Source organism: Clupea harengus, chromosome 4 (genome assembly GCF_900700415.2).
Source record: "Clupea harengus chromosome 4, Ch_v2.0.2, whole genome shotgun sequence".
Classification (NCBI taxonomy): Eukaryota; Metazoa; Chordata; class Actinopteri; order Clupeiformes; family Clupeidae; genus Clupea; species Clupea harengus.
The window spans coordinates 21,496,505-21,640,683 of NC_045155.1; the positions used below are offsets into that span (position 1 = coordinate 21,496,505).

Consider the following 144,179-nt stretch of genomic DNA (forward strand, 5'->3'; position numbering starts at 1 on the left):
CAGGTTGCAGTGAGTGAGCTGCGTTGGCCATTGCTGCCGAGCTCTGCATCCGTAAGTGACTGTAATGCATCGCCTCTTCCCACAGGCATGGCAGCACTTACTAACACTCAGCCCCCCCCCCCCCCCCCCCCCCCCCCCCCCCCCGGAGGAAATGGCCCCCACCAACCAATAAAAAATGAATTATTCAAATCGTGACACCACCACTTCAGACAAAACATAAGAGAGAGGCGGAGGGGACCCACTCACATAAATATACATAAATGCTTATCAGTGTCTCGTGAATGAGATTCAAATGATGATCTGGAGAGATTTGTGGGTGAATGTAAAAGTCCATGGTGGCATTTGATTACAAAGCTTGCAATACCTTGCATTTGTCTTACACACCACAGTTTAGCCATTAGAGCTGGTGACGACGTCTGTTTGGCTTATGCTGTTTTAAGGACATTGCTCCTGATCATGCTCCTATCCTAGCACAAGAGGCAAGCACCTGATCTTCATATGAATACACTTCGAGTAGAAATAAAAGACATTGACAGTACTGAAGAGAAACCCTGAGTGGCTCTTAAGAGTATGAAGCCTGCAGTGTTTTTCTTATATAGCATACTACCTGTGGGGGTTAAGCTGAAGATAAGCACAGAGACTCTAGTTATTAATCCTAGCATGTATCTCTAAATGATTGAGAAGGTGAATGGACATTTACATCGCCCTTTCTTAACTCTGCTATCCCGCACCCGAGCAAGTTCTCACAGCAGACACAGAGACAGATGAGAAGAGAGAGAGAGAGAGAAGACAGAGAAAGGCTAAGATCAGAGACTGTCATATACTATGACTTTCCTTGTCCTTGCGGTGGTATCTTGTTATTCTTGGCCTCATATCTGACGAGAATTATTGCAGAGGGTTTTGGAGGAAGCCGATGAGGGATGTGACACTGCCTGCAGTAGCAGAGACACAATGCTGCCGCCCTACCCTTGAATTTGTGCTTGTCTGCCACTTTTCCCCTGTGCCTTCAGTTTGTCACACCCATGGTTGTGCACTAATTAAAAGCAGTGCTCTTGATTGTAGCATATCACAGAGATTTGCTTGTACATGTCTTGGCTCTGGTGTTTTGTGTATTCATATTTTATTTCTTCCTTATATCTTACAGCCTTTGATAACTGTCTTGTCAAGTTGTCAGGTACTTCAGTGAGACGAGCAGAACTGAAAGCACTACTAATAATGAACAGGAGTGGTGATCTGATGGTGTGACGGTGACAGAAACTGATCTGAGAGCAGGCTATGGAGACTGAGCTCAGAGTGGAGATGGGAGAGTCGGTAGAGAAAAGGGACTAGAGGAAAGGGAATATGAAAATCTGCTTTTGCACAAAGGGACAAAATAGATCTCGGACTTTCCTCTGATGAGAGGTCTGGACCTGTGCCTCATCTTGTGATAGACTTCTCCTGTTGTGTGTGTGTGTGTGTGTGTGTGTGTGTGTGTGTGTGTGTGTGTGTGTGTGTGTGTGTGTGTGTGTGTGTGTGTGTGTGTGTGTGTGTGTGTGTGTGTGTGTGTGTGTGTGTGTGTGTGTGTGTGTGTGTGTGTGTGTGTGTGTGTGTGTTTGAGAGAGAAGGAGTATGTGTATTTGTGACAGAATGTGGTACAGAGATAAATGAGAAAATATGCACACACATGTGTGTGTGTGTGTGTGTGTGTGTGTGTGTGTGTGTGTGTGTGTGTGTGTGTGTGTGTGTGTGACAGAGAGACAGAAAGAGTGAATGAGAGTGAGAGTAGTATTCAGCCAGGTAAGCCCAATCCTCAATCACCTGCCCAAAGCCTGCAGACTGCCAGCGCTCACTGGGGCAAGCCAATTTGCCAGGAGCGGCAGCAGTTATCTAAATGTAAAGTGATGGCGTAATGGCACTCAGGGCTCTGAGTGAATGTCCATCCAGTCTCATCTGCAGGAGACGAGAGGAGAGGAGAGGAGAGGAGACCCAGACGAGGGAGTGGGGATGGCTCGCTGAGAAATTACATAGGTGATTAGTGTCTGTCAGGGATGGGGGAGAGAAATAAATGTCAATCTTAAGTTAGAAATGGTTGGAGTGTGGAGGGGAAATCAGAGAAGAGAGGTGCAGAGGCGTGCGAAGAGAGAGCAAGCAGTGGCCAGAGATGCATTAATCCTGCGCCCTCATACCTGTGTAAGTCCTGCCCTTGCTTATGGAACTGCATGGAATATGAGGCCACAAGTATGCACCACGGAAGCAGACAGGGAATTGGCATATTCATAAAATGTATGAAAAAGTCATTTGAATGCATTATTTGTGTTAAGACATAATTCATGGGAGTGGAAGCTACATATGGTGATGATTTTAGCTATGTTGCATAAAAACGCTTTGTGAACAAAAGGTTCTAAGCTCTTTGCTCTTTTCTCCCAACTGATGTGATTTAACATGCCGGCCTTAAATTAAGAGGTGCTAACTGGGACAGTGGATCCCTTGTTCGTTTAACTCAGCTAGTTGAGTGAAATTGTCACCTCCTAGCATCCTTAATAGGCCAGCACGTCTGGCTGTAGCTCAGCTTAAGAAATTGCATTTAGCGCATTGATTTCTCCCCGGTGTGGAGTTGTATTGTTTAATCCGAGGCAAGGGCGGCCTCTGCATCCACAATGCGTCCTGCCACACGGCGCAGGCTCACCTTTCTGTTACCATCCGCATGCAGCCAGCGTAGCATGTAGCCTCTGGAGTGAGTGGGGCGCTAATTATTTCTTTAATTGGATGAACTCTACGCGTCTCATTTGAGATGTTTACTTCTCCACTGTTCCGCAGCCTCCGGAGGGGCGGCCCATGTTCCAGTCTTAAAAGCATACCTTTTTTAAATCCTCAATTAGATTATTTTTTTCTCTGTGACAAAAACTAATATCTCAGCCCAATTAGTCTCTAGGGTATAAATGTGTGCTTCTGAGGCAGAAAATAATGACCAACAAAGATTGGATTTGAAAGCCAGGCTCTATGAATGAAACTAAAACCGTTTGTCCTTTTCCGAACCAATCCTAGACTCTTTCCTTAAAATGAAGTTTCTGATGAACAAAACAAAGAGTCCACAAGATTAGCAGTGATGTAAAAAATAAGGCATTATAAAACAGTGTTTCTCTATAAACCTATACAATTGAATCATTTTTCTGTTTTCTGTAGTTTTACAATTTATTATCCATTAAAACTAATGTTAACTATTGAGAAACACCCTGAAACCTCAGGAGAAATGCACATGAACACATGCACTCCTTCAGAATGACACCATCATCTGAGTCACGAGTCAAAAGCACATGGGAATATGGGTAAGAATGTGATATTTTCAAATCCCCAAATGCTCATTGCTAGCATCCCTTTCCATCACAGTCAGTCAGTAGTAATGAACAATGCAATGCTCAACGGTTTCATAAAAGCATACTCTACATATTCTCTGAGGGTATTTAACACTGTCTCAATGATAGGAGCAATGTAGCTTTTTGCCGATAAGCCTTTCTGTGACTCAGCAGAGATCTGCCAGCGTCTCCAGTGTTTTTTTTTTTTAAACGTTTCCCAACGCCTCAGCGAAGCATGGCCCCCTCTTCTCCTGCATTTCCCCTCCCCACAGTGCCTTTCCTCCCCGGCCTGCGACGCGTCTCGCCTCCCTCTTACGGAGTCACGTAGCCTCCTCATTAACACCCATCGGCCGCTTCCCGACACATCAGATCCCAAATGAGGCGGCGCACTGCTGCTTTCCCCTGTGATTCATCTCTCCCGCTCTCTGCACACTCTGCTACCATTCTCTCTCTCTCTCTCCCCCCCTCCTCCTGTTTTGCTTTCTTCCGCTCCCTCTCTTCCTTTCTCCAACCCCAATCTTCCTCTGCCCCCCATATCCTCCTTTCCGTGCTCTCTGATATTCACCATTTTAATCTGACATGCAGCTATTCACCCCCCCCCCCATCTTTTTTGATGTCCCAGCTTTTTTGCATGTGAATCCCCATCTGCTGCCCCTCTGTCTCTGTACGTGTTAAAGACTGTTGGAGTCCTACTGAGGGTCCAGCTCCATCAAGCACACTCAATGCAGATTAGAGTGCCATGTGCCCACCTCTCCACAAGCTGGGCCTCTGGGCCTCTGTTTGCCATGCAGTAGTTGTCCCCACAGAGTGCCTGGTCCCCGCAGGACTGTCTGCCTACCTGTGTCCACATATGCAGAGCCCCTTGTGTCCTCCTGAGCTCCACAGGTCTGCTCCCTTTTTATCAAAGAGAGTGAGGGGGAGTGCAGCCTTTCTGAAAAAACGTCACCTACTCAGGCAGAAGCACCTTGCAGAGAGAACAATCGATCCATCACGATTTCCTATTTTGTCTTGTGAAATAAATAGGTCTCTTCAGATGAGAGTAACTACGGGGGGAAATAGAAAGAGATGAAAGCGTAGAGGGAGGAACCCTCTGATGCAGGTTATCGTTCAGCTGCGACGGAGAGAGAGCGAGAGATAGACAGCCTAATAGAAAATGGCTGTGTTGTCTCTCGTCTCATTTGAAATGGGGCTCACTCGGACAGGCTTTAAAGTTGCATGCCATCTTGGCAAGAACGAACCCTCTTAACGGCTCAGCGGTCTTCCGCTCTCTGCTGACCGAACAGTGGGCCTGAAGCGCAAATAAATAAATGAATGAAACTATGGTGAGACTGGAAGAAAAAAAAACAAGAATAATTTCACTCAAGAAAGTAGCTGCAGAAAAAGTAACTAGTGACAAATTACAGATGCTTGGAGGCAGGGTAGCTGACAGGCCAATCATCTTTATTTCGGGGCAGAGCTTCGCTGAGTGTTATTAATTTAAATGCAATTGCTGCCTCTATCTAATCCACATCGAAGCAATTAAGCCCGAGCCATCTTTCCTTGGCACACAATTGATACATTCTGTAATCGCCTGTGATTTTTAAAGAGGAGAAATCTGTAAGAAATTGTAAGTGCCATTCAAGGGAAAAAATGGAATCGAAAGCTATTCATTTGAGCCATAATTCAGCCGCCATAAGTCGTAGGCTAAGTGAGCATTAATCTTTGTGCAAGAGGGGATTTCACAATAGCCGGCCCTAGCTGCTGGCTCAGTTGAGCTGCTTTCTACCCCCAGAGATTGAGAAGAGGCAGAGAAACAATGAGGCAAGCATTCATTAAGCATCTAATCGCCTCCCCACATAAGGAGGCAGGCCTGTCTGTCTGTCCATGGAGCGGGTCAAGGGCTTCCCTGAGAGCCCTGTGTGTTTGTGTGCCTGTGTGCCTGTCAGGCCATGCCAGGTTGTGGGAGAGAGGGCCAGTGACGATTACAGCACGCCTCATCAGAGACTAGGAAAGTCCCCAACAAGTCACACATACATAATACATTGTGACTGCAGCATAATCACTATGAGAAATAGGACAATTTTGTTGCTCACAAAAGGATGTGAAGTTATTTTGGCAATCTAGCGTTAAATATACAAACAGCCTTGGAATATTAGTTGAGTCTAAGGAGACATTTTGATGCACCAGCTTTGTCTGAAATGTCTGAAATGCTACTGGAGGCCTCATTTATCCACTGGGGTGTAAAACATAGAGGCGTGATTGACAGCTTGGTTGCTCCTTATGCATCCTCATTCAACTGCCAAGCAAAGCCCCCTTCTGTTTTCAAACCTAATAAAAAGTTGTTCATTAAATGGAGCCCAAAATGGACCTCATTTACTCGTCCTGCCAGGTGGCAGAGGCGATTGCCTACAAAGACCCCGGATTTTAAAAGCAGAATATTTCCTCTAACATGCCACAGTGGATAAAGCCAGTGCTATCTCCAGTCCAGGAGGAGAGCAAGGCAGCACAGCAGAGCACAGCACAGCCCAGCTTACAGCCTCGGAGGCAGAGTTCTTCAGGGTGAGTGACTGCTCTTTATTAAAAAGAAACACATGTAGTGTCAGGCCATCCAAGTGTGAAATTCAATTCTCGTCCTGATATGCTGTTATTATTAAAGCCTGTGCTATCACACAGAAATCAGTCCAACATTGCTCAGTGCCAAGAACTCAATCCGCATGAAGAGGTGTCCGATTTTAACCCCATATTCTCAACGAAAAATAAGTGAACAGATAAATCAACAAATACAACTATGTTCTCCTTCCAAAATTATGTCCTACTAACAAGCTAACAAAGTCATTTTAGTTTGGTTCAGTTGGGTGTTATAAGCAAAGACTGGTTATATTGCCAGACAGATTTGATGGGCCAAAATTGCTGGGTTGAAATTTGATTAGATCTGCTCATCTTCACATCTAATCCCATGTTTTTAGCCTTTCATACAAATACTGTTTTCTTCAAGCTTTTCCCTGAAAATGCTGCAATATGAGGCAACCCTGTTCAGAGAAAATGGGAAATAAATGAAAAAACCAACTAGCCTTAAACTCTTTTGACAAGAATGCCCTTTTTGCACATGAGGCAGAGGGGTGGGCGGGGGCGCACCAAACAAACAATGACAGGAATCAGAAACGGCCTCTCTGGTGAATTCATTATTGATGCTCTCTAGGCTGTGTTTTGGGTCAGGGCCACAACTCATCAGTCCTAGGCAGGAGGAAAAGGAGTGATGGAGGGTGGAAAGATGGAGGATGAGGCAGCAGGGACATCCTGCTTGCCTTTCTTAATCATGGGCCAGGAGTCTGTGCCACCTAGGGTGACTGCCGTGTGTGGATGAGCCTGATTAGTTTGGAGAGGCGGTAAAGCTAGCCGGATGACCTCAGGTGTAAGGACACTGTCTGAGCGCGTGGGCTCTGGTGTCTCGGGATTGTTTTTAATACACTAGAAGTGCTGATGGAGCAGGCCAGGCTGAGAAGCGGTGATCAATAGGAGAGATAGGCCACGGACCACTGACAAATGGGGAGTCTGAGCAGGACGCAGGTATAGGGGAAAAGATAATTTGCCCGAGCAGGGAAGGAAACATTTCCTTTTGATTGTTGACTGGACCTGTGACCTGGCGAGATTAACCTTGAGTGGGAGTGACCAAACTGGCATGCCCTCAGAGCGGGCTGGATTCAATTACAGCACTGCCCTCAGAAGACACACCCCCTTCTGACATGGGTCTTTTGGAAGACATTAGCTAAATAACTGGCAACACATTTCATTCAGACTGTTGATGTCTTTGTCATTATGAAAGTAAAATAACACATATTAAATGTGAAGTTGGTAACGCATTGGTGCACATTAACTGGACGGTCATATTTGAGGACAAAAAGTCATTATAAGGAGATAATAGCATGAGACAGAGCATGTTGAATGACTGATTTAATCAATTACCATTTCTGATTAACCCATGTCCACATACACAACTCATTCCTCTCATCTTTCAGACATGACACAGTATCTCTATCATGCTCTACTTCACCCCTTCATTTTGTTTTGTCTTGCTTGACTATGAAACTGCAGCCCACAGATGCGTGTTGTGCATGAACCTGTTCCTCTCCCCCAAATGCCAGTCCCCATGTTCCCGGGGCACATGGGCTGGAGAGTGTGGTGCTTTGAAGAGGCTCATAATGCCACCGCTTGTTTGGCCACGCAGCTGGCGTGTTTGAGTTGGCAGGCACTGGTGTGGACGGCCATGGGGGCTGTTTGAGCCATCGCGTCGCAGGCACAATCCCACAACCCCCGCGCCTACATCTCTACTTGGAATGGTCCAGCCCGTGTGCAGTTGGCGTGGCGGTGGGGTCGACGCCAGGTCAGTCGTGCCTCTGAAGCCCTCATCTGGATGCCCCCTGTCCCCTCCACTCACAGACACACGATCACTCACATTTGGACCGATGGAAGAGGTGATGGAATGCACTATGAGTCACCGAACAAGCCATCAGAACCTAACTCAAAACATGCATTTTAAGGCTGTCCAGCTCATAACTAGGGATGCAACACCTCTAGCTAAGAAGCATAAGAAAACCACAATCACTTAACTCAGCTGCAGCGTGTTGTCAGGATTCTGGTGGATGCACAAAGACACTTGAACACACTTATGCTGTGTTTCCTAGTTACGCTGAATGTTCCCAGGAAATGCTCACTTGCAAAGATCATTCCTCATTTCTTTTTTAGTGGGGGTGGTCAAAAGGGGCCCAAGAGGAATAATCATGAGAATTGTTGCCGACCATTGTTAGATTTAATTTCCAAATAGCAGATATAAAATGCTACTGTGAATAATAACTTCTACCCTTTTCTCCCTCTGCTTATCGACACTCCTGCCTTTCCTTTGTTGACGGGTAGAGCGGCACTCCTCACTCTACAGCTACTGTTGCGTGAAGCTCTTCCACAATGTCCACTGTGTCACCACATTTCAACAATGCAGACGTCACATTTAATGAGCTGTATATCTCCGCTGGCAAACGGCTGTACTCATCTGTTTGTTCTTTCATTAAACCCGCCGCCTTTGACCTGTTTTGAGAGGCAGTAAATGTGGGCAGCGGTTTAGGGGATTACGGTTGTGAAGTGGCTGCCGCCTTGTGCTCCAAGCACATGAGTTGGACAGGGCGCGACATGCTCAACCCATAAGCTTATTAAGCCGAGCGAATTCACTGAGTCGTTGCTGTGGATAAGCCAACTGTAAAAAGCTATGCGTGTGTGACATCCGCTCCAGTGCTCTCCCAATGTTCCGGGCTTAAAACAGAGAAGCAGAGAAGGTGGCGAGAGAAAGTCCTGAGCATCTGCAAACAAGTCTTTTCTCAATGCCTCTCTTTCTCTGAGTAGCATCCAGAAAGACTTGGCTGTGTTTTTTCTGCCATTCATTTTGAGTTGAGAAAGATGGAAAAGACCTTCCTTTGGTCATGTCTATAATCAGGGGAACCAAAGAGGATTCTGTTCAGTACTAGTTCTCTCTTAACACGATCCTTTTGATTAGGCAGGCCAGAGACTACGACAGAAACTCTGTGTTCAGATTTTTCCTTGATTCCCAGATTGTAATTGTTCCTTGAGTGGACAGCAAGAGATTGAGACAGAGAGAGAGAGAGAGAGAGAGAGAGAGATCTACCCTAGTGACTTGACACTGATGGGATCGAATGTATTCATGCTGAAAAAGAATTCTGACACTTTCCTGCCACCACTGCAGGTCAGTCCTGTCCTGTGCATCCCCACTCTGTCAGCATCTCTTTGGGAGAGCTGTACTGATCGGCAGCCTCACCACCACCCATACGTCTCTCTGCCATGTGCACATAAATCCACAGCACCACCCTGCACGCTCCTGTGAAGCAGCGACCAAAACTGGTTTCCCTGCAACTCTGGGATGGCATCCGGAATGTTCCACCACAGCGGCCATCTTCCTGCCAGCAGGCTCGGTCTGCTGCTAGAGCTCCTCCCTGGCTGCAGACTCTCTCTCTGGGGCTAATTGATGGCTCTGCTCCCAGCCTGTTCTAACAGTCCTGGAGGCTAACTGCTAGCAGTCCCCTCTGGCAAAGCTACAGTGCACACACAAAATATGCACAGGTGGAATTTGGCAAGATATTCTGCATGGAAAAACCCCCAAAAGAAATGTAAGAATAAAACACTGGAATATGATAAAGTACAATGCAGTTATTGATGCGTGAGCTGTAAGACAATTTCTCCCGCTGATCTCAGACACACAGTGAGAGTTTGACTGGTGAGAACCTCCCTTTCAGCTCATCACCCAGATGTCCAGGTAAGGCCTCCTCGCCTCCGGCTGTTTTTCCGACGCCACCTGGAGTGCTGGGCTCCAGATGGTTTGATCCTTCATCCTCCTGCTGCTTCGGAGCCCCACACAGGACCCTCCCAGCGGAGCCACACGCACCAGCAGGGGCCCGCTCTAATGGAATTGCACAAATTCCCTAACATGATTGGGAGGTAATGACAAACAACTCGTTGCTTTGTGATGCTCTCTTTCACCCCATATTCCACCCCAAGAACCAGTTGATTGGATTAGCTCTGACAGAGTGACAGGCACTGAGTCACCAGCCAGGGAGAGCAAGCTGGAGTGAGAAAAGATGGAGGGAATCAGCGGCATGGCAGACTCCACTGTGACAGGTTGACATGACACTCTGGACAGAACTGCAGCCAGGGATTACCTCTCTCGGCCCCCCTTTTAAATCAGATCCTTCCCGGGTTTCACAGATGGTGAGCTGAATGTGCACTGGGAGAATTTCCTTTTTGTGACTCTTGACAGCAGCTCCAATTTGAGAGTGGCAACATGGCATTAATGTGCTGAAGCCACACGGATGGATCCACATGTGTCCACAGTGGGCAGCTACCTGGCCAGCATGCCCTCATTAACTTGCCCTTTCACTTCAGCGGAGGAAAATGTGGATAAACTCAGGGAGCGTCAGCATGTACCACCCTTAAGATATAGCCTAATATTGTGCATTTAATAAAATCTTGACAAAGAGTCAAATACGTCTACCTTAAAGGGGCAATACGTAGATGGGGCACTAAGTGTTTAAAATCAGTACTGCATTCCAAATTCAAAATATTGCTGAGCATTGTCTCCCCCCTCCCCAGACTCAAAGCCCACGCATGTCGCCAGGCTGAGGACACTGAACCTACACAAACAACAGCGAGACGAGCTCAACATTAAACTTTGACAATGGCAGGCGACAACAAGTGCTACACTTTCAGTAGATCAGCTAATGTACACGTTTGCAGTGTTTCTGTGCATTTTTTGCACATTATAAACCAGCTCATATGGGTTTTTTATACTCTATCAGTGTTAGCTAGATGCATGGCTTTTTATGCACGTTAGCCAGAGCTAAGCCTGTCATTCTGAAAACAAGCCCACTGCTCCACTGAAAATAGGCTTCACACTGGAGTTGGAGTTACTTCCTTCCATGCCCCGATAACACATTGCACAATTTAAGAGATAACATATATTTCATTTCACATCTATTTTGGAGTAGTAGCCTACTGTTCTTCCTTGTTGCAGCCTGATGCAGATCTCAGTTATGAAGTGCCCTCACCAGAGTCAAGTGAAGCCAGTGAGGCTGATACGAGAGGCAGAGGGTGGAGCGGATGAGCTAAAGAGAAGAGCAGAGAGAGGAGGAGGAGAAGAGAGTGCAGGTCCTAGTGGTACAAGAGGCAGAGGATCTAGAGGAAGAGCAACAGAGAGAAGAGAGAGTGCAGGTCCTGCATTCCTGTCAAGTTAACATGACTGAAATCCGTGAGATCAGTGATTGAAATATGTGAGAATCCATGAGCCATCCCCACTGCTCACACACACATAAAAGACAACACACACAAGCATATTGTTATGTTTACGAGGCATTTTGTAAACAGGTCTGGTTCGCCTTGAGATGAGAAGTTGTTCAGTGATGCTGAATACTGAAACTTGGTTGACAGACATAGTGATCCTCACAGTGTGAACATGGTCTCTCACTGCACAGCAGTCTAATGGACTTGTAATTATTATTCTATGCTGTTGAGAATGAAAATCCATGAGGGTCAGTGTCACGTACGTGAGACATGAGCAATGTTGAAAAAGGATGGGCAAAAATAGCTAGTAGCTAGGGACTGCATGCGTAATGTTACTCTATTTGGACTTCAGTATTCGTTCAAAGTATAGAGTGCTCAGGTTCAACTTGCAGCTTCTGTTGTGTATTTGTCACGCTGGTTGTTGCCATGGTCCTAAACAGCTGTGGCCCGTCACTCCTCCAGTGTGACTGGTAGCAGTACATTAGCGTGTGTTAGCATGATGTTAGTCAGCTCTACTTGGGATCACTTCACTCCTCCAGTGTGACTGGTAGCACTACTTTAGCGTGTGTTAGCATGATTAGCCAGCTCTACTTGGGATCACTTCACCGCCTGTGTCTCAAATACTCGCTGCCTTGATAACCCAGCTGCATCCCTACCACTGAGTATGAATGCGAGTACTGGAATATTGAAATTACTTAAAATGCCCATCCGTACTAGTAGCCATGATAAATTATGCATTTCAAATGCATCTCCAATATTTACCCACATTTTACTACGTCTGGTCATGTAGCTTTTTGTAAGGATGCCGAGGCTTTTTTGGTCCAGTTCCTTTGCTTAATTCCATGGCGGTTGCACGATGTGTTTGTGTTCTTATCTGGCAAACTGGGGTGTCGAAAAGGTCCTGGAGAAATGGGCAGTGGGCAAAATCACACAGACCAAAACACAACAGATGTTCTGCTCCGGACCGGACATTTTAAAAGGAGAATATACTTGCTGCAGCACTGTTGTCGGAGAAGTCAGTATTTCAGATTAGCAGGTTCATTTTATGATTTATTTTTATTTTTATATATATATATATTTTATATACTGGTCGAGATGTGTGAACTATGAATCTATGTGCATGCATAATATGTGTGAGTCAAATACCAAATATTATAATGGATTTAGCTGATGTTGTTCCTCTTACTATGTATTCTAATGAGTACGTCTTCCATGAATAATAGATGAAGACTTGGTGGAAGAGTCTCCCACCGGAGCAGACAGCAGCAAGACTTTCTCCAGCCCTGAGGGAACTCATCAACAAGTGTCCACAGGCAGCTTCACTCCCAGCTCAGGTCTGCTCAGGTGCCGCTGAAGCTCAGCTAAATCAGGGGGGCGGCGGCGGCGGCGAGTCCCACACAACAGGAGCCTTATCTGGCCTTGCCCTGGCCACGCTCTGGGATGACAGATCTCTGGCTGGCTCTCTCATTGGCTCCTGCTGGTGCTTAACCTCCCAGAGGGCCTCCCATTTCTCACTCCTGCCTGCCTGTATGCCCTTAACACACTTTGGAGGCAATCAAGGAGGCTGACTTTATCTCAACTGCCGTGGCTGTGTGCCCAGTTATACGAGTTACCCAAGCAGCCTACCTGCACCTCCATACAGTAGCGACACCCTCCACAGGACACGGCCCTTCCACTCTCTTAATCAGCCAGGCACAGCCCACAGCCCACGCCAGCGTCAGATGGCCACCAGGGAAATCTCCATTGCTACTCCTGACTTCATCTGAAATTAATCCTTTCCAAAGCCAGAGAGACAATTCTGACAGAGAGAGAGAAAGAAAGAGAGTGTGAGATAGAAAGAGAGAGAGAGAGAGAAAGAAAGAGAGTGTGAGATAGAAAGAGAGAGAGAGAGAGAGAGTGGGAAGATTGAGGCAGTGCATGAACGTGGCTGACGGATCCCCCCGGGCGAGATTTTCATCTGTCTGGAAGTAAAAAGCTTTCCTCACTGAGCACATTCTGCGTGGCACAGGTGTGTGAGTGGTGCTGCTCGCAAATCAGAAATATAAGCAAATTACACACTGGCTGTTGAGGGACAAAGGATGAAAGACTGAACTGAAGTTTGATCATTTGCCATGTAATGTCCACCAAGGGTTGTTCCTGTGTTCCATTGATGCAGATTTACATACACATAGATGCTGCTTCAATAATTAAATTAACATAACTCATAACACGCTGAGACTGAGACAATAAACTTCAAATATGTGACTTTTAACAATGCAGTACAAATGTGTTTTCCATAAATGTGTCCATGACAAAGGGTTGTTCTAAGCTTGAGCACTGAATTAATTTGAAATCATCACACACGTCTTAACCAGGGCCCCCAGACAACAGATAATGAGGGGAGCCCTGAGGTGTTAAAGGGGGGATCAGACCAGACCAGATCACACGGTTTACCCTCTTTCACATACAGTGCATTTGATCAGTGGCTGTGCTGATGCGGGGCACTGCCATCATTACCGCTGTATGAGAATGCATCTCAAGCCTCCCCGCTGTTCCCAGACCAGAAAAGAAGCGTCCTGGGGAAATAAATGAAAGGTAATCTGGGGGCCGAGCGCAGCGTGAGGCTTCTTCTGGAGCTCCTGACTCCCTAATCCTCTGACCTGGAGGCACCAGGGGCCATTTTCTAAATAATACAGTGACTCGGGCCCCCAAACGACAGGAGCAGCAACGAGCGGTGACAGGTTCCAACCCCCTGATGTCCTGTGCGCTCCTGCTGCCTCCATTAGCAGATGCTGGCCTCCTTAGCGCTCGGCTGGCTCTCTGATTGTCATGGAAATGATCCAGATGCGACATGGTCATGGTCATGGTCATTAATGCTGTGGCGGCACCCCGACGGAGCGGAGGGGAGCGGGATCTGATGATGTGCGCCTCTTTGAACGGGAGGCTTTAGAGAGGTGCAGCAGGGTCATGGGCGTGCAATTAGCTGGGGAGTCACAGGCATCTGTCGGCGAGGGGAAGGATAGTTTGGGAGGAGGGTTTGGCACCGCGGCTCCCGCACCAGTGTGGAACAGACACCTCAACATGTCGGAGAAAAGGCCTACAGGGAGAGGAAGGAATTAGGTCAGACACTCAGATGCCCTCAGAGACTGCAGCTTTTGCTGTCGAGAATAGGTACAGAGAGCAAGCCCAAGACGGGTCGAGACTGAGGCAACAGAGTATGCTCACATACATGGTGTTATAACATTGCATGGACTGACTTTAACAAGACTCAAACTCCAAAGTTTCTTCACGGTCTAAATTGTGATCATAAAAGAGCAAGGAGAGGAGATGACTGCACTGAGTTCTGAGGATGGCAGGAGCGCAGTGATGACAAGGATCAGTCCCCGAGCACATTTTTAAAACAAGACACATTCTATACAAATAATTTAATAGAAGAGTAAGTCAAATGTAAAATAGTATCTCTATTTATATTCAGTATAGTGAAAGATGATCTATAAAAAAATATTTGCTGCGATGTTATGAAAGTAGTGTGGGTACAGGAAAGTCGAATGGACTATTATGTGAAGAGAGATTATTTGAGTGATATATAGGCTACAGTGTAAATCTAGTGCTGAACTCACTGTGTCTCAAAGTGGACTTAAATGGATTAATACCATTGAAAATTAATACTGTTGTCAATTGGTATTCTCTCGCCAAAGCAATTTATGTCATATTAGTTTCATTTCACATCATTGTGAAGAGTGCAGAAAAAGACTCTGAGACACAGAAGACCAGAGAAGCAGCAATTTATGCTGTTGTCATGTCCTGTTGATATGAGATTTGACAGTGTAGGCTAATCTCATCAAGAGGCCATTGCCATTAAAGCAAGTCAGAGCTGTAGTTAATGGTAAGCCTTCTCTTTATTCATTGGCAGTAAATATTGCTGTATCTTGAGAAGAGAATTTTCATATCTGGTGTCCTCAGAGTTCAGCGGGGTATGAAAATAAAAATGTTATTGAAGAAGACAAATCCATCCAGTGTCCCCCTCATGTCTGCTGAGTCCCTAGAACAGAACCCAACCCAGCCCAACAACACACAGATGCTCTGCTGTCTAATTGCACAGCTAGATATCAGATGCTGAAGACATGCTGTCTGTCCTCAGGTCCAGCTGAGCACACTGGGAAAGAGAGGACTGCTGTTGATGTATAGCCTGTCTGGAGCCACTCGTCTCTGACTATCTCTTTGGCTCAGTGGCAGTCTATATGCTCACTCCCTGGAGAGGCACCAGAAAGAAGGCAGGAGAAGAGGAGAGAGAGAGAGAGAAGAGAGAGGGAGAAAAGAGAGAGAGGGAGAGACAGAGGGTCTTGGCTACACTTGAGTGACTATATTGTCTAAAACTATTGCGATTTTCCTCACTGGCTGCGGTCTGCTCTGTGGATGCCCACCACGCCACGCGGCGCCTTACCCGGCCACAGCAGGGGGCACGCACTGAAGCGAGCTCCGGTGGCTCAAGACCAGCCCAGCCTGGATAAGCATGGATAAACTGCCATAGTAGGCCGCAGACCACCTGGAGCAGTGCGGCACCCTGTCAAGGCAGAGCAGTGTGGGAGCTTACCTGAGCGGCAGGCTTCCAATCTCCGCTGGCGAGCAGAGGAAGACTTCCTAATATACCGTCCTGCTCCATTTTAGCTCGGTCAAAAGCTCAAACCCAAAAGAGGACACTTTTTTAGAAGAGTAGAAATGGCCACGGTGCCTCCCATCCTCACTGCTGCAGTACAGTCTGTCTAATGAGCACAGAGGCAAAGACACTGACACTGTTTCCCACTTAAGACAGAGATGTAAGCCTACCTGAGTGTGCTTAATAATGCAGCCCAAGGCCCATCTGCCGCCACTTCTTCTCCCCACTCATGCACGAGTTTCCAAAGGAGGCGAATGAGGGGAGCAGCATGACCGGAAGGAGACGGGGCACAGAGCTTGTTAGCGTGCAAGTATTATGTGAGAGTATTTGGCATGTAAGCACATGGCACAGATTCAAGTCTACGCTCCCTCCAAGGAATGTTTCCTAACATGTATCACGCCATAGAAACCCACAGAAGCTTCCAGAGAGCACTAAATCACATCCAGGCCAACAGACTCAGTTCCAGAGCATGAGTTGTTTTACAGTTTGGGATCTTTGAGCAGACTGTAGGGTGGGGTGGCACAGTGAGTGTGACCTCAGTGGCTCACATCACCATCCCCTACACTGCAAGTGGAAAAGCATGATGCTAGCATTCCATTTGCATGGCATTATTTCACTTGAAATAAAGACACTGGTGCCAATTACAAATTTACATGAGACCCCTTAAGGCTTTAAGGAAAGGGGAACTTGCATTCATATTGTGACTTTGAATTGTAATGGCAAAACAGAAAAAATAGCATATAGCATATAGTGAAGAGTGCAGTCCTGGAAAGGCCACTGATCTGAAAAGCTCAGGCAGTCAGTGGGATACCTGTAACAGGCTCTTTTCTGAGGAGGGGACAGCACAGTGAGAGCCCAACCTAGCTGAGCCTAACACACATACACACACACACACAAACGGACACATACACACACACAAACTCACACACACACATACACAGAGAGACACACAGAGACACACACACACTCACTCACACACTCACACACACACACACACACACTCACACACAGCATGAATCACACTCCTGTCCAGCCTGAAAAGAGGCGCTTGCATGGTTCTGACGCACCATGTGGCTGCAGCAGGTTGCGGTTGTGAGCTCAGTAAATCACCAGGCCTCATCACTCCCCTTTCATTTGAAGAGCATGACAGACGACAGACGACAGAGTCCAAGCCCAGCATTGCCATCGGAGGTTCGCCAGCCATCAGCTGCATACAGAGCAGCCACAGAGGTGCCTAGAGGAGAGTGTAGCGAAGGGAGAGCGTAGTCACCCCTCCCGGACTCGAGCCCGGGTCTACAGGGTGCCAAACCTGCACTCTGACCGCAATGCCAAAGAGCCAGGCTCGTTTGGTATGGCAGTCAGAGCACATACTCGTGTGAAGTGACGGCACATCGTCACACTGCCCTCACCTTCGGGAGGCGCACCCTTGCGCTTCATGCACACAGGCATTCCTCACGCATCCACCAACCATACTTCAACCATCCAGAGCGCCCCACACACAAGTGCTTCACCCATCTATGGGGTCCCTCACACAGGAGTCAACCTACCTGGGGGTCCCTCATACAGTTTTACGGGCACGCCTCCGATGACCTCACGGCAAGTCATCCCAGGTTGGTTGGTGAACAAGCATCGTAGGTACACTGTCTTACATCATTATAGTACAGTATATGTATAATGACAACGGAATGACAGTGATTTGACGGGGCAATATTTATACAATACAACGGAGATTTTAAACATCGGTAACTTGTGTGTGTAGTGAAATGTTTGGCGTGGTGTCAGTGATAGGTGTGCACCCTTATGCTTTCACACACGCCAGCAAAGATGAATCATTTTGCTCATAGATTAGTCTAATGCATGTTAGTCCTAAAACCTCAGGCCTGTTCCTATGGCACATTGCACCATTCATTTAAATGGGAAAAAAGGATTAAAATGATAATAACAAAGGAACATTGTATCGCAAACCTGGCCCATGATTAACATACTCCTCAGAACTGATCATCAGTAGCAGAGGGTTCACAAGGTAGCTAGTCATCAAGGATAATGTGTTGTGATGTGCGTGTTATGTCATGATTTGGCTTGTCTGCAGAATATTTTTACACTTGTAAACATGTTAAGCATATCAAAACTATGCCATCTGAAAATATGCCTACATTGTCTGTATCTGCCTTTTATACTGATTCTACTTGTTAGAAATGTGTCTGAATGAAATCTCAGACAGGAATCGTGCGAGTTTGCTTCCTGCAAAACATGAAATCAAAACCCAAATGCTTTGAGACGTGAGCATTGTCATGGGTAACATGTGATTTCTCTGGGATGTGAAGAGTGCAGTCCTGGAAAGGCCACTGATCTGAAAAGCTCAGGCAGTCAGTGGAAGCACTGAGCTGTGCGAGATGGGGCCAGTATCCAAGGATAGCACGCTTGCTGCAGTGTTAAACTTGATGGTGCCAGTATCCAAGGATAGCACGCTTGCTGCAGTGTTAAACTTGATGGTGTCAGTATCCAAGGATAGCACGCTTGCTGCAGTGTTAAACTTGATGGTGCCAGTTTCCAAAGATAGCACGCTTGCTGCAGTGTTAAACTTGATGGTGTCAGTATCCAAGGATAGCACGCTTGCTGCAGTGTTAAACTAGATGGTGCCAGTATCCAAGGATAGCACGCTTGCTGCAGTGTTAAACTTGATGGTGTCAGTATCCGAGGATAGCACGCTTGCTGCAGTGTTAAACTTGATGGTGCCAGTATCCGAGGATAGCACGCTTAGCAAGTAAATGGGCAATATACTTTAAGTTCAAGGTCTACTGTCACTATACAGTGTGATCACAACCTTGATTCAGTCATTCTGCGTATATATAAGAGGAAATGCTTATTATTATTAAACTAATTAGGTATAGCATTTTTTTCCTGTGACCAAAAGCACAGGAGAAACTGATACAAATATTTACACCATCTAGAGTCTAGATCCCTAATTAATATTGTTTTCAACTAAAAATCTGTTCTTCGTGGAAAATTCGTGAAAAAAAAAAACCTGAAACATTTTCGTGGCCCACTGGATGGTGCTCGGCGGCCCACCAATGGGCCTCGGCCCATGGGTTGGGAAACCCTGATCTAGACCAATTGTTGTCTTTTCATCAGATGAGTAAAGAGTACTTCCTGTCATAGAGTAAAGGCTAGGTTACGCTCCAAATGCCAGCTGACAAACACTGAATCAAAATGGTGCTGAACAGGTCTAGCATGATGGACTTCATGTGAACTTCCTTTCACACAATTCCACAGCACTGGGGGTCTGGGCGCGAGAACAAGGTGGCATGCAAAGGTTCTCAGCTATCTCAGCTCACCTCCAGATCAGCTTTGGTTTACAGGATCTCCGTGAGCTTGGTCATGTTGATGGGGTCATCTCTATATCAAAGACATCTATGCACAAACACAGGGCTTTCTGCAAAAGTGTTCATAACAATGTCTGTTACGCAGAAGCAGAAAGAAAGGTGAACTAGTCTTATCCTGTGTCTCATTTTTAAACCCGGGCTGAAACACTGTTAACCTTGAGCCAGTGTTACCAGGTGGCAACTATTGGTAGGCTCAGCTACTTGATCATTGGATACAAGCTAGTCTCGCATGGCAGACTTGACTTCGACACTACATCATGAGAATTTCCAGTCTGGACATAATTTATTGAAATTCTTAACTAGAAGCAGATAAAAAAGGTTATACACAGATGAGGTTTTCCTCTAAGACTCACTCATAAACATCTGTGTACTTTTAGCCAAAGATTGACAAACCTCTTTCAAGCCCCTTCAGATTTCCAAATGTCAAATACTGTTAATGCTGTAATTGTTGCCACCCTTATTAAGCATGTTTCACCTTGGCGGTCTCATGACATATATGTTGGTCAAGCAGCTCTGAAACAACCCCGATCAGGGTACTTTAAAGGGCTCCGTCTGCCTCCATCTCATTGGTCTGATGCCCTTGATGGGTGTGGAGTCATGTGGGAGTTACACTCAGCAGCAACTGTACTTACTTTTTATTTTTTGCTTTCTTTCTTCAGCTCTACAATGTTCTTCATCTTAACAATGTTCTGAGCAGATATGATGAAACGATGAAAAGCCAACGTGTTGTCAGTTTTGAGGTAAAACAAAATTGATAGGCTACACATTTGCAACAAATAATGCAGATACTTATTAATTGTTAACAACCTTAAATGAAAAAAAAAACTGCTTGTCTACTACCCTAAAATGCAAGGTTTATACATTTAATGCACAATATTTGTATCTGATTTGACAAAATATACTAATATAGCCTTCCCAATGCAGTGCATGGTCTGCTAGTCCATTCAGTTGCTTTATGAATATGGCTAAAATGGGGCATTACTCAACAGAACAGCAGTCTTTTTCCCATTTTGGATGGCAGCTGGCAAGACTGCACATCAATAAAGATGAGTCAGTGGGCTGGACATGTACCAGCTCATTGATCAGGACAGACAGTCAGCTAGGAACCAACACACTAAACTGAAGTTCAAGTTCTTATTTCTACTTGGAAATATGTAGCCTTGAGATGCAACCAAACATATATTATGAGAATCAATTGCTTACCGGGGGAAATTCACAAACTCAATTCAACGTTGGATGTTCATGTTATTGATGTAAATGACAATATTATCTAAGAGTGAAGTTTAAATATATTTCTATTGTTGAAGTGGTATGGTGATAAGAGGTTTGGTTGAGATCTGTCTGTCTGTATGGTTTACACACTGCCCACTTAATAGTCTTTTCTACTCAGTCACTCTGTTACTAATACCAAATAACCCATTCAATTCAAAGAATCAAAATGGGAGCGGGCTCCCAACTACAACCATAACAGAACGGTAGTACATTTGTCAGTGACTGTGGACCCACAGATCTGAAACCTCAAGATCTATCCCAGGCAGCAATAGACCTGAAAGTATTTACGGGAATCCTTCAAATATTATTATCACTGTAAGACAACCGGCTCTCTCCTACACACAGACTTGCTACGTGATGAAAAAACATACATACTCTGGGCACTCTTGCACACTTTCCCCATAAATCAAAATGAGAATCAGCAACTGCAGCTCTCAATGGGAGGGGACCCTGCGGCACACCAGATCTCTGGATGTTAGACTGCCATCTATTGCCCATGTCAGGTACTTCGGGCAGAGCGTTTTGAACGCTGCTGGTGAGACGTGATTTCAAAAGGTCGCTTACATATTGCAACACTGATGAGGACGTGGGTACACCTGACATGTTTTTATTATATGTACATTTTGAATGTGGAGTTGAACTGTGTTGAACAGGGATTATTTTATGGTTGAATATTCTTGTTGTTTGTATTATGCAGTGGACCTGTTCAAACGAGACCTGGGCAGCAGTCTGTCAACACTTAAATATTAAACAATGTTTCATTTGTAATATTAGCATGTATATAAAATATAGCATTGAATGTGGTGTAGAAAGCCTACTTCAACAAATGTGACATGTTAATGTGATTACCACTATTGTATTATTATCTGTTGCACATATATCTGAGCTCTTACATCATCGGTGCTTTTCCATGGCCAGAGACATAAAAATATCAATACAGCTGAAGAGAACCTTTTTTGAATGCATCTTTTATTTGATCCCCGAGCGAGCGAGGGTCAGTGTGAACAGTGTGAGAGATTGTTTGAAGGCTTGGCAGTGAGAGTTGGACCACTGTGAGAAGACAGGTACAGAGGGAGCAGTACACCTCTGAAGCTTCACACCTCTCATTCTTCAGCCCTCTTCACTGCTCCTCTGCAGTACACACAACCTCTGCTCAGGCTGACCCGCATGAAGAGAATACAGGATGGATGGATGGATGGATGGATGGATGGATAGATAGATAGATAGATAGATAGATGGATGGATGGATGGATGGATGGATAGATGGATGGATAGAGAGAGAGAGAGAGAGAGAGAGAGAGAGATAGATAGATAGATAGATAGATAGATAGATAGATAGATATAGATAAGGTAGATCAGAAATGGCGGCATAGTTAATATGCTAGGTAATGTGTTTACATATAGAAATTAATGTACACAAGTGCAAAGTCAAGTGCTTTGAAATGCCATTCACAGTGCAATCACTGTCCAAAATGATAATTAAAACTTGTCCCTTTTTAACGGTATTTTAGAAAAGTTCCAGTCAGGTTTTAAATCTAAACACAATACAGTGACTGCTCTAACTAAACTAGTCCCTGATCTTAGACTCAGCACTGCTGTAAACATAGTCTCAGTCCTCAATAGTTCTTAGTTCTTATTGTCTTAGATTTGAATGCTGCAGTTGACACAACTGACCACAGCATTCTAATCAATCGGCTAGAAAAATGGGCTGGTATCTGAATGTGCCCTTATCTGGTTTCAAACATACATTACAGAGGGACAGTTTTATGTTAGCCTTGGAGATCATGACATATCTTGTGGTGTTGCACAAGGAAGCTGTCATGGTCTCTTTCTTTTTCCCCAGCTACCATTGAGAAATATCATCAGAGAACACAATATTAACTTTCATAGCTATGCTCGTGATACACAACTACACATTTCTGTCGAGCCGACATACATGCCTTACGCGCTCCCTGACTACCTGGCTGTCCAAAATGAATCAATGAATGAGAAATAACATTTTAAAACAAAACTAAGATAAGACAGAAATACTGTGTTGGCCCTAAAGCCAAAAAAAGATGAAATCAGGGTCATCAGAATAAAGTGGAAGTAACAAGTTTGGGTGCAATTCTAGACCCAAATCCCACATAAGCAAGGTGAAGAAATATTGCCAAAGTACGCCCATTTTTAACTCAACAGACGCCCATTTTTAACTCAATGCTGAGAAAGTCATTTGTGCTTTTATTTCAAGTAGACTGGACTACCGTAAAGCTCCGTTTACTGGCCTTCCAAAGCAGTAAATAGAGAAACTACAGCTAATTCACAAGACTTTGAACAAAAACAAGGAAGAGAGAGAGCACATTAGTCCTGTTCTAGCAACACTGAACTGGCTACCTGTATCTTTTAGAATTGATTTGAAGGTCTTTCTACTTGTATACAAAGCTCTTAACGGTCTTTAGCAGCCTCTTACATCACGGTGTCCCTGACATTGTATGTCCCTTCACGAGCCCTTAGGTCCTCTACAGCATGTCTGTTAAACATGCCAAAAGTCCCCCAACATAAACTTGGGGAAGCAGCCGCTGTGCAGTACGAACCCAAACTGTGAAACACTGTACGAAAGAGTAGTAGAGGTAGGCTAGGTGGACATTTTTAAACTGCAATTTTAAAACATTCCTTTCTAATCTATCTTATATTTAGCAACATGCCTTTTTATTGTTTGTTAATTTATTGATTTTATCCATTCTTTTAATCATGTTTATTTTTTTTATTCTTTTAGCTACTTTTATTTATTGTTATGATTTTATTCTTTTACTTATATGATCTTCATTCTCTCCCTGGATTGAGTGGTTTATCTTTGTTTATTATTGTGTTTATCCATTATTATTATTTACTTACTTTTTGTTGTTGTCTGCTGACATGTAAAGCACTTGCATTCCCAAGTGTATTATTATCATTATTATTATTATTATAAAATATTCCTCCATAAATGAGAATGGACTCCGTGTCCATTGGAATGCATTTTGTTATTCTCTACTGAAATCTCATCCATGTTGACACACATAACCAGAACACCAGTGGGAGTAATTTCCATCTCTTGTGGCTCTCAGGAATTTTTGGGTCATGTGTTTACAACGTTTTCAATGAACAGGTACCACAAAACCTTTTGAATAAAGATCGAAATTGCATACAAGGTCTAAAATCTAGAACTGTGATGCTATCAGTGATTAGTGTATCACATCCAAGCCAAGGCTGGTAACCCTTAAGTCCATCCTTTTAACAATGGAGGGGCAGAAGATGCCTCTGTCAGTCCCCTCTAGGTCCCTGTCTTTATGACATCTTGCAGGGGAGCTCACATGTGTGACATCAGTGACAACCTGGAGGCATTCTACATATGTTAACAGCACAAGAATAGGAAGCCACTCTTATTAAAACCAAACCAGCCAGAAGAATGAATCATAAATGTTAAAAAGTAAAAGTCCAGGCCTGTGATTTTGGCTGGGCTGTGGTTGTTCCGTTCCAGGAGGTGGGTGGTGGGGCGAGTGTTGGATTAGGCATCATCAAAGGTCTGCCTCCAAAACGCTCTGTGATAGCCATTGTGAACAGGCCCCCCCACCGCTCCTACAGGAAGTGGTGTGATAAAAATAATGAGGCGCTAAGCCGCCAGTGGGGATCATTACAGGCACGGAAAGAAAGGGGAGAAAGAAAAAGACGATAATGCGGCCCACAGAATAAAAGGAGGAAACGATAAGACTATGGTTTAATCCCAACAACTAGTGAGGGATTAAGTTGTGAGCTCCTCGCTGACTTCTCGGACACAAGGGTGGAGTTGGTCATCCTCTCTCTGCGGGGGGTTCTGTGAATCTCTGTAATGACAATAGAGCTGGGCTGGATTCTCCTGGCTTTGGCCTCTAATAATATTGTGAATAAGTTGCAGTTGGTCTTTCACAGAGCTCTGATTGAGGCTGGCCTGCCTTATGACCGTCGCTCCACTGTCTAATCTCATCTCAAGTGGGATAAAAGCACTGCGTGTCTGCCAACTGATTTCCCTCAGGGCCAGAGTGGTTAAGCATGGGCACAGATGGGGAAGACCTCTTTTACACTTTTAGACACAAAGACATAGGTGTGACACACCAGTACCTGAGACCAGTGTATTTACCCAAGACATTAGCACATCTCTGAGACTGAGACCAGTGTATTTACCCAAGACATTAGCACATCTCTGAGACCAGTGCATTTACCCAAGACATTAGCACATCTCTGAGACTAGTGCATTTACCCAAGACATTAGCACATCTCTGAGACTGAGACCAGTGTATTTACCCAAGACATTAGCACATCTCTGAGACCAGTGCATTTACCCAAGACATTAGCACATCTCTGAGACTAGTGCATTTACCCAAGACATTAGCACATCTCTGAGAGGCCGTGCAGACGGACTCTAGTTTGTCTGAACCCGGTGAACCCCGAGTCCGGATAGCCCTATCGTGCAGACGAACGCACTGTATCCGCACACTGTATCCGCACTCCCTCGAATCGGGGGTCCAAAGTGAGTAACCTCCGAATCCGATTGCTGTTGGTGTTCGTCTGCACGCTATCCGCATACCTAATCGGATTGCCCCACGTGATCACATTATTAGACCAGCCAGAACAACGGACACAACCGGCATTATTTATTAACTGAATAGTTTGCCATGGCGCAGTGAGTTTGGCAGCCAGTTATAACAGCTCTCCAGTTTAAAAAAAAAATTCTTCCTATTACCTTGCTCCTTTTCCACGTGAATTTCCCTAAGGGGATTAATACAAATGTATCTATCTATCTGTTGTTAGGAAAGGGATGACATTAACAAGCCACACTTTAATCTATCACTGTTTAATCTATTTGCATCAGACCATTTTTCAAAAAACAGTTTTAAAAAGTGTCAGCAATAGCCTATATGAGCAAATCTGACTGAAAAGATTTTTTATTATAGACGGAAGTTTCAAAACAGATGAATGTTACGTTAGCTTTAGTCCTGTCAGACAACGATAGCGATAGCTACTAGCTAGCGTTAACGTTACTTCAGAGGTAGCCTACAGTACGTGAAGGACAAAGCCCTCAACTATAGCCTACATTTGTTGTTAGTAATAAAACCATGGAATTGGAAGCAATTGTAAACCATGAAACATCCAGGATCCACAGCACTTGCATTGTGGTCTCTCGTGCTCAAGCTCAGCATCTCCATAAAGCACAGGCATTTAAACAACTCAGACATGTCATGTTGCACATTGCTTTGTTGCACTGTTCTAAACTCTTTATTATCAATAACAAATATAATTATTTTTCGCTTAACTACAGTCTGCTCCTACCACTGATTTTATAAACCACCATAATGTGTTACTGTGCAGATTAAATGTAGGCTATGCGGCTAAGCTAAACGTTGCTAGTTGGAGCTCAACTACTGTCATATGTTATTTTGATAGCATGTGTCGGTAGGAAAACTGTATGATCAGGGAAAGTGTATTAAAACCGGATGTCGTCACTTTAAGCCGGTCTCTGGTTGGATAAAGCTTTTCAGCAGAAATGGACAAGGACCTTTACTTTTGAGTTGAGAAGTTGTGTTGATCGCCTGGCATGCAAACGATCGGTTTTCTTTAAATTATTATTATTTTTGTGAAGTTATACGGCTTATGTGAATAAAGCTATCTACACAACTTTTTATATGTCTACATTGACTCGTTTAGTTGTTCATGTGGTACACGTAGGTCTTAACTGAAGCTAACGCTTAGACCAACAATCCATTGGAACACATAGTAGCTAGCTAGCCTCGCTGCTAATAAGTCTAACGTTAGCATGCTGATATGAATAGACCTATTATAGTCAGGTGGCTTAATGCTCAATTGACTTGTTAACCGAACTTTTACGAAGTCATACAACTAAACACACAAGTGACTTGTTAACCTATGTCTACATTGACTCGGTTAGTTGTCCATGTGGTACACGAATGTTGCAGAGTATTGTCCTATTGTAGGACTTAACTGAAGCTAACGCTTAGACCAACAATCCATTGGAATACATAGTAGCTAGCTAGCCTCGCTGCTAATAAGTCTAAGGTTAGCATGCTGATATGAATAGACCCATTATAGTCAGGTGGCTTAATGCTCAATTGACTTGTTAACCGAACTTTTACGAAGTCATACAACTAAACACACAAGTGACTTGTTAACCGAACTTTTACGAAGCTATATGACCAAACACAAAGCTAGCACTGTTAATTCCGCTATAGCTAGCCAGGTCAATTAGCTCGCCTAAGATACTGCAATTTAAGCTAACCAATTACCTCATTTCCCCCAAAACCCATCGATTACATGTGTTTGTGATGTGTAACATATATCCTTAATCAGTCATTCAAGTTATTAACGTTTATTTACCGCTAGCAATTACACGACACAAGGGTAATTCAATCACTATTAATGTTGAACTTGAACTTCAACAACGTCACACAACATTAAAAGTCAGGCATCGGCATGGTTCCTACAGAATAAATCAAAGGTCCTTGTCCATTTCTGCTGAAAAGCTTTATCCAACCAGAGACCGGCTTAAAGTGACGACATCCGGTTTTAATACACTTTGCCTGATCATACAGTTTTCCTACCGACAGCATGCCCCTGTCTTCTTCTCCGTTTTCTTCAGTTGTCTGTAGCACCAAAGCGCCACCAACAGGCGTGGGGGATGTACTACAGCTGAGTCAATCGGATTCACTGGGTTCATGTGCACGCGATGTAAAAAGTGGGTAGGTGTGAAATAGGTGTGAAATAGGTGTGAAAAATGAACCCGGGTTCAGGCAAACTAGAGTCCGTCTGCATGGGGTCTGAGACCAGTGCATTTACCCAAGACATTAGCACATCTAAGTGAGGCAGCACCTTGGCAGGAGATGCTATTTCAGTTGTTTGGATGACACTAGTTGCGAAAAAACTTAAATACTTTACATAACATGACCTGTAATGCATTAGTATTAGTGTTTGATACTTGTATGCAATGTCCACTGAAACGGCACATAATGTTTCCAATAAAAATTGACAAATTAGCCTATTGCTCATATGAAAGAATATATAATTTAGTTTTCTTAATACTCAAGGTGTTTCCAGCATGAGAGTCATTCTCTCTTAGGCTTCTTCAAAGGGTCTAGTTAATTTTGTCAGGGGCTAACAAAAATTCCCTCTACAGGCATGAGTGAATATTTTGTACTAACCACATATGTAGGAGAACAGAAGATATGAAGGTAAGACCACCTGAACACACTCCCACATTTGTGAATGGATTTCAGAAAAGGTACAGAAAATGATAGAATTCAAGATATGGTCATCCACTGTGTTAAACAAAGGTATGTGACCTCCAGCTGACGAGTCAGACAAACATGCAGTTCAGATAATGACACATGTGAACTCTACCCATGTAGAACTTCCATCAGTCTATTGGAGCATGTCTGTTTACATCCTTGAGCAGATGTTAAACTCTGGAGCTCTTTAAACAGCCATAGCATGGTAAATAACCCATTCTTAATGTGGGCTATTGGACCAGCTCAAAGCATTGCTGTCAAAAGGCCTATCAACACCACACCTGATCAATCTACCTCATTTAACACCAACATCTTGTTTCCCCCGGCTATTCACACTCCAACGCCTCCAGTGTATACACTCTGACTCCTGACATTAGAGAATCAGCAGGATGTCAAATCACCGCGGTGCCGTTGCCACTGGACATCTCACAGTGTAAAATGAGAAATGCACCAAATGCACATGAAAACCAGGTTGGTTTCCAATATTGTTATCAAATCACAATAATTACAAATACCAAACCATGATTACACCACTGATCTACTTTTTGGAATGCACAAGGTCATCTTCAAGTGTGGTTTGAAGTAAGACATTTGTCATATTTTCCATTGTAAAGACATCAGCTTTAGTCAACTTCGGTCACTCATGAGGTAGTGTGATTGCAAAGACATCAGATTTAGCCAAAGGTGTCAAAGAAGTCAGGCGGCTCCTATTTGGTTGCTCTTCTCCCATATTTCTCACAGGAAGAGGCTAAGTTCCAGAGGAGATAAAACCACGCCACTTGAAATGAAGCCAGGAGAGAGTGGGAGGCTAAGCTATTTGACTCTCTTTAAGAGCGTAGGCACACCCCTCCTCTCCTCTTCTCCTGTGCGAGACGGATGAGAGGTGGAAGTGAGCCCTGCCCTTTTACTTTATGGCTCGTTCTCAACTTAATGTACGTCTCAGTATTAACATTTAGATAGTGTTAAACTTCAGTGAGTGACTGTATGAGCTGCGCGCCCAAAGATTATTCTGATGCTGATGCGCACTTTAACCTCCATGGCCAGCAGTAGAGCAACAAGCCATCAAGGCTTTTTGACCACAACATTTCATGAAAATAATTTGGTCTGGCCAAAGGTTTTGATCTGCAGTCAAGAAACGCAATTTTCTCTTCAGTGGTTTTTAATGTCAAATTAAACTGTGCATACCAATGTTTTCTAAACACTGTCTTGACACTTTGAACTGTGGAAGTTGTCTTCAAATGAAGTTTAGCTGCTAACAGTTTAGTTTAAAGGGCTGCACTATACAAGATCTAATTAAATTAGAGGTGCACAGGTTGTGCTAGGAGTTAGGGCTGCGAGTGAATTATCCAGCCGTGAGCCGGTGGGGGCTGGAAGTTGGATGTGGCGGTGCAAGAATTGGCCTTGTCAGGGAGTGGAGTGCTTTAATTAGACGCTCATTGTTGGGGCCCGGCTTTCCACAAACAATCGGGATGAAGGCTGTGCAGATCAGCTTAGACAACTGAAAGAGACATTAAACCTCTGGGTAAGGAACACACAGGGAATGCCACTCACCTCTAGGGCATGTTTGCCTGAAGTGAGATTGCAGTATTACATGGAGAAATGGGATGTGAACATCAAGCAGAACGTGAAGTGAAGTCAAATTATCCTCAGCGTTTCAACCAGAATTAACACAGATGGCACATACTTACCCATCTTCACTCTGTCTACCTTCAAATTCACAGGAACCATGCTGAAATCATAATAATGGTAATATCATAATTAAGGCTAAAATAAACAAAACACATCCAAAATGAAAATGCTGTGGAGGAAGAGAGTGTTATAAAAGAGTTGTTGCAACAGCTGTAAAAATGTCTGCTGGAAAGCTGGAAGGTTAAAACTTGAAGTGGTGCTGCATTTTCATTTTTTTAGCTTTCAACCACCAACCTGACGTTCAGAGTAATAGAAGAGTTGAGGTTGTGGCTCTAAAGATGGTTGTTGATTCCTCCCACACACCCTACTTTTCATGGAGATAGCTAGCTCCCTGTTTACACTGCAATGGGAACAGCGTAATTGCCAGGGAGCACATGCAGAATACATATGCATCCAGGAAGCCGGTTAGAATTTAGAGTTTGCAAATTGCACCTCCCTTGATATGTCTGTGGCAGGAGACATTTTGTCATTTGAAAGGAGGCTTTCACAGCCTGAATGAAGCGTGCTGCCAGTGTGACGGCTTTGGCGGTAATTGGGTACGACACAGGATCTGTGTGGACAAGCCAGAATGCAAGGATGTCATTTTCTAACCCGCTACCTTAAAGCCTCCTCTTGTCAACTGTTCAGGTGCTGGTTGCCGTAGAAACCTCCCTGCAAACCCATTCGGGGGCATTTCTTTTCTATTAAGATGCAGCGCGGTGCGGCGCGGCATCAGAGTTGTTCTCAAGAGCACCAGGTTTCCATTTAAAGAGACTTGACGTAAGGAACCACTGATTGAAACCTGCCAATCACCAGCCAGAGCAATCAGCAACCAGCTGCCAACATTGAGAGACAAATAGTTTAATGCGTAGAAACAGTATTGTATGACTTGTATGGACTATTTTCTGACGCTAAGTTAAAGAGGAGCCTTCAAAATATACCAAGAAAGGGAAATAAAATGCTCAGCTTTGCATAAATCTATCATAAATCCATAAATACTTAATGCTGCCTTGATTTACATTAGTAAAAAAGTCATGTTTGGACTTAAAAACATTTGTGGTTATGGAAATGACAGCAGAAAGCAACTAGCTAGAATACTTTGGCCACAATTTGAGTATACTTTTGAAGTTCTGTTACTTCAGCGGCAACATGGCACCCTGATTTGAGGAGATTAGGTGTTTCCTAGTGCCAGAGTGTTCCACCCACTGCAGTATTCAGAAGCCAGTAACTGTAAAAGTGTGTGTGTGTGTGTGTGTGTGTGGTGTTTGGGGTGGGGGTCTTTCTGAGCAGAGATCCCCACAAAACCATATTACATTCATCTTATACCTGACAAATATTGACTAGGGGACATCCAATCCTACTCTTCCTTTTTAATACTGCACATGGCATTTACTCAGATATCTTCTGCATGTCTGAGTTGGCCTGTGCGTGTGTGTGTGTGTGTTGGTGACAAGCCTATACGCCACCTGATCCACACCCGTACACTGATGGAAAGGGTATGAAAGATGAAAGCAATAAAAGCCACCATGGAGACGGGTGCTGGTGCCAGGCCCTTTAATTAGGCTCATCCTCATCCCCATCCCCAGCACAGGAGGCTAATAAGGGAGACCAGTGGCCCTGTGCGGTGCTGTGCGGTGCTGTACTGTGCTGTGCGGTGTTGTGCTGTGCGCTGTGATAGGATGACGGAGCAGGTGTAATAAACGGAGAACACCGAATGGGCATGGAGGCCTCCTGATGTTCCTGATAGAGGACCAGTATTCTCTGTGCCAGTGTCATCAGGGGTGCATGTTTACACACAGTCATCACTCCACAGTACGTGCAGCGTGGTTTGGATGGACATGCTTGATAACATCGATCTCTCTCACACCAGGAGTGAGGTTGATTTCATCTTTACCTTGTTTGAGATTTGTGAATAAGACATATGGCAAAACCGCAGTGCCTTTCTATAACTGAACTATGTATGAGGCCTGGCTCTTCTGAATTGACAAATACTGTATCAAATCAACAAATGCAGCACTTGTCTAGAGTATTTGCTTTTAGCTGCATGGCTCCATAAACAGGGCTTAGGAGGTGCTTTGTCTTAACCTCAACTTGACTGACAGACAGGCAGCATTTTCACTACATGCATATATCTACCAGGACCCGAGGACTGATGCGAACATCTACAATATTGATGTGAGGGTGAATGTGAGGTCCCTCTCTGTATGTGAGGTCTCTCTCTGTATGCGTGTGTGTGTGTGTGTGTGTGTGTGTGTGTGTGGTATAGAGCCAGCGAGATGATGGGCAGTTCTGACCAGCCAGACACTTGGGACTCCCTGCACTGGAGCTCCCTCCAGCTAATGTGCTCCTTGTATTACCAGCCCTGTCAGCTCTCATTTCCCTGTGATGGAACATTTATTGTGTTAACCTCTGCCCTTCTCTCCCAGCAACTGCCTGTCATGTCCCCCTCTGCTGCTCTGGGGGCTGTGCCTGTCTCCGAGAGGAAGCAGCAGTAAATATCCCTGGGCTACACAGTGTGAGCACGCACTTAGGATATTTGTTGTTGTTGTTTTGTCCTCTTTGTTACAGACACAAAGGAGAAAGTATGCTTTTCTTTATATGTCACAGCTCTTATTTCACATTACAGGACTTGGTGTGGCATCATCTTTTAATGCCAGTTCTGTCTTGTTTGTCACACGCTCCCCGCCCCCATGCCCACCCTCAAGTAACAAAGCACACTCCCAAAGCAGCCCCACACCCCCTCCCCAAATCCCAGCAGCATCCCGTCTCAGCCTCCCCAACAAGGTCATGCTGCAGTGGGTGGCAGCGTGTGCTCTGATTGAGAGGCTTATTAGGCCTGACAGTGGAGCAGGCCCTGCTGACAAGCCGGCCCGCCGCCCCGACACGGCCCAGTGCGCCCCTACGGCCAGGAGCTACTGTACACCGGCCTACATAATTGAGGGTTGTGTCTTCGGTGCTGTCGGCCTGTAATTGCCTGGTCTAGTCTGCCGAGCCCCCATCGCGTCAAAAAGGTAACCAACTGAGCGGGGGGCGGGGTGGTGTGCGCTGTTAGATAGAGCAAGATCAATCATACAGCTGTCTCTGGTGTCTTCTGGGGGTTTCATGTGTCTGGTTAGAGAAGGGCTCTGAGGTCTTTGTGTGTTTATTTTTGTATTTTATATGTTGCAACAAAAATAACTATACCTCATTCAGTATTTAAGCATGAATTCTAATGCAAAATTGTTTCAGCTTCAGGTATATATATTTGTAAAATTGTGTTCATACTGTATTTATGTGATCATAAATATTTTAGTTTGAAGATGGAACATTAACCAATTCAAGATCAATTCCATTTATCAAATACATCTCATTTATGTTTCAAGCTTAGATTCCAACGGCCCTTTACTGGGCACATATACTTCAATTACAGACATTTGATTTGTTCTTGTTTCCTTGGTAACACTTGTGTTGCTAATACCATGCTCTAAATATACCTGGAGGTTCAGGAGCAATAACATCTCAAATATTTAATAGCATGGATAACATTTTAGTACAATCTCATTTTAGTAAGCCATCACTTTTAAAAGGTGTACATTTTATTGCATGCACTTTCTACTTTCTTTCTTCTTTGCCACCTCATTCAACTCCTTGGTTCCCCTGCAGTCCCAGGATCCTTCACTCGCACTCAGCTTTTTCACTCGCTAGACAAGAAGAAATTGATGCACTGCAGCTTCTCCAGAAAATGTCAAAGCTATTTTCCAAATATGATGAGTGTGGCAAGTTTAAATCAACATCCCTCTCTACTCATGATAAAGGACTCTCTGCTGGGTTTGTAGGGAGGCCAGATCAGGTCATAAAAGCAGCTCTTCAGTTTTCAAGACCTGCGGTCCTTCACGGCACCGGAGTGTATGATACACTAATTTTGAATCCAATATGAGACGGTTCTGCTCTAGTGCACATCCTTCGCTCATGGTTGCTAAGATATTCCAACGGTCAAGGCTTTACATTAGAGTAGCAGAACACAGTTGACCCGCCTGAGTTAATGACCCAAAAAACCTGTGTGCAAATAGTTATCCTTACACCACTCATGATCTTTGACATGCTAATGTTATGAGACTCTGGAAGTCTGGAAGAAACATGCCATTTGCATGGGCAGGTGTTGCATGAACGGATATGGTTTAATACAATGCAATGCATACATATGTTCCTGATGAATACATTCCAGGACTTCCTGAGTAATATACACTGTTATAAAAACAAATTCAAGCCTATCACTTAAAAAAGTCAATTTTCTACACACTCTCTCGTACTCAGTACCTTCTTAAAGCCTTATGAATGTAGTCTGCTTTAGTGCAACTTCAAAAAATTAAGATTGTATGGTTTCATGAAAATTAAATTACAACATGGCAAAGCACCCCTACGCCTCCAGTGCATGGATGAGGAAGTGAGTGAGCGATGGCAGGTTCCGCTGGCTGGTCAGCTGACCGGAGTGATCCTCTTCAGCCGTGGTTTACCAGCAGGTTCTGTGTACGAGAGAGAACCAAACACAAAGTTGGTCAATTTGTGAATCAGCTATAACAGTTATGCAAGCAGGCATGTGGTCAGGTAAAGACATGTGTCACAGGAAAAATGGAATTATGTTTTGAGTCGCTGAGGAAAACAAAGTGGTAGGTCTAGTGGGTGTACTTTTTCCTTGTCTGGGTGCATGAGTACTAATCTGCCTAAAAGCTCCCATTTTAATAAAACCAATTAACATTCTTGGGCTGCAATTTCTGAAGACACCTGAATCCCAAATGTGAACCTCAGGATTGACTGTGCGCTCCAGATGCAGTAAGGTCTGGGTTTTCCTGTTCCCCAAAGTAAAAATCAGTCAAAGGTTTTGGGATAGAAGTGTGAAATGCCTTGTATATTGGGTGAATTGGCTGAGAACTGTAAAGTCAGTTTCAAATACCGTAAATCCTCAAATAAAGACCGGGATTCAATTAGAGGCCGGGCTTCAGATAGTAGCCGGGGGCGTGGTCGATACGGACAAATAAAGGCCGGGCCCCGAATACAAGCCGGGGGTAAAAAAAGGTACCGGTAGCATATTGTAACAAATCACGGAAGTGTGAAATATTTGTTATGGCTTTTTAATAAACCCTAAACACAACTCAATGTCAAAATGGCACAGGCTTTATGCCCTGGTAGAAGTTATCACGACCGTCACACACCTGTATAAACTCAGTCCCAACACAGAACAACGACATGCAATGAGAACAGTAAGGAACATTGTTAAGGAACATGGTTGAGCGCTAGTGCATCACATAGAGGAAAGTATGCGCCCGCCGCACGGCATTATGGGGCGACTATGTCGGCACGTTACAATATTTTACTGTAGCCTACCAGAATCAGTCCATCAGCACAAAGCAGACATCACAATTGAATTGAATGCATTTCATAAATACATGTTCTCCTCATGTTGGCTAATTTCATGGCTGTTTGCAATAAAAAAAAGAAATGTTTCAGCCTACAAGGCGAATTTGTTATTATACAGTTACTTGCCTAAACGATAGAAGACATTCCTCCAAAATACCTCTTTTTAATGATTTTGTTGCCGTTTCTGATTTCCACTAAGAAAAAGATGCGTAGCAACCCATTACTTGCTGACTTCAAGTTACAATGACTTTCCGCTACGTTAAATGACCGGACTTCTTGCGGAATGATATGAAAGATGTGAATTACAATTGCCAATGACAGCGGTCATTAACTTTTCGCAGTGGTGAATATCAAGAAATGACAGACCTGCTTGTTGGGGTGCCCCATTCAAATCGACTGAACTTTTTTGAACATTCTGAAGAGCCGTAAGAAATAAAGGCCTGCCCCTAATACAAGCCTGCCCCAAATACAGGCCGGTGCGCTGTGCAGACTAAGTAAATAAAAGCCCCGGCCACTATTTGAGGATTTACGGTATACTCATATGGGGAAGCTAAAAAAAACAGGAAAACATAATCTCAGAACTAGTTGTAAGAACCAAGTGTTGTATGTAGAGTCAACAGAAAAACCTTGCTTGATTTTGTGGTAATATGTACAATGCAGTTTGGGGTGCTTCAAGAGTGTTTACATTCCTTGTGTGACCGTATCATTAAAAAATTAATTTGTACATTACTGTACAGAACTGGCAGCACGTGACCATCAGATACTGACTGACTGATCTGTTGAGTAGTGGGAGCAGATACCATGATGCAACAACATACCTCTTCACTTTTTCTCTCGTGCCATCATATGCCTGACCCAAAATACCACAAAAGGTGAAACTGCAGACGGTGGATGGACATTTCAGAGCCCACAGATCACGTGGGGTTGAAGGTTGGTACACATCTGTCCTACAAGACAAGCCTTGACTCTAACATGATGGGTAATGCCGTAGATTAGCACAATTTCTATGCTTCCAATAATGCTCTTCAGCTAAAACTACAAGAATCCTGTGCCATCATGTGTTGGTGTTCAAAGAAAATATCATTAAATATCCTAATTTATAATTTTGTGAAGTTACTTTAGTGAGGAGAGGTATTTTGCCCCATCGGCATTATGAGACCTCAACTTAAACTGTAAAATATGTTATGAAAACTGTGAAGAATGTTATGAGCTTCATCTAAACAAACAAACAACAACAACAAAAACCAGGAAAAGAATGTATGCTGCTCCAAAGCACCTACTCCACTCTGTCTCTCTGCTGTAACACAGCATGCACAAGAGCTTTGGTTGCTCAGTAACCATTTTGCCAGCTTGTATCTTAAACAGAGATTTTGTAGGCAAGGGAATTTGACAATGAAATGTTTGAAACTCTTCATAATTTCTAATTTCCACACCAGCAATTTGAGTGCAAATTTGAGTGTAACAAACACACAAACAACAGTCATCCCAATCATCCAAACACCATCCCAGATGATTGTTAAATCAGTAGCCTAGTGCAGGGGTTCTCAAACTTTTGCAAGCTGGGCCTTGTTACTGATAGGCCTGACATGTCAAGGTTAGGCTATTGTTATTGTTAGGCCCATACAGACAATTATTATAACTATTTAATATTAATATTATTATCAGTAATAGTAGGCCTATTAGTAGGATATTCATTATTATCACCATCATTATGTTATTATTATTATAATTAATGATCATCGACCAATTACTATTATTGTATTATTATTATTATCATAATAATAATAAGTGTTATTATTGCTATCATTAGGATACTGTTATTTTTATGGGCCTCTTGTGATCTTTACAAAAAAAATCCTACAGGTCTGTCAATGTGAGACATGAGCCTGCTTTGCACTGCGAAGATCCTCAAATCTTGGGGCAATGTTTGACAAACATATCCTCAGGTCATCCTCAAACTGTGCGCGGTTGCGGTATTTAGTTTTGAGCACAGTCAGTCTTGAAAAGCAAAAATATGTCGAGGCGAAAAGGAGGAGCATTTTTAAGGCTATGTCGCAAAGCTGATCATTGCTACCCAGAATGACGAAAGAGGGGAGATGCTTAAGTCTACTGTCACTCTTCAGCTGCTCTTTCATGTCTATTGACAGCTCGTCTGCTGAGCAGATAAATGGATCCCGAACTCAGGCGAATGAACGGTTGTCCTCTTTGAAATAGGACCCAAACTGATTTCTGATATTCGGCGTGATACAGTGTAATTTGACATAGGTATTGCGCTGAGTTTAGCCCCTATCATTATTCTACACGTCTTGCGCGGCCGGCAAAATCAGTGTTTCGGCAATTGTATGGGGTTTGCCAAGCTTAGCAATTCTATGAGCAACTACATAAGATGCCTCCAGACACTGCTTGAAGACAGTGCTAAGCTTGGAGATGGTGGTTCGTTGTTGCTGGAGGCCATCACGTTTATGTTTAAAGTCCACAGGCTTCTCTTTCTGACTTTTACGAATCAGAAACTTGTCCATAGTTGTGTTTGTTTGCTGATGCAGTGTGTGTGAAGTTAATAAAGCTCTAATTTAAACGTCGTGTTCTTGTATGTGTGGTTGTGAACGACTTGCACACGAATAATGGATAAGGCTGTGCTAGGCAATGATTCCTAACAAAACGAACTGTAAACAATGTAGACAGGGAGAGCACAAAATAGTATTCAAGTGCTGGTGTTTTATTTGTTGCAACACGGTGGATGATCAAAAAATGTACAGGTAGGTGTTAAGGAGAAAAGGGCTAGCTGCAGTTGGAAGAAGGTAGCTAGCTAGGCTAGCTCTCGGGGCTACGAGCTTTTTCAAAAGACTGTGGAGCAAATTACTCCTTAGAATAGGCTACGAATAGACCTACTGCAAGTGCAGTAAGGTATTACTAAGGAAGGAGTGAGTCTTTAAAAAGACTGTTTATAAAGCAATGAATATCTGAATGATAGAGGAAACAAGAGAAATTGAACAAACTCTGCAGAGTGTCGTCTCAGGGTGAGCGCTTACCATGCCTGCGTTTTTTTTATATAATAATAAAACTTTATTTATATAGCACATTTCATGTAAAAGAATGCAGCTCAAAGTATTTTAATATTTTATATACTCGGAAGCTTAGGTGCAACTCGCGTTCAAATGATAAGACTCCGTTTTGATTGGTGGATCAGGAGCAAAACAGTATTTGATTTGTTTGGGTCAGTCCAGCCCCTTGCATTTCGCCACTGAGGGAGCTTTCACTAACCAGTGACAGGTCGGCAGTCGTTTTTTTTTCTCCGTCTGTGACATCGCGCCCCCCCTGGAGAGTGTTCACGCCCCCCACTTTGCGAACCACTGGCCTAGTGTATATCCATGATCAATACCATGTCCATGTCTATTGCAATGTTGGGTTCACAAAGGCTTTGTTCTTTTAACTGACACTCATCTAATTTAAAAACGATTGCTGCAGGTCCGCATTACCGCTCATCACCATAAAGTTGCCCGGACTTCAACTTCATTCTGACAACCTCACCGCCCAAGCTGTGTAGTGTACGGTCAGGCACCCCTCACTGAGGTGAGACTCACATAGGAAATGAATGACTTCCGGTCGCTTTGACGAGAGAGAGAGAATGAAAGAGAGAGAGAAGAAGATAAGCACCTGAGCTCAACCTTGGGTACCAGGGTGATGTGCTCAGCCCCTGAAAGGTCAAAGGATGGGGGAATAGGGCGTGCACTTCACGCCTCTCTGACCTTTCTGCCTCTGGGCTAATGCCCATGGGAGCCCCTGCAGGCTCCTGCTGCACCTCCCACCCACTCACAGAGGAGCAGCGGAGAGGGAGGGCCCGCTGTCCCCACTGTCATCAGGGCCACGCAAAGGTCACACTCCTTCCTTTCAGTCATTGTGTGGGCGGGAGTAAACACCCCAAACTCCTCCGCATGTCACCGTTGGGGAAGGAGGCCGAGGAACGGAAGGAGAAACTCTCTGCATGTCACCATTGGGGAAGGAGGCCGAGGAACAGAAGGAGAAACTCTCAGCTGTGCTCGCTTAGCAGATAAGAACATCACCTTGACTAGAACACAACAGAACATTCCTTTTCCTTGTGTTCTAGAGGTGTTCCAATGAGTTTTCTGTTTGCTGTGTTCTTTCTTCTTCAGTTAGGCAATAGTGAGCCTGTCAGACAACAGATATTACTGTGAAACCTTGAAGCAGCAGCACAAGGTTAGATTGGACACATTCTCTCTCTCTCTCTCTCTCTCTGTCTCTCGCTCACACACGCACACGCTCAGATTCATGACAGACTGAGAATCAGAGTACAGTAAAAATCAATAGAGCTCTTGTCGCAACTGGGACCATAACCGATCCACTTGGCCAACAGCGTGAAGGACATGGGTGTGATGGAGAGATGGACACACCTTTAGCTAGTGTGTGTGTGTGATCTGATGTGAGCCTGTGTTCACATGGGATTCTGCATGTGAACATCAGCTTTAACAATGGCCTCTGTTTTTGTGTGACAAGTTCAAATTGCAATGTTGAATGATCATTCCAGTGCAGTGCACAGCTATGTTCATTTGTTGTCTTTGCCCTACCCTAATGGAACTGTACATTGAGTACATTTTTACCTCACCTCACTTTTTTGAAAAATCAAAGACAGACAGACGCACGCACGCACGCACGCACGCACGCACACTCAAGTTCTAAAAGACCTACTGAAGAAAAATAATTGGACTGGAGGTTGAAAAAGACTGCAACCTGAGCCCTAATGAATAAAGCCCTTTTTGAGAAACACGTGAACTCCAAATCTGTTTCATTTTTAATAAAATAAGTCCCTTTCAGATGCCAGATTCAAGCACAAAGAAACACTGTGCTCTATGCAGATGAAGGCGACGACACACAAGCACCACACATTCCCACACACACACACTGAGCTCAGCACTTACACCCTGTCTTATAACACACATACATAACATTCTACAACTACTTTCTTCAGAAATCTCTTCTATAATCGGAGTTGAACCCGAGACCTCCACACAGCCCAAACAAAAGCTCACTCTGAGCACCAGTCTTCCCAGCGGTTTCCCCAGCTCCTGCCCCAGCTCCTGGTCTATCTGCCTGGTGTATTGTAGCCCTCCCTTTCCCCCAGCTCCTGGTCCTGGTCTATCTGCCTGGTGTATTGTAGCCCTCCCTTTCCCCCAGCTCCTGGTCCTAGTCTATCTGCTCGGTGTATTGTAGCCCTCCCTTTCCATCAGGGCAGGCTTCTGCTCCCTGAATTGGAAATCCATCTTATCTGATGACTGGCAGGCAATCAGGATTCCAAAAGCTAGTGCCTTCCTCTCGTGCTGCTGGAGAAGAGAGGATGGAGGGAGGCAGGAGGAGGGCAGGGGGGCCGGGGGGGTTGGGGGTCCTCATGTGATGTGATGAGGAGGGAGAGCTCTTGGTGGATTTCTTTTTTTAATGCCAAATTTTTGTCCTCCTGTGAAGCTATTTCCACCGCCACACTAGCCTGTTGACGGATAGACCGGCGCCTAGCCTGGAATCTTTCAAAGCAATATTCCGCTGAATTCTCCAATAATGGACCAGGCAGAACACTTCGATTTTTCTTGACATTATTAGCTTTGATGATAACAGCTATGAATTTGTTTGCTCAGAGACTGCACATTAAAGTAGCCTCGGCTACAATGGGGCCTTCAGAGTGGCACTTGGAGAAGATGAATAGACAGATAGATAAATAAATAAATAAATAAATAAAAGCCCGGGCAATAAAGCAGATATTTGCTTGGGGTCATTTTTCATTGTTGCCTCCTAAGAGTGTGAACCTGAGCCCTGGGAGTGGGGCCAAATGTCAGGCAGTACGAGCGTGGCACTGTTATTTACGGGAAAACAAAGCAGCTCCTAAAAAAACAGCAAAATTGTTTGTTTGTTTGTTTGTTTGTTATTTCTTTCTTTCTTTCTTTCTTTCTTTCTTCCTTTCATCCCAGCTGGTGGACAGAGTGCTGTTTTCACCCAGGGGAATGGACAGAAAGGTCTCCTGCTCCGTCTCGTCCATTGTTCAGGTTGCATCTCATAACACAAAGCCGTGCGCGTGGACCCTGTCATTATCTTGGCGATCGCAGAGAGAGTGTGGTGGCAGGGCTGTTGATACGCATCACGAGGCTCCAGTTGGCCATTGTTGAGACGTGCGAGTCGTCCTGTTGAGTTCCTTTGTCTCATAATGGCCTAGCCGAACAGCACCCAACAGAGTCTGTACACAAGAGAGCAGAGCCCACAGACCTGCCTAGATGGAGCTTTTGATAGCACCGCAGGAACCAGGACAATGGGGGAAGGAACAGGAGAGATTGCTGAAGATAAAGAAAGGCAAACGGTGAAAAAAGGCGAGGGAGTTGGATTAAGACGCGTGTAACCCGTGTTCCCACTTGAGTGTGCTGCTATGAAGGTGTTGAACGTTAGTGAGCACTTTTACTGATTTGTACTGATTAGTGTTGATTGTTACTGTATTTAAGATAAAGCACACATAATACTAAGTCAGTGACAGAATGGTATCCACACAGATCAGTAGCCTTTTTAGTCCGCTATTCATTTGATCATTGTTATCCTTCTTGCCTTTTGTGTTCTTAGCTCCACTACCTGACCTAGATCACAGACATTGATGCTTTTGTATTCTTAGCTCCACTACCTGACCTGGATCACAGACACTGATGCTTTTGTGTTCTTAGCTCCACTACCTGACCTGGATCACAGACATTGATGCTTTTGTGTTCTTAGCTCCACTACCTGACCTGGATCACAGACATTGATGCTAAACAAACGTTGACACAGGACACGGTGCTAGTAAATCTCATGTATTTGCAGAAAAAGGAGCCTATCATGCAAAAACCTCTTATGACTACAGTGGAAACAGCTGATATCGATCATAGCGTTACAGCGATCAACTGCTTGTATGGATCAAAAGGCTTGGGACAGAATCATTCCTATACAAATGCTGTCGAAATAATTGACAGGAGAAAGAAAGTAATGGACTCTCAATGAAAAACACAGTCTCCTTAAAGCTTAAGACAAACTGCCCAAAACAAGCCGACGAGATGCAGCAGTGGAACTTGGTGTTCCTCAGGCTTGTGTAGTCTACTCAAACAACAAGAAACAGCTGTGCTGCTAGCCATGGACACAGCTGTGCTGCTAGTGATGGACACAGCTGTGCTGCTAGCAATGGGCACAGCTGTGCTGCTAGCCATGAACACAGCTGTGCTGCTAGCCATGGACACAGGACATGAATGCGCACGAGGAAAGAACCTGCGGTTGAAACCGCCCTCATCAGGTGGATTAATAATGTTAGAGCAATTTCAAAAGAGAGAGAGAGAACACTGTGTATCAGAACCTGCACGCGGAGGCTGCTGAGGCTGAAACGTTTTCACATGATGAATGGCTGCTGGACCGCTGGGGACAGACCAGACAAGAATACACAGAGGAAAACATTTGGAATGCCAATCTATTTTCGAGCACTACCTGATAGTACCTTGATCTTTATATGCGTCAATGAAATTCAGTAAATCGCAAAACTATCAGTTTTATTACTTGATGTTCATATATTAAATAAATAAATAATACATTTTTGTCATTAATATACAAATGTCTATTAGAAAGTAGTCTGCCTGAGAAATAAATGTTAAAAATGGGTTATAATCGGTCATTAAAACCACTCGATTACAGTGATCAATTTAACCCGGACAGACATGATCAATATAAGCGGTTTCCACTGTATATCATTTGAACTACTATATCAGGCAATCCTAATCAGGATTTTACTTGAGTAAAAATATGGCATCAAATTAGGTTGAGAACAGAAAGTTCCTTTTTTTTTCTTTAGGAGTTTGACATGTAATGTTGTAATTTTTGCCTCCACCTTGTCCAATATTCACATCAGTAGCCATTACATCTTCTACATACATGTATATACATGAACAAACTGATCTTTGGTGCTGCGAGAAAATTATTAGATTATTTATTAGTTTTTGGTCATTGGCACTACATGATCATTTTTAGATGTTGCCATTTTTATTTGTTTTCATTTGTTGTCATTATTTATTTAAAGAGGATGAACTAATGGGCTTCCATTTTTAAAACCAATAAAGTTTGTCAACACAACAGTGATGAAGGAGAAGAGACAGAGAAAGAAGCAGCTCTGGGGACTTTCATTTAAAACGACGCTTGAGCTTCTCTTTAGCTCTTTATCTATCTTGTGTCACCTCAGAAATAGCTTGAAAATGAACACATGTCTTAGCTGTAAGGCACGGGCTAACACTGAAAAGTCTAATCCCCTGGGAGTATCCCTCTAGAGGCCTTGCCATGGTTGGGGCTGATGGATCTATCAGAGTGGGGGTCCAAGCCTGCTCAGACTGGAACCAGGGGCTTAGCGGGGGCTGGCCTGCAGAGGCTAAGCCAAATTCTCTGGTGGGTGAAGAGGGCCTAAGAGGTGGGAAGTTGTAGAAGCCCAGCAGAAATAGAGGGATACTGACAAAGAAGCAGTTCAGGAAGAGGGTGTACAGACTGATGACAGCCACAGGAAGGACAACGTTAAAAAGAGACAGAGGTAGAAAAAGTAGTTAGGAAAGTCAGCAAGAGGTACTGGCTCTTCTCGCTTTTATTGGTATTCCATTGGGCAAACCTGGCACCTAGTATCAGGGTTGGGTAGCTGTAACCAGATTAGAAAAAATAAGAAAATAAGTAACTATATAATAGATTACATTTTTTAAATATGGCCATTTTGAAATTATGAAACTTTTTTTCATGATAACCATTGCTATTAAAGGTAAGTGATTTGACCGAGTATGTTGTACTGGGTGACCAGGCGTCCGCTTTGTGTTGTACTGTGTTGTGTTGATCCATTGTCCCACATATTGAGATAATGTGCCATAGTTTCATTGGTAATTTGGTTTTTAATTGTCATAAATAAAAATATATGGATGAGTTATTTTACCCCACCTGGCACATGAGCGGTTGATGCCATTGTGGTATAGTTTCTACTCTACAGTGTTACGTCAAAAGCAGCAACCTGGCTTATAGAAATATAATATAGGCAAGCTTTTCTAAAAGCCTGGCTTTCATCCGATGGATGAGAAAAGAGCAGGACAATCGTCAAATACGCCGCCGCCGACGGACATGAATTAAATAATCTGAACACAATTTACACAAACTTTGCAGATAAAAGCTACCAGGCATCATCGTGGCCACAAAAGAAAGAAAATATTATCTTAATTTGTGTGCCTTAAACAGCATTGTGCATCATCTTTCATTATTTGTATTTGAAAGTAATCCAAATGTATTCAGATTAGATTACATTTTTTTGTAATCAAATAGCTTGCGTTTCTAATTACAAAAATTGCCATGTAATTTGTATTGAGTGATTTGTACCTGATACCTGGTACTAGTTTCGGTACCACCTCCGTCGAGGGTCCAAGCGAGCTGAGGCAATACCAAAAGGTGACGTGAAAACACTACAGACCACTGATTGGTCAGAGAGAATCGTCACTAAAATGATCACACATAAGCTAATGTTAGCTACCAGGTTAGTTTACCCTTGAGCACCACGCCTTGTGTCATTGTCTGAACTCGGATGTAGAATTTCCCAACCTCTCCTGTTTTTTTAAGGCAGTCTTTTGCCTTGCTGCCTTCAGCCTCTTCTGAACCAAAAGCTGTGACAAACATACCGACGTCATGGCAGTTTCATGCGGCGTTAACTAAACTGCTGCGGAAGTACCTGGGACCAAAAGCGAGTAGAGTGGAGTTGAGCCAGTACCAAGCAGTGGAAAAGTGTCTAAAGTGAGCTCACCTTTTGTTCTTTATTGGTAACTTCATTTCACACTTCATTTGCTTGACCAGTACAGAGGGAGAAAACTAAATCAAGACTAATAAAACCATCTAGGCTCTTCTTGTGAACTTCTCAACAGATCCAGCTAATTACTGTTTTACCAAGTGTGAAGACTCAAGTGTTGAGGTCAATTTAATGCTGTTTTACACTTCTTTGAAATCACCATCGTTTGGTTCCATTCCATTTATACAAAAGGAAGAAATCTTGCTATGCTTTGGACGTACCACAATTATGTCAAGAACAAAAAGAGTATGCCTGTTTGCAATTTCGACCCTTAATTTAAATTTAAACTCTCCACAAACCCATAAAATCAATCAATGAGCTTGTCAAAAAGTAAACTGGAAGTCCACTAAAAGTTCACAAACTAACCAATTAAAGTAAAATAAACTTTTCATCCACTTGCTAGCCATAACTGCAGAGGTCTGTTCAGTGTTTACACTTCACAGTAGGAGAAGACTCTCTCCCACTACCATCATGGCAAAAAGCAGGACAATTGAACAATCACTGCTTTCAAACCACCGCACCTCAAAGTCTGGCTGCAAAAGTTGTTTTGAGTTCTGCTGGCAACATGTCTTGTTAAGCTTATTCCTGTTTCAGCCTCTAAGAGCACCATTATTTGGACAAACAAAGCCCAGAGAAAGGGGTGAAAGTCACCACAGAAAGGAAAGATAATCGCCTCTCGCTCTGATTGGCCTGTGCCCGTATGGGCGAAGAAGCAGATCAATGATCTTGTGTGAAGAAAGCTGCTTTTGACAACAGGCAACACAAATATGGAATGAAATCAATAGTGATAATAATAATAATAGCATGCTGGGGCATAGAGGGACTGCTGGGGTGCAGAGTGTGTGGATTGTAGCTTTTAAAAGTAGAATGAGGGAGAGAGTGAAATAGAAAAGGACGAAGAGGGAGAGGAAAAACAGGGGATGGAGAGTCATGCCATGGCAGAGCGGGAGTGAGAATGACAGAGAGTGGAAGGGAGAAGCTCTGAGCTGATGAAAAGAAGGGGTTCATGATAGTGCAGTGGTCCAGGACCTTAAACCACTAACTTCAGGGTTCCCATACCTTTTCAGAGATAGAATTACAAAACCCCCACCCAAAACCTGTTTTAAACTTCCATGTATATATGCAATTATTTCTGGCTAAACAAAGAGAATAATAACATATTACTCTGACTTGATATAAATATGATTTCATATAAATGATTTACATTACCTACAAATTAGCTATTTTCCAATTTTCATTCCATCCCCAGGCTTGAAAACTGATCATTTCAATTTGAATGGCTCTCATGTTTTCTATAACAGTGAGGAACAAACTTACACCACGATCTTCATCTACCTGCTTAGTGTCAGATTCACTGAATTTAACTGAATGTACATTTAATTTACAATTTGGCAATTGCTCACAAGGATGTGTGTTAAATGATGGTACTTTGTTAAAATCTCAAAAGAAAACGTACATATACTGTAATTCACAGATGTAGCTAGGCAAATATTGATAACCGTAATCAGCCGTTTGAACAGGTAGTAAGGAGAGTAAGATGCTTTGCCACCACTCACTCTGTCCATACATGGCAAAGTTTATGTTACGCAGTCATGGTCCAGCCTCGAGGCAGTTGTCACGTGAGACTTTACTCAAGCGCCCAAGCTACAGGATTTGTATTAAAAAGAAGTAGAATTATTCACCTCATGGCTCAGTGGTCTGTGAAGTGGCAGTGGAGGCTGATTAGAAAGTTCACTTTCTTCCTTATTTCTCCCAAGTGCCCCTTCACTTATTACGTTCAACAGAGACCCAAAAAGAACATCCCATTTGTTTGCTGGTCAAATATTTCCAGCAGCTAGACATTGGACATCTCTATTGCATCTCATTGGACATCTCTATTGCATCTCTATTGCATCTCTATTGGACATCTCTATTGCATCTCTATTGCATCTCTATTGGACATCTCTATTGGACATCTCTATTGCATCTCTATTGGACATCTCTATTGGACATCTCATTGGACATCTCTATTGCATCTCTATTGCATCTCTATTGGACATCTCTATTGCATCTCTATTGCATCTCTATTGGACATCTCTATTGGACATCTCTATTGCATCTCTATTGGACATCTCTATTGCATCTCATTGGACATCTCTATTGCATCTCTATTGGACATCTCTATTGGACATCTCTATTGGACATCTCTATTGCATCTCTATTGCATCTCTATTGCATCTCTATTGCATCTCTATTGGACATCTCTATTGCATCTCTATTGCATCTCTATTGCATCTCATTGGACATCTCATTGGACATCTCATTGGACATCTCTATTGCATCTCTATTGCATCTCTATTGGACATCTCTATTGCATCTCTATTGCATCTCTATTGCATCTCTATTGGACATCTCTATTGCATCTCTATTGCATCTCATTGGACATCTCATTGGACATCTCATTGGACATCTCTATTGCATCTCTATTGGACATCTCTATTGCATCTCTATTGCATCTCATTGGACATCTCTATTGGACATCTCTATTACATCTCTATTGGACATCTCTATTGCATCTCTATTGCATCTCTATTGGACATCTCTATTGGACATCTCTATTGCATCTCTATTGCATCTCTATTGGACATCTCTATTGGACATCTCTATTGGACATCTCTATTGCATCTCTATTGGACATCTCTATTGCATCTCTATTGCATCTCTATTGGACATCTCTATTGCATCTCTATTGCATCTCTATTGGACATCTCTATTGGACATCTCTATTGGACATCTCTATTGGACATCTCTATTGCATCTCTATTGCATCTCTATTGGACATCTCTATTGCATTTCTATTGGACATCTCTATTGGACATCTCTATTGCATCTCTATTGGACATCTCTATTGCATCTCTATTGCATCTCTATTGGACATCTCTATTGCATCTCTATTGCATCTCTATTGCATCTCATTGGACATCTCTATTGCATCTCTATTGGACATCTCTATTGCATCTCTATTGGACATCTCTATTGGACATCTCTATTGGACATCTCTATTGGACATCTCTATTGCATCTCTATTGCATCTCTATTGGACATCTCTATTGCATTTCTATTGGACATCTCTATTGGACATCTCTATTGCATCTCTATTGGACATCTCTATTGCATCTCTATTGCATCTCTATTGGACATCTCTATTGGACATCTCTATTGCATCTCTATTGCATCTCATTGGACATCTCTATTGCATCTCTATTGGACATCTCTATTGCATCTCTATTGGACATCTCTATTGCATCTCTATTGCATCTCTATTGGACATCTCTATTGCATCTCTATTGCATCTCCATTGGACATCTCTATTGGACATCTCTATTGGACATCTCTATTGCATCTCATTGTCATCCATTAATGAGAGAGTTGAATGCTTCCACAATTACAGGTCTTTGCTTAAAATAATTTTTTGCTCATAATTTCATTTTAATTTCAACTGTGACTACCCTAACTTCTTACTTTACCAGAAAGAAATTGATTTCACAAAGACCAAATACATTATTCAAGCTCCCCATGGTGCCCCCTGAAGTTCACTTAATTCTTCTCCCTCAATCAGACTACTTGATGAAATCACCAAGGTGTAAATTTAACCTTCAGCTACTATATTTCTAGGCCATTCCACACATCCCTGTCAACTCCGACATATAACGCTTTTTACAATTTCTGCACTGCAGTATTTCTTGTGTTCGTTCTGCCTGTACCTTTCATGGGAACCCTCCCCTCTGGTCTCTGGACCTCATAGAGCCCCTTCCAGCTCTTAGTTCTCTCCCCTCTGGTCTCTGGACTCTATAGAGCCCCTTCCAGCTCTTAGTTCTCTCCCCTCTGGTCTCTGGTTTCCATAGAGCCCCTTCCAGCTCTTAGTTCTCTCCCCTCTGGTCTCTGGTTTCCATAGAGCCCCTTCCAGCTCTTAGTTCTCTCCCCTTTGGTCTCTGGACCTCATAGAGCCCCTTCCAGCTCTTAGTTCTCTCCCTCCTAAAGCTGGAGAAGTCCAGTGAGTCATGGCCTCATTAGGCCCCAGCCACAGACCCTCACCAGTGAAGCGGATCGAACCTAATGCACTCAGTCATTTTACAAAGGGAGTCTGGACAGACAGCACTGCCACTGTTTAATACAGGAGCGGGAGAAGGGTGAGGGGTGCCTGTGACAAGAGTGTGTTTGTGTGTGTGTGTGTAGACAGATATGGAGCTGACAAGTAGACATCACCATAACATAGAGGTCTCATATGAAAATAATTTGTCCTAATAAATGGCATCACAGCAGAAAGGAAGCAGCTAGCATCCAGAGAAGGCAAGAGGAGTTTTCAGATAATTTACATTTATTTATACATACGTATGCTCCAAATATGCTCGATAAACAACAGTGGTCAACATGCTACAAAGGTTGAAATGTGTGATGTGCTAACAAGTAAAGCATGGCAACATGAAACACACTGGGTGTCCATAAACACATGGAACCATAATCACAACAAGATCCATTACACAATGCACATGGCTAATGAGGAGTACTGGGAGGACTGTGCAGGAACCAGTGTGAACACTGATGTAGTGAAGTGGATATTGGGGAGAAAGTTCAGACTTTAGGGCCTATTGCCACAGCCAGAGGGAGAAGACAGATAGAAGTTTCTTTTGAGGCCCTACAAATATTCATAGGCTTCTTCAGCCCTGTACTGCACTGCAACATCAATCGAGAGTCAGACACGCTACCCTAGGCACTCTCCAATCTCTGTCTCTCCCCTCATTTTCTCTCTCAAATGCAGACACACACACACACACACACGCACACACGCACACACGCACTGTTTCTTCATGCTAAATGTGAGGCAGCTCAAAACATCTATCACCATCAAAGTCAAACTCCATTCTCCCACTACAAACGACTGGAGAATTCCTTCAAGCATGGATTGGTCAATCTCAAGTCATTACGCCAGACAGGAGGGAGGTGAGGTGGGGCATCCCCTGAGCCAGATCGGACATCCCACCATCAGCCACCCTCTCTCTCTCCATCTCTTCCCCTCATACACTGCATCCCATCATCAGCCACCCTCTCTCTCTCTCTCTCTCTCTCTCTCTCTCTCTCTCTCTCTCTCTCTCTCTCTCTCTCTCTCTCTCTTCCCCTCATACACTGCATGGACTGGACTGTTTCCCCCTGTGTCAGTCTGAGATTATCTATTCTAATGATCTAATGAGTTTACAATATTTCACCATTTTAGACAACTATGAACAGCCAAGTTGTAGTTCAACTACAGTTATTCATTGAATCGAAATTTAACGCAAATTCTTCATGGGACCATGATTTCTCTCCCCCACATAAGGTATTGCTCTAATCCATGGCTCCAATTAGCATTCCAGAGAGAAGTCTTGAAAAACCCTGCAATTCCTCAAAATAACATCTGCAGTCAAACTGGCCACAGATTCTGGCTACGGGTCACAATATTCAACATTCAACTACACTCAAGTATGAATTATATTCTCTTTATATACGCTGTAGGTGAAATTGGTACCAGCCTCACATGGGAGTACCAGACTATGTAGGTAACTTACCCTGTGAGCAGGAGCCGGGTGAATGTGGGTGCAATTGTGTGTAAATTGTGATACCGTCTTTGCGAGGGCCACCAAGACACACTGGTGCTGTCCTTGCAACAGCAACAATATGTTGGTAGTCTCACCCGATTGGACAGGCATCAACCATTCAACACAAAGGCAGATCAATTAAGTTGAACACCTAGGGGGCGCCACACAAAGTGTAGTGTCCTCCACGTGGTCAAAATAATGATAATCCACAAATCAGTCTCGTTAAATATATCAGTCTCATAAAATATATTATACCATCAATTTGGAACTCCGATTAATAATTAAATTATTAACTACAACCAAAGTTACCTTACTAATAGTATAGTTGAAGGTCATTAGAATTCTGAATAGAAGAGGTTGGCAACGTCCATTCTTGTGCAACATTAAATAAACCAGCGTATATAAATCAAAGTATTTATTCACACAATGATAAGAAAATAACACACAATATGTAATCTAGCTAAATGTAACTAACCAATGAATTGAAGGAATGTGGGGATGTGTGTGTGCGCTGGTGAGCTCGGGGTTGCGCTGTTAGGAGCGCGCCAGAAAGAATGTGTGTGTGTGTTCCTTTGTCTGATCACCGTAGTTCCGCGTGCATGTGTGTGCACGTACGCGAACATACATGTGATGTGAACAAGGACGAGCCTATATGCAGCGCGAAGTTCGAGTATTCTCTTCGCGTCTGAGGCTATGTGAAGGCCAATGTATGTGTAATCGTGCGCGATTAAGATGCCATGTTAGGAAAGAGGGAAATGGTTAGTGATGCATGCAAGACTCGATGTGTCTGAGAAGCAATCCTAACGATAACCCTTAGATGGTGTGGCGAAGCCAACTACCAGCTAACAATGAACATATATATCACAGTTACGTTCAGTAAACAAAACATATGAAACACATGAACAATGGCATGTAAACAGTCTTATGCTTAGCCAGGTTGTGAATAGCTAGGATAGCTAAATGCCCAGTTAATGTCAGAGTTACCAGTCCTTTATGAAAAGAGTCGTGCTGGCGAGTCCGATGTTGAAAAGGCAGAAGAGATTATGCCGTCCGTAGCTGGAGAAAGTTGTCCTTGCTGTGATGTCTGTGTCCCTGCAGTTTAGATCGGAGGATTTGATCGCTCAGAACGTTGCAGTCTGCCTTTTGTTCCCGTTGTGTGGAGTTAGCTAGCAGGTCTGTTGTTAGCTGCTTTCGCTAAACTTACTGCGTCTCACTGAGCAGTTTGTTGACTGAGAGATCTTAGGTGTGTGTCGGCCGTAAGACGTGAGAACAAAGAGAGTAGTTCTTCACCGTGTGACGGTGTGCTCCAAGCGGTGTTGGAGATGAGGAGAGGAAGAGAGGTCTTGGCCAGGTGGGCGCCGACAGAGAGAGAGTCACATCTGGGGAGATGCGGCTATTATCCACGCTCAGGTGGGCGTGGTTAAGAAAAGCATCAGGTTACATTTTTATGACAGGTAAAACCTGACGTAGTTTCCGGGGGAACCCATAGACAAGTTACTGATTAAAGTCAACCACAATGGACGAATTCCAGTGTACCTACAACGCTAATCTGAAATATTATCATAATACAATTGCCACACAAACACATAGACAGTGGAGTGAATGAACAGGCACTAGGATCTGATAAAACACTATGCCTCTGCTTCTAGTCCAGACTCCCCACATGGTGTCCTTGGACCGCTATGAAGAGCAATGCTCTCTGGTACCGAGTGAATGGCATTCGATTAGTTGAGCAAATTCCATTGATTTTCTGTTTACCACTTTAGCCTTTGTGTTTTTCAAACGGCAAAAAAGAAGCGTCAGTCGTGACTCGCTCCAGCTGGTCATAATGGACAGAAGGACACCGGGTACAATTGGCCAGATGAACACTATTGAAGTGAAGAGAGAGGAAAAGTAAGTAGAGGTGGGTGACTTCAAAGAGCAAAACCTTTCATCTTGGCAGGTTTTTAAGGAGATACACAAGTCTCTTTTCAGTTACGTAAGCCAGGTCCTTTAGTGGCGGTTGCTGTGCCGTCACCATGGTGAGACTGTGGCTCTCTGATCACTGTGAGAAACATCTACCTCTGCTCTCTCGTTTGCATCAAGAAAGTACTCACTTTTTCTTTCAGGGTGCTATAAAGCCACTGTGATCGTGGGGTATAAATATCACCCATTTAAATAACCACCTTAGTAAGGTGGTACTTCACTAAAACATTGTGTCACTGTGTCACTGACTCCAAAACTTTACACTAAGGTCTTCTTTCCAACTCATTAGAACTGGCTGTGTAGTATGGTGCTATACAGGTCCACGCAGAACCAGATCGCCTACATTACCCTTTCATTTTAGATGTGTATAATGGAAGTAATATCTACGTTTCTCTTATAGCTGTACTTGTCCCCCCCCCTACAACATCCTGTTAAGGCCAGTGCAATACCAACATCATTAATACATTTTCCTTGTTTGTTATTGCTGCTGTGCTGGCTGCTCTAGAATCACTGTGCAGAGCTGCAGTGGGTTGCCATCGCACTGATTAGTGTGGGCCCCTGAACGCAGCTCATGCGAGCGAAACGCAGAGTGCCCTTGAGCTCAACACTCCATGCAAAGGCTGAATGATTGGGGGGGTTGTGTCATGCTGTGGTCCGGCAGCCCAGAGCAGCCAGGGCCTACATGCAGATGTATGCACGACCAGATCTTTTCAAGTATTTGTTTGATTTCATATGGAACAGACGTGGGTTCGTGGTTCGTGATTCGTGACCACTGCTCAGTTGAGCCATTTTGAGTCGTGTTAGGAGCATGTCTATACATAGTCCATGTCCCCAAGACCCTAATCTGCTCTTTTTCTGTTCTCAGCAAAGGCATGTAATCCACTCGGAATATTGAACACTTCAGATCCATCTTGTTTGCTGTTGGTGGTGTTTAGTGCACAACGACTCCTTGTCATCTCTGCTTTAGAACCTAGATCTGCTACATATGATGGGAAGAGTGCTGCTCTCTGCCCCCCACATGCACGTGCATCTCTGTGTTGAAGTGGCACAGAAACCCGTCTACAGAAATGAATTTAACTTGACTATGTAAAGTATAGACATGAGTTATTTTTACTATATCACGTATTGATTAACGTCGACTAAAAAACTGGAAATATCAAAATGAGTATGACTGGATCTTTATCAAATGCTTGTCAATCCAGTCTATTTAAAGCAAGCCTTATGCAAGAATTGATATTGAGCTCGCCCTACTGTTACAGAGTGTAATTTACTTTTACACCACTGTGGTAAATACAAATCTTATTCTTATATCTATATCTTAACTAGCTGAAGGGTCAGATTTTCTGCTGAGTTGCTGGTGTGTGATGTGGTGCCGTAAAGCATTACACAGTTCTTCACAGGGAGGTCTTGAGGATGCTCCACCAAAGTTCCATTTAATTGTGCAATAGCAGGCATAGCAGGCGTGGAGTGGCAATGACACAGATGCCATTCTCCCTATTACAAGTCAGTATACCATCAAAATTATTTTGAAGCCGTTATTTGAAGGTCAAATTGTTACATAATGTTGCTTTAATGTTGCCTCAGGACAATGAGGTGATTGAGTCAAACGTGGGGCTTTTGCTGAGCGTACCTTTTTAGCTGCATCGATACACTGCATGTACTCCTTGGCCAGGTCGGAGCAGCGGAGGGTCTGGTCCCGGTTCTCCCTGTAGCAGTGCAGGATCTGGGCCTGGAGGGTGGTGCACACGGCCTCTGTGCTACGAGGCCTGGCCACAGCAAAAGAGGATAGAGGGAACAATCAGCATAATGTTAAAAAAAAGATAAGGAAAGAAAAAGTTTCCCTATTATGGTCAAAGACTTCTAACATCAACCTAATGTGGATTTTGCTTATTTTGAAAAAACTATTTGATATACATCTGAGGGAGAAAACCTCAACCTAGAGAGCCTTTTGTGAAAAAAAGAGAATAAAATCTGAAGTGATACATGCCCTGTCCTTTTTATCCAACCACACTGACTCGAGTCACTATCAGATTTGAACCCTTTTGACTATTTGATACATTCTTAAACCAGCACCATCATTCTTTCTTTTCTCTATCCCTGTTGTTGCTGGTATGAGCCAGTGTGATGCTTTTTAAAGAGCAGCTGAACTCAGCTTTAGGTGGTCATATTAGGTGGTCATTTAGGTGGCTCTATTTCATTCATTACCCTTTTTTTAAGATAACAACAAACAGTATTCTAGTACCTACAATAACCAGGTACATGAATGCTTTTTCTTCTTCTTTCTCCCTATCCCTCTTTCTTCATTCCACCCTCTCTCCCACTCTTTCCCCCCACCCTTCCTAGTCCTGTGGCCCACGGATACTGCTTTAGTAGAATGAATGGATGCAGGGAGACAGGTTAAACTGAATTACCGGCCAAGAGGATATTCATTAATATCGCTGGTGACAAGTGTGGCAGCAACTAACACAACTATGATAGATAAGGTAAAGCTCCAGGAGTAATGGGTGGAGGGGCATGTATAAACCCTGGCAACCCTTCAGGAGTAATGGGTGGAGGGTCTGAGGGGGATGTATAAACCCTGGCAACCCTTCAGGAGTAATGGGTGGAGGGTCTGAGGGGGATGTATAAACCCTGGCAACCCTTCAGGAGTAATGGGTGGAGGGTCTGAGGGGGATGTATAAACCCTGGCAACCCTTCAGGAGTAATGGGTGGAGGGTCTGAGGGGGATGTATAAACCCTGGCAACCCTTCAGCGTGTCAGCTGGGGGGCGGAGCATGGCATGGAGGCCTCACACAGCAGCCAAGAGACCTGGAGAGGTTTCAGAGCTTCAGTCATATAGATCTGTGTTGAGTCATACCTTTATCTTTCAGAGCTTCAGTCATATAGATCTGTGTTGAGTCATACCTTTATCTTTCAGAGCTTCAGTCATATAGATCTGTGTTGAGTCATACCTTTATGGCTTTATGGCAGGTACAGTCAAGAGGATCAATAAAGTTGACTCTTTTTGCAGCGTCTCAAAATGCTTCTGCAGAGCTACTTTGTTGGTATAAGGTAATGTCACATAGTATAGTTTTGTTGTTTGTATTTGAAAAAATATATATTATTTAATGGTCATTATGAAAAACATGTTTGTGATGAATCAATATATTTTCAGACAAATGCATATAGGTATAGTTTACACTAAAATGTCATTGGTCAATTAAATAACTTCCTCATGTTTGACTCAAGATTCCCTGAATACATTGAGTTATCTGTACTGAGCCCACAGTGCTCACAGAGGTCGGTTTGTGTGTCTTATCAAACAAATCTCTTGTGGGAAGCAGGAATAATTGAATGCTGCGATTAAATGTATAATGTACCTCATTCCCACTCACACTGAAAGACATTTGTTTATCGCTGTTTTACTGTTATGTTGTTGTGTTTACTTTAATGGTGTGTTTACTGTTATGGTGTTGTGTTTACTGTTAAGATGTTGTGTGGGAATGCGTTAATCTATCCCCTGATGACCTAGTAACATGAACGGGTTTCTTCTGACAGCTCCAGTGGGAACAGGAACCATCCCATTATTTCTCTCAGGGCTGCTTAATGTCTATGTGAAGGTTGTGATCACTTTGAACCTAAGACTGCCTTTTATTGGTGAGCTGATTTTGAGAAATCAAACTTTGCTTCCGGCTATGCAGCAAACAGTGTTTACTGGATGCGTAGTTGCTTTGCTAGCGAACTAGCTAGCTAGCTAGCTAAGGAAACTTTGAAATAACCTTAAATGGTTTAAACGGCAGAGTTCCATTTGCATGAAATGATAGATAGTTATCTAGCTGAGGTCACAGTCTCCTCAATCTAATTTACAAAATTCTAATAGAAAAAGGTAGAAACCCTCAAGGTGGATGTGCAGCTTTGCTGCTTGGCCCCCAAATACATACGAGATTGCCAGGACAGGTTATCTGGCATAAGACCTGTGCATCAGATCATGTTTTACACGTCTTGCAAAGGTTAGCATCCTATCAGCATACAGTCAGGTGGGAATACATAAAACCTGTGACTTTACTATTGAAACTTTGTTATTTAGCTTGTTTTTACCTGATACATTAATGGGTTTTATATGTGAAAGGGGCTATGGTTTGAGATTGAACTGAACCTCACACACTTATCACTGTCTGCCTACAGGTTGCCAAGGCAGCATCACTTGCATAGTGCTATGGCAAATGACGTTTCATTGATTATGTGAAGAGATACAAGAGCTGCTCCCTCCTGCCCTGTGAGCAAGTGAATGCTTGTCCTCAGAGGATCAGTTGACACTGTGTTTAATTGAAAGACGAATTAAAGCACTGCTCCAACTTAGATTTTTTGGTTCACAGGATGGCCCCCGCCATTTCAATTAAAACACGTCGCCACCTCACTCCTCAGCAGCACCAGCAAACTGATACGCTGGCGCTCCTTCTCTCTTTTGGAGTGCAATGCCTTATCAGTGCCAACAACAAGACAGGAAAGGAGGAGAGAGAGAGAGAGGAAATAAACCTCCATCAACACCCCATCTCCATGTGTTGGAGGGGCAAACCGTATCAGATCCCTCTGTTTTATCTGACACTGAAGCCGTTTTTTGGGGGTTTAATTACTCCTGAGGGAGTGAGAGACTACAGTAGGCACGTTCCTTTCTTGCTCTGACAGATAAGAAACTCTCCTTTAATTTGAAATAAACTGCCTTCATCAGGGGAAGGAAAAGGCTTCTGATAGTGCAAGAGGTTTATTAAAAGAGCCTGGAGCAGAAAATTGGCTTGCCTGAGCTAAAGCTGAACTACATTGAACCAAATTGAAGGTGAGGACTTTCATAAAAATATTAGCTGAGCTGCTTACACACTGCTTTGAGGAGAGGCCTTGCACGTGCAAGCGTTGACGTCCTTCCCTTGTTTACTCTGGTGAGTAAATAACTTAACAGTTAAAGATTAAGAGCTAATTATCACAGTTCCCTCATTAGTCCTAATCTCTGCAACTCAACACTACATTGCAGAACAAAACTCCACTTCTGAAATCTCAGCAGGCTCAAATAAGCAATGTAAAAAATTAAACTGTAATTGAATGAAACACTGCAAACACCATAATTACCATGCCTGCGATTCTTGAAATTTTATAAGAAGCTGTAAACAATAGTGATGACACCAAGTCGTAACGCAACCCTGAGAAACAAATTCATGTCGAACCTTGGGAGTCTGTGCAGTTGGCAATAAGAAAGAAAGATGCTGTGATTACCACGAGGTTGTGTCGTAAAGCCAGTGCAACCACAAATCTCAGATAGCTGCAACCCTATCAAGATCTGTTGAAATCCCTGTCTGAGCAGACTGCACAAGGGAAATTAATAAATAATCAAAGAGAGAAACGGAGGGGAGAAAACCTGATGTGTAGTGCAAGCCATGGGGCTTTATCAGTTGGACGAGTTCACTTGACAGGTTCCCTGAAACGGAGGGCCTAAAATTAACTAGATTAGAAGCGCATTTTCCTTGACCTCAGCCAAGCACTGCGCCGGGCTGGCAGACGAGAGCTTCCCCTGCCTTATCTGCCTTGGCTGCTTCTGAAGGCCTGCGGTCTGACAGCTTTTCAATTGACTGAGCACAGGGTTTCAGCCGCCCCTCCCCCTCCCCCCATTTCACCTGCAGCCTCCTCTCTCCACGATGGGGGAACCACTTAGACCTGTCAGCCCTGGAGGAGCAGGCTTTGGAGGAGCACACTGGAGGAGTGCTCAGAGGGAGGAAACTGACAATGCTAGTAATTAATGCAGGTCTAGGCTTGGCTTGTTAGACCTAGGGTTAAGAGTTCCTCCGCCTGCTCACGTATATCTGTCTCTGACCCTGTAACCAAACGCTTCCTTTGTCTCACACCGTGCGCCATCAAGCCTGTCTCGTTAACCCAGTCCTGCTACACGGAGACAGGTGTACTAGAGATGTTGTCCTCCCAATCGGGAGGAGAGGAGAAACCAGGGGGATGAGAGGCATGTTTAGCGGTTTGGCTGGGTCTGTTGTCACGGTCCCGCAAATCAGAGAGGAGTCATTGGTCTCCTCCTCACAGCAGTTAAACTTTCTCTAAAAAAGTGTCTTCTTTAAAAACAAAACCTTGAAAACTTAGCAGAGGTCGTCAACTTGTCCTGTAGTTACATGAGCCTTCCTCATTGTCCATTTTCTCCTCTAAATGAATGGTGTAAGGTACATGTCATCCATTATGGGCAACACAGTTCAATTTGAACGCATAATTAATCTCAGGTAGAGGGCTTTTTGTTGTCAAGAAATAGATTTTCATGACACATTGTCATTTCTCACTGTTTTTGCTAGTTATGTTATTGTGCTAGCATATGAAGCACTTTGAGATCAATGTTTTTAAGATGGGGGAAAGATATACAAATATCAAGCCATGTCAATGTACCTCAGACTCCAGTCAGTGGTGTTAGAGAATTGCTTCCTTGCACCTTGTTAGATTATATTTATCGCTCACCTAACAGGAGGTAGGAGAGTGGAACCTTTCTTTAGTAAGTTTTTAGCGTCCACGTAATTGCATAGTTTATAATATGTAACAGCTGACTACTGCTATGGCGCAATCACATTGGCATTTCCTTGCAGAAATGCATCTCTAGTGCATCTCTAGCCATTTGGAGATGCTATGCTATAACTGTTTTCTTCTTTCCAGACATGTCACTGCTACTCTATAATGAGATTCCAATGCTCTGAAGAAAAAAAGACAAAAAGTAGATATGCCTTGAACGAAAGGTCTAATTGCCCCCTATTTTGTGCTGAATTTCACCAGGTTGGGAAGCCATGCTGACCAGACAACATTTCATCCTCTTTTTTCCCTTTCCTTTTTCAGGCACCCAACTCTGATGCATAACATCAAATCTTGACCTATCTCAGACAGTTTGACAGTGAAGTAGCAATGTCAATCTACAGCTCAGGCAACATCTCATGCCACCTTCAGCTATAATAGGGTTCAGGGCTGCTTCTGTGGGTGTAGCTGCATGTCGTCATTAGATACAGCCCTCCAGACAAGGCTTAGATGGTGCTGCATAATTCCTGTCATCAAGCAAAACATCATCCCAGTGACATTCATACGAAAGGCCCTACCAGAAGGAAAATTCTTTGACGGTGATGGGGACAATGACAGTAAGGGAAACAGTAAGCACACACTTGCTCATATATAATGGTAAATATATGGGCTTAGTGCCATCATTAGCCAAACATCTGTTCAGATTACATAAATCATGTACATGTCTAGCACATGTATACAGCCGTGTATACCTGTAATGGACATTTTCAGTACAAACAAAATGTTCCATCCCCTGAAGCTGTTGTTTTCCTCTCAAAGAAAAGAAAATATCACTCAACTTACAGGCTCACATCACATCACATCTCAATCTAGGGTAAATATTAGTGCTGTCAGTTTAACGCGTTATTAACGGCGTTAACGCAAACCCATTTTAACGCTGTTCATTTTTTTATCGCGAGATTAACGCGATTCTTTTTTTTTTTTTTTACTTTCTTTTTGGCCTCGCAAACTGTGTAGTAGGCTAACGTTACGGTTTGAGTGAATGGTGAGCGCGATACGGCGAAATGGATGATAAAAAGCTTCTGAATGGAAAGTTTACTTTTAAAAGTTGTGTTGTGCAAAAGAAGCGAGCTTCACTGTTGTCTGAAAATGTCAACAGGCAGCTGGCTGAAAGCAAAGAAGTAGTAGGCTTACCTTTTATTGGTAACCTAACTGTTACGGTTTATTGTTTATGAAATAAGAGGCCTAACTGCTATGTTCCCAGCAAACTTGAAAAAAAGAAAATATTAAGCCATGGTTTAACTGCACTATAGGCTGAGTCCTTGTTTACCTGAAATGTGCACTTTATAATTTTATTTTGTACCGCCCTGTTTGGCAATCTTGGTTTTCAATAAAATAAAACATTTGCATAAAGCAAGCCAATCCACTTTTCCATGTTGATAAGGGCATTAAAATTAAAATAAAATGATGTAAAAAATAAATAAATGAATGAAGGGACATTTAGAGTAGATACAAATTTGCGATTAATCGCGATTCATTTTGAGTTAACTATGACATAAATGCGATTAATCGCGATTAAATATTTTAATCGTTTGACAGCACTAGTAAATATAAACGATTCATTCATAATTTCAATGTACTCAGGGCCTCATTTACTAACAGGATTGCGCCTGTTTCAGGCGTAAAATAGCGGGTAAAAACCGTATTTATCAAAGGTGGCGCACTTTAGATTACCGCTGCAGGGAGTATATAAGGGAAAGTGGGTGTTGGTCGCAAAGAGATGGGAGGAGATGCGTAAAGTGCGCCTAATTATGTACCCTATTAGAAACAAGAGGTGTTTCAGCATGACATGTCAGCTGCTAAATGAAAACTATGTGCCTGCGAAAATACGAACATCAGAAATGTTATTTTTTTTAAATGTTTATATTTGATATATCATTTAATATAGGCATATACAAAATTGTCCCACCAGCTAGCTGTTCGGCCACCCTTTACCCAGAATCGCCGCTTATTGTATGGTTTACTTTAAACCGTATTTTCACCCAGAGTTCAAACAAACCGAACGTCTGAAAATTTCAGTTGTCCCTGCCCTGTCCACGCTACAACTCCAGTTTTCAGATGTATCTGCCTAGGGCAGCATTTTTGAAAAGCATGGTTTTCAGTGTTGGAATGTACCGTTTTAAAGTAATAGGTGTCGTGTATTCCTACCAGACTATTTAACGGGATGCTATGGAGCAGTTAACCTGGCTATTAACTATCCTAGCTATCTCTAGCTTAGGGAACCATATTAACAGTTTGCAGTTGCCTGTGTGTGATTAACTCATGTTAATATGTGTGAATATGAACTTGTGAACATAAACTCGTTAATATGAAGCTGCACAGGCACCCTGAGGGGTAACCATTAGGGGTGGGGGAAAAATCGATTTTTCGATTTCTCTCGATTCTCTCTAGAACGATTCTGTCTCGATTCAGAAAAGTTCATAATCGATTTTTTAATAAAATAAAAATAATAATAACATTTTTTTTTTTTTTTTTTACACATTCATTTTGTGTTGAAATGCAAGCTGCATCGATTATTGCATTGTTCATAGAAAGTCATAATTGTGACAAGGACACACTTTTTCTCTAATAAAAAAATAGATCTGTTGATTTTCTTTAATTATCAAACACAAAGTAGGAAGTGATTTGAGACTGAGTAGCAAACTCAAATGTTTTAAAAATCGAGATGCATCGATAATCGTTTTATCGGTTTAGAATTGATAATCGATAATCAGTTTAGAATCGATAATCGGTTTAGAATCGAGAATCGGTTTAGAATCGAATCGTTGACCTCTGAATCGGAATCGAATCGAATCGTGAGGTGCCAAGAGATTCCCACCCCTAGTAACCATAGCAACCCAGAAACTCAATGTTCGCTGAAAAGTTGAATTTCCCAAAATCAGCTCACCAATAAAAGACAGTCTTGAATTCAAAGTGATCACAACTTTTAATGCGGACGGAAGGGCTAAACGGAGAAATATTTATGAGTTTCTATATTTACCTGGGTTAGTTTGCTGTAACCTCGTGAACCAAAAGCTCTAATTTTAATTTTAGCTCATCATCCATGGTGGAACACGTAGGCTCTTTCTTCCCTATACCGTGCGTTATTTGCGGTTTGGCAAAGGCGCAGATTATGCTGCAGTCGCAATGTTAGTAAATGAGGCCCTCAGTGTACTCTCTTGTAAATGCAGCGTATCCCCCTGTATTAAATACCTCTTTTACATACAACAGATATTGATAGGCAAAGGGTCCTACAGGATTTTATTAATGATTGACAAAATCACATGCAAGCTTTGACTACTGTATGCACCTCTATGTTGATCCTGAGCTAGACCTGCACTGTTGTTCCAATGCTATATGGACAAAGGTCCTGAGCTAGACCTGCACTGTTGTTCCAATGCTATATGGACAAAGGTCCTGAGCTAGACCTGCACGGTTGTTCCAATGCTACATGGACAAAGGTCCTGAGCTAGACCTGCACGGTTGTTCCAATGCTACATGGACAAAGGTCCGAGCAGATGAATTGTTCGCACAGCAGTTTTTGCATAATAGGTAATGCAAATGAAAGCAACTATGTTGTATAACACAGCGTGCTGTTATATTTTGGTTCTGTGACAGACTAATAAAGAATAAAGGACTCTTTCTCCTTCGAAGGCTGAATGTATCCATTAATCCATTCTGCCTCACCTTTGAAAATCCTGTAACTACTTGAAGTGCACTAAGTTCTTTTGTTTGTCAGTTGGACTAAAACCCCAAAAGACACAACCAGGTTTTTAGCAAGACATTCGCCACAATATATTTCACATTAACATTTTGTCTGGGGGAAATGGATACAAGACTTTGGCACCTGAAGCTAGAGGCAGTGGTAAGCTTCAGGCAAGTCAGATCCATGGGCACTGCGGGGGATGTTGAGGGGGGATGTTGAGGGGGATGTTGAGGGGGGATGTTGAGGGGGATGTTGAGGGGGGATGTTGAGGCAGGCTGAGCAGAGATTCAGCCAGAGAGGGAACGACCGGGGAGAGGGAGAGATTAGCAATGGGCCTCGCAACGGTCCACAAGTCTGGGTCTCTCGCAGGCAGGGCAACACAGGGAAGATGAGCTGCGTCTCTATCCGCACCCCTCCAAGTCAAGGATTAAAAAGCGAGAGATTAAAACATCAGGTACGAGAGGAGCAGGCGAGGGCTGTGGTGCGGCACGCAGGGAATACAAATATCCTCTGCTTGCGTGGGGTGGGGGGTGCACCTGCAGCCTCTACAACTGCTGTTCTTGTCCCATGAGAGCGCAGTCAGTCGGAACCCATGTTCACCAACTGAAGTTTCAAACCGAAGGGGTAAAGAATTCTAAAGTATACTGGTTGGAACCATATTAAGCCCTGTAAGGTACTGTAGAGTGGTACATGCGAGTCGATAGAGTTTGTCATTGCTCTGAATTACAAAGTCGACAGGAGACCATTTAAATATTAACATTTTTATAATTCTATACAAAACTATTTCAAGATATTTAAGTGGTTTATTTTAGTGTTTTGGCACATATTTTTGCCTGAAGTTGCTTGACCGTCTTTCCATTTTTTACAGGATGTTTTGATCTCCTCTGATGCTACCCCAAATTGACAGCAAGATTGCCAAGAGGTGTTTCTTTAAATGCTTTCTTTATTTATAGATTTTTAGCATACCGTCTCACAGATTTGAAACTTTTGATGATGCCTAGTACTAATGTTTGCATTTGCAGTCTTTAGAAAAGTTTGTGCCACAAAATGTTTACAGGACACGTTTTCATCTTCAAAAGGTCAAATTAAATGCAATGGATATTGATGATATCATTTCTTATATAATTTCTTATATATTCTATGTAACAGTGCAAAACATACATGTAAATGTTTTGATTTGACAACCAAATGATCGTTATTAATAAAAACGATTAGATTGAACTGTGTACTAAAACCATGGATATTGAAATAAATATGGGTGGAATACTGGTAATGCCTCCTTAATTACTATGCTATACTACTATAATTACTCCATGAAAATATTAATTAGACATAATACTGAAAAAGAAGTATTCATATTTCATATTTGTTTACATCCCATGGGCTTCTATTCATTTCATCCAAGTTTTCTACTTTACATGAAGATGTACCATCAAAATGAAATGTTGTATAGTTGAAGCTATGAAACTTCACGCATACAGTAGCCATGGCATGAAGAACATAAATCATGTCTTATATCTGAAGATATGTCTTCATCCTTGTTATCATCAACTAGCAGTTAGCAGTGTTTGTGACTGGAACTGCTAAAGGTCATCAGAGGTTTGCTCTACAATCTAAACATTTCTTCTTGGTAGCAAACAATCAGCTAAACACATTCCCTTGTGCTGGTTTCAAGATCTCCTGCATAATCTCCTCACTGATCCCACAGTAGGCTAAGGCAACTGAATGACTTCAGTCTAATACTGCCAGACACAAAGTTCTGGAACAAAAGAGAAAAACACAAACACACAGACACACAGACCACACCCACTTACGTACATGCGCACATTGGCTAGCTCTGGTCGCAAGATCTCGGAGCGCATTGCCATATTTCCTGCCTCCTTTCGATGAGCGTACAACAGCTCCACAAGTCATGTTCCCGATGCACACACATGAGATTAGCTCCTGAAATCCCTGATTAGCAGACTGTAGGTCTGTGATGCAAGCTTAATCAACAGCACCAACCCAGCACCCGAGCCGGCTGACAGAGGCTGTGTTCTCCACACATCTGCGCTTCATCTCATCAGCCTCTTCTTTGCCTCGTTGGTGAAACTTGCCTGGAGAGGCTCCAGTTGACTGGGGAGGCTTGATTAGTGTTTGTTTTAAATGGCACTGCTTTCTGTGTCTTAACTTCTTAACAGGATTATTGTTTATCCTGCAAAGTTTCAATTCCTTCCTTTCTCTGTAACTGCAGGCTGTCTCTTTTAGCTTGTGCCCAACAGTAACACAATTCAACGTAGTTAAAGACAATACCTTTAAAGCACACAACACATTCATGCCAAAGGAGTCTGCCATGATAGTGTAGTTCATCAAAGCAAGCTTGCTGTCGAGATTAGATATGTTCTAGGAAGGGAAAGCTACCTTACCATGGGCGAAAGGCCAGCACATATCTTAGTCAGCTCAATTAGATGGTTTTATATTCTTTTCTTATATTTATTAATACAAAACACCATCATTCCATTTAGATTATAATATACACACATTGTATTAAATAATGTGACGATTGTTGTTCAGAGGCTAGTTTTTCACCAGTTGAAAGTCAGACTGGGTAGACTGGGGTCCAGCATTCAATTTGAAAAATGATATAGAAGATTTTATTCTGCTTTTTTGTGCCATACACTAACTACAACAATACATGCTTGTGTGCCAAAACTGAGAGCTCAGAAATGACAAAGACAAAATAAAGATGTCCAGACAAGTGAAATTGTATACATTTTAGCTGACCAACTCAGTGGTTTCATATTCAATTAGATTACCTTGTGATGATAAAATGACACTATTGATCTACTGCTGAAGAATGTTATCCCTCTTTGCCAAAAGCACACATTGGGTATTTCCTAGCAGAGGGATAAGTGACTGCATTGTTATGGCTGAATCAAAACCCAGTGATATTTCCTGATAACATCAGTCATGTCAAAATATTGCACTGTTTCCCACTGGGTCATTTTGGTAAATGGGGAGTCAATGCCTCTAGGATATGCGGCTGCACTGATTGGACCAATTTTGGATTTGCTTCCCTTTTTTCTGGGGTTGGCCACTTACCTGACATGGGATTCTGACTTGGTGGCAGCACAGAGAAACTGCTCATGAGTGGCCTTGTACCGCTCCACATTCTGAAATGACAACAACAATCATGAGACAACAAAACAATGTCATGAAGAGAAAATAACCACAAAACATTAAAGCACACAGATGCATAATATGTGGTATTCAAACAGGCCTATCATTGTTTCAGTAATATGCGGATAAAATCACTGTCGGAGAGAATAGAATTACCACAAAAGAGCTATCACATTATTGTTTTCCCCTGACTTTGGAAAACAAACTTAAATTAAGATGGCATACAATATAATATTGCTCTGCTTTTAATTTCATATAGCGTCAATCAGATAGCTTTCAAAGCTGTGTGGTGTGGTGTCAGGAGAGTGAAGAACTGGTGAAGTTTGAAGCCCATTTGATGGTTAATACAATATCTCAGTTTCTTTTCTACAATTGAATACAAATATGATACAAGCATGTGAAAACAAATATGCATCAGAATGCACCACCAGAAAATGGTGTTTACCAATTAGGTTTCAGAAAGGCAAGCTGTACTTCACATCCAAGCATGAGTGTATGTATGGAGAATGAAATGAAAACATGCGGATATTGAAACTCATAAATGATCTTGCAGCCACACACTGCACCAGCATCACCTTTGAAAAGAGCAGATCCTACCCAATCCACAACCCGCAGAAAATGTAAAGCTTCAACAATGTTATGCTCCCATGCTGTGCAATATATGAAACTGACTGTCATCTTTCCTCACTCAGAAGGATTTCCGGATGAACAGTCTTAGAGAAAAAAAGTACCTCTGTTTAATAAGGGAAGCACTGGAGGCCTGGGTTCCCGTTAATTATTTCTGACCTTCCCAATGGAGAGAAGGGGGGGGGGGGGGGGGCTGTGATATGGGGATGAAGATTTAGAAGGATGAGCGGGGGCTAATGGTCCTGGTGTAAATTAAGAAAGTCAGCCAGGTGAATGATAGGAGCTGTGCGTAATCCAAACAGGACCCACAGAGGTCACACAGAGGTCCAGAGCCAGTTTGAAGCCTTCACCTTTCACATCCTCTGAACCCATCTCCAAATGTGATGTCCCCATGGAGGAACAGCACTTGACCAGAGCTCACCATCTCCATTTGTGCTAATCTGATATCTATCAAACAGGGCCAAAGATGGAACCATTCTTCCATAACATCAGAAACTAAATTGATTCACTGTTTTGGCATTGTTGTATCAAGGTCAGGTGAACCAAGTGCTGTTATGTGAACAGACTACTATAGCTATAACCTATGCTGTTATGTGAACAGGCTACTATAGCTATAACCTATGCTGTTTTGTGAACAGGCTACTATAGCTATAACCTATGCTGTTATGTGAACAGACTACTCTAGCTATAACGATGATGTTATGCGTCTGTCCTACAGGGACTATGCACTGCATTTGTGACCATAGTACTACATTTTACGCAAAGGCTGGTGGAGTCTGCAGACACACTGACCCAAATATATCTCCTAAATTGCCTTCCCCTTCCATAGAGCTAGCTGACAGATTTGACAGCCAAAGAGGGAGAAAAAGTGAATGCCGTAAAACAAAAACTAATTTCCCAACTGGAATTCTTCCATCTCTTTAGAGCTCCTGAAAATGTTACAGAAACTGTGCACGGAAGGAGACAGATGATGTAATGATTTCAGTTTACTGTAAAACCCTATAAGGACCTATGGTGATTTAAGTTTCTAGATGTGAACAACAAAATGAAACCATGAGTTCACCTGTAAGACTTGACATGGAATGTTCTACTTCAACAGGATAAAGGGCAAGTGACATAATATAGCAGTCTGAGAAGAGACCTGTAACTTAGCAACACAGAAGAGCAGAAGGGACACAGAGAGCAACCCTCTGGAGTCTGTGTGTATGTTACTGGGAGAACGCGTCGCCGTGGCGATACAGCAGAGAGCAACCCTCTGGAGTCTGTGTGTATGTTACTGGGAGAACACGTCGCCGTGGCGATACAGCATAGAGCAACCCTCTGGAGTCTGTGTGTATGTTACTGGGAGAACGCGTCGCCGTGGCGATACAGCAGAGAGCAACCCTCTGGAGTCTGTGTGTATGTTACTGGGAGAACGCGTCGCTGTGGCGATGCAGCAGCATTAGTCGGCTTTGGCAGCGCTAATCTTGCAGCTGGCACCTGGTTTGCTTCTCTGCCCCCCGTTCGACTCCTGTGCTTCTAATCCAATCGATATGTTAATCTGTTCTGGGATACTCTGCACAGACTACAAGCAACATGTCATACTTCACACCTCCACCAGGGGCTCTAACCCCTAAGTGGCAGAGGATCCCATTTCTGACACCAGTGTCATGCTGGAAAACTTTTTTTTTCAGACTATGATTTGTATGTATTTGTAAAAAAAAGAATATATACATACATCTTAGAGGAGGAGTTCAAAATGAAATAATATTGCCCTTGATTTATTCCCCTCTGGGTAGATATGGCTGGACCAATGTTACATATCTCCAGGGGAACCTCTTTAAGCCATTCCCATTGCCATATTAAACTAGAATAAGCACCAAGTGGGCACTATTTGGTTCATATTTTAAGGTCAGTCTTTTCAGGAAAACGTTGGAAACCCAAAGCTGGTTTAGATATAGTTAGATACAGTTAGAGTGTAAACGGATCACTTGTTTGTATTTCATGCAGACCTGCCAAGTGAAAATTAGCAGCCTATACTGGTATACTTCATAGTAAGCATAACATATCACTAAATTACTATAGCCTCTCAATAACAAACACTTCTCATTTGAAAGTTCACTTTCATATTTCCATATAAAATCCCTGCACAGCAAAAAGTGCATTTTCCTGGAGAAAGTGTCTGGTACAGCACTCTGATTGTGAGGCTTCTCCACCCCTCCCAGAGCTTCTGCTGCCCCTGCACTTTAAGCAGAGCAGAGGCATTACACCCCCTGAGCCTCTGACATGTGTCTACATCCTCTTGGCACACTAGGGGAAAAATAATAATCTGAAAGTCCCAAATTAAAATGCATTCGTTTGCCTCCCTTAAGCTTTGAAGTAAATGAATTTCAAATGTGTTAGACCCAGCCAGCCTGAGGCTAGTGGCGCCTGCTGCAGAATGTGCTCCCACTCAGTCCAGGTAGAGGCTGCTGCAGCTGATTCTAAGCCCAATGCACGCAGATATTTCCAGAAAGAAGCCCTAACCAACAGCATGTCAGTGTGCCTGTCAGCATTTCAGGGAGGATTATTATCTTGTACCCACGCTGAAGTGCTTCAAAGTGTTTTGCAACCGGTGACAAGAAATAAGAGGGGTGGGGTAGTGCGGGGCGGCGGGGGGCTGGGGGGTTGGGGAGAGGACGAGTGGGGAGCACAAGAGGAGGCAGGCAGACTAGAGTGGGGAAGCCAGTGGAAGGCTTTAGAAGGATTAGAGAGGCCCCTAATTCAAACAGTGGCAGTATGTGGCTGTTTGTGACCGTGCAAGTCTTCAGGAGACTTTACAGACATGAGGCGATTATGTGTGGCGTCTCCAGGAAAACACGTTTCCCCCTGATAACAGCCCCTTAGCAGCTCCCTCCCTGAAAGCCGTCCCCTCTGTGCAGTACCTGGGCATAGCAGATAGACTGCTTCCCATAAGCGTCTGACATCCATTCTGGAGTGAGCAGTATAGGCTTCAAACAGGTTAGGCTGAGAGGGTCTGTCACAACCACCACCAATCCCTCCCTCTCACCCGTGTGACACCAGATGGGAGAGACAATGCCAACCAACCACATTCTCCATCCCCCTGGTCTGACTGGCGTCACATTGCAGCTCAATCCTGATGGCAAACACTCCGGATGCCTCAGTGTTGCCAGACTCTGATCCCTTTGGCAAACATCAAGATTCTTGTAATGAGGTAAACATAAATAGCAGGACATCTGACACACACACATCCTCTGTGACTCACTGTCACACACAGAGGAGAACATTTGTGGCTTGGGTGAGAAGAAAAAAAGCCCTGCTGTAGAATGTTTATGATGATGATAGCTTTGTAATTAGCACTTTGTCTCCGCTAATCCAGGCAGCCGGGTCCTGCTCCAGGCCAACAGGGGAGACTGACACAATAAAATGCTATGGCAGATGGGGGAAAAAAAACTCACTGGAGGTAGATATGCCTACAGTGCATGGTAACAGTGAGGTTTAATTGTCTTTGCCCAGATTTCTATGTACTACTAAAAGAAGGTTTCAGAAAAAGGTTTAAAAATAATGTAACACACACAGGGCCATAAAAAAAAGCTTGAAACATTGAAACTGATTGCTAACTAATCATCTGTAACAGTGGGACATTGTGGTGGTTTCACTTAGAATATTTTGAAATCCTGACAGAAAACTACTGAACTGCTTGAGCAAACTCATTTACAATTTAAATGAAATGTTTCCACTGGATGTGTAGAGATGGTCCGCACTTCAAAATGTTGGATCGTGAAATTGTTTACCAAAGGGTGTGGAACAAATTTCCACCCAGAAAGACAGAGGGGCTAAATCATCAGTGCAGCAAAGCCACCATGAACCCTATTGTAGTGTTAATATTTCCCCCTGAGAGCCTTTGTTTTCACATCATTACGGCGCTGGTTCATAGAGATCCACCCTGTGCAGTGCAGTGGGTCCCAAAGTGAACAAAGCAAACATTATTCTATCCTCTTACCACAGCTCGGAAGGGACAAAAAGGAGAACACAATCCAGAGGAATTACCTGGAGGGGAACCAGGTGAGCTATGCTAACTAGCTTCTCTAGGAAATTGTTGGGCCTGACATAGATGCAAACATTTCTCATGAGATTAGTGACTCACAAAAGGTAAAATAAAGGAAGATAATTACAATAAATGACCATTTCTTTTTTTGTTGGTGTAAGGGGTATTCATAAACTATGGAGACAGTCGTCTTTACCATCCACACAAATACAATGACTTAAAGTGACATCACTGAGTATCCTCAGGGGCACTGCTATTACAATTTACAACAGTAATGACCATCTTCTTGCTTTTTACACTTAACCTCACGTTTCGCTTGGCTTTCTGGGATAACTGGACTCAGAACAAAAAAAAAACACTTGCAATCAGCTTCTCTCTTTCAGCACTAACACAAGAACATGCTGGGCCCCATTTCCTGCGGCAAGCCAGAAAAAAACATGCTATTTGCTTGCTGCATGTGGATGATAAGACCACAGAGAGAGAGAGAGAGAGAGAGAGAGAGAGAGAGAGAGAGAGAGAGAGAGAGAGAGAGAGAGAGAGAGAGAGAGAGCGCGAGTAGGCAGGAAAGATGGACAGCGACGGAAACTCACAAATCTTCCAGAAGCATTCCGACTCCATTTGGGTGCATTCAGGTGGCACTGTGGCTTCTGCTGGAGCACTTTCTGTTCAACTGCATTGTACACTGCAGAGCAAGCCCTTTCCATTGACTGGCTTTTTAAACCAATGGGGTCTATCAGAGTAGTTTTCATTGCTCAGAAGCTATCCTAACGAGTAACTGGCAATCTTCATCTAAACCTGAAGAGGCACTAGAGACGGGTACAAGCCATGATAAAGTTTGCATCGAGGTGACTCACAGGTTTAAACAGATACCCGTTTTTCTCTAAAACAATTGCTACCATTCAATTTTGCCTGAAACAACATGCTTGCCTTGTGCTGATCAACCAATCAACCAAGAAGTATGTATGCTAGAGAGCGCAGCGTCAACAGCAACTTGGCCAATCCGCAGGAAACGTACACTGTGCCTTTTCATTTGACGTGGATGTGCTAAACCTGCAGCTAATCGCATAATCAATGCATGTTGTGGTGCCCGCATCTATATGGTATCATTTAATCATGGGCGCAATTAAACGCAATCATGGAATCATGGACTGACATTAAATGAAATCAAATGTTTAGCGATCAAGAGATAGATATACAGTACATGCTAACAAATCAAATCAAACTTTATTTGTACGGCGCATTTCATACCAGGGGGTAACACAATGCGCCCCACAGTAGGAAAAAAAAGGGGGGGGAGGGGGTTACAAACACTTCTCCGATTTTTCAGAGATAAATAAACAGGAAATGACGTACTAACCATACTGGCACCGTAAAGGACTGCTCAGCACGGTTATCATCAAACTAAGAGACAGCTGCTGGATATGTTGTATCTGTCTTTTGAGTCTGCTAGCAGTTGCTATTTCGGGCGAAATTCGGGCGAAATCCAGGCGAAATACTTGTACTTACCTTCCCGTTGACTAAGCTATGGCTAAGAGTCCTTTCATATTTGTCATGTATTATCTTTTCCTTACAGTTAGGTTGAACTGTGGTTAATTAAACTATCTTCACACTAGCATCTGTTTTCCTATCCACCAAGTGGTCCATGGAAGGCATTACAGGATCGAGAAACTAGAGGCGTGCCACCGGGGTCTGGCAGGGGGACCTCCATGCCGGGTTTGGCATTGTCTCTCTCACCCGCTCAGCCCCCAGGCCCACCCAAGTAGGACAGGGGCAGAGCGGGTGTGTGCGTGCTACGTATTTGTTTTCAGTTAAGGTTAGGCTTAGTAATTAAGCTCTAATATCATGATAAGGTTAACAGCGGTTTGTTACAAACACTTGTAAAGAGACACAGATAAGTAAACAGATAAATGTTACAGTGAGTGATAAGCGAGATCAAAGAGGTATGTCTTAAGTGCATGTTTAAAGGTGTCCACCGTTTCAGCCATTCTGGCAGTATTCCAAAGGCTGGGGGAGTAGAAACTAAAAGCTGCTTTCCCATGTCTCTTTGTCCTGGCTTGTGGAACTGTTAGAAGTTCAGTGCCAGAGGACTTCAGGGATCTACTGGGTGTGTACCTTCAGAGCATGTCTGTTATATATTCAGGTGCATGACTATGGAGTGATTTATAGACTAGTAAGAGAATCTTGAAATCTATTCTGAAATTAACAGGTAACCAGTGCAGTGATTTTAAAACTTTAACCAAGGTATCATCAAACAGAGAGATAAGCAATAAGCAAAGACAGCAATTCTACACCACTCCAAAAAAATAAAAATTCCCAGACTATTTGTGCAGCTATAACAAACAAAGTCAATAGTGTTGTAGGCATCTACACATAAGGAAGTGGATTAAGTCAAAAAGCGGTAACGACATAAAAAGGCACACAAAATTAGAGGTTGCTTTTAACATGGTACAAATGAGCAAAACTGGTGCTCAAAATACCAATTCCATTGCCTCTGCATCTAACGTGCACTCTAGATTCCACTGTCCCCTGCAGTTTTCCTACATATACAACGGAAAACATAATCAATCCTTGCGCTTCTCCCCCCATAACTTCCACTTCTCCCACGACCCTCCCACAAATCCATATGCAAAAGTCAGAAAAGCACAACTTGTTGTCATGTGCTCTTGCGGAATGCCGTTTTAGCCATGTGCAGTCTGTTCCCACATACCATACCATGTTTTTAGGTGCACGTTGCCACAAAGTTATGCCTAAAAAACAATGAATGGATGTAGACATCAAAAGCACATCAGTATACAGAACAAAATGCATTTTGGGTACAACGGACAGTCAGGTCTGCAGAAAAGATCATCAGTGCCAACCTGCCCACCATCCAAGACCTGTACACCTCCAGAGTCAGGAAACGGGCAGGAAAAATCACTGCAGACCCCTCACACCCCGGACACAAACTATTCAAACTCCTCCCCTCTGGTAGACACTACAGATCACTGTTCGCCAAAACCTCCAGACACAAAAACAGTTTCTTCCCCCTAGCCGTCTCACTACTGAACAGCTAACCCACTGCAGCATATATATTTATCCCTGCACTTCTTGCACTCTCCACTTCTTCTTTGCACTATTGTTTCACAGCTACTGTATATAGCCATTCCGCCTTGTATATATTTCTTAAACTTCTTAGACCATTGCACTGTTGCACTGTTTGTTTTGTATTGTGTTGTAATGTATATTTTGTGTATACACATTGAGAGCCACTTTACTTCACCAAGTCAAATTCCTTGTTTGTGCAAACTTACTTGGCCAATAAAACCTGATTCTGATTCTGATAAAGTTCATCCATAATTCCTCTTTTAAAATGCACTCACAATAAAAAAAAATTGTGCATGATGTAACATCCAGTGCAGTGCTAAGTGCTAGCAAGATGAGTGGAGTGGGAATGGGGCTAGCCTCAGAAGTGCATTGAGTTGACTATGACAGAGAACACTTTGTACACGTGTCAAAATAGACTTTCAATGTTGGGCATAGGGCACAGCCATCAGAAAAACCAAAGAGGAGGGGGCAGGTAGACATTTGTAGGTGTGGAGTGACATAGCTTGGACAATGATAGGTTCAGTGACAGTAGCATGCTGGTTCGATGGTTCAAGTTGTGTATTTAACATCAACCGTTGAAACATTATTATTATTACTGCTGTCATGGCCCACCAGAATCATCACTGCTAATAAACATGCAGAAACACTTTTGTAGGTTCTCCAATCTGTTATCTGAGTTCTATTTTTCTTGATTTGTGAATTTAAAGTTTAATTCAGGAGTCCCCTGAAATACAGAGGGTCTGAACATATCTAGTTCAAGTCCATGAAAAGCAGAGTTATAAAGACAAAATTGTAGAAGAGAACCCATCCTCCACTGCGGTGTCTTCTTTATTCAGCGCAGTCTTTGCAGATACATCTGTGCTTCTATCAGTCTCTCTAAGTCATCTTCAGTTTTTGCACAAACTTTGATTACTGGTTGGCACCACTGAAGGTTTTCATTAGGGTGAAATGTCAGGGATTCAGTGGGGAAACATGAAGAGAAATGAAAGGTCTCAGAAACCTCTAGCATGCAGTGGGCATAAAGAATGAGCATAAAGATGTAGGAGGCGCACAGACATATCTGTGTACAGTTATTACCCTGTTAGGAGAAGGTGAGGAGAAAAACACTAGACATGAATCAACCCCAGCAAGCCTATGGAGAGAACTGTCCCAATGACAGACATCTTCTGACTTCAATGAGAGTGAAATTTGTCATGCCTATCAAGTGTGCCATTTTCACCAATTTTTCCAACTGCCTTGCTTATTCAATATATATGGAAAAGACAAAGAAAGTGTGAAAGGGTTAATCTACATAAAAAGGCTTATCCTTTTTCAATTGAATTATATCTTGCTTAATAATATAATTACACACTACTTTACTGACATACACACTTGTAATAACGGAGAATTGGCTTTCAAGGATATTTCTACATGTCAAAAGCAGCAACCTATGGCGGTCCCAATGAACGCAATCATAAGAGGTTTTCACCTTTTATTACCATGCAGACTTACCGTCTTTTCCCGACTATTAACCACACTGTATATAAACCGCATTACAGTATTTTATGTAATTTAATAAAACAAACATGTGTATTGACCGCATCCATGTATTAACCGCACTTAATTGAACATTACGTCATGCTATGTAGTTGTGGTGCAATTGCTACAAGCCCTTTAAAAGTTGTATGAAGTAGGGACGGGCATTTCAAGCTAAAATACTACACACACTCAGAACACACACAAATACCCCATTTACTGGAGTAGCAGGTAATAGGTTGAGTATGAAGTATGAACGGCATGACTTTTCTCAACTGTTTCAGGCTAATTTGATCATGAGGAACATATCTAGGGTGCTGTCATTTACTGTAACCCGAGCGAACATCAGGATTTTGCCACGCCCTTTTAGCGCATCTGTATCTCAGCTTCTGAATGTCGTAGACACTTGAATTTGGTCTCATATTTTTGTATATGCACTATGAAGGTTTCTAAGCTCTAAAACCGTTACTTTTCGAGATATTCAAGAAAAAAACTATTTTTTTAATTTGCGTGGGGCGCAAAAGGTACCGTAATTTCCGGACTATAAGCCGCTACTTTTTTCCCACGCTTTGAACCTCGCGGCTTAAACAATGACGCGGCTAATTTATGGATTATGATACCTGTGACTGTATACGGTGGCTTTGTGGCTTTGGTGGCTTTCTACTGTGCTTTTGTGGAGCTAGGATGCTAGCATGGATGCAGCCGCATGGATGCTTAGCTCCACGCGATTTCTCAGTATCTCTCAATAACTTAACTAATGTCAAAATAACCACAGTCTACCGGCGTAGACAGAACACAACTCAAAACTTTAAAAAAAAGTTTACAACAATACAAATCCAGTCTTTTCAAGTTCTTTAGCTCACTGGTTTCAAACTAGCGTCTTTCTTCTATCTCGCTGTCTTCAATCTAACGTTCTAGCTTCTGATTGACTCTTGCAACTGTGCTCTCTTAAAGCAACAGTGCATTTATCGTAACTGGCAAAACTAATAATATGCATCACTATTGTATTACTTTTGTTTCAATGTACCGGTAGGCACCTGCGGCTTATAGACATGTGCGGCTTATTTATGTTAAAAATAATTATTTGTAAAACATTCAGTGGGTGAGGCTTATATTCAGGTGCGTTCAATAGTCCGGAAATTACGGTACTCCACTAGCAGGCTCAAGTTGAGTAGGCATTATGAGCGGCACGACTTTTCTCAACAGTTTCTGGCTAATTTCACCCTGAGGAACAAAACTAGGGTGCTGTCGTTTACCGTCACCCGAGCCAACATTGACATTCTGCCACGCCCTTTTAGCACGCGTGCTCGTCCGTATCTCAGCTTCTGAAAGTCGTAGACACTTGAATTTGGTCTCAAAATGACCGGAATACGCATGTATGCACTAAAACCTTTACCTTTCGAGATATTCAAGATTTTTTGGGGGGGATATTCGCGTGGGGCGCAAAAAGTTTCAAATCTTAAAAAAAAAATAGTTTCTTCTTGAATATCTCGAAAAGTGAAGGTTTTAGAGCTTAGAAACCTACATAGTGCATATATAAACATGCCTATTCCGGTCATTTTGAGACAAAATTCAAGTGTCTACGACCTTCAGAGGATGAGATACAGATGCACTGGAGGCGCGCTAAAAGGGCGTGGCAAAATCTCGATGTTCGCTTGGGTTACAGTAAACGACAGCACCCTTGTTTTGTTCCTCAGGGTCAAATTAGCCAGAAACCATTGAGAAAGGTCATGCCGCTCATACTTCATAGTCAACCTATGGGCTGCTACTGGAGTTGTTAAAAAGGCTGCTTCACCAGCTGCATCCAGCTGTGCACCCCTACTGTGCCGGCCACTCACGGGACCTGGGGTCCATGAAAGGTCAGCCTATCAGTTGATCCCAGAGTTCCGTGGGGCTCGTGCACAGTGGAATTTCACTGACCATTTGGTCAAACCCCAACAGTTTCTAAACGGTTTCAAGGCTCCCCTTCATCTACACTATATAAGGCCGACCCTCCTCTGGCCAAGTTGTGGGTCAAGTCGAGCGGTGTTGGAGAAGTCATCATCAAGGAGCACATCGGACAATATCACGATCAGAGACATTCACTTTCATTCTTGCCGTGCGTCATTGAGAATGTGAGTGTTTGTGATATGTGTCATCTGTATAATTTGTATTTCACTTGTTACCGTCACTTCAATCAGTAACTGTTATTACGGGATAAATGGAATGTTCACCGTTACGCGGCACGGTGTGAAAGGAACATATCCGTAGTTAATCATAGCCGTAATATTCATAGTGTATATACTGTTTCATTCTTGTTGTATATATCATCTTTATTGTATTTAATTGTATATATTTGTCATTTGTATTGTTAATAGAAAGCACGGATTATATCAGTCAGTTCACGGATTCAAATGTGGATATAAGTCCCTTTACACGGGATAATTATATTCACGGGCATCATTCATCAACCACTTCATGTCTTCACTTCGTGTGTGTGTGCAATAAATCAGACCTCATTGGAACATTGGCATCCGTTATTGTTCTGACCGGACAAACCTGTGGCGATTGTCACTTACTCATTAACTAGCAATACAGTCCTTTTGGGTTTCATTCCATCACTATCACCCTATTTTATAGGAGTAATTCTCAAGTGAAAACCATTTCTTGAACATTATTTAGTGTTATGGTGTGGTGTGAGAATGGACGCTAAACGTTTAAGTCTAATTGTTAATTGATCCCCTGGCACCCTAGTACCATGAACGATAATCTTCTGATATACTTGCAGTGGGAATTTCAAGCATCAAATTAATATGTTTGATAAGGGGTAGGTGGGACTTCACCCCTCGTTTGCTAACATTACATTGATATCTGCTAGCTAGCTAAGGAAACTTTTTAATAACCATAAACGGTTTAAATGGAAAAGTTCGATTTGCATGAAATTATAGCTAGTTATCTAGCTGATAGTATAGTCTCCTCGATTGAACTTATAAAATTATAACAGGAAAAGGCAGAAAGCCTCAGGATGCTTGTGCAGCTTGTCTCAGACTTTGCAGGTTATGCCCTATATTTCAAAGCACGGCCTACTCCAATCTAGCAAAGAGGAAATAGCTTTCTGGATTTCCAGGAAGTATACTGTAGTGTAATTTGTATTCATTACGTCATTGGCTTATTGAAAGGAAACATACTGGTAGAGGTAGATATTCATGTACAATCTGCTGTTAAACTGCATTTAGTTTTAATGTTACTTTTCTTGGAACCCCTTCAGAGTTGTGGTAGGATTAAAATGAAGGACATAACTGTGCAAAACATGAGTTTTGTAAGCACACTACACTTTTGACGTTATTTCTCCAATATTAAAAGTGTACTTCAGTCAGAATGATTTCATTTTGAAATGGATGAAAAATCTCGTATTTAAACATTGGTATAGCCAATTCATACATGAAGACAGATTAAATTAGATAAGAAAAATAAAATACGTCAGCAATGAATACATATACGACAAAAAGGGTATCTGTGATGTGACACTTACCCTCTTCTCCAGCTGTGCTATCTGCTCCTTGTAGAAGGCATCTAAGGCTCTCAGCTCTACCTCCTTCTTCTCCAGCTGCTTGCCCTGCATGAAAGAAAAGATGAACATAGCTTTAGGGGAAACCACATGTGGCATTACAGTCACCTACACTTTTAAACTAATGTAAAAACACCAGCATTTATTAGACCTAACTGACAAACCTTCCACACAACAAATCCATCCCAGAAAGTCCTATAAATAATCATGTCAAAATTCTTCTTCTAATTATCTTGGCATATCTGCAAGAACCTTGCAAAAAGTGGACATCTGGTGTTAGCTCTTCACCAGAGCAGAAGCAGGAAGGGGATTAGGAATGGAGCACTTCCAAAACAAGCTAAGCAAAAGTGTGGTATAACAACACAAATCAAGACATAGAGGACTTAGCAGGCAACACATGAGCTCTGGCCAGACATGGTGAGATGAGGCGAGCGCCAGTGAGTTAGACGTGAGCAGGTGACAAGAGTGAGACATGGTGAGATGAGGCGAGTGCCAGAGAGTTAGGAGTGAACAGGTGACAAGAGTGAGACATGGTGAGATGAGGCGAGTGCCAGTGAGTTAGGAGTGAGCAGGTGACAAGAGTGAGACATGGTGAGATGAGGCGAGTGCCAGTGAGTTAGGAGTGAGCAGGTGACAAGAGTGAGACATGGTGAGATGAGGCGAGTGCCAGAGAGTTAGGAGTGAGCAGGTGACAAGAGTGAGACATGGTGAGATGAGACGAGTGCCAGTGAGTTAGGAGTGAGCAGGTGTCAAGAGTGAATGGGCATAAAGGGTATGAAATACCACCTGTGAGCCAGACATGACATTGAGACAGCAGCAGATGACTGGAAAAGGTTACTGAGTATTTAAACTAGAGGTTGAACTAGACATTTAAAGCACATCCTATATGCTCGAAGTGTGTATTTTAATACAAATATCAGTGGCTGAAGTGACTTGATAAAAGACAAAGACACGGGGCATCAGGAATGCAAATGAGTAGACACACAAATACATGTAAGGTTAGCAACTCATTCAAAAACACCCGCAAGACATAACAGCTGTGCTAATGTGTACTATGAACACAAGAAACACAGTGACATCCAGAACAAGCAGACACATACACGGAGACACAGACAGACACACACACAAACACACACACCCCAACACAATGGCAGGATGCTCAAGGAACATGCTGGAAAGGGGCGTGATTGTGAAGGAACCCCCTGTGGCGATGACCACAGAAGTGGAGCGTGGAGCGAACAGCAACGCAACAAAGCACCCCCACCCCCAAAATAACACCCTGGTGTAATCACTGCTTTTAGCTCACACTCCCATCCTCCATGCACAGAAAATAACCTCCATCAACATGCAGATCATATGCAATTTTCTAGCTGGGCAACTACGGAAAATGTAAGTAAATGACGTGACGCTGGCTGTGCACTTAAAATCTGGCTTAATGTAAAAAAACGGAAACATCATGACAAATGATAACAGAATGAAATGACAGAAAGAGGGACAGAGAGATACAGGGAGAGAACAAAAGAATGAGAACGAGACAAAAGGGGCATTGCTTACCCATTTCTCAACCTCAACCTCCTGGGAAAGCTACAGGGGTGAGAGAAAGAGAAGGACAGATAGATAGAAAGAAAGAACGACAGACAAAATATAGATCATTCTGTCACAGGAGGAGAAGAAACTACCACAGCCCTATGTGGACTCTCCCCCTGAGGGGGGGGTCCAGGCAGGACGGGGTGCAGAAAGGCGAAGTTGTTCCTCATAATTGAAAGCACCACCGAATGCTACGCACGTCATGAATAATCAAGCCGTGCTGGAGGCTGCACTTGCCTAACCAAGCATCGCATGCAGGACACATTATCACACCAGTCATGGATGAAATTCAATAGGGTGAAAATCAGGGAGAACATGTCTACAGGTTGCTGGGTAACAGCAGTAGATTAGCAGGTGGCTGGAGATCATTCTTTCATTCATTTAGGCAAGAATGGCATTCTTACCTAAAGACAGGATTAGCAACCAAGGTTGACATGACAATGACTCTTTGGAATGGCTAGAACAGCTGTGGATGTAAGGTTCTACCACAGTTAAGTCAGGAGCCTCATAGAAGCAACAGCGACCTGTTGCACAAAAGTTTTCCGCTTAAATATGACATTTGAGGCTTGATTTCTCCTTAGCTGAGGGATTTACTTAAGGCTGTTATACAGTATCCCTTTCCATGTTGTCAGTCCATTATAATAACATTTATGAGCCTGTCAGTGGCAGGTTACTTACTGCTAGGTTAACTAGCAGCTTACTTTGACGTGCATGCTTGCTCCATAGGATTCCATTGTAAAGCCGTTTTACGGATGCAGGTATTAGCGTTGAGCTAAACTTAGCTAACTCAATACAGGACCGGTTCTGATCGTTTTTGTCCCTAGTACAAATTGGGACCCAAAAAGATCTAAAATTGGGACCCAGGTTGAAATCCAGAAGTTTGCCTTTAAGGAAAAGACTTAAGTGTGTTTTGTCCAACCAATTTTCTTTAAGGCAACCGTCACTCTGACTTTAAGGTTAATCTTATCTTAAGGTGTGTTGTGCAAACCATTTGGAGTTAGCGGCCCTGAGGAGGTGAAACGACCCAAAGTTGTTGTCCTACCCCCAAATCAACGCACCTTGGAGCAAACAAAAATTATAAAGTTACCTCCAAACTCCAAAGAGCTAAGAAAATCACTGAGGTGATAGCCTACTTCATCTCCAAAGATTTACAGCCTTGCAGTGTGGTGTACCTGAGCATTTCAGGCACTAGTGTGTCTGCTGAAAGGGTGTTCTCCACTGCAGGAGATATAGTAACGGCCCAGAGGAGCACTTTAACATCTGAGCATGTTGACCAACTCCCTTTTCTGAACAAAAATGCCAATATTCCCAAATTAATTTAACATTTTGGTTGATGACCTTGCAGCCAACTGGACTCTAGCAGTACACATTTTTGTTTATTTTTCTCAATTTGATTGAAGCTCTAAGTTATTCTTATTTATATGATTATTCTCAGGTTTGTGTTACTCTATTATGTCTGCTTTTTGTTACTCTATTGTATTTAAATAATTTTAAGTAATGTGCTGGGAGCTCAGCATTCATGTGAGAGGTCTCCTATTCAGAGAATAATTACAAAGGTCCTGTGTCCTGAAGTTTTTGCACTACCCTTTTAAGTTTTTGCACTTCAGTTAATGTGTAGAATTAATGTTGTTCACAGAATTAAATGTGACATTTGAAGTGAGTTGAGCAGTCTTATTTTCCTAATTTTTTGTAATGCCTTGCAATATGTTAAGAATCGCAATAATATTGAATCGTGGCCCAAATATCGCAATACTATCGAATTGTCACATTTTTGACAATTCCCACCCCTAATAAACAGTATTGTCTCATCCTATATCTCATTTGAAAATATATCTATATACCTTCAAAAGTCAATATACAGACCTGCCATAAAGAGCTCATGCTGCTTCATTTTATTGTAAAACTGAACTGAGAGACCTTCTTCAGTTTCACAATCCATTTAAAAAGGTTAGCACAAGTTTGTAGATGATTCATCTTCAATCTAATATTTACTTTATTGGAAATCAGCAATGAGATGTTAGAAGTTTAATTGGTAATAACAACTAATCTTACACACAAAAACAGATGTTTAATGGGCAAAACCAGCGACAACCTTTGAAATTCAAATCCCAACCATGGCACAGAACTAACAGTAAATAGCGAGTGATACAGAGAGCAGGCAGAGGAAGAGAGGAAGAGGCAACCCACACCCTATCCCTAAACTCCCATCCCTTCCCTTAATCAGGTTTTTCCTCCTGACCACACACAAGCCCTTGTCATTTCTTTATTTATTCCCATTTAATTTTTCCGGGAGGAAACAAAGGCGATCTGATGGGCGCGGTGGCGTCAGCTAACGTGCTCTGGTCCCGGGATCTGGAGCGAGCAGATAATGCCCAGCCAAGCATGAATTACACAGATAAGTCCCGAAATGAAGCCTGCTCCAGCGGCGCTTTCTCACATAAATAAGCCCCAAGTCTGTGTCTGCTTATCAGTTGGGCTCCGTCAGCGCAAACAGGAGGCAGGATGGATGCGCATGGCGGCTGGTGACAGGAGAAGGCCCCGCCAGCCAGAATTAAGGGCCACAACTCCAGCGGAGGCGAAAAAGAGGAGTCCAACAAGTCTGGAGTGCTGGAGGAGAGAGAATTCTGGGAGTTGGTAGGAAGGGGAAGGAACAGAGGCTGAAGACTGAATTCAGTAATTGGGATAAATCATATCCACATGTGTGTCAAACTTCCTGGTTATCGAAAGATGGGCAAGCCCTTAAGAGTGGCTCAGAAAGAAAGATGAGGCGTGGGTTATCACTCCTGTCAACAGGCAGGGAAACAACTGAGGCAGGAAATATTGACCTTTTTCGCTTGGCTTATATATATATATATTTAAAGGTCATAGACGGATATATTTGTTTACATTAGAATACACTGTAACAAAAAATCAAAAGTGATATAACTCCATCATGGAACAGGCGCACCGCAAGTATACATACTCTCCCCCTCTGTGCCTAAGTATACATACTCTCCCCCTCTGGCTTGAAAGTGCTGTGCAACTATCTGATCTATCGGCAGCATCTCAACCCTGCCGATTCTGCGTGCGTCGTTTATTTACTCCAGTGCATTTATTTAACACATAGCTCCAGGCCTTTCAATAAATGAGTACTTAATAATCAAACTGATTACCCTGAGTGTGAACCGTCTGGGGAGGAGATGTGGGATGTGGGCCACCGGCTCCTCCCGCTTCAACGCCATGAATTATCTGTTCCTCCGCGGAACACCACCACAGCCCTGAGTCCCGGGGACACAGACTCCATGACAGCCAGGAGTGAAACGGAGGAACACTTACAGCAAGTGCACGCATTTATGTTGTCTAGGCCTATGCTCAGAATGTAGAATTTTCACATACAGAGAAATGGCGGTCAGAAGTGACAATATGAGAAATATTAATAACAATAATTGTGATTGGGTCAGCACCTAACTCGACAACTACACAATCTATTAGTTTCTTCATGCAGGAGAAGAATTCTGGTGAGCAAAGCATTCCAAAACTGCTGTTGTTTATTGACTCTTAATGGACTCGCCGCTGCTATGTTCTGCCATATCTGTTCTCAATATAGAACTCTTAACCTAATGTTTCATTTTATATGTAATACAAATTGCAATTGTAAATAGAGCTGTGAGCAGCAATGCGGGGCCAAGCAGGCCAGCAGGGCATATTTGCCATGGAAACGTTATTATGTCAAGTGCATGGCTGTAAGCCAGTGGCGTAACGTAGTAACGACGGGCCCCCCTAGTGAACGCTAAAAAACAAAAATCGTAGCGTTCCCTACTTCCACAACCGCGTCTAAAAAAAACGTTAATCAAAGGTGTTTGTTATCGATATAAATAGTGTTTAATTAATCAACCTTACATATTTCAGAAGTGATTGGTGTGTACACAATGAACTAAGTCTTGTTTGACTCTCAGCAGGAACATTTCTTACCGTAACAATTGTTAACTGTTGCATGGTTGCTGACACACCACTGAGGGCAGAAACAGCGATTCTGATCCCAGCTGAACTGCTGCACTGCTGACTCCGTGGGCTGGCGACTAGTTGACGGCAATTCAAAAGCCAAAATAATCTAATTTAGGCAGCTTTGCCGCCTTCTCCTCCTGTTCTTTTTTCTCTTGCCCTTTTCTACTTCCACTCTTGTGCTTAAAAGGCATTGTTACGAGTAAAGTTGTGCTGTGCAGTGCTCAATGAGCTAGTTAATCAGACCTTCAGACCTAAGTTATCAGAATTGGTTTAACTATAGCGTATTGTATTGTCACATGATCAAATAGAGACTTGACATTGGACAACAATATACATATTACCCAGCAATCATCATTGCTAATCACAAAAATACCAAAGAAAATAAGAACTTATTCATTTAATTGAATAGTGTTTTGATAGTTTCTATAGTGTATGTAGGATAAGCATATGATTTTGTTATAAATTGCTACTTTTTCCCAAAAAATAATCACAACCATGACTGAGATAAGTTTGCCCTTTCAGGTGTATATATAGCATTTGACACTACAATCGTTCTTATAATAGCGCGCATTTGAACATAAGCAGACCCGAGACAATTTGACGCTGTACAGGGCTCGAGGGTGGGCCCGCTATGCAACCTTCGCTGATAGGGGGCCCGTTAATTTATGCGTGTATATCTTTGGGCTCGGCTACGGGCCCCGACACCTCACGGGCCCAGGTGCAGCCGCACCTGCTGCACCCCCTATAGCTACGCCCCTGCTGTAAGCATTGAAGATTATCTGTGCCAAATTTGGTGAAGATTTGACAAGGTTTGTGGCAACTGAAAACTTATTTTTATGAAATCCAACATGGAGGCCACATTAATGTGGTCAACATGATAGGCTCTCATGTCCTATCCTTGTGTTGGGATCTCCCAAGATATCACCAGACATAACAAATACATTTTATAAGGCAAACACACATAAACCAAAGAATGGTGAAGATTGGAATTTCTTTCCACAAAAAATCCACATCGATTATGTCTTGGACTTGGGATCTCCAATGGTATTACCAGACACTTGATATCATAGGGTGTACTGAGCTCAGCTTGCTCCAAGGAGGCCAATGGTACCTCTTCAACTGTTATTTACCATCAAAAGTTACGTGCAACCAACAACTTTGACCCATTTGACATGAAAGTGTGCCAAATTTCACACATTTTTACTAATACGGTTCATGGGGCTAGCCAGAAGAAGGTGAATTTGTGAATTAGCGGGTGAAAAAGTCAACTAAATCGTCACGCAGCCTACCTAAATAATTCAATTCAATTCAATTCAATTCAATTTTATTTATATAGCGCCATAACAATACAATTGTCTCTAGGCGCTTTAATAGTGTTGTTACTTATTAGCTGTCAGGTAAAAGTTAGCTATGTCTCCTCCTGTATCCCAAGGGTCACAGAGATACACACATGCTCCAGCTAAATGAGGTCTACCAGTGGCAAGACCCATGTAATTGCCAAACTAACGAGCATTTCTATATTTACACATACATCTAGTGAATGCCTTATTAGCTAGCAAAGATCCAAACTAGTGAACAACGTATATTGGAAAAACATTTCCAGTAATTGCCTGAAACCCATATTAATATCTCAGTATACTAGTATATGCTACATTAAATCAAATGTTTTCATAGAATGAATCTCAACCTCACTATATGCCTAACATCTCAGGACGCACAAACAACAAGTAACACTAACGCCTCTGTGTAATGTACTCTGCATTACATTACCTTGTGCATCCCTGTGCAACTTCAGAATAAATCTCTCATGTAATCATAGTAACTGACAAGGAAGCATCAGCAATAGCAATGATGCATCATTTTGACTACAAAGGGGAAGTAAACTGCTCTGTGCATGGGAATGAACCGAACACAAAGGGAAACCTTGAAAGTTTTAAAAGTCGGTGCATTTCAGGGTCACCCCCTACTTACATGGGGCCTAACATTCCATTAATAATACTTGGCCCAATTAGAATGAAACTGCTCTCAATCCAGCATTTGATAATTTGACATAGAATGATGCTGCACGTGAAGCTAATTATCATTTTTTCTCCCAACTTTCAAATTTTAAGATTACTCTTAAAAGCAGCCTCAATTATGAAAACTACCATCCTGAGCACCCATGTTCACCCCTGACAAACTGTTTTTGTGGGTTTCGTTTGAATGTTTTTAGCCCCATTTTGCACTCATATGAAAGGGAATGTACAACCAATAGGCCGCAAGGTGAACCACGAAAAGTCCTTTAGAAATCGAATCCCGCTCCACAGGCGTGCATCTACACAATATTTAGTTCATAAAAAAGAAAGAGTCGTGCTTAGCTACCAAAAAAAAGTTCGTCGCTGACTTTCCAGTCGATTTTTGGTGCATCTATGTTTTATGCCGAACTAGTTTCTTCAGAGCGTAATAGGATCTTGGTCGCGAGTGCCGGCACGTTTCGACACGTGATAATGCTACACCAATAAGGTAGCTGCTTTTTGTCAACAGAGTTGCAAGATGGCGTCCACCTTGCCTTCATCGAGCAGTACGGAAGACGAAGAAAATACACCGGAATGTCTTAATAAATCAAAAAACATTGTTTTATGCATATTACTTCAGTCAAGCACGAAGAGGTACATTGTTTCACCACTACACGATGGAATACATACAGGACAAGCCTACAAACGTGGCTCGGCTCTGGAGGTGCAGTACCACAAAGGCTGTTATAATCAGTACACCAGGTTTTTGACGAGGCCTGAAAAACCAGAGAAAGAACAGTAAGTTATGTAGTAAATTGCATTTCAAGGAGCTACTAACTTAACATTATATAAGTAAACATTCAATCTGCATTCTGTTGTATGTGCACACAATCACAACCCTTATTAATTTCTTTCCTTCTCATTTAAATGTGTTCTAGGAATGAGCCCACGTTTGATGTCAGCTATAAGTTATTCTGTGAGAGGATCATTCGCCAAAGGCTGCTTGTCAACCAAGAGGTGCAGAGAATGGGCCAGCTGAGGAAGGCCTTCATTGAACTGGTGAAAGCAAATGAAGGTCTTGATGCTTCAAACTACAGGTAACTGCAATGCATTTTTCTCTCAAGTCTTATTATTTGTCATGTGCAAGTCTAGCTTTACACAACATGTGTGTGACAGGCCTGAGAAACTGTTTTTAAGTCTTGCTTTTTGCACAGACATGTACCAGTTGGCAACAAAGAGAAGGTGTGTGTGGTGTGTGGTGTGTGTGTGTGTGTGTTTGCGTGGTGAGGTTTGTGATGTTGTGTGCCTTTCTTGGGCATCTTTGGTGTTAAATGTGCTGTATGGCAGATAGGTTCTAGCCTGTAATGTCTTGTACCACCTCCACCACTCTCTGCTTTTCATGATACTCCTGTGACTCTTAATTGTCACTGTTTTGTTGTGTTGCAGACAGGATATGTTGAAGAAGAGGCTGACTCGTGATTTCCCCCATCAGTATCAAAAACCTAGAACGGTCATGTATAGAGCTGATGCAGGGTCACAACGCATGCAAATCTTTGGCCCGGATCAGAGGACCCCAACCCAATGGAAAAAGTTTCTCTCAGAAGGAACAAATAAGGAAGCACTTGCCGAATTCCTGTATGTTGTATGGAAAAATGCAGACCTTACAATAGTGGGCAAAAACCTCTGCTTGCACATACAAATCAATGTCACTGTGTGACTGTTAAGGAGGGTGTACAGTCTGTTTGTGTTGTTGAAGACCTGCAGTGTGATCATGAAGAATGTGACAAAAGGGTGTTTTTACATGCACAACATGCTGCACGGGAGCATAAAGCTGTCATTATCAAGAGCTCTGACACTGATGTGGCAGTCATTGCTGTAAGTGTGCAGACAGATTTGCCATGCAGTTTATATGTTTTCACAGGGACTGGCAACAGGACACGTATCATTGACATTACCAAGGTGTCATCAGCTCTCGGAACCAGTGTGTTTTCAGCCTTGATCGGAATTCACACATTCTCTGGGTGTGACTCCACAAGTGCCTTTTATGGCAAAGGACAAGGAAAGACATTTTCTGTTGCATGTGAGAAAGATGAGTACCTAAAGGCTTTTACAAGTTTAGGTACTAACTTTAACTTGGAGCAGTCAACATTTGCACTTCTTTGCCAGTATGTATGCCACTTATATGATCAGCCAGCTGCCGATAATGTAAATGAAGCTAGGTACAAGGCTTTCTGTATAGCATCATCAGCCTTGCCAGAATTATGCATTCCCCCTACTTCTGATGCCCTCCATCAGCATTGCAAAAGGGGAAACTACTAGGCTGCAATAATGAGGTCCTGTCTCAAACAAAATATAAGTGCCCCATCACCTGCTGGATATGGTTGGCAAATAGAGGATGGGACCTTGCACATCATCTGGATGACCAGAAACCCTGCCCCTGACTGCGGCTGCAAAGGTGCCTGTGAGACAGGCAGATGTTCCTGTTTTTCTGCAGGATTGTGTTGCACAAACTTATGTCGTTGCTGTAATTGTGCCAACACAAAAGAAACTGAGGAACTGGAAGATAACTGTCCTGACACTGACAGTGAGGACTGAGTGTCCTTAATCTGTTATTTCTTATTTAGTTTTGTACAGTTTTATATATCCTATTTCATATTTTTCATAAAGATTGTTTTTATGGTTCATCAGTGTTGTTTTCATTTGTGAATGAATGAATGAATGAATGAATGAACGAACGAACGAACAAATGGTCATTGGTATAAGTACAATTACTGCCTTTTATTGATACAAGGAAGGAGGTTTTTTTTGTCAAATACATAGAAATACTTACGTAAAGCATGTAGTGAAATTTCGTTTGGTGTTAAGCTTTTTCTGTGCGAGTGTGAAGAAAGAAAGATCAAGAAATATTTCATAACAATAATCATCACATCTGCACTAATCACCTTTATTGCTGCTCATGTTCCTACTGCTCATACCACTTATATCTTATGTCATACTGTATATACCATATTTATCTATATTTATATTACCATTTGCACATACTCTGCACTCTTCTACTTTGCACTTCTGGTTAGATGCTAACTGCATTTCGTTGCCTCAGTACCTGTACTCTGTGCAATGACAATAAAGTTGAATCTAATCTAATCTAATCTAAAATAGCAAGAGGGAGTATAAAGTGCAGTGTGTGTACAGTCCATGTGCAAGTGTGAAAAAAAGTGTAATTGCTGTTTATATAGTCATTGTGTGTGTTCAGGATACGGAATGCTTGAGGAAAGAAGCTCCTTCTCAGTCTCTCTGTTCTGGTCTTGTAGCAGCAGAGACGTTTGCCTGACCTCAGTGTTTAGAAAAGTCCATGGCCAGGATGTTAGGAGTCTTTTACAATACTTTGGGCCCTGGTACGTAGTCTTCTCTTGTAGGTCTGTAGGGAGAGGTGCTCTGATGATGCGGTACTGCTGTCACAGGCTGTACAGTTCCCATACCAAGTGATGATGCTGTCAGGACACACAGCTGATGGGTGCTGATGCTCTGAACTTCCTCAGCTGACGTAGGAAGTACAGTCTTTGCCTTGATTTCTTCAGTGTGTGCTGGGTGTTCACAGTCCATGTTAGATCGTCAGTAAGGTGTATTCCCAGGTATGTCAAACTTGATCTAAATGACTTAACATAAGCATAACATTATCGTATATTTGCCTCATTGTTCTTCTTGGACGCGGCTACGTATACAGCACTATTTAGAATCCATTTAGCCCACTTTTGAGGATGTTCGGGTGTTTTCCTCTTGATCGGTAACGTTGAATCTAACCACGGGAGCCGCCATCTTGCCATTCTGTTGACAAAAAGCAGCTACCTCATTGGTGTAGAACGATCACGTGTCGAAAAGTGCCAGCACTCGCGACCAAGATCCTATTACGCTCTGAAGAAACTAGTTCGGCATAAAACATAGACGCACCAAAAATTGACTGGAAAGTCAGCGACGAACTTTTTTTTGGTAGTTAAGCACGACTCGTTCTTTTTTATGAGCTAAAGATTGTGTAGATGCGCGACTGTGGAGCGGGTTGAAACGAAAACAGTGTTCACCTTACGGCCTACAATACGCCACAGTGTTTCAGCCTCAGAGTGCAGAAAGACAATCACACTTTCCAACATCTACAGACTACAAAACAAGCCCACGTTCAGTCAATCCACAACATGCCAGCAACTTTCAAGTAAGTCCTTGGCAAAAGCAAGCATGCTTTAACTAAAGACTTCCTTATTGTTCTAAAACTCACACAGAACAACACAAGTAAACAAAAAAGACAAGCGCCTCAACCTTGAAGATGAGAACAGGAGATAGCAACCAAAACATCCGTAATTTGGCTTCTAATGTGCTCTTGCCTCCCATTTTACCTGCATCACGATGGATCAGAGATGACAGAGATTTGGGCAGCGAGCTCACAGCGGATAGAAATCTTCCCTCTCTCCTGCTTGCAGTCAACTGCTTGGCAATTACAGGCTCTTGGGCCCGGCGTGAGCGCGGCGAGCTGAGCCTTAATGGTTTTACATGCAGAAAGATGTCAGCTCTGAGATTACATTTACTGATAAGGCCCAGTTATCACCAGGCTGCAGCTCACTCTCGCCGGCTCCTCTGATGAAGTGGAGGAGAGGGCTGAAGAGAGGTGGAAAGGTAAGGTGCCATCAGCCTGATCCCCTGAGTAAGATCCCATTAAAAAGGAGAGAAAAACACACAATCTTTCACAGCAGTTGGAAACATGGGTAAAGTCCAAATCCAGAAAGTCATTGAAGATGAGTGAGTTTGTTTTAAGGGACTAAAGGGGTTCAACAGGCTGAGGGAGGCTATGAAAGGTGTGCCTGATACACGGAAGTACCCATGCGTATCCTTGTCTACGGAGCCTCTGCAGTAAAGAACATATAAATCACTACAGCTACATCCACAAACCAGGCTGGCCAAAAGTCTGGGCAAGAGACTACAGCACCCACAACACACATACATCCATTCCTCAGACCTTAAAGACAATACATGAAAACATAAGAGTGATGCTGAGTAAAGTGCTCAGAGCTCTCAGAAGAGAGGAAGTCGTGTAAGGGACACTTCAAGAAGAAGTTAAGCAGTCATCTACAGTTCAGTTCATGTCCAAGCTGCACAACTGTCTATGCGCATTATCCAGACCAGCTTGAGAGACAAGTAAGCTCTGAACAATTGCCTTCAAAATCACCCCGTGAATTTCCATTAAAAAAATAGATATGGCACATAAACACTAACGGCACAAGAACAAACAGCCAATGTAATGCTTGCCAGGTGTGAAAAGCTAGACCGACAAAATGGTTAATAGGGTTTTCTCCGAAACCCAACCAAAAGTGCTCTCTTTCAGGGTGAAGGTGGATCGGCTGTGGCTCATTGCCAGGGCTGCTGAAGCGCTTTGCCGTACTTCTTCTCTAGGCTGAGGGCATCATTCCAGGGCTGCCAGCGGACCGCTGGGGCATCTTCAGTGGCAGCGCACACAGCTGCTGGGATCCTCAATAAGACCAGCGCTACAACAGGAGCAGTGAGTGTGTGCGAGTGAGATTACTCTGGGCAAGGAGCGATGAAATGAGCAGTGTGTGAGTCAGTCCCAGTATGACTCAAGCCCCGGGTATACGGTATGTGCTTTATGTACACCTCATCTTCTGTACAGTGTTTCTGCACACGTCACAGAGGCAATTTGTTTCATAGAATGTTTCCCTTTACAGAAACAAAGTCTTAACAGCGAGGTTCTTCATGTTTTGGGTGTCCTTAACGTATGCGTTTTGCTCGGTCTCTCGCTCACTCTTTCTCTGCCTTACCCCTAGAGGATGGGCTTGCAAACGAAGTGCATTTGTTCTCTACCATTATAACATTTGTTGACAGCTCCTAAAGCAAAGATGCACAGAATGATCACAGGAGAAGATAGCAAAAGCCAATCACAAAAGCACAAGTTCAGCCACATCAATCTCTTTCTGCCATCTAGTGAAAGAAAGAAGAACTACAGACCACTAAAAGCTTCAATTTCAAGAGGCTCAATTCACCTGTGTTGTAAAAGAAATAGGATATGGTCTTGTTTTAGAATTCAGCTTAGGTTTCACATAGGCCAATAATAATTAACCAAATAATGAAAGCAAGACCAAAAAGATTCCCAAAGTGCCATGATACCAGTGGTGTGATTAGGTATGATTTCCACACATCTTTTGTCCATGAGTATCTCATGCATTCTATTCCCCGTTGTTTCTTCCATTTACACACATAGTACCTGACACAGACACCCAAACTAAAGGCACATGTGAATGTATACAGTCTGCAGCGGATGTGGAATAGAATAGAACAGAATGCATCGGATGTGGAATAGAATAGAATAGAATGCATCGGCGAGCACAAAGATCCATGAATGGCCTTGGCCTCCGTTTCCAAGGCTGAAAGCGCGTAATGAAAAGAGCGTTTTAATTACACAGCAGGAGATGGGCGGAGGGGTGGGGGGGCGTTGGGGGGTTGGTGGTTGGTAGGGGTGATAAGTGCCATATGCAAATGTGACTTATCACCTATTGCTGCCGACAGCCTGCAAAATTACATTAATGCATTTTAAAGGGGAAGGGAAAGAGATGGGGAGAGGTTGGTCCCGTTCTCCCTCCTTCTATCTCATTCTTCCTCCTCTTTATTCCCGCTCCGCTCACATTCTGAAATGTATCTGCCAAAGAGCAGCGTCTAACAATGAGCATTCACAGGGGCCAGAGGAGATAGGGAAGAGAGGACGCGTGAGAGATGGAGCAAAAGGGGAAAAAAAGAGACAGAGTTTAGCAAGAGAAGAAAGCTATCTCTCATAGGAAGGGAGAGGGGCCAGACAGTCAATTTGCAAAATGCTTTGCGGACTTGGATGCATCAAAGGGTTGCCTTGTGATTGCCTTAACAGCCTTTTTAATTTTTTGATATGGCTGAAATAGGCCATGGCGTCACATGATGTGTACTGGTGGCTCATAAGGACACAGGTAGGGTCCTAATGGAAGGAAATGGACAAGGTAAGGCCACTCTCCAGCCAGCATCTCACCACTGGAAGACTCAGCTATTACAGAAAGACATGAAGAGTGCTCTTCAAAATATGTTACTGTCTATTGGGATAGTTATTAGTTCACTGTGTTTTTCCTTGATTAGGTACAAAATGCACTCTGTGTTCATAATTACATTTGTTTGCAAATGTTTGTGGGCCAAAATGCCCCATACATGGTGCCACAAGGATTTGTCTAGGGCTGTTTGTTTATTTCTAGCAATAATAACAATAATAATAATTACAACAATAAGAAGTCACAGCTCTCTGATCTTAATTATATTCCTTCACAGCTCACATGCACATGCAAATGCTCTCACAGCTGACACAAGAAATGCAGGTAGAGAGCAAACACAACCACCCCACACATCCATCTTAAACATCCACCCCACCATCCATCTTAAACATCCATCTTAAACATCCACCCCACCATCCATCTTAAACATCCATCTTAAACATCCACCCCACCATCCATCTTAAACATCCACCCCCACCATCCATCTTAAACATCCACCCCACCATCCATCTTAAACATCCACCTTAAACATCCACCCCCACCATCCACCTTAAACATCCACCCCCACCATCCATCTTACACATCCATCTTAAACATCCACCCCACCATCCATCTTAAACATCCATCTTAAACATCCACCCCCACCATCCACCCCCACCATCCATCTTAAACATCCATCTTAAACATCCACCCCACCATCCATCTTAAACATCCATCTTAAACATCCATCTTAAACATCCACCCCACCATCCACCTTAAACATCCACCCCACCATCCATCTTAAACATCCACCCCACCATCCACCTTAAACATCCACCCCACCATCCATCTTAAACATCCATCTTAAACATCCACCCCACCATCCATCTTAAACATCCATCTTAAACATCCACCCCACCATCCATCTTAAACATCCATCTTAAACATCCATCTTAAACATCCACCCCACCATCCATCTTAAACATCCACCCCCACCATCCACCTTAAACATCCACCCCCACCATCCATCTTAAACATCCATCTTAAACATCCACCCCACCATCCATGTTAAATCTGGTTTGGTTTTCTGTCTTGGCCAATATCACTCACCAGAATGAGCCTCTGGACTGACACTGTGTGTAAAACTGTGGCTGACAAAAAAAATAAGTGCCTTCTCTGTTCTTGGCTTACTGCTGCCAATTATAAATGTTCTGAGTGGTAAGGAAAAAGAGGGGTCCACCAGTCAGATATAGGACCCCATACCCTTATTGTCATCATCTTAACTAGTTATCATGTTTCGCTTTTACCCCTGAACCTATACCTTTGCTTTAGGAGTAGATGTGTGAGTGCACCCACGCATGAACTGTGTGGTACTGAGGCAGACAAGGACAGGGTCTTTAGACTGTTAAGGCAGCACGGACGAATGAAAAGAAGAGAAGGACAGGGCCTTTAGACTGTTAAGGCAGCACGGACGAATGAAAAGAAGAGAAGGAAGAGGGACGACAGAAACAGAGAGTGCACAGGCGTAGTAATTACCACCTGAGCATTGCAATTCGTCACATTTTCTCTGGAAATTTCTATTAACACAATCATATGTCTGCAGACAGATAAGACCAACTCCAAGTCCGAACACATATTTGTGTGTCTGAGTGTGGATGTGTGAGTGTATGTATGGACATGCATGAGTGTGTGTGTGTGTGTGTGTGTGTGTGTGTGTGTGTGCGTGTGTGCGTGCGCGCATGTGTCGTAATACCCCTGGGTAACTCTTTGGGTGCAATCCGCCGCTCCTCCAGAGCAGATAAGGCGGTCCCTGGAGGGTGAAGAGGTGCAGAGGGAGAGGATAGCGGATCAAAGAAGTCATTTTGTGTCGATCAGAATGGTCCGAATGCAATTTCCATGTTGAGGGCTCCACTTGACAATGACCTTGCCTGCCTGAAGGGCCTGATTTTAAGGCACCCGTTAAAACTATTTAATTAAAAAAGATAAGACTGTAGTTTATTAATTTTTAAACTTAAGCTCCACTGTCTCTGCTGCATATGAAATAGTATGCATATGTTTGTCATAAAATGTCCTGAAGAAGCGTATGACCATTAGATCATGGACTAGCATGACTTAATATCTTTGTTTGACAGACAGCAACGCCAGTGCTGAATATATAAAACAAGTAATTAACGGTACGTGTCCACGGCACAAATGACATGCGTTAAATCGCTATGCGTAAAGTCGCATGGGGGGCGTGGTCAGGAAAATCATGTTTGGCTGTAGCAAAGTTGGGCTTTGGTAGGGATAGCTAGGTGGGCTTTGCTTTTTAGCGCTCGCGGTTATGTTGGAAGCACCCACAGTTTTGTGCTGTCAATAAAGTCATCATTAAATACATGATTAGATACTCAAACTCCGCGTAGTGACTGAGATCGCTAATATTGGATTGGGTCATTCGTCCCAAAATGTGCTCATGTGCAAAGTAAACAATCAATTAAACGTTATAAGTAACTTATTAGCAGCTAGCCACTATGTGTTCCAATGGGTTTTCGGTTAAAGTGTTAGCGGCAAGCTAGTCCGCGAGTCCAGAGCTTGAGTTCAAGACCTACAATATTCTGTTTGACCTCACAGCATTCGTGTAGCATATAAACAACAAACCGAGTCGATTAGACATATACAAAGTCCTGTAAAAGAGGACGTGTCCGGGTAAAAGAGGACGTCTGGTCACCCTAGTTATAGGTAACTTATTAGCAGCTAGCTAGCCACTATGTGTTCCAATGGGTTTTTGGTTAAAGTGTTAGCGGCAAGCTAACAGTAATAGTCGAGAGCTTGAGTTCAAGACCTACAATATTCTGTTTGACCTCACAGCATTCGTGTAGCATATAAACAACAAACCGAGTCGATTAGACATATAAAAAGTCCTGTAGATAACCTTTATTCACATAAAATATTTCCCAGTAACAGAGTCCCGAGACGCCGCCATCTTGTTTCGATATTTTTGATTACTCCCGCCCCTATGAACTACGTTGGCTTCCAAATAACACACACGCCGAACTGATTGGCTCTCAGCATGCAGCAAATCGCACTCATTTGCATAAAGTTAAAGCAAGCCCAACTTTTTGCAGGCAGCAGACACGATTTTTTCCTCAGTATGCAGCAAATCGCATCCATTCTATCCCAATGAGAGCAGCACGATATCGCATGCCGTGGACACGTACCGTAAGACTTAACATGCACAGTATTTCTTTGTCTCCCCCTACTGTTTGGAAAAGTCACAGGCAAAAAGAAATATAATTCAAGATTGCATGAACACATGCCTGCGTTGTACTGATTGTTGTACTCATATAACCTTTGTGACTGACCTTCGTGCAACCACATCAATCTGGTACTCAAAGTCAAAAAAACACAGAGCACAGTGATAATATCACAGACACTCACAAGCTCATATTTGACAAGTTTTAACCAAAGCAAACCCTACTGCCCTCCTAAACTGTATATTTTCTAAAAGGTAAGTCATTTTGACAAGAACAGTCTATTCTACAATTTTGGCATGGAAATATTAAGGCATTTGTCAGAAAGCTAGGAAGGAAACGCAAAGTTAAGGCAAGTCAAAACAACAGGTTGAAATAGAAAGGCTGACTCGAGAGAGGAGGCAGTTGAAGAAGCAATGGAAACAAGCGAATATTGAAGAGAGAGAAGGTATTAGTGTACTGCTAAAAGAGGAGGACAAAGGTAGAGGAGTAGACTGGCTATGTCAGGGAGGGCGTGGCTCCTTAGACGGACGGAAGGAAGAAGAAAGAACAAGCTTGGGCTGCATTCTACAGGTATCCATTTAAGTTTGTGAAGTCTTTATTCATTCTACAGGTATCCATTTAAGTGTGTGAAGTCTTTTCATTCTACAGGGATCCAGGGATTGACTACTGCAACGCCCTCCTAACGGGCCTGCCGGCTTGTGTGGTGAAACCACTACAGCTGATCCAGAACGCGGCGGCGCGTCTGGTGTTCAACCAACCGAAAAGGGCACACGTCACCCCGCTACTCATTGAGCTCCACTGGCTGCCAGTAGCTGCTCGCATTAAGTTCAAGTCACTTATGCTTGCCTACAGAGTGCTTGCTGGTTCTGCTCCCACCTACCTAAATGCTCTTGTAAGGGCAAAGGTTACACCCAGGACGCTGCGCTCGTCTAGTGAGCGTCGTTTGGCACTGCCGTCTGTGCAAGCACGGCAATCCAGACTATTCTCATTTGTAGTTCCACGTTGGTGGAACAAACTGCCTAGTACTACCAGAGCAGGGGCGTCCCTCTCTACCTTCAAGAAGCTTTTGAAGACCCAACTCTTCAGAGAGCACCTCCCCTCCTAACTGGCACCTGACTAGCGCTTAACTTGCACTTCAGCAGTTACATTCCTGCACTTCTTTTTCCTTTTTTCTAGGTCGTTGTTTTCTAATTCTAATACTAAACTAAGTATTTATTGTTACACCATGCTTTTTATTGCTCTTAGCTTGACTGTTCTCTCCCTTGTACGTCGCTTTGGACAAAAGCGTCTGCTAAATGACTAAATGTAAATGTAAATTTAAGTTTGTGAAGTCTTTATTCATTCTACAGGTATCCATTTAAGTTTGTGAAGTCTTTATTCATTCTACAGGTATCCATTTAAGTTTGTGAAGTCTTTATTCATTCAACAGGTATCCATTTAAGTTTGTGAAGTCTTTATTCATTCAACAGGTATCCATTTAAGTTTGTGAAGTCTTTATTCACTCAAGAGAAAACTGGAAGTTTGAGAGTTGAAAGAAAGGACCCCGGATCTTAATCTGGTACACACTGACAATCAGAGGCATGTGGGTCTTGTGTTACCGGCAGACATTCCTCCAGTTGGAGATGGATGATGGACCGCTCCAGTTCACCATTGGATAATGGCCCGCTCAGGTGGACAGAGGTGCAAGAGCTTGTGTGTTGTGCAAGGGCTGCATCGGCTTCTGGTCCTAATGGGGTACCTTGTTGTGTGCATAAAGGATCACCTCATGTTTGGAAATATCTATGGAAGCTCATGGTGATTGAATGGAAAACGGGAACAATTGTTACAGGTGTGAACAATGACAGATGTTATTTTCATTCCGAAGAAGAAGAGAGCTTTGATGATAGGCCACTTTCGACCTATCAGTCTTTTTAATGTGGAAGGAAAGATCTTCTTTAATGTGGTAGCAAGGAGGTTGGTCTCCTATCTGAAGGCAAATAGTTTGACAGATATTTCTGTGCAGAAATCAGGAATATGGTATTTTTGCATAGAGTCCATTGTTAAAGCCATCAATACCATTAATAAGAACTTCTTGCCTGGTAAATAAAGATTCTGTTGTTTGCAGTTTGGGCCTTTGCCATGCATAAGGTGGCCCTTTGACTGTGAATGAAGTTACTAATTAGGTAGAGAAATTTGAGAGAATCATGAGTAAGGCAGTTAGAAAATGGCTTGGGGTGCCATGTTGTCTCAGTATTGTAGCATTCAGCAGTCAAGAACACTGCTCCAATAGATGATATGGAAGTGGTCCACGAGAAGTGGTTTAACATGCACAAGGCTCATTAAAGAATAGGGATATCATTGGGCAGGTACAAAGAAAACGAAGGGTTTGGGCTAGGTGACAATTGGAAAGCATGGGGTAAAGCTCGGTACCAAAAGGAGGCAGATGGTAACCAGCTTTGTTTGCAAGCAGGACGAAAAGATGAGCAGCAGCAGCCTCCAAAAGGTCAATGGATGAACTGGCAAAATGTTGAGAAAAGGGCCACATTAAATCGCTTGACATTCATTGTTGAAGCTACTTATGATGTCCACCCAACTATGCAGAACCTTAGTCAGTGGGTGGGTGAAGATGGAAGCTGCAACTTGTGTATGGGTGTTGCCTCATTAAAACGTATTCTGTCTGGGTGTAAAACTAGCTTGACCCAGGGTCGCTACAGGTGGAGACATAATAAGGTTTTAAAATGTTTGTTGGAGAATGAACGAGTTAAAGTTAACTCTTTGCTGGTAAATGACAGGGACAGTAACATTTATTTTGCACAAGAGGGGTGGAAGAGTGGACACCAAGCATGTACAAACAGTACTGGCCAATGGGATTAAGCACAGGATTGGAGATGTCAAGTTCCACAGACATGGTGTTGTTTTCTGAGTGTGAGCATATTGTTTACTTTACTGAGTTAACGATTCCCTTTGAAGATGCTGTTGAGAAAGCATTTGACAGGAAGTAGCTGAAGTACACGGGACTGGTTGCACAAGTTAGGGAACAAGGTTGGCAAGCTCACACAAGACCAGTAGAGCTTAAAAGGAGTTGTCTGAGGCTGCTGAAAAAGCGTTTTGGGTGAGGTGCTCACAGACTTCTTGGGGACATGTGAATTAACCTGTATTACATGAAGAAGCCTGTTGTCACAAGATGTTCTGGAAGTTGGCATGCTGGCATACTTTGACATACTTTGCCAGATCATCCGGATTTTTGCATACCTAGAGCCTGCATCAACGGAGCATGGGTGTAACTGAAGTATACTTAGTATTAGCACTCAATCTATATGGCTGAAGGTGACGTACTTAGAGCCACCACCAAATGGGCCGAAGTATAGCTGAAGGGGAAGTCTCTTATGCTTGGGTGTATCTTGTAATGCTTGGGTGTATCTTGAGGTGTATCTGTTGCAGTCTCTCTGGTATTGAAATGTGTCCAAATGGGGGGGGCGGGGCACACACCAGACACCTTTGTTCTAGAGAATTTGTGGGCCTAATTCTACGAAACACTGACAAAAGAAGGTGCCTGCTTGACAACCCCAGTAAAACGACACACACCAGACACCTTTGTTCTAGAGAATTTGTGGGCCTAATTCTACGAAACACTGACAAAAGAAGGTGCCTGCTTGACAACCCCAGTGAAATGCTCACAAAGGCATCTTTGGTGTTATTGTTGTTAAGTATCGGTATGATTGGTTGTTGTGAGCTCTGTTCTTCTAATACTTGGGCTAGGTTGTTGGGTGGGAGGACTTGCACTTGACAGTGAGATGTTTGGCTCCTGTGGGAAGTCCCCAACCAATAGCATGAGGAATTTAACATATTTTCCTGTGTGTAACTAAAACTAGATTGCAACTGTAAAATATATAATTAAGTGTTTCTCTGTCACCTTGCAGCTCCTTGACACTTTCTCCTCTTAGATGTCTGAGCTACACAGTGACTGTAGGAATAACAGCTGTCTGGCATATCTATGATTAGTGTCAGTGAGAGATGTAAATCTGAGCGAGCCAAGTCAAGTGTAGCTCCAACAGATATGGAGAAACAGTGTCAGTTGAAGCAAGCCTTGAAGGGACGACAGAGAGGGTGTCACCTTGACTGAAGCAGCAGTGAGAAGTGGATCACATATTAGAGTTACAAAATGATTTGTGTGTGTGTGTGTGTGTGTGTAGTCTGTGCATGACTCACCAGCAGTTGGGATTTGTCTGCCTCCTGGCGGGTCTGTGCCCTCTCCCGCTGCATGGCTCGGCTCAGGTCCTGCTGGCTGGCCTCCCTCTCTCGGCGGGCGATGCGGGCCAGCTCCTCCTGAATGATGCTCTGCTGACGCTCATACCTGTCCAGCATGGGTACATGATCAGAGGCAGCTCAGACGATGAACATCTACTCTAATCAACAGAAACTCAGCATGCTTCCCAGATTATATGTCAGCCAAGCTCAAAAGTCATGCAAAAGAAGTGAACCGCACAGCATTCTCTCTGTGTTCTCCATACATGGATCTTGTGTTGTGTTATTGATGTTTGTTTCATGTTGTGCTTATGGCATCACTGACAATACAGAGCTATGGAGATAGACTATGCTTTTCTTACATTTTTGTAGGGTGTTCCAACCCAAACAACAAAACTCTATAGTGCCTAGAGTCTAGACGGTTAGTGGAAAGAACAGGTGTGTTTATCTGTCCTCCACATGACCATATACTATAAAAATTCATTTGAAAATTATACCAAAAGTAGAAGCTCATAAAAATATACCTTTAAGAAGTGACACATTGTTGCATAGCGTTTCTTTAACATTTCTGTATATCCAATCAGTGAACAATCTACACAGATTCAAAAGACACGGCTGTGCATCTGTGCTCCATTAGTCCATTTTGTATGGACTGATGCGGTGATGAAATTGAAGCATCAAGACTGTCTAAAGACTTCTGTCCCTGGCCTTGTGTGAGCCAGGTTCTGACAGCAACTGAACTCTTACTCTTTAGAGCCAACTGGCAGCCCATTCACAGCCCACCCTCCAGCCCACTGTACCTCCTCTTCAGCTCCTCACTGGTGTCTGCAGCTGTGGGCCTAGATGTTGCCTGGGGCGGTGGTTTCGATTGTGACTGTGGCTGTTGCTTGGTTGGCGACTGAAGATTTGGCTCAGCTATGGAAAATGAATGTGAAGGGCAAGGTTACAGTTTCGGGCTAATGGCATCAAACAATTGCAAGAGGTATTTAACTGCTTAGCAATGGGTTCATTCATAGAACTGTGGCCAAAAAGCTGTTGGTTGATTGTGTTCCACCCTGGATTTCCTAACAGTTTATCATCATGGGAATGAACAAAGCCAAGACTACTGTCCCTTGATTAGGACATAGGCCCTCATCATGTTGGTGTCCTACCTGTGTTCTCTTTGTTGCCAAGTGTTGGTTTTGTCTGAGATTTGGGGATTTCATGTGCACCCCTCATTCTTTGGAGAACATCCTCTGAAAGCTTCAAAAGGTAGAGGAAAAAAATGTAAATCTTTATGACAATCTAAAAACTACAATCTACTTCAGCTTCAGGTGCTACATTCCTGATACTACAAGTGTTTAACCTGTAGAGGTCAGTATTGGATTACTTAAGACAAGTGTTCCTTGACAAGAACAGGTACATTAGTCAGGCCACACTAGATAAAACTAATATGGGAAAATAGATACACACAGACTGTGAGCCCCATCCTTTGCATCAAGCTGTGCCTCACCTATGGAGCCTCTACAGGTCTCCTGTATGACTAATGGAAACAGACACACGATAGACCTCATAGACAACGCACCGGCATAAGGTCAGATAGCGGACAGGGGAGATTATGAGGATAACCGTTACTGTCGGTTGAGGATTGGGTCAACATGGACAGCATATGTTAGTTTTAATATAGTCCAAAAATACCTGGCGTTGTCACTTTAATGTCCAAGGTCATTATCGCCTCCTGTGCCACTGATTTATCCTTAACCTTGTGCTTTCTCGTGTGAGGACGTGATACTAGTCAGAACCAGATCATATGAGTTGGTCGACATTGCCTCGTTATCGGTAGCAAAGTCATTATAGATTAATATCTTACTCCTATAGTCTACAGTCTCTGCTCATCGCCTAGACCCCCGTAATAAAGGCAGTTTCTCCTTCCACATGCTCTCCGGTCGTTTGCATTAGGCGGCACCACACACTAGTGCCTACTTTGGGTCTGTAGGCTACTGAGCTCCGATGGACGCCTGTCACCAATACTAATGACGTTCTGCTATATGTTTCTGTCACTGATAAGTCATGTGTCTAAGTCTGGTGCTACACAAACACTGTTTCCTAGTTTAAACAAAACCAAAGCACTGTCAGTTAGCTTCTTCAGCTTCTCGCAGCTTCTGATGTAACATGATTCCAAGATACCACTGGGTGGCTTTAATGACGGCTAATTTGGAATAACTAAATTAAGTCCGCAAACTATATTAAGGCCAAATCCCCAGAACGCATAGCAAAACGACACATGGGAGCTCCAACCAAAACAGCTAAGCTAACCTCAGTGACTGCTCATGTTTTCCATAAGTGATGACTCTGCCGGTTAAACCTCGCCCAGCTCATTTCAGGTAATGTCAACCCTTCGTGCTTTAAGAGACGGCACTGGTAAGAAAACCTCATACCTCATCACGAGCGCAAAACACGTTTCTGTTTTACTAACAGCCGTTCTCACATCACTTAGAAAAAGCGTTATACGACTGACAGCTAACGTGATGCCTAGCTTCGGATCCATACCTTCACTCCTCTCAAAATCCGGACCGCGTCCCCATCATCCAGGCCGAAAGACACTTTCCGTGTCGTACTTTCTGCAGATCCCATCCTCCGCTCCGTTAACAGACTGAAATAATCGCTGGGTGCAGAATATTGTTAAAGGCGACTCTTTAGTGAAGTATTGTTTTATTTATGGGTGATAACACAGCCTCTTCTTTGATAGCTTGGTCTCAGACGAGTCGGTTTGTCAGATGGTTCAGGCTAATGTCCTGTAGGGGATTGGTGGATCTAATTTTCACGACCCAATGAAAATTGATATTGTAGACCTACTGTATAGCACACTAGAGACTCATGGGAATTGTAGTCTTGTCTTTTCATCCTCTCACCGAAGACCTTGTCTGCTGTAGGCTACATATAGTTATGGCGCTATATAAATAAAATTGAATTGAATTGAATTGAATATAGGTGTATTTATTTAGCCTACTTCAATGTCATTTCCATGCTTTATGTTCAATTTTTTTTATTATTTTGTTACTGTCTGATGTAAAAGGTTACAAACAAAACCCATTCGAAACAGCTTATCCAAATGTTCATTAAAATACAATGGGTACAGTTTATTGTTGATGTCTACATAAAACATTTTTTTAAAGATGGACACCTTCAGCACAGTTCTGGGATGAAGATATGGTTTTGTAGAGTTCACATGTTTAAACACTGTGCATTGCTCAGTTTATTATTTTTTTTTTCATATAAGTTGGTGGACTTTTAAAATCACTAGTCTTCTTGAAACTCAAGTTGGTGGACTTTTAAAATCACTAGTCTTCTTGAAACTCAGTTGTCACACTGCATCCACCTCTCTTTCTTGCTTAGAGGATAGCCTTTGTCTATGGTGAGCCGAGCGTTTACACGCCAGTACTTATCCCCCTTGAACACGTAGATATGACCATTAGTCCAGGTGAGGGCAGCATCAGGGCGGGAAGGAAGGCCTTTGACAAGATGCGACAGAGCTTTGGGGTATGACTTGAGGTCCACAGAACCAAACTCATCCCACTGCCAGTACTCTGAGTCCTACAGAACACAAATATATACATAGCTACTCACTCCAAACCAGTGACAAACGTACTAATAAATGCCATTGAAAAAGACATGGACCTCACCTTAATAAACAGCAGTCTCTTATTGATGTTGAGGTAGAAAGCACAGTCAACATCGGAGGGAATGCCGGTCAGCTGTCTAGGAAATCCTCTGTCAAGCCGGAAGCCTGTGTATCTCCAGACTTTCCCACCTAGGTAACATAATGTGTGACAATATGTAACATACAGGCTGATGTACCATATCAAATGAAAAAGTTCAGTGGTGCTCAGTAGATTTAATAGAGGGTCACAGAGGTCAGGTATTGTCACATCATTAGTAAGGCACAACACCTTTTAGGAAATAGGATTTGTTGGTCCTGGATGAATGGACTGCTGCAGAGAGATCCCCAGGTAGACCCTTCCACAGAGAACTGATGCGAGTGGGTGCAGTATAACCCAAGGCAGTAACTGTCCACACATGCTGCCCACTGAACGCATATGTTTTGCCATAAGGCCCTGTTTCAAGACGAGAGAGAGCCAGACAGACAGACAGACAGACAGACAAGCTGAATATAACTTACACTAATTGAAATAATTGCATCATATAGAGATTCAGTAAGCACATGTGTGATTTCAGAGTGGGCCAGAGAAAACCAGCCAACCTAGCAGGATGGCATCCAGAGAAGCCTTGCAGGGATTGGGTGAACTGGAGACTGGTTTAGATTGGGATGGGACTCTTGGATTTGAGCTGGGTTTACCTGAAATGATGGGGAATTGGTTAACCTTCAAAAAAACTCTACATGCATCACAATTGCCTAAGACTTGCTGTTTTTGACCATGACCAACATTATTTTGACCATGACCAATGGATGTGTAATTACATGTGGCTTATATCTGACAATAACGTAACCGACCATATAGAGCTTGGATGCCAAGCACATCATCAGGGTGCAGCTTGAAGTCATCCCTGTAACCAGTGTACACCGGCCCCATGAGGGCGCTGCGATGCTGGGAGTGACCCAGCCCAAGGGCATGGCCAATCTCATGAGCTGCCACAATGCGGAGGTTAGCCCCACGTGATGATCCCTCGGTCCAGCGCTCTGAGATGTCAAAGTGCACCAGCCCTGAGTCTGGAGCCTCAGCGTGTGCCAGGACACCTCCTATGACACATGACAAACATATAGACACTCAGACCACACACACTGTACTTAGAATCATTAGGAGTTTGACATAGCTATATACATGTATAATCTCCAACATATATACTCAATCAATTCAGCATCAAAAACATCACATTGTGTCTGGTACAGAGAGAAGACTTGGCAGTCTGCTGGGCCTGTGGGTTAGTCCATCTAGACTTTGAATGTGAATGTCAACTCAGGTGACTGAATTAACAACGCACTCACATCCGGGTAGCTGGCAGTTCTTTCCTATGGTTATGGCACTTAGATAGCATGATGTGGCGTTTACATTCAACTTTTCTTAATGTAATTAGACATAAGACAGTAGACATACTGACACAACTGAAACTCTGCTTACGGGAGTCTATGTCTTAGCCCATTCTCACCTGGTCCATCAAAGGGCACTGGACATGTGCCATCCCTCTTGTGGAAGGAGATTTGGATGTTTGCAGGCCCCTGGGTCACTTCCTGAAACGTCAGAAGTGAGACGTCGCTCCAGTAACGGAATGCCCTCTGGATGGCAGCACGGGTTTTGGCCACACCCATATCGGGTGCGTAGTTGTAGATGCGATAGGTTAGCTTGTTCTTCTTCCAATGGCCTATTTAATTAAGTGCAGTTAAAAAATATATAATTAACACCATAATCACTTTAATAATAAGTGCAAGGCAATGCAAATGCATGTCATACTGGTAAAGATCACTGAATTGAATGAAAAATTGTAAGACTCTTTTTTTTTAATGAAATGTGTTATAATATTATTCCTGAATATTTTCGTTGTAAATTGGTTTGGTACATTAAGAATGTAAAAGTCCATATTCAAGAAGGCTTAGTAGAGCAAGTTATGGTTAACAGTGTAATACAATATTATAGTCATTCATCAGTGAGAAACAAAAAATGTATTCTATATAGAGCTGTGAAAAATAACGCGTTAATGATTATGATTAAATTACAGGATTAATTAGTTAATTTTTTTAACGCATTTAACGCATGCGCAAAATGAGCTTCCAAATATACCCACAATTCCGCCCAATCTGCATTAGTAGCCGCTGTAATGGGAAGTTCGTGTTTAAAAATAAAACAAAGATGGAACATTCAATAAAACCAAAGTGATATGCACACTCTGCGGGAAGACGTTATCGTTTCACCGTAGCAATAAGTACCACCTCAACGCGATGCATGCGTTGGTCGGCGAGGGGAGTTAAAGTGGAATGCGCCAAACCACCCTCACTGAACAACGTAGGCCCCTCATTAAGTGTGCCTGTGACAAGTTGATTAGCACAGTTGCCAAATGGATTGCTAAAAGTTGTAGACCGATTAATATTGTTGAGGACGAGGGGTTCACCGAAGTTGTGCGAATGGCAACGGGGGATTCGAGTATCAAAGCACCGCAAAGTCGCACAATAATGACAAAAATCCACGAGCTGTATGAAGCTGAAAAGAAAAAAAGGAAAATGACTTGGCTGCTACGAAACATCAGGCGCTGACAGGGGATCACTGGACTTCTGTGAGTAACGATAACTACCTGGGTGTAACTGCACATCTAATCACCGACGAATGGAAGTTAAAGTCGTTTACACTAACGTGCATGAAAACAGAAGAGCTCCACTTTGCAGAGGCATGTGCACAACAGTTCCAAACTGTTGCAAGCAATTGGGCAATTGAAGACAAAACGACCACTATAGGGATAGACAGTGCACGTAATATGATAGCCGCGGCTAGACTACTGTAAAAGGGCATTTAGAGGCATTAGATTGTGTCATGGTGTGGTTAATGGTTGTTTGACAAAAAAAAGAGAAAAATGTTCAAACATCCTATAAAAACAATGGCTAAGAAGCCCAAATCATTTCTGTTTGATTTACAAAGAAAAGAAAAATGTTTTATTCAACCATACAATGGCTAAGAAGCCCAAATTCTGTTTAGGATGAAGATTATATTAATGTTCCATATGGAATAGCAAAGATAACTGCTAAAGAACTGCTCAGTTGCAGCACCATTGTTTTTATGAATTAAAAAAAAGAAAACATGTTAAATGTATATATCTGTCTTTTGTCATGAATCTTTTTGTTCTCACAAAAATATACCGAGAAAATATGTGATTAATCATGATTAATCCACAGAAACCTGTGATTAATCTGATTAAAAATGTTAATCATTTCACAGCCTTAATTCTATAGCATTCTTTAAAAACTGTTTACTGCAAAATACTGCTTGATCTAGCATTAAGTGTAGTACCATTTCTTTTTCTGTTTAATTATTTCAAATTCAGGCCAGCCCTGGGGTTTAAGATGCACCTCTCACCTAAAAGGCGATATTTCAGGGTCCTGTTGTTGAAGGGGTCCTGTACTCCACAGCGGGGCTGCCGCATCATCTCCAGAGTAGCCTGGTCCAACTTGCCTGTGATTGGCAGCTCAGTGACCCTTTGGAAAGTCCTATTACACCAACATTTGAAAGAAATCTTAATGGCAGATCTTGATGCCAACACTAACTTAATATGCCTATGTTTGGTGTTTTCAAGATTGTCAGTGAGTGAGTGAATTGTGGGTTCATGCGAATGTGAGTTACCTCAAGGACTCACTCAGCTCCTCCAATTGTTGCCTGGGTGACTGCGAGTGCAAAAGCGTGGTGTGGAGGTAGCCATACTGCTTTAGGTAAGCCTAAACAAAGACAAAATGAAGGGATGGAGAGCAAAAGTTTGGATTCTTATAGATATACAGAGAATACCACAAAATATAGAGATAAGATAATTCATGTATTAGTCATGAGTGCCTAGTAGTCATGAGTGCCTAGTATTTTGTTGTGTTGTGAGTATAGATAACACACATGACCTCTGTGTGTTGGTTCTATGAGTGCACTGTGAATGCAGGCAACGTGTGTGCAGCTAACTCACCATAGCTTCTCTCAGGGCACTGAGATCCACAGCAGAGGCCAGAGTCATCATCAGCATCAGCACCGTCAATGGCCACTCCATTCTCTTTGTGTGAAGATAAACAGCTCTGGACAAAAATAACGTACTGATGGTCTCTTCAGCTCCTTACTGCTAAACTGTTTGCCTTGGAGATGGCGAATGGTTGTTTCTGTCGAGACTGGTCTGTGGTGTGTCTGGGTTAGTCCATAATGGAAAACTGTCCTGTCTCTTGTGTGTGGATTCCAGACGCTTTGTTTTCCTTCGGTTGCTTTTATATGGTGTGATGCCATCAAGGAGTGGGCACTGACCTCAACCACAGTAGTACCAATGAGAGGAGAATGTTACGCTGGGAGATTTAAGAGTCAGTCTGTTAAAGCCCACTCACAGTATCCTGGTCCACTGAAACGACCATGACGGAATGGAAATCCAGCTGTATATATGAGCTGTTCATATCAGTGACAGGCTCCATAAAATGAAATGTGTTGGAAAGTTTATAAATCCAATCTCTTAGAAATTTTGTAGCATCTAGAAAATACACTAACATATATAAAACATACCATAGCACATGGTGGACTGGCTCTACTCAGTACAGTATAAATTCTACAATAAACACTTTATTCCAATTCACATTTGTTATACACAGCCATTACTGAATAAGTAATATCCCTTTTTGTCACTGTTTATATGTTCTTTTTCAACACGTGTAAATTGATACATTCACCTGGATCATTTCCTTGAAGTCTTGGCATCATTTGACATTACAACTAATCCTGGCCCCTAGTACTTGCTTGGCTACCAAACATGCAAACATTTTGATCTACGAGTGTCACACAACCAAAAGAATGTGACCACACTTTGACAACTTGTCATAACAGCTGTGATTCTGGAACTAGTTGAAAACCACAATGTCAGGTTATGCAAATGTGTACATGTAACTTTTAGATGTCTTGTTCAGTAATCTGCAACCTTGTTCAAAAACAGCAAATTAAATCACCAGATTACAGAATGAGGTCTGAATGCTGATCATAGTTTATAGTTTTGTTGTCCAAAGAAGGGTATCAACAGGGGACACACAGATCAATCTGACAATTTGGTTTGCCAACTATCTGTGGAATGTCTGTTTGTGTGCAAACTTCTTCTTTTGGACACTGTTTTGTCATATTCAGTGTTTACTGTTCACGGCTTGCACTGCTCAGTGTTATTAGCTGAACCCTAGGGGGGAAACAAACATCACTGTTGCTGTTTTAATTAACATTGTTTATGTGGTTTATCAACCCTAAAGCCCACATGACCTCACCTAGCTAACTTTAATTTTTTAATTTTAAGGTAAGCTTCTTTCAAAAGACTAGGTTTTTCAAGTATCAAACTTTCAAAATAGTTTTGAGCTTGAATGAGTCATTTCCATGTGACAGACGAATCAATTCAATTTGGCTTTTTACTACTTTCTGTTTTAATTTCAGTAAAAGTAATAGTTTCAGTAAAACTTAATCTGCTATGGTGGGCGACGGATTTGTTCACATTGGTATTCATGAATGGCAAAATGTGGGCTGTGTAGGAGTGAGGCAGACTGAATGAAACCGTGGTAAGTTGTGGCCACAGGCAGTAGGAGTCACAGAGCCACTAGTCTCAGATATGTGATTAGAATATGATTCAAGCAGTAGGAGTCACAGAGCCACTAGTCTCAAATATGTGATTAGAATATTATTCAAGCAGCAATAATGAGTTTTGGTTGAAAGCTAGCAATTTAACAACCAAAAGGCATACAAAATCAAATCAAATACCAACAACAGCACAGCTGACCCTAATAAAAGGCTTGCTAGCGTGCTAACTCATCTCGTTTGGTGATGAAGTTGCTGATGTTGTGCTGTGAAAGCTTTTTTTTACATTATTGCAGTCCGACCCAAACTACAGAACTGCATAACTTATGCAGCATAATGCAAACTGTCTATTTAATTAACTGAAGATTCCTTTTCATGATGTAATGAGCTCAAACAACAGATTTAAATGGTGGCCAATGTAAATTCTAGATCTACATGGTATAGTTCTGGAATGACTTGTAAAAAAAAAAAAAAAAACGCTTTTGTTGTTAATCAGTCTCCGTGTACAACCGCAGGGGTCACTTTCTTCTCTGAAGACGGCACTAATAGTATTGGGTACAACATTGTCATCACTGAACATTCTTGGAATTTGTTATGGTAAGAGTGTCAGTAAGTCAACCATGAAGGAATTTGGTCAAAATGAGCCTGAGATCAGTTAGCTTAAGGGGTGTGTTTGAATCATTTGAAACCAATCCAATGTCATAAGGCTTAAACTTAGTCTGATTCTGGTAACAAGTTGTTGATATTCAAGCTCAACAGTCAATGAAATGACACTTCTCCCTTCCATGCACCTGAAGCAACGTGTATAGAGCCACCGAGCCAAGACTGTACGACCACCAGATTATTTTATTATTAGTGCACGCCCACACAAGGACTGTGTACAAGGAGTAATTCAATGTATTTGAAAAAATGTATACTGGATTACAATCACAGACTGTACCTTTTAGAAGCAGTGCAGATTCTAAAAAAGAAAATGGGAATAAGTATTAATAGAATCTAATTAAGGTAGACACTGGATTGACCAGCCAGCCAGATTGACACACACCTGTAATTTCTATTATTAGATCTACTCCCATTCACGTTAATTCCTCTGATGAATGACTTTGACTTCCCTACTTTTTTGCCAATCATCTTTCTTTCGTTGTGGCCTCATTAAAATGGCATCTCAAAGTTTTCTATCGTAATGTTCTGTAAGAGCAATTTGTAGGCCATCTTAAAACCTGTAATATAGCCTACAGGTGAACAAGCTCCTGAACCAGACTGGAAAAATAACATTACTGTCTGAGTAGTGGCTGATACAACTGCATGCCACTCTGCTTTTCATGACTTTAGTTGCATTACAGCTGCTGTTGTAGCCTAGCCCTCTGAAGACAATGTTTGGTATTCCAGTCTACCATACTAGCTGTGATTATAGCCTAGGGTGGTGTTTGTGCACTACTACTACACAACACCAAAAGGTACCATAATCCCATGAGCAGCTCCAACCCCTCTTCACATTTAAATGTCTTTCTACTGAAACATAGCTCCAGGAACACATACTGAATGTTCTGTTGGTGTTTGATTTGTTTTTCCAATAGCTAGTTCAACAGCCTCTTACTTGTTTTGCAATAATCTAGTTCAACAGGCACCGTTTTATTTGTAGAGTGTGGTTAATAAGAAGCACTTTCAGTGTGTCAGAATGGTTTTCTATGGCCCGAGGAGCATTTGTTTTGACTAAATTGAATTCCAATCTACTGAGGTGATGAACAGATCTGCTTGCAGAAGACTTCCACGTAGGACCAATTAAGCAGTTCTGTTTATTTTCAAGTTTTCAAATAATGAACATTTGTGGTCATTATTGATGTCAGCAGTCCAGTACCAGTACTGGACTTCCCACACATTACAAGTGCTGCATGAACTGGGTTTCAGAGATTATTTCATTCAGACATCACAAAACTAGGACCTGTTGACTAATGTAGTTCATCATTAAACTTCTAAACTCTATTGTGAAGCTTTAACTCGTTCACTAAGATATCAAACAATACAGATATTACAACAGCTGATGGATAATGACCTGAAGGAGGACATGTCTATTAGAGGTGGGAAGAGAGAAAAAAAAAAAAAACACTCGATAGTGTAGTATTGCAATCGATACAGCGGCACCAAGTGTTGCAAAATGTATTTATTTAATATTATGATTTTAATTGTATACGTCTACTTAGTACTACTAATTGTATTCGCGTACATACGTCTACTCTGATAACACTGCTTCTAAAGTCCACAAGATGGCACAAGACCTCATTCCCCTCTTGCGTCACAGCAGAAATAGGAAAGGAAGTCTGAGTCGAGAACAAATTTATCGCGCCAAGATGGCTGAAAACATTGCCAGTATATGAAATATATATGGGAGAAATAACTCGCAATATATAACAGAATTGAATCACAACACTTGCTGTATGATAAAATGTAAAGAATAGCAATAATACTGTATTGTTGCCCAAATATCTTGAGAGTATTGTGTCGTAGCCTCTGTGGCCTTTCCCAGCCCTAATGTCAATGGCCTACCTTTCAAGGGAGAATGCTCTCTGTCGTGGACCAATTTGGATTCAGATTTACTTCTCTACACATAAAAGGATATAAATGTACCAAACCTCATCTACAGCATATGTGGCGTCATGTTTACCAAGGTTAAAAAAAAAAGCACAATATGGAAGATTTTTTGGGGGGAAAATGTATTACCCAGCACTGCCTAGTCCATTATCACAGCCACTTTTCTCTACATTGTGAAAAGGTCTAAAGTAGTAAACATCTCTACAGCCATTTAAAATGAAAACGGAAATGTTCAGTAGCTATAGGACGGGGTGGGGGTCAGTCAGTAAGTGGACAGGTTCTGCTCAGCTCACATCCCAGAGCCAATGTTCAGACTGATGGGCAGAATTCCAGCACCAGTGGGAGGGAGGGGTGTTGAGGAGCTTGTAGTGTACACAGGTGTTGAGTTAAAGAATGTGGTCAGAGGTCCATACTCCACTATCCATCCAGTCCCACCAGTGTCTCCTCAGCTCAATCCACCCCATGACACCCCTCCAAACACTTAGGAGTCCCCTAGCTGTTGGAGCTCCTTGCGCAGAGCTTCTGCCCGGCTCAGCTTGTCCTTCTGCTCCTGGCTGACGTTCTTGATCTCACCTGAATCGACTTTTTGCTGAAGCTCCTCTATCTGTCGCAGCTTCTTCTTCAGGTTCTTGATCTTCTTGGCCTTCTCTGTGGCTACCATTTCGGCACTGCTGGTCTCTGTGGCAATCTGGAGTTTCTCTGTAGCCTCGGTGACTTCGTCCACCTCCTCTTCTCCGGGCTCCAGCTGCTGTTGCTGCTTGCGCTTTTCCCTGCGCTTCATGTTGCGTTTAGCTGCCTTGGACATCCCCCCCGCCTCTGAATCTGTGTCCCCCTGCTGTTGCTGTTGCTGCTGCTGCTTGCTCAGCGCTGCATCATCAGGACTCATGCCAGGAGGAAGATCTGGCTTACTCTTAAAGAACTTCACATACTTGTTCTCATACCTGTGTGCAAAAAGATTAACAAGTGAGTAAGGGTTTTTACAGTATTTATTAATTACAGTAAACATATCGTTTTCTATAGCCCCTTTCACATGCAAAATGTGTCTGATAAAAACAATTGTGACAATGAATTGCCACTCACATAAGTCATCAATCACAGCAAAGGTCTATGCGTCTTCATTCCCACACAAAATAGTGAGCGCAAACCTCCGCAAGACAGCACTGCCAACAAAGATTTCTAGTATAGTGACTAAAACAGAGTAATAGTTCATGGCAGTCATAGTTAAGGTCTCATGCCAGTTAACCTGCCTATGTAGATACCCTAAGTGTTTCTACCATTTTGCCATCATAACTGTATAAGTTACCTTGAGGAGACTAATGTCAGCTAGATAACTAGCTATTTATCTATCACTTCATGCAAATGGGACTTTTAAGGTTATTTGAAAGTTTCCTTAGCTAGCTTCTTAGCTAGCATAGCAACTATGCAACACTGTTTGCAGCATAGAGTTTCATCTCTCAAAATCAGCTCACCAGTCAGTCTTGAATTCAGAGTGATCCCAACCACTTGCTGGTGATGTGAAATGACTTCACATAGACATTATGTTGTATGGTGTTTGTTTACCTATAGGTATACCTAGATAATTTTGTTCAGAATCAGGGACGTAACTTTTTTCAGTGTTGTACTACCCTAAAATGTAATTTGTTTTCAGTATAATAAAGCAATGCAGTGAGCACTACATTTATTTATTTATTTATTTATTTATTTTTAAATCATCGGTCAGATTTTGGCGAGTTATCGCTTTCCATTACAGACACAGCTTCTATACTATACCATACAGTGGTTCAGGAGGTAGAGGAATCGTTTAACAACCGCAAGGTTGCTAGTTTGATCCAGACCCGCTGCCAGTGTGTGAATGGGTAGATGTCTGAGGCATTAACATGTAAAGCGCTCAGAGTGCTATATGAGTAGAAAAGCGCTATGTAAATGCAGTCCATTTACCATTGTACACTTATAGACACTTTTTCTTCAACATGCTATTGAATTACATATGTATTTTCTATGAATTTAACATCTTTTAAGCATATTTCAAATCTTTTAAGACCTACTTTAGTAAAAAATATATGCAGTACATTGAATCTGAACAAAGGTGTATCTTAAAAACCTGATACTGCATTACGGTCTTTAAGGCCCTGTTTACACGGAGCCTGGATTGCCTGAATCCGGAGAGAAATGTCTCCGGATCGACCTTTCGTTTACACGAACCGGGCGGATTGGGTCATTGAATCCGCAACCTTTTGAATCGGGTCTCCAAAGTGAGTAGATTCGAACCCGCCAGCAGATTGGTGTTTGTGTAAACCCCGATCCGCACACTTTCTAAGAGAGAGTGTGTTTACAGTTATTTTACCGCCACCTTGCTCTCCTGTATTTTGAAAACATAATAATTTATTAAATACAATTATTATTCTCTGTCACCTCTTATGTTATGTTGAACCATTTCATGCCATTGATGGTCTTGAACAGTGTGGCTCTTCGAAATGGTGTTGGGTTTTATTATGGCTCTTTGAGCTGGACTGGTAAGCCACCCCTGAGCTAGTTGGATTAGCATTTTCTTGACACGGCTCCGTGTATATAAATTAAAAAAAGGTACCGGATTCAGGCAATCCAGGCTCCGTGTAAACGTGGCCTAAGATACTCTGCTGCAAGTAGCTGAGAAAGGGGCACACTGATTAATGATTTTCGGTCCAGGTACCCTTTTTGCAATAAAAAAAAAAAACATTTTCTAGTTGAGCTCTGTAGTCAGTCAGACTGCATTAACACAACGAAGGAAGTGCTGCAGAGTGACAAATCACATCTAGTAATAACAGAGTATTTTAATTCAGACTAGATTGCAGTTGTTGTGTCCACACTAACTTTGATTTACTCCAAAGTTCAAATCAAACCATCAAAAAGGACGGAGTGTGAAAATGCCCTTATCCATGTCCTGATCTGTGTATACAGACGTGCATGAATAAATCAAACAAATAACTTCTTCTCTATCGTGCATCATCGTTTGCCCAAATTTCGATGTCAGCTTATGAGAGCACTTACACTGGGACTTCTTCCTGAGGAGTGTAACCGTCCTTCACTTTTCGTGGCTTTCGCCAGGTGCCATCCGGCCTCTGAGTGGCAGCAATGTATTTGCCTAGAGCACAACAGGATAAAACACCGACGTGAATTAAGATGGGCAGCTATGCAGTGAACGTTAGGTGCGTAATAAAAGAGAGAAAACATTACATTAAAGCAGTTAAACTAGCTCAATGCTGCTACTTGTAGCAAACAACAACAAATAAACGCTGAACGACTAATAAGCAAACTCTGACTGGCTCAGTCAAACTTCTAACAAGAGACGAAGTTGCGCTAAGAGAACAACCCTGTGTAGACCTACAGGTCAGGTATAGTAATTTCGTACGAAATTCACAGTAATGCATCATAGTCTGACAGTATGGGGCTGATTTAAAAACAAATATACAGTTCATAATCTATAGTTAGAATTATTATTAACCTTCATAAAATGTTTCAGTGACTAAACCTATACACCATTTCAGTTATGGCTTCGCTAGCTAGCTGGTTAGCAGGCTAACTGTACTACAATCATAACATGAAGGAAGTTTGATACAAATCGAGTAGCATGCAAGTTAGGTCTCAGATACTGCACTAAGCACGTAGCTAGGCCTGTGATATTAAATAATCGTTGACAAAAGTACAAGAAGACAGCAAGCCTCAGATATAATTGAAAAGCATATGCAAATACCTTCACTTGGGAGACCATCCATATTGGGGTTGGGGGCGCTTACTTGGCTACGGTTAGCAAGCTAACTGTTCACGTTCAGATGCCTAACGTATAGTTAGCTAGCGCGCTAATCGTGCGCCGAGGATCTGATTCTAGTACAACCGTGTAGTGCAAAGACTAACATAAAATTAGGTTCCTTCAGAAACGCCGTTTGAGCGAGTAAATTGGTCTGGAATACTAGCTCTCTGTCCAACAAGAACCTAAAGAGGAGGCCAGCGTTGATTAAAGTGGTCTTACCCGAATCATCTGTCACATAGGGAGTCGCCATCTTGAAGAGTACTCCTTCCTCTTCTTTTTTTGTATTTAAGGGCGGTTGACTACTGATGTATGGACCATTACCGCCACCCTTTGTAGCGTGCTGATACTATACAGTCAGTTCCCATTGTCGATCTTCAGTTGCTTACCTAAAGGCCTACTAGTTTCTAAAAAACAGAAGGATAATTTTCTGGCTTCAATTTTTTTTTATATCTCGCGAGATAATTGTCGCCAGGCCACACATGAATGGTTGTAAATTGGATAATAGGCTGATGCAGACAGTTGCTGTGAAATATATAGGTTATATCCTCAAGCAAAGAAAGTACTCAAATCATTAGAATGATTGACAAACACTCTTTCGTTATGCCTGTAATTATCATTTTCTTCAGTTTTATTTGGCTTGATTAATTTGATTCATGCCCAACCTGATTTGATATAGGCCCTAGGTAATTCAAATGGTCACATTGGGTCCCCAATTCCCATGAGACATGAGTAGCCTACCTACATCTTAGGCCTATCTTTTTGTCACCAGAAAGGCATTCTAAAAGGCATTCATTGCTGAACGACAATCTACTGCACAAACTGAAGAAAACATGGAAGAATAGCAAAGAAACCCTCAATAAAATGTTACAGCCTAACATTGACAAAAACTACACTGTGTGAACTTGACCTAATCCAATACAGCTAATTGCTCTTCACAGCCCTCTAGCTGTCCTTCCTGTGTGTGCATTTAAAAAGAAGAAAAATGGGAGAGGGAGAGAGAGATTTTTCTTTAAAAGAAATTCACAACTAAATTCCATTGCTTAATTAATTAATTGTCAGTGCTGTGAGAGAGGTGCTACCAAAAGATGTGACCGTGTACAAACATTTATGCATATTGCCAGATTGGTTCAATAGCTCCGATGATGTGTTTTGTAACATCCCTTACATCACTGATTTTATGTTCTTAGACAAAGGTCGAAGAGAAGTGCTAATCTTACAGACAGGTTGTGTCTTTGACCTCTATGTAGATAAACTTCTCTGAAACTGATCAAGTATTAGAACATACCTACAAATATCAGTGAGCTTGGTTATGTATGTAAGTTGGTGATATTAATATTTAGTAGCCTTGGGCATGTTCTTAAACTAACATTTTGTTATGATTGGCAGGCCTACCTAAGAAACAATTCTGCACCGTCTCAGATGTAATCAATATGCTTTGAAGCAATGCTGCACCACAATGGGACATCTCCCTTTCTCCAGCCTGGAACATCAAGGCAAAGTCTACTGGAGATGCAGAAAGGTCCGGTCTTGCCGTACTGGACCAGTCAAAGCCTCCAAGGAAAGCTGGCATAGCTGCCCTGTGCTGATCATTCCATATCACACACCATCTACAGCAATGCCACCATCAGTGAGGAGATCCTTACGTTCTGTGTAAGAGATGACTGCAGGTTCTACAATCTACTGTGGTATCCCTTCACCCCTCTATATGCTCCATGACCTTCCTCAACATTTGAAGTCAGTAGCCCATATCCTGAATAGCTGTAGCTTTCTTAAACACCACACACAATAGACGTGTATACCTGATAGCTGCATAGATCCCACATACAGAGAATGAGCACGTTTATAAGCATCCCACTGTCAGATCTGAACGGTTTAAAGCTTCTATGGAATCGCTAATACATCTGACATTGTTTTTGTTCAAGAAAATGGTGACAAAGTAACATTTTTGAAATATCGTGAGCCTTTGATCTGTTTCTAGAAGAGTCATACAGTACACAAATAGTAAAATACCAGGCTCAGGTTTCTGTCATAGAAAACTTAGGATACAAATGCCAGCTTATTGGTCTAGTTTTCAGCCAGAAGGACATGTACAGAGGCTGGTGGTATGTTGACTTTGCATTGATCTTCCATATCAGCAGCCAAACGGAGCACATTTATATATGGAAAAGACGCTGCTTTCTCTATCCTTGAAACTGCCCCAGTGATAAAATGTTGAATTGCTTAAATATGTTGAACTGATCAGGAAATTTGATTCCTGATGAAACTTGACTTGTAATGTGTAATCAAATAAAGTATATAGCATGTGAATGTAACACAAGTGTGTAATGAATGTGATTAGAAACAGCACAAGTAAAATAATTCAATAAAACACAATATAAAAATACAATATATCTATTAGGCTATATATTACATCTCGAAAAACCATCTGCACCACCAGTAACATTTCAATCTCGAACAAGAATGTGTAAGGACTGACGAAGTTTTCATTTGTTTATCTTCATAGGCCTAATGCGTCTCTTAGATACTGGGAGTATCTCAAACATTATCACTATTAGTGTTGTAATGTTTGAGACAAGGACCGCATCACCGTGACCCATGCAACTTCAACTCACCAAACTCATGTCAAAAAGAACTCGCAGAGAACTTGAAGACTTGCAGAGACAACTTTCTAATTGTTCATACCTCATTAAGACATGTAGGCGGCTTGTAAAATAGCCCGACATCATTAGCCTACAATATATTAACAGAAAATAGTTTAGGCCTAGTCAAATATTTGTTGAATGTTCTTGGTCATTTCACTTTGTCATGTCAATTTTGTTCGGAACATCAGCGTAAACTACAGCCTACAAAGCATCGAATTGTCGGAGGGAAACTTTTGGAAAATTAAAAGCCATAATTCACAGGGACTACTATCTTGTGTTACATAAGAACACCACTTGCGTGCATTTGACACTGACGCCACGGTAGGTTTGCTTTGCTGCTCGGAAGTGACGCCATATCAGTTAACCGGGTTGACGCTGGCTGGCCTGGGCAGCTAGTTCATATGGTAACGTTATTCAGCGAACTTCCATACTGGCACAGGTGAGGCATCAACATTGGGTCTTCTTTATGAGAGAAAATCAACGGAAAAGCAATTGTAATTAGAACTAATATGAGACTAATAGAGAACAGGTTGGATAGTAAAGTGCACGGTCCGTGTCATGAAAATAGTAGAATTTTCAGCTAGCCATCCAACAGCTAGCGAAGTAGCTAATGCTTGCTCGTCAACCATCCAAATTCAGAAGTATCTGGGAGAATTTGTGCGCATTTAGCTAACGTTAGTTAGTTGTTATAGAACGACATTACGCATAGTTTTAGGGTTAATTCGTCAGGCTGGTATTTTATTTGCAAGCAATGTAGCTGAATTGGCTAATGCAATTACAGAAGATGAGCAATTATACACGTAATACTTCAAAGACCACCATTTGTAATTGAACAAATTAAGTCTACGTTCAGTAGCCTTCGCCACTGTTAGCTTGCGAAGCTAACGTTGCGTTTCTATCTGGTTAGCTAGAGAGCGTTGCTAAGATACTGCCACATATTTATGCGAAGCTAGCTAAAGCGTAAGCTATATGACAAGGTTTCATACTGGCTTCAGGTATTTGTGCAAATCATACCACGATCATTCTAAAAGTATTGATGACTAAATGTCGAGAGGAAGATTCGGTTGTTTTTTAATTATTATTTGCAGTTATGTCTGCTATCATTAAGGATGTTTGTGAGATGACCACCCATGATTTTAGGTGGTCTTTTGTTCAGTTATCCAGCGTAGTTAGCATCATATCGATACCCAATCAGACGTCTGTCCTGTGGTAGTAACCCTGCTAGCTAGCCTGTTTGTATTTATCAGTAAGTCAAAGCTTTGCATACTAGGTTGCTAGATATATAGTTAACGTTAGAATATACTAGCCAAGTGGTATGCGAAGGTGTGATTATAACGTCTAGCTAGCCAAGTTAATAAGACAAGGCTAGCTAACGTTATAAGAAGTGAGACGGGTGGTTACGTATATATGTATAGATATATAATCTACAGTTAGCGTTATATGGATACTGTTGTCGTCAGATATGACAGTGGTGGTTTGTTGCTAATTCACGGTTGGTCTGTTTAAAAGCGGGCAGCTGTGCTTAACATTAACGCTGTAACTTGGCTATGTATAATCTTTTCATGAACATTTGGTTACCGGCTAACTTGGGTAACAAGTATCCCAGCTAACGTTAGCCCATAGTTCTTCTAAGTCATGTCGTTACCGGTGTTTCCCATTCATACAACATTAGTTAGCATGCAATCTAGGTAACGTTAAATAAGCATTGATACGTTACAAGGGTTTGCCAACATGTATATTTGTCTTATGAATCCATCCCCAGTCAGACGCAGTGAGTGTGGGTTGTATGCCCTTTCATCGTTAGCCAGCTGACATTAGGTTATTCTCAACAAATAACGTTAACGTGGAAAAAAATGTCCTCGTCATTTCGTTACCAAGATGTTTAACTAGCCAGGACTACTGACGTTAGGTAAGATAGTGCTGTTGTTATGTAGCGTTATCGAATGTTAATCAATTTTGTGAGCTGGTTATCTACAGGGGCAGCTAACTTGAATATAACTGTAACGTTAAATCGTGATGATGATAAATGATGATCGTTGAAATGCTGGCTTGCTAGCTAGGTGCATGAGTTGACTTAATTTAGTTCCTTTTCCATGTCACGGACGTGCTGCTGCGTCAAGAGAGCTGGACTCTTGTAACTAACCAATAGTATGAACGGTATGGAATGTTATGTAACAGTGTTTCGTCGGTATATTAAAGTCTGATAAGTCATGTAAGTTTAAAAGTGACAAAGTTCAACCTGGAATTGTGTATGCAGTCTTCCTCGTGAGGAGTTTGTAGATATTCTAGTCATGACGGGCGCTTTCAATTCAGTTTCATTGTCATTGTCTTGCTTCTATCCTGAAACACCACGGATTTGTATTAATTTCCCTTGTTGTGTGAGCAGTGATGAGAACTGTAATCCCAAGTAAAATTGGTTTGCAGAGCTCAACGTGATTTTTGAATTCAGTGAACTCAAAATGACAACTTGGCCTGACAGATGAAGACCTTTACATGCTGAGCAGTCATTAATCCTAGCTCTGCCCTTATCCTGTGGGCCTTCCTTTGTGGACTTCTAAGGTTTACTGTCTTATCTGTTACTACTTGCTGTGACCTCTGGCTGAATGAACATGGGGCAAAACTGAATCACCCCATAAAAATCATAAATACGAAACATTTTCTTATATTGACCACATCTTTTTGTACCATCCTATGAATGCACCCACCGTACTTGCTGTGTACTGTGACAAAGATAGACACAATATCCTATTTTAAGTAAGGTTCAAGATCAGATATCCACCCATAGTCGTCTACATGAATTAAGAGGTGCCTGCAGGGCATATTCGAGCATTGTTAAAATTGGCTTAGAGTAACACCCAACCTGCCTGACGAGTGCAGGACTGGATGTTCTCCCTCCTCTTTGGCAAACAGCTGGAACATATTCCTGAGCCCTGAAGGATTTGTGCGTCAGCTGTTAAGAAACTGTGTGGGGTTTGACGTATTCAGTCCTGGTCACAGCCAGCACATGAGAGCCGACAGGACCTGGGTACATTTGACTTTCCACAACAACCTGCAGGCTGAGGAGAAAACTGACTGGAAAGGGTTTGTCCTTCAGATTAGCAGTGTGGTGATCACACTGGAACTATGAATTTGATCATGGTATGTTTAAGTGTCACTGTCCTGATCCATGATGATGCATTGCCATTCTACTACAGGTAGGATTACAGTGACATAAGATAAGAGCAGTGGTCAAGATCTCTGATTGCCTTTTCCAGACTGGAGGGGATCTGCATCGGCAGGAATGGTTCTTGTGAGCCGCAGTCCGGTTCTGGCCAGGCAGCTGCTGCCAAGCGCAATATTGAATGCAGATTCTGCAACTGTATGCCAGACAGACAGACATTCATTCATCCAAATGTGTTTTTCATCAGATGAGTTTATGAGCAGAGGAAATGGGCTTCAGAAGCATAAGGAATGTGCAGTACAGTACAGAAGACTCTTCAGAAGACCTAACTGTTAGATTTGAGAGGAAATGGGCTGAGAACAATTTCAACCAATGTGACTGAGTTGGTCTGTGCAGCGTAGGCCTTCATCTGGAGAGGTCATTGCATGGGGTCATGGATGGTGTCCACTTTCTTTTGAATGGCCGTAAACAATTTGTAACGGTGATTGTGGAAAATGCCTTTCTAGGCTTCTCTAGTCTAGGCTTGACTGAAGGTGGTGTATATTTGTTTAAGTCTAGAGAACGGGAACGACTAAGTAATCGGGGGGGGGGGGGGGCTTTTCAGTATTGAGTGGGTGGGGAGGGTTGAGAATTATTGTGAAGGGGTTCATGCGGAGGAAGGGAAGTGCACATGTGGACCCTGGGCTTTCCTCCACTAGGGTTGTCCTGGGTTGACCCTCCTCCCGCTCCTCCCCAGGATGTCATCTGAGCTGCTGCTGGCCTCCTGCGGCAGCAGCAGTGAGCTCATAAGGACAGCACAAACTGCTTAGAATGAGACAATGGACACTAGACTGAGGAACACGGCACTGTGTTTTCTGCTTGGTTAATGTTTTTTTTTTTTCTGTCTTTTTTCCCTGTTTCTCAACCAGTCGTTCACACTAGTTTCTTATGAAAGTTAAGTGCTAAGTGTTCACCAACGAAAAGCAGCAAGCGGAGTACAGCATGGCCCGGAAAAACATCCCTAAGGGTAAGCCCCCTGAACACACACACACACGCTGTTTCTCTCCTCCTGTTCACTCCTGACCCATGTCACTTCTCCCCACATGCATCCCGTCCATCACAGCACTCCTACCTACCTGGTTCCATCCAAATCCCCTTAGTTCTACCCACTGTAAACCATCTTAAGTTGTCCAGGCTTGTCAATACTGGTGCTACCAGACCTCACCTCAGGCCACACCAGCCATATCATTAACCTCTACTTGCATTATTATGGTCTCCAGCAGTGCTTTAGAAATGAGGGCTTCGAGTGACCATACAGTTGAAATGGTTATCAGCATACCTCAGCAGCCAGTTTGTTCCGTTTTTTATGTAGTAAAGTATTAGTAATGCGTGAAATAGAGGTGTTTCGATGACCATTTAAAAATAAATAAATACAAAAATCTGTAAAAGCAGTAGAAAGAAAGAATCCATAGGTTTCACCATGTGGAACGTCAGTGAGGTCAGCCGAATGTATATATACACACAAACACACACACACACACACACACACACATTCATCAAATTTAGGCGGAAATGGATGACTGGCTGGGTCACACATGCTGCATGACTTTATAAACATAATCCTGTATTTATTGCGTTCTTCAGTATAAAAGTGTTTGCTTGAAACATATGTGGCCCCAGGGAGAGAAGAGGGGCCACTCTGGCCTTCCTCCATTTGAAACGCCGGTCTTGAGCCTGCGGGGCCACTTTACACACACCCATATGTAAAAGCCTGAAATGTGCTCCTCCAAGATCAAATGGGAGAAGCAGTCCATGGGATGTGCCTCTTGGTGGAATTATTGATAGGTAGCTATGCTGACCACATGAAAATAATAATTCCAGCCAAAACAAACCAGATAATAACCTGTCCAACAGAAAAACAGCAACAATATTGTCATTTTTCAGCCCCTTCAACTCCCTCAGTCACATTCTTGTATGACTAGCCTGCTAGCTTTTATAGCAATATGTCTGCCTAAGCCTGTGGAAGACTCACAAGTAGAGTGCACACAGGTAGCTAGGTGGACAGGCAGGTAGGCCATCCCATCATTTCATCCGGGCTGAATTAAATCATTGAACATGTTTTTTACAGCCCTGCGGCTGCCACAGAAGACGGATTATTTTCTTTTTCTATTTTCTAGAGTATTTAATGTATTCATTGCTGTCAGGATGTAAAGATAATTTCAAGTAACGTGACAAAAATGTTGAAATAAATTGCTTACCCTGCCTTTAACCATCTCTACTGTCATCTACCTTGACTAAGTGATTCAGTTGATCATATTTGTAACCACTAGCTAACAGCCCTCATCATTTTCCATGGTTATGTCTTTGTACAGTATAGATAACATCCTCTAAATCATCTATAGATGCATCCAGATGCACCATCGTTTTGCTAAATGCTTTTGAATGCAAATTGTATGTAGTTTTTGGTGTGTTGGCATTTTTCTCAGGGTGTAGACATTTGGCAACCTGCCACGCTAATAAGGCTTATGCTGATGGGAAGCTGGGTGCAGTTTGCATAGATGACTGTGTGTGTGTGTGTGTGTGTGTGTGTGTGTGTGTGTGTGTGTGTGTGTGTGTGTGTGTGTGTGTGTGTGTGTGTGTGTGTGTGTGTGTGTGAGCCAGCCGGCCAGACAGCAGTTCAGACACCTGGCCTGGTGGATGCCTTGCTTCCCTTTGTGCAGTTGTCAAGTAAAGTGTGCATCATTGCATCTCATTTTGCAAATAGTCTGGCTCAATACGAGTGTCCATAATACAGGCCTAAGATACTCTCACACTGTAAGACTTTAGTCTTGGTCTAAAGTCTAAGCAAAGGCCAAGGTTAGCTTTACCCTTGCTCAGACATGTTTGGCTTCCTTAATTCAGGTGCATTGTTAAGTGTTCACAAAAGTCTTCTGAAGACCCAATCATTTTGTATTGCAGTCTGAGTGGAGCCACCTTTTGGTGGACTACTGTTTATTGATTGGTGTCTGTTTATTGATGGCCATCAGACAAACGGGAGAACATTGGGAAAGGACTGAACACATAATGCAAATGAGTGAAACAAGCGAGAAGGGAATGGATTATTTTCGACTTACTGTCATATGTCAAGTTATCATAGGAAATGATTACAAACTGAGGGTGAGTTCTGTTATGGGGACATTCTCAGTGCTTAGGTGTTTTATAAGTGACTACCATTAATCTGTGCAGAACATTGTGTTGGTCTTGAGCTCTGAATAGTGTGGGGCTATGAAAATTAGTAATGGGTAGTCAAACACATTTTGTAAATGTATTGGAAAGGCATTTGCGAAGGGAAAAGAAGTGTCTACTGTGTGTAATATGTATTTATTTATTGATGCATTAATAGTTAATCATGAAATGGTGAAAGAATTGTGTACTATGTACACAGACACCCTCTTTTGATGGGACCCATTGCTGAACAGCTGTATGTGCTAGAATGTTTGTATTGCTTTATGGAATCAGTTTGTTGCTAGGCTGCACAACTTCTTTATCGCTCCTGCCTTCTTTTGGTACACTTGAGCCAGAGTTCAAGAGTGTCTGTTTGCACGAAGCCTCAAGTGTCTGTTGGCAGCCTCCCTGCTGAGGTGTCACCCAGCCTTATCACATCTTTTCAGGTCTATGACGTGTTGTGAGTGACGTTGGTACGGAGATGCTTGTGCAACTTGTCACTTGTTTTGTAAGTGTCTTTGTTCTTGTTGTTGGGGATTGCTGACTGTCTAGATTCCTGCTACCTGTAAACACGCTCTAGTTCCTTTTCTAGGGATTGCCCCAGCAGTCCCAGGCCAGCATGTGATCAAAGGTGCTGACAGCTACTGGAATCGATCAATAGTAGGAGAGGTCTGTCATTTGATCATAGGTGCTGTACAGCTATGTAGAAAAACCCAATGTTTACTTTGTAAAAATGTTAAAAAATGACTTAAAGCTTGAAATGTGAGGAGCAAGCGGCTGACGGTTCTTGACATAGACCTAGGAATAACAACTGGCCTGACCTGAACTCTGTGATGGCAAACACAACATACTGCACTGTGTGACTTTTAATTTGGCACTGAACAGTGAGGTGAGTTTGTTCATGGCTCATAAGCACAACAGTCATTTCAAAATTATGAATATTTTCTTAGAGATGCAACCAGTGACATTTAAATTAAGCCTTGTTCAGATTCTACAGATAGAAGGCAATTGATAAAACAGTTAGAATGCAAGAATTAAATATATGACTTAGCATGACAATGAATGAGAACACGTAGATGAACTTTGCTGAGTGTGAGTGTGGCAAGCATTTGCAAACCAAATCATTTGGGATCATCTGAGCTGATTCCGCTGATGCTAGATGTGTTTAGAGATGTAGCCTTATGGTTCACATTATTATGGGGCCTGTGTCCTCAATGCCCCCATCTCTGGACTTGTAGTTTGTCCAGAGCCAGAGCCAGAGCCAGGCGCTCAACTCTCACCAGCTAGTGCGCTCCCAGCTGTACACTGGCATCATTGAGCTGTTTCTTTTTGTCGAGTCACTGGTGTCCTCCAGGGCGTGAGTGTTTTGATCTGTGCCCTGCCAACACACCTGCATGTCCCTGGGCGCTCCTGCCTCTCTCCCTGCCTCCCGGCCTCCCTGCCCTGGGACTGGACTCGCCATGGAAAAGCAACATGGATAAGATGACAAACATGTTTGCTTTTGCTTTTTCACCACCCCTCCCCTTTTTTTTGGCATGTGCATGTGTTTGCACATGTATGAGTGTGTTTGCACATGCGTGTGTGTCGAGGATGGGCCTATTTGCATTTCAAATAGGCTGACTGACTAGCTGGAATAATAAAATAGGCAGTAAACTTTCTAATGGCCCTTGAGGACAGAGGGCCCTTCAGCACAGAGTGTGGTTGTCAATATGAGAGGGTTTTATACAAATCTGGTGAACAGGCCCTACAGGCTCAAGTAAAAGAGGGAGAGAGAGCCCAAGTCTCCCTCCATCTGGCGTCCCCAGCTGACATAGGTGGCATACCGCAGCAAGAAGAGTGAAACGAAACTCATGGGCTTCTGCTGTAGAGCTCCCCCACCCCCTCTCCAGTTTGGATGAGTTCCTCTCGACCTACATTTGAGGGGGAGGTCCTCCTAGAGTCTGAGGCTCCTGCCAGCTCCACAGAAAGCAGACCAATCGCTTGGTGCTTCAGAGAAGTGCTCAACCTCAGTGCCTCTCAGACAGAAGACTTTCTCTCCCAAGCCTGTGGGTTTTAAAATCTTTTGTGCTTTGTCATTGTCATTTCCAGATACGTCGGGTGTCGTTTTTGACACTCATTCCAACATGGTGATGTCCCAGGGAGGAACGTTTGAGCGGATGAAGGAGAAGGTGGGAGACTTTGCATTTCACTCACTCTGTGAACGCGCCTCAGACTTGAAGCATATTTATCCACTTTAATCCTCATGCATGTCAACTTAATGTCTTCTTATCTCAGCTGTGAAACCACACAGTTGTTATATTGTGCAAATCTTGCCATTCTGGCACTGAGTTTTTCTTGACTAGTACGACTGCTTAAGTGGGCTTCAGACTGTTCTGGTAAACCTCCAGTGGGGAAGGAGAGGGCTGTGGGGCCGGAGGGTTGGGCTGTTTTGGCTGAGTTTGGTTAAGATCTTTTCCAGATTGACTGCCTCTCACTTCCTCTCTCTCTTTTTTTTCCTTTTTCTTCCCCCCTCCTTTCCCTCTCTCTCTCTCTCTCTCTCTCTCTCTCCCTTCTTCCTCTGGGCTGTGCAGATAAACGCGGTGCGCGCTGTGGTCCCCAACAAGAGCAACAACGAGATTGCCCTGGTTCTGCAGCACTTTGAGTACTGCGTGGACCGCGCTGTGCAGGCTTTTGTTGAAGGTACGGCTGGAAGTGGATAAAAAAATGTGAATACGTGTAGACATGTGAGAACTAGGGGAGGAGAACATGGTTAGTTTGGAGGTAAAGGGATGTGTGTGTGTGTGTCTGAAGTGAACATCGGTTATTATGCTTTGTTCATTTAGGTTGTTATGGTTGCATGTTTGCCAGCTTACCTCAACTGGGAGATTGGCTATGCCCTTGAGAATTTCTCAAGTGTAATTTGATAGACACGCACAAACGCACATTTGAGTGGTTGAGGGAGCCTCTGTAAACACACGGCAGTGTCTGGACCCAGGTGTCAGACGTACTCAACACACACGGGCAGACGTCACCATGGAGGTGCAGAGCAGAGCCTGGGGATGGGCCTGGTCACAGGAGGTGCCCAATGAAGTGGGGCTGCTTGTATGCTTAGTGAGTGTGTGTGTGGTGTGCAAGCAAGCCTGCTCTGTTTGCCCTCACTGACCCACTGCTTTTGAACTATGGCAGGCAGCGCCGTGGAGATCCTGAAGGAATGGAATGTCACCGGTAAAAAAAAGGTATGTCCCAGATGATGGACACTTCCTCTGGGTGTCACATTCCTGCTCTAGCCTGATCAAAATCTCTGACTGAAGACCATCGGTCCACACACACACACACACACACACACACACACACACACACACACACACACACACACACTTTTGCTCCAAATGAGTAAGTTCAGGGCTCCTGCTCTATGATTGGTAGCTCCAGGTAGCTGGCTTGAACATGAATGGTTGCAGCCTATTGTTTGAAGATATGGCATCCCCAGCACATGGTGAAGAATTTGACTTCTAATTGTAATGGTTGTATATGTGTTTTAAGACATAAGCAGTTCTACTGATTTTACTGTAAACAATGCAGTGCCATTAGTAGATCGGGGTGATGCAGGTTGGCATTATTATTATAAACACAAAAATAGTGTTGGGTTCCAGTAGTAAGCTATAATTTCCTCAATATTCCAAAAAATCAGCCTCAGTGCTTTAAGTGTCTCTCTGGAACGATCCAGTTCCTGAGACTATGGCTTGCTGTAACATGTTCAGCAGCCATTAACCTTGTGGGCCCCTTTATCAACAATACAGAACATACTTTGACTTCAGACTGATGCAGGTGTCCTCATACTCAACATCCTGGCATAAAGGTCTCTCTTACAGCCAGAAACCAAATAGCCATTAATTTACTGTAGCCATGCTTTACAATAAATGAAATGAAACGAAAAGAATTGAAGCCAGAAACCAAATTTGAGATAGTTTTTCGATGATAATTTGACCGGTGTAGCCACGTTCTGTTCTGGTGGTGGTGAGTTGTGTTTCTGTGCTTGGTCCTTCACCTCCTCTCTTCCCCTTCCAGCCCAAAAAAAAGAAGAAGCCCAAACCCCAAGCCAAGGAGCCCGAGCCGGAGCCCGAGCCTGAGCCTGAGCCCACCCCCACCCCCTCTGAGTCCACCCTCCCTCCCGAGGCGCCCGACACTCTCAACGGGTTTCACGGCAACGGCTCCCTGGCCGCCGAGGGCGACTCTCTGGACTCCCTGAGCGAGCAGCTGGACTCCGTGTCGCTGGACGCCGAGCTGGACTCTGAGCCCGCCACGCCCGACCTGCCCGACCTCACAGGTAGCAGCAACCGCACGCATAGCAACCGCACACATAGCAACCGCACGCATGCCAACCGCACGCATGCCAACCGCACGCATGCCAACCGCACGCATACCAACCACACATGCTGATGGCTCCCCACCCAGTGCTGCTGATGCCCATTACATTTAGTAATTACCTGATGAAATGATCTTACCTCTCAGCTCTCAGCTCTGCAGTGCAGTCATACATGTAATGTTGGTGACACGTGACACTGACTCATGTCTCATGTAAAGCACAAGGCTGGGGCTCATGTAATCATGGCCCTCCCCTTTTATTCTTTGTCAGTCTCCACTTAATAGTTTTGTTAAGCTCTTCTGGCAATCCCCACCCCAAGCCACAAATATAATAATGGTTGCTTAAATGCTAAGAGAGTGCATTGACCCCAGAGCTCAAGTGTATTCTGGCCACAAGCAGTCAAGAAATAGAATTGAAAGTACAGTGCTGTAAAATGACACTCCCTTCTGACAGCGCCTCCCTTTTCACTAACCACTCTCGGTTTCACTTATCATATTCTGTAGCTCAAGTGTGCCCTCAATTAGATTGGAGAGATATCTCTGGAAGTTTTGTCTTCTCTCCATTTGATAGAGTTTTCATTTGTATTTTGTACAGAAGGTAACATGTGTGTGCCTTTACCTGTATTCAGCACCTGAAGCAGAGCTGCATTCTGGAAGTCCTGGACTCCATCAACAGGGTTCCCGCAACAACAAGTCACGTCCCAGACCTGGTTCCAGCTCTAGCTCCTCCTTCCTCCCAAATGACCAATCAGGCGCATCTGCTGCAAAAAAAATTGGTGAGATTTTCCTAATTCTAGGCTCCTATTACCCAACACTCATCCCAGTATCACTGACGCTATTCAAATCAAAAAATCAACAAAGCCCGTCAATGTTAGACGGACATCATTGGAATGGTAAGGAGCACCTGCTTGTTTTTTTTGTTTGTTTTTCCACACACTTGTATTTGCACAGTTGCAGAGTTTGGACATGCATTATACACCCGATGGAAGGAAGTAAAAGCACACACATTTTTGTGATGCTTGTCACTGCTCAAATGAGCCAGTAAAATTGCTATGACTTCCTTCTAGTGACACTCCTCTTCTAAGAAAGAGTATTTCCTCTTCCAGGCAGCAGTGACACGTTAAGCCATCTGAGGAGGAAGCCCAGGTCAGGATGAATATGTAGAAGTGCTGTGTCACATCCCAACATGTCATTAAAGCCGCTGACAGCCAGCCTGGCAACAGGAAGGCCCCTGGACCACAGTCAGGCCCACTCAAGCATTTTGCAGTCAGCCGCAACATGTCATAAGGAAGTCCTCAGTGTGTGGTGTTGTTTTTTTTTTTTAAAGTGTGTGTGTGTGTGTGTGTGTGTGTGTGTGTGTGTGAGGGCTTAATAGTTTAAGGCACAGTGTGAACTTGTGAAGCGGAACGAACACTATGTGAAGAGTTAGGTCACAGAAGTGAAACGCTCAGTTGAGATGAGGTTTTATTAAAAATAGCTGCAAACTAATGTAGTAGTCAATTAGTTAGTCGCGTCATTAATCACGAGCACGCATTAACTGCTCGTCACACACAAACAAGGTTCTTCGTAGATCAATGGAGTAGCTAGAGTTCGTCAATTGGCTGTAATGAGAGACCAAACTAAAAATGACGGAGCAACATCAGCATGATGGAAAACATTTCATCAACCCTGGCCTCTGCGTCATTGCAATGCAATTGACACCCCTCTTTGCAGAGTTGACTAGCATGGGCGCTAATCTGGTATATACAGGTACTTGAAAAGGAAACCTGCTGGCTCTGGAAACACTTGGCTAACTTTAAGTTGAAAACAGAATGAAGTGTGATTAGCAACGCAAAGAGTGGTGACTGGAATTTGGGGTAGCAGTTTGTTTGTTCACCAGGATCGTTTAGTAGCAGCGGTGTCAGTTATTGTATTAATGCATTGTATAATTCAATCATTTGTTTATAGCATCTGTTTATTTAATAAAAAAAAAAACATGGTCTAGAAAACATAACTTGAATCTTCAAATATATACATTTGATAGGATTTCAATCTGAAACTTATCAACTAATTTTCAGATGAATTGATCATCGTAAGTCATTATAGTAGTTAGTTGCAGCCCTAGTGTATATAGTCCAGGATTCATTTGAACTCCATTCTGAGGTGTGTGTGTGTGTGTGTGTGTGTGTGTGTGTGTGTGTGTGTGTGTGTGTGTGTGTGTGTCTCTGTCTCTCAGCCTCCAACATTGACCGCTCGATGAAGGACCTGCAGAGGTGTACGGCGTCTCTGACACGCTACCGTGTGCTGGTGAAGGATGAGATGGACTCCTCCATCAAGTGCATGAAGCAGACCTTTGCGGAGCTCCAGAGCTGGTACTCACTCTCCCACTCCCTCTACTTTCTGCCTGCAGCTCTGCCAAGAGACATGGATCATGTTTACACCACACCGGCAGTCAGGATGTGGTGTGTGTTCCCTAGTACGTGTTGAGTAACGCACTCTCTTGATCTCTCTCATCCCCAGTCTAATGGACAGAGAGGTGGCACTGTTGGCTGAGATGGATAAAGTGAAAGCTGAAGCCAGTGAGTATGAATACCTGTGTGAATGTAGAGGCTCAATGGTGTGTGTGTGTGTGTGTGTGTGTGTGTGTGTGTGTGTGTGTGTGTGGCTCAAGGGTGGAAGAGTATCAAGTTTGTCCCATCCTTGAATGAGACCTTTGTCCTGTGTGAGTCTGTGTGCTTATGAGTGCGTTTGAGAACACAGAAGAGGAACATTGAGAGCAAGACATTCCAAGGATTCCAGCCTTACTCTGGAAAAAAACAAGCACTTAAAAAGGGGTACCATCAGCCTGTTGGAATAGCGACACTCACTACCTTTCCCTTTTATCAGTCTAAATACTAATTGCTAAAATATGGTCCTACTATGAATGAAAGCCTCTTGCAATACACCTTCCTGTCAAGCTCATTGACCAAGGCTGACTTGACTTGACTTGTTTTTGTCTGAAACACTAGCCTCAGTGAGAAATGTAGGTTCTGTGTCGTCTGGTCACGGTTCTGCATAGTTCATCTAAAACAGAAACGCTGTACCTAAGCGTTTCTTCCGTTCTGTTGCTTGACTGTCCCTTACTGTACGGACACATTCCAGCGACGCAAAACGCTTCCATCGCTTTGAGTGGGCGTGGCGTAGCATGTGGAAATAGCATAACAGACTGGACTAGAGAGCTAGTTAGCAAGCTAGCCGGCTAGTAGGCTATCTAGTCACTTGTCTTTATATCGAAACTGTTATTCTGTTAAAGTAAGCCCAGGATTAAATATCTAACATACCATGAACAACAACAACCCCTTACAAGGCCATCCAAGCCTTTCTTTTTAGCAAAATGAAACGACCGAACGACGCCATAGTCCTGCAATTTTCAAACCGTCAGAGACAACACAAAACAATCTGATTGGCCGCTGCTGGCGAAATTCGCTCCTCATTTGCATAGGATTGAACTTTCCCCAACCTTTTTGCTCGCTTCGCCCCAAGTCGCTTGTCTACGTCACAATGGCTTGCCTCCCAACAGAAATGAATGGGATTTAGAATGTGGCTTCCGTGCCGTCGCTGGCATGTGTTGGGGGTGTAAGGCCTAGGTGCCACTCTGGCTTAGACACATAGTATACCGGCTTCAGGGGCCAAAACACCTTCACCAAAAAATCACCTTAGGTTTGAAGAGAAGTCATTTCGTTCTGATAAAGGTAATAACAATGCTGTTGATCCAATAACCCTATTGACATAAAAAGCCACTGAATAGCATGAGCAAATGAAAAAACTACTGATTAATGTTTGCTCTTTGATTTAGTGTCTGGCCTGTTTGATGAACCTGCCTCCATTAAGCTAGGTTTTGTAGAGCCTTGCATGAAGGCCATTTTCACTTACAAGAGCTTTCTTCAGTCCCCTCAAGTTATCAGGTAGAGCATTAGAGATGACAAGAAGTCGGTGTGCCCTCTCATGTCCACCCCCGTGTTTTGATGTGACTGCCCTGTGTTGCAGTGGCTATTCTGGATGGCAGGCAGAAGCGAGCAGAAGAACTCCGGCGTTTGACTGATCAGTCATCCTCCATGTCTGAAGACCAGCTGAGCGAACTCCGCGCAGATATCAAGGTACCCCACAGTTTTCCATCTCAAGTAATTGCATCCCACCATACCTTCATTTACCAAACCATAACAGTTGAAGAGTGATTGCATCCCACTATACCTTCATTTACCACACCATAACAGTTGAAGAGTGATTGCATCCCACTATACCTTCATTTACCACACCATAACAGTTGAAGAGTGATTTCCCTGAATGTGCACTGATGTATGTATGTCTTCTGGTGGACAGCACTTTGTTAGCGAGCGCAAGTATGACGAGGATCTGGGAAAAGCTGTGAAGTTCACCTACAGCCTAGAGCCCCTCAAGGCCAACATGACGTCTTTTGGAGCAGGTGTGTATATACTTGTGTTTGTGCGCTCATGTGTGTGATGTCTTTGCTAGTGGGCTGTGATGATGTGATGATGTGATGTGAACTGTGTCTCTCTGTTGTTAGTGTACCACCCTCAGACTGGGTATTCCAGCCGCTCTCGCTGTAGCTCCTCCTCCTCTTCCCTCATTGGCCCAGCAGCGGGGGCTCCCTCAGCAGCACCAACTTCTGCTTCTGCCCCCCCGGCTCAGGCTCCGCCTTCTGGAGGTCGCCCCAACCAGCCACACAGACAGGTCAGCAGGGCAACGCTACATTAGGCTCTTGTGCTAGTCTGTGCAGATAAGTTCATCTGCCACATTAGGCTCTTGTGCTAGTCTGTGCAGATATGTTCATCTGATTTGGTCAGACCAGCTACTGATTTAGGGCTGACCTCATCTTACCATGGTATTATTAGGGTGATGTTTGAACTCTGAAGTAGCATGACTTTTTTTTTTTTCTTCTTTTCTTTTGATTGTATTCTCTCAGGGTTACCAGGGTAATCGGCGCGGAGGTCAACGCTTTAATGGCTCCTACCACGACCGAAACCCTGGCCGGGGTGGCTATCGTTACCCAGGAGAACGGTATCAGGGTGACCGCTACCATGGCGACGGCTCTAACTCTACTACCCACACCTGGGGCCCGACCTACTCTTCCTCTTACAGTCGACATGATCGTCCTGCTCATAATGGGCTTCCTCAGAGGCCTCCCCGAACCCCCTGCCCCTGACACGCACACCAAGCGCTCACATCACAAACCCTCCCTTCTCACCCCCTCCACCCCTAGGCCTGGCCAACTTGTGCATACACACTTACACACTTACACACACACACAGCGCTCCACTCAAACTAGAGTTGAAACTAGCTGAAGTCCTCAGATCAGCTGAGCAGTGGAGCTGGCGCACATGGGCCTCTGGAGTGCGTTGTCATTGGCCAGTGGTGTCTGTGCACCTCCCCTTCCCTTCCCTCCACGTCTACACCCCATCCCCCATCCCCCTTCTCATGAAGAATCAAACTCAAGTTTACATATTCTCTGCTGAGCTCCAGTGCCACCTGTACAATCTCCTCTCTTTCCTGTCCTGTGTCTGCAGAGCTTCTCTCTCGCTCTCTCTCTCGCTCTCTCCTTCACTGTAAATCTCCATCCCTCTCTCCAGATGCCTCCTTTTTGTCTTTTTTGTTTTAATCTTTTTAATTCTTTTTGGTGTTGTTGACACCCATGTACATTCATTCCAGAGACTATTAGCAAACTATGTAGTCTTACACTTGTATTTGTTTAGTGCACTGTGTAAGGGCATCTAAAACATCTAAGCTTTAATTTGATCATTTGTTTTTGTTTATTTTGTCTTTAAAGATCCAAATCTTTGTGTTCTCTATTCTTGTTAAATGAGTTTTAGTTGTTTTTGTTTGTTTGTTCTGACCTGAGCTGTCTGTAGAGCTGAAGCCTGAGTGCTGTAGTTGTGGCTGGGATGGGCTGGGCTGGGAGGCTGAGCTGCCAAACCCTCACTCTTCCTGGCTCAGATGCTGCCTCACAGCCAAGATCCCGCCCCCTCTTCCTCCTCCTCCTCCTCCTCCTCCTCCTCTGCCACGTGGATCCACTAGGGCTGCACACTTTCTTTTTCTTCCCCCCCCTCCCACCGTCCAGCTGTCTGTGTGGATGTGCATGGCTGCACAAACAAACAAAACTGCTGACTTCCTACCGTGTGTGTGTGTGTGTGTGTGTGTTTGTGTGTGTGTGTGTGTGCGCATATGAATGTGGAGAAGTAGAGATCAGATATGTATGTGACGTGGGTGCTTCCCAGATATGTTCCCTTTCCCATGACTCACACGCTGGCTGATCTTCATGGTGGAGATCCAACTGCACCCACGCTGGGAGTCGTCTGTATGCATGGAGAACTGGAAGGATGCGTTGCTCTTTCAAAGTCTGGACATGTGGAACTTGATGTAGCCTTGGGAAGAAGTTCTCAGTTTCCTGTTGAGGTTGATCTTTTCTGAAGGACCAACCTCAACAGGTTTTTTTTGTTTGTTTGTTTTGTTTTGTTTTGTGCATGTTCAGCAAAGTACAGTGTAGAGGTGCTGAAGAAAATGGGTTCAACCCCATTAATGCACATCTTTAATGTCTGAAGAAACGTTAGGCTATATAGTATATACCTCACTGTAGCCACCTTGCTGCAGCAGTTGCTCCAACCACTGCACCACCTGGGGTTACTCAAACTCCATGCGGCAGTTGAGCCTCTGTCACCTCCAGCCATGTGACCACCCACAAAGGCAGAGTCAGCATCTTTTCTCTATTCTGGATCTTAGTGAAGGAGCCTGTCACTTTAAACACTAACATATAGTTTACGCCTGTGCACATTTCTCACTACATGCTGACACGTTTTTTTCTAGAACAATCTTGAGCCTCTAAGCTGTACTCGTCAGCTGTAGTGGTTTCAGAATGTTGTCTCGACTCCTTTTTGTTCTGTATGACAGTAGTTGTTTGGTAGGGTTATTCCCTACTTGCTGTGAGAACTGTGTGCTCATTCTCACTCGCGCTGGTGTAGTGTTAAGTCACTGTTGGGTTTAGGATGGCAAATTGATCCCATGAAGAATTTGGCCCACACTGTCATAAAAGCTACGAGGACTTTCATTGAAATGACTTAACAGGGACGGCTTCCCACGTGGCTGTGTCCAGCTGTTTGTGTTGGGCTGGTTTAGCAGTCAGTCAGAACTTGGATTCACTCATGCCTCAACCCACATTTGCACTGCCAATGTAGCCTTACACCCCACGCCATCCTCCACACACACACACGTACCACAGAACAACCTTCTGTGACAAGGTTGGACACTGATTATAGATCGCCCCTTATTTTGTATTTTTAATTTTTTTCCCTTTCAGTGTTTTTTGTCTGTTTTATTGTCCTATTTTTGGACATTTCTTCTCTCTTTCTGTAAAGGTGTTCACCAAAGAGACTGTTATGTTCTATCTTTTTCATTGTACTGCCTTTTTGAAGCTTTTAGTTCTAGTTCTTTTTAAACCGTTGTCGTCTTAGGGGAAAAACCAGATGAACAACAGGTTAACAACGTTTACTGCTCACTGCTCTCATCTCGTCTCCTTTTGAAACTTGTACATATGTAAACTTGTTAGGCTGCCCCCTAGTGGGTCGTTATGTATGAAGCTGTGTCATCAGGCTCATGTGACTGAGCTCTGGACCTTACAGAAATAGTTTAAACCGACTCCTCTTCCCTCTGTGGTTCAGATGATCTGCTTTCTGTTTCCCCTGAGACAACTAAACTCAAGTGCCTTCTTGTCCCCTCCTTTTCACTCGCCCTCTTCGATCTCCACTGAGTATGGACCAAAGACATTAGCCCCTCCCCCTCCCCTGACCACACCCTCACCTGGCGCCTCCTTCACTTTCATTGGCTCCAGATAATCAGCACTTGGACCTCCCTGCCCATGCCACGTCTGACTGGCACACTTCTCATTTACTATCAAATAAAAATTGTTAGCAAACGCAGAAGGTCTTGAAGTGTTGTTTTTTTTTCACACGCTCATTCACCATCAATTCATGTGTTCCAACATTCCGTGGAGCTGCAGCCTGCAGACCTATTGCTCTCCTAGTACACTTCTGTGGATGGATGGACAGGTACATGCCCACTCTGTGAGCATAACACTACACACTAGATCTGAGAACGCTGTTACATGATTCTCTGTTGGCTGTTATGCCATATCTACATATTTATTGCGTCTGTTGCATGTGTTGTACATAGATACAATGGATGATGTGCCTTTGTAGATGCTCTTTGAGCAACTGAGGTGAAATTCAGTGGTGAGTGAGGACTGAAAATACCCAACACAACAATGAGCACAAATGGCTTCAACACAACAATGAGCCCAAATGGCTTCCCGCAGAGGACGCCAATAAAGCTTTGAATTAAGGTCTGTGAAAGCTCAGTGCTTTTTAAAGAGGCCATTGTTCAGTGTATGACGTTGACTGTCTTGCCACGCATGAAAAAACTTTAAAGGCGTCTGACAAGTTAATCTTTATAAATTACTCATTCAAAAAGTGACATGAAATGCTCAAGATAATACTGGAAAGGGTTGTTTTGTAATGGACATCCCACCCCTGGCTTGGGTACACTGCTAGGAGAAATGTTATGATTTGTGAGTGTAAAAACACTGGTACACTGCTGTGAGCACCCTTTAAAAGTTGTGCTCAGAACTGTAACAACTGCCAAGTAACTAGAACAGAATATGAACAAAGCCAACTGGCAGATAACAAATTATTTAATAATGACTTTTCTGTTATAACACAATTGGCTTTTGTTATGTGTATATGAATAGGCTATTATAGTATTATTAAAGATACAGGTAAAGTGAACGCATTCAAAGCAATAACAGGAATAGGGATGATACGTTTTAATTCCAATTACGTTCCTATCTGTATGTGCACAGATTGTAAAGTTTGTGTTGACCTCTAAAGGAGAGTAAGGAAAGTTTGGGATTATGTTTCATAAAACAGTTTCTCCCCTCATGTCCAGAGAACATGTACATTACATAGCTAGACATCCAATCAAGGATTTTGATGAACTGGAATAATGAGTTCATGACTCATCACTGGATTCCCAAATTTGCTGAGTTTGGAAATCCAAATGCAGGTATCTATACCAAATCAGTGATGTAGCTAATCATGGAATAATATGTTGTACAATATAACACAAAAGCACATTGGGTGCTTCTGACATCATTGAGGCTAAACCATTCTGGTGTAAAACAGGCTCCCCAGATAGCTCACAGGTCCCTGTTCAACTCTTTTCAGCCCTAATGCACTGATGCCTATTTTCAGCACAGACAAAAGAATCACACCTGAAATTACTCTTAGTGTAATCGTCCTGATTAGCTAGATCAGATGTGTTCAGTAAATCAATTGATCGTACTCTTAGTGTAGTCGTCTTGATTAGCTAGATCAGATGTGTTCAGTAAATCAATTGATCGTACTCTTAGTGTAGTCGTCTTGATTAGCTAGATCAGATGTGTTCAGTAAATCAATTGCCAGTGACGAGTTCAGACAGGTATGTGACGCAAGGACAGAGAAGCAGCTTCAGCAACTAACCATGTCAACACACAGGTCAGATGCCAAAAGCAATACACTAACTGGCCACATGATGGCAGAAACAGCATAGACAAGCAACTGATATCACAGGCTTCAAACTAAAACAAAGGTATTTTGACTGATGACCTGAATTAAATAATAGCTTATATTGTGTGTCAGTGAGAGTCTATGGGGCTCAGTAGCAAAGTATCCAGTACAACTTAACCTAACTCTCACATCCTCCGCCTTCCCCTCTCTAGACCAGATTTGGTCACCCACAACTACAGCGTTGCCCTCTCAGTGTTGGCTCAGGGAAAAAACAGGTCAGAGACTGTTGTCTTCCACCTTTCCATGATAAACCAGGAGGAGTCTTCTGAGAGAGTCTGAATCAAAGACTCTGCTCTCTCCATCTTTTCTTTCTCTTTTTCTTGACACATGCATCTTGGGTGTCTTTATTCTCACACAATAAACAAGCCCCATTGTGTCCCACCGTCTGCTAACTCACCAAGAATGAATTTATCTACAAGGATAAAAAACAGAACAGTCGCTCCCAAAGAGAAAGGGCGGCCGACAGAGGGGGCAGGAGGAGAGAAAGGCTCATTCTGTGAGGAGGAGAATACTGTGGGCAGAGTTTCTCCTGTTTCACACTGTTCCAGCCAGACCCTGCTGAGGTCACTGTGATGTGGCCACCGGATGTGGGGTGAGGTCATTGCGTGTGTGTGTCTGTGTGTCTGTGTGTTGACTGTCCGTCTCCTGGTGGGAAAGCTGGTTGAGTGGACAGTGGGATCCTGTGAAGGGACAGTAGGAGCATAAAGAGACGTTGTCCTTGGTCAGTGTATGAGTTTGACACTTGTCAAACATTATTAGTAACATTATGAACTGATCTCACTGATTAGCGCAAGGTATAGGGTTGTGGTCTAAATAGATCTGAGTTAGCCCGTCTCCTTGTGTGGGATATTAGAGCTAGGATCAAATATAGTCCCACACAACCGAAGGGATTGACGGATTGCACAATAGCTGGCCTTGTGGGAGAGCAAGAGCGGCTCCAAACTCCACCTCACCTCACCTCAGAGAAGGCTGGGCTGAACTCCACCATGGGGCCCCTGAAGCCGTCCGGCGTGCTGAAGGGTGCTATTACAATAGTGGAAATGGCCGCCAATTTGACCTTTAAGGGGTGGGACACCTTGGAGACTGGTCAATGACTTTGGGCCTGTTTAGACATGACTGCAGGCATCTCAGGGGAGACAATGCAGACGAGAGCAACAGTCATGCTTCAGAGGCACACCAACAAGGTCTGAACACCAACATTAAAGGCAACCTTAAAATCGTATGGGTTTACATTGGGTTCAAAAGTCCTTACTGAGTGTGTCCATTTCTTACAAATAAGAAATTAGGGGTAAAAAAAACTACTCCTATGGAGGTAAATCCATTAGTGTGTGTGTGCGGGGAGTGGGGGAGCGGGGAGGCTCCAAGGGTGTGTTCTCTATGTGTGTTTTGTTCTCAGATGGACCCTCTGTTGTTTATGACATTATGACTGTACGCATTGAAAAACAGAAAGGGTGCTTATGAATGTGTGTGTGTGTGTGTGTGTGTGTGTGTGTGTGTGTGTGTGTGTGTGTGTGTGTGAGAGAGAGAGAGAGAGAGAGCAAGGGGGTGTGCCTTTGCTCAATGCCTTTCAATAAGGCTGCTGTTCTTCTTTGCTTGCACTGTAGAAACAGGTGCATCTTTTAACCTTCAGAAAGGCCGGGGGAGACATCAGCAGAGCTGGGAGAGCGAGAGGATAAAGGGAGACTGGGCGAGGCGAGGAAGTTGAGTTGGTGTGCGGTGAAGACTGGGCGAGGCTCAAGTTGAGTTGGTGTGCGGTGGGGGGCTTGTGTGTTCAGTTTGGTCTCGAACTATGCGTGTGGTATATTCATTTGATCCTCTAAATCCAACGCAGTTCAAAGTTTACTTTTAAGCAAATGGGTGATTTGGAAGCACACTTTATTCCAGGTCATCTATCTTATATTAACTTAGACCTAACTCTATGCATACAACTGCCAAACTCTATGTCAGTATCTGCCAAAAATCCACATACATTTGGAAATATGTAAATGAAAAATAGTCAGCACATTTTTTATACTTGCATGTTCAGCAAATTTAGATTTATTTTTTGATCAAGTCAATCATGAATATGTATGTTTCATTTCTGAGACTGCAGTACTTCAACTTCAACTTCAGTTGAGTGAAGTGTTCACATCTAAAGTAGTGGATAAAAGCTTTCTTTACCAAACCAGTTTTTCATTTGCAAATAGTGGTACACAATTCAATTCAATTCAATTCAATTTACAATGAATTAACACTTCTGAGCAAAGCTTCCTTGTTAGTTAATGTTACAGAGGAAGTTTCTAGACGCAGATATTAACCCACAGGAGTAACTCGTAACTTCATGGCCATCTTTGACAGGAACATTTTTGAATGAATGCATAAACTAGCCTGTGTATGTATGAATGAGTATGTGTGTGTGTGTGTGTGTGTGTGTGTGTGTGTGTGTGTGTGTGTGTGTGTGTGTGTGTGTGTGTGTGTGTGTGTGTGTGTGTGTGTGTGTGTGTGTGTGTGTGTGTGTGTGTGTGTGTGCGTGTGTGCGTGCAGAAGTGGGACTGCAGTGCCATGACAGGATCTTTGTATTCCTACAGAGAGTGTGGGAAGGTCTTTCTTATGAAATTCCTTCCTTGGTTTTCCCCCACCCTCTATCTCACGCTTCTGAGAGGAGCCGCATGGTGTCTCACCCCTGCATCATACATAGGCCCATGGTGTCTCACCCCTGCATCATACATAGGTTCATGTGAGTAATAGTCCTCATCTCTCAGCATACTTACACATAACCTATATGTTTCACATTTAAACAAAAACACATTTAGAGGGAAAATAATCCCATTCATCACCCCTTGGTGTCCTGTGCAGGTACATCACTTTCAAGGAGAGCCATACTGTATTCACTATTCGTTAGCGCAGAAATAGGTGGGTTACCAGAGGTTACCTGGAGCCCTCCACCTGCCCACACACTCAGGGGCACTGTGGCTGTCCAGGAATGGAGGCTTTAGAATAATGTAAACACCAAAGGGTGGTATGAGTGCCGGGGTGAGTCACATACAAGAGTAACAAACCTAGTCACCTGTGAGGGAAGGGTGGGTTTCCGTGGAGACGTCTGTGTGTGCGTGTGTGTGTAGGGTGTGTCAACATGTCTGAACTCCATTTCCTCTCTGATTAATGATTCAACTGAAACAGCATATTTACACAGTACTATCTCATCAGTCACAATAGACGTGTTTTAAGTGTGTGTATGAAGATGTGTGTGTGGGTGGAAGAGAGGAGGAGGTCAGTGGTGTTTTGTCTGTAGTACATATTGCAGCATTTTCCTGTTGGCCAGCAAGTGTGTCATGGCCAACAGGGCTTTGCCTGTGCATGTATGTGTGAGAGAACGAGACACACATAGTGTATGATTCTTTAGAGGAATATGATAGCAAAAGGACAGAGATAGAGAGTGCTGTCTTCTAGACTTTTTTTTTTGCCAAGCAGAGCCAGGTTTCAGTAAACATTCCACACACCGAGAGTGAATTAAGAAATGGTGTGTGTGCACAATGTGTGCTTTGCAGATATTCCCGTGGAAAGTACACAAAAAGCTTGAAGCTTGGTGCCTTGGTGATATTTGATAAGTTGTTGTTGGATTTCTATTATTTCGGAGCGTGGGGTGTGGAGATTCCTTTCTTTTCCTTTCCTATCCATCCCTCTGCTTTGCTTTCTTTTCCCATCCTCTCTAATTTCCTGCATTTCTGTTTCTTTTTAGTACGAACTATGGTAGATGCCAGGAGAAGCTGTGTGTGTGTGTGTGTGTGTGTGTGTGTGTGTGTGTGTGTGTGTGTGTGTGTGTGTGTCTGTGTGTGTGTGTGTGTGTCTGTGTGTGTGTGTGTGTGTGTATGTGCGTGCATGCGTGTATATGTCAGCAAATAACAATACTAGACTGTTAAAAAGAGATTGCTTTAATAGCTTTGTGATTCTGGGTAACATTATCTTCCAGTTTACCTCATATTACAGGTCTTCCAAGTGGCAGCAATGAAAGTAATGGACATTAACACTCAAGCATAGAGGCACAGAACAGAAGGTTCTGCAACGGCAAGATGTGTTTAAAGAGGTCAGCCATGCCTGAGGAGCCCCAGCCACCAACAACACAAAAGAAAACACAATGCCATTCTGATCATTCACCCATGACCCTGGGTACTGACTTCACCTGACTTCACTTGGTGGCCGAGCATTTATGTGACAGCCATAAATTGACGTAGGCCTAATGCTAGTAGGCGTTGTACTTTCAACTAGGAAGGAACATTATAGACCAGTCTCACCAAACAGACTAGATATCTAACTAGTAAGTATATAAGAATCTAGAGTAGCTGTCCTGTATGTCCTATGTAGGCTTCCCTGCATGTTGCACAACAGTAGTGCCAATGTGTGTGCCTATGGGATATAGGGTGTTCAAGAGTCAAAGCACAAAGTCATCTGTAGATTAACCATAACAGTTTTTGCACATATTTTAACATCTCATTAAAACAGTATTGAGAGTAGGTATTTGCCTACTATCCGTTTTATACATTGTATCGATAGCAAGCTATACTGGTTTAGCAACATGTGATAGTTTCAAGAAGGTGGCAGAGTCGAGTTGCATCATTCCTTCATTCACATAGCACAATTGTTGCACAAAAGCAGTTCTGGCGACTGCAATGGTCTACTCACCGAAAATCTGAAGTATTGAACGTGCAACCACATCACATCAGATGTTCTAAGAGAAAGGGTAACCACACAACCATAACGACAACCATAAGATGGCCACAAACCTAGAGGCTTTTTTTTCCTGACAGCCGATGACTGTTCCTCTTTCTCGATGCATGGACTCTTAATAAAAACTTGTCCAGACTCATATTTGTATTGTACTGTATCTAAGCTAGCTTGCCCTGATATGTCACTGACCACTGAATTGCATAAAGGCAGTGCCACACGTTCATTAGAACTTTCATTACAAGTGAAGTCTCTGTCAATTAGTCTATTTTCCCTCTTAATTTCAATAGTACAAGAAATTATAAGAAACAGATTTTTTTTCAGCTATTTGCTTTCTCATTGTCTTTGTTTTGTTTTCG

At 42.9% G+C, this 144,179-nt stretch overlaps 4 protein-coding genes across 7 annotated transcripts; 1 reads left to right on the top strand and 3 right to left on the bottom strand.

The window, feature by feature from the left end:
* Positions 1–32,727: 32,727 nt before the first annotated feature.
* chchd6a (coiled-coil-helix-coiled-coil-helix domain containing 6a) lies at positions 32,728–103,314 on the bottom strand. 2 transcript variants are annotated; one of them, XM_031566760.1, is made up of 9 exons: positions 103,052–103,314; positions 101,674–101,764; positions 101,323–101,437; positions 100,487–100,631; positions 80,012–80,041; positions 78,422–78,505; positions 65,580–65,650; positions 53,862–53,997; positions 32,728–33,903 (listed from the first exon to the last, which is right to left on the bottom strand). In XM_031566760.1, the coding sequence occupies exons 1-9, from the start codon at positions 103,133–103,135 to the stop codon at positions 33,880–33,882; spliced, it is 780 nt and encodes a 259-aa protein (XP_031422620.1). In that variant the 5' UTR covers positions 103,136–103,314; the 3' UTR covers positions 32,728–33,879. The 2 variants fall into 2 exon arrangements, with proteins under 2 accessions (XP_031422620.1, XP_012676323.1); XM_012820869.3 differs by lacking the exon at positions 80,012–80,041.
* Positions 103,315–103,525: 211 nt separating this feature from the next.
* Positions 103,526–108,175, bottom strand: LOC105894240 (matrix metalloproteinase-19-like). Its single transcript, XM_031566762.2, has 8 exons — positions 107,845–108,175; positions 107,581–107,711; positions 105,668–105,880; positions 105,015–105,260; positions 104,763–104,858; positions 104,452–104,616; positions 104,185–104,312; positions 103,526–104,095 (listed from the first exon to the last, which is right to left on the bottom strand). The coding sequence occupies exons 2-8, from the start codon at positions 107,648–107,650 to the stop codon at positions 103,859–103,861; spliced, it is 1,155 nt and encodes a 384-aa protein (XP_031422622.1). The 5' UTR covers positions 107,651–107,711; positions 107,845–108,175; the 3' UTR covers positions 103,526–103,858.
* A 3,392-nt stretch (positions 108,176–111,567) lies between these two features.
* pym1 (PYM homolog 1, exon junction complex associated factor) lies at positions 111,568–116,626 on the bottom strand. 2 transcript variants are annotated; one of them, XM_012820836.3, is made up of 3 exons: positions 116,381–116,626; positions 115,402–115,495; positions 111,568–113,315 (listed from the first exon to the last, which is right to left on the bottom strand). In XM_012820836.3, exons 1-3 carry the CDS (start codon positions 116,409–116,411, stop codon positions 112,856–112,858), a joined length of 585 nt encoding a protein of 194 aa, XP_012676290.2. In that variant the 5' UTR covers positions 116,412–116,626; the 3' UTR covers positions 111,568–112,855. The 2 variants fall into 2 exon arrangements, with proteins under 2 accessions (XP_012676290.2, XP_031422624.1); XM_031566764.2 differs by lacking the exon at positions 116,381–116,626 and adding an exon at positions 116,105–116,374.
* Positions 116,627–119,098: 2,472 nt separating this feature from the next.
* spats2 (spermatogenesis associated serine rich 2) lies at positions 119,099–137,436 on the top strand. 2 transcript variants are annotated; one of them, XM_031566765.2, is made up of 13 exons: positions 119,099–119,798; positions 122,872–122,969; positions 127,235–127,314; positions 127,717–127,825; positions 128,312–128,361; positions 129,194–129,452; positions 130,120–130,266; positions 131,706–131,841; positions 131,990–132,048; positions 133,496–133,605; positions 133,829–133,931; positions 134,034–134,200; positions 134,433–137,436. In XM_031566765.2, exons 2-13 carry the CDS (start codon positions 122,945–122,947, stop codon positions 134,670–134,672), a joined length of 1,485 nt encoding a protein of 494 aa, XP_031422625.1. In that variant the 5' UTR covers positions 119,099–119,798; positions 122,872–122,944; the 3' UTR covers positions 134,673–137,436. The 2 variants fall into 2 exon arrangements, with proteins under 2 accessions (XP_031422625.1, XP_031422626.1); XM_031566766.2 differs by having other exon boundaries at positions 119,099–119,242.
* Positions 137,437–144,179: the final 6,743 nt, after the last annotated feature.

Bases quoted from the DNA above. Each gene is read 5' to 3' on its own strand.
- chchd6a (XM_031566760.1), bottom strand. From the start codon at position 103,135: ATGGGATCTGCAGAAAGTACGACACGGAAAGTGTCTTTCGGCCTGGAT. The intron at 101,765-103,051 runs GTATGGATCCGA...TACCTTTTGAAG, and splicing joins GGATTTTGAGAGGAGTGAAG to CTTTCAGAGGATGTTCTCCA. The intron at 53,998-65,579 runs GTAAGTGGCCAA...TGCTGTGGCCAG, and splicing joins AAGTCAGAATCCCATGTCAG to GCCTCGTAGCACAGAGGCCG.
- LOC105894240 (XM_031566762.2), bottom strand. From the start codon at position 107,650: ATGATGCGGCAGCCCCGCTGTGGAGTACAGGACCCCTTCAACAACAGG. The intron at 105,881-107,580 runs GTGAGAGGTGCA...TTAATTAAATAG, and splicing joins CCTGAAATATCGCCTTTTAG to GCCATTGGAAGAAGAACAAG. The intron at 104,859-105,014 runs GTCGGTTACGTT...CCATCATTTCAG, and splicing joins TGGCATCCAAGCTCTATATG to GTAAACCCAGCTCAAATCCA.
- pym1 (XM_012820836.3), bottom strand. From the start codon at position 116,411: ATGGCGACTCCCTATGTGACAGATGATTCGG. The intron at 115,496-116,380 runs GTAAGACCACTT...GTTGTGCTCTAG, and splicing joins CTATGTGACAGATGATTCGG to GCAAATACATTGCTGCCACT. The intron at 113,316-115,401 runs GTAAGTGCTCTC...TTTTGCACACAG, and splicing joins CCTCAGGAAGAAGTCCCAGT to GTATGAGAACAAGTATGTGA.
- spats2 (XM_031566765.2), top strand. From the start codon at position 122,945: ATGGCCCGGAAAAACATCCCTAAGG. The intron at 122,970-127,234 runs GTAAGCCCCCTG...TGTCATTTCCAG, and splicing joins CCGGAAAAACATCCCTAAGG to ATACGTCGGGTGTCGTTTTT. The intron at 127,826-128,311 runs GTACGGCTGGAA...GAACTATGGCAG, and splicing joins TGTGCAGGCTTTTGTTGAAG to GCAGCGCCGTGGAGATCCTG.